Here is a 142,909-nt window from a genome sequence, read left to right as displayed (position 1 = left end):
TGCTTATCCCATAGCTTGGAGAGATGATTGCTCTGCGATTCCCCATTCAGCGATTTGGAAAATCTTTGAGAATTTAAGTCCATGGCCTGCTGTGAAAAGAAATATGACAGCCTAGTAGCACACAAGATTTACTGCAGACATACACACATGCGTACGCACGAACACACACACACACACACACACACACACACACACACACACACACACACACACACACACACACACACACACACACACACACACATACTGTATACACACATACACATACTGTATACACACATACACACAAGGCCAAACGCATGATTTCCTGGCGGAGGTATTAAATGTTGTCCATCCGCCTGCCTGTCTGTCTATCTGGTATATTTACCAAGTGATTGAAGGGCGAGGGAATGAGGTTGTCATAGATGACTCGGTTGAAGTTAGATGTGCGGTGCCCTGACAAATCCATGCCTCGGGCCTTAGCTGGCACCAGGCAAGTATGGCACTGGCTGCCCGCAGAGCAGATGTTCCCTGTCCATGTTGTCTGTCAGTCACCTCCGGGCAGCTTTGCTTGGAACACCACACCCTGGATCATATGAGGCGGCACCCCTGCCTACGACATGAGATCATGTCCTAGCATCAGCTCAGGACGGGGGAGGGATCTCCTGTTCCCAGACGCCGCTGTGCTTGAGTCACAAGGGTGTCCATGGATAGACATGGTTGACTCCGACTCCAGCTACTCTAGGTCACTGAATATGACGGGAAGGGTTAGAAGCACAAGAGGCTGCTAACCCTCTGTGGGTGTTATCACCGCCTGGATGGTTGCCGGGTGAGCTCGGTTTGACCACTGGCTCCTGTTTAATGTCAAAGCCACTTCTAAAACTACACCTGGTATGTGTAGTATTTGACCTCAGGCCCCGGCCAGACACCCTGGCTCATTGGTATTTGATTGACATAACTGTTCTTGAGTCAGAGTGGCTAGAGGTGTTCTGGCTGGAAGCCAGAATAGATTGGACTGCTCAGGGGGTACATGAAAAGCTGGCCCTTAAGGCCTCTGGTTAGATGGACCCTTGTTCTGATAAATGACCATCAGACTGCTGTAGAGGTCTAAGGATTAGTACTTCACATTATCGAAAGTTCTTCTGATTCCATGGAAATCTCTCTTTCCATATTTAGCTTAAGAAAAGTGCTAATAATGGCAGTGTGGCTCTGTGAGACCAGCCCATAAACAGAAGATAACAGAACAGATCTCCCAGCAGCCAATATGTCAACATCAACATCCGCAGGTCCTGTTGAAATGTCCTTGATCAAGGACCCCCATACTTTCTCACTCACCGCGATTCACTCGATAGGAACTTCAACTAGATGCCTGACATGTAACATGCAGGAGACTGACGTGATGCAATCTTAAACCTAGTGAAATACATTCTCAAGTGGTTAGTGCACAGCGACACCGTGTGCACAGTCACAGCCCGCTCGAATAATGTTAGCAGGTTTGGAAACCCACGGGGGGGAGTTCAATCAGAGATATGAGGACATACATGGTTTGTTGGAGCTGGAATTCCATACATAACTCTGGTTTGGAAGAAGCGCTTTTACCCTCCTACGCCTGACTGAGTGACTCCATCTGGATCGCATATTCTGATGGGGGGGGGGGGGGGGGTTGTTGCCACTCTGTCTCTGCTCAGACTCACATGGAGACCATCGGGTGTCAGACTCCACCCCCATCCCCTTACCCCCATGCCACCGGAAGCAAGCTATAAACCCGTACGCCTGCTACATCATTGTGATTTCATATTTGACCTTTTGTCATACACTTAACCTTTATCTCTAAGTGTTTTGTGTTGATGAGACGAGTGTCTAGCTGTAAAAGGTCGCCTCACACAGGGGGAACGGTTGTTTTCATTAGAGCCTAGCAACATACAGTATATATAAGGTGTTGGAAAGAATGGGATTCATGTTACTACGAACTTCTCATGATTGCTCTTTTGAATGCGAATGAAGTGCGCAGTATCCTACACTAACCAACGGGCGTACAGCCGTACACACACACACACCCACACACACACACACACACACACACACACACACACACACACACACACACACACACACACACACACACACACACACACACACACACACACACACACACACACGTGCACATGACTTATAGGAGACACCTGTTTGGAAACAGACCTGTGAAAGTGAGCAAGCGTTCCACTGACTCATTAGGAGGAGATTCTCCATTCCCTGTCCTTATACAGTGGCAGGGAAACGACACATCCACCTTCTGGTGTGATAGATAAGGCAAGCAATATCACCCTCTACCTCTATTTGCTCAACGGGTGAAGTGAAATGTGCATTCATCATCTCTCACCTACTTTATGTTCTCCGCCTTAATCATTCCATAAGCCATTTTTGAACGCACACAGCTCTCTCGGGATGTGAAAGGCTTTTTCATGCCAGTTTTAGGAGGAATTTAAAATTCTGCTTGGTACGTGACATACATACTGTCTGTCACACACGCGGACATCACCCGGGCATCTGCAGAACGTCTTGTAAATAATAAGATTAAGATTCCATTCCTCGGGTTGAGATAAGCCTTTCATGCTTGTTTCCTGTTGACTTTCCATCAGCGCCGTATGTGTAAGCCCAATTACCCACGGGTATCAGGGGACACTATCAAACACCCCCCCCCCCCCCATCTCACCCTCTGTTGAGTCAGACATGTTCTGAGTCATGGCGTGTTCTCAAAAGGCTGAAGGGACATGGAACATTTGGCTTTATAAATAGATCAGACTATAGACCTGCCAGACTTAAATTCTGTTCTTATAAAGACAGGCATTTTGAAAGGTTAATAATGATCCTCCTGCCCCAGCAACTGACTGGAAAGGCATGTTGTGGGAAATGAGCTGTTCAGATCACTCCTGGTCTGGTTGGAACAGGGCCGGGGTGTGGGGGGGCTTCGCCATGGGGGAAGTGGATGTGGCATTACTAACAGGGCCAGGCTGGCTGGCTGGCATGGGATTGTGCAATCTTATTTGCAAACAACACTTGTGCTCTTATTCATAGCCTCTGTGTCACGTCACGTTATTTTTACCCTCCGTGACGTGAACACAGGAGAAAAGCAACAGAGACAGTGGGCTAAAATTAGCCGTCTCTAAACCATTCAAAACGCTAGCAGGGTGGTACCCCAGCGAATGGCTCTCCCTGTGTTTTGGGGGTAGTAACTGCCCAGAAATACCAGCTGTATTTCCCCTCACCTTCGTGCTTCAATCACTCACACTGCACTTGTGTTGTTTTACCTTTATCTCTAATGTTGTTTTTGCTTTTTGTTTGCTTGTTTCTATAATATCTCAATTTTCTATTGTATTGTGTGTCATGTATTTTTCAAATGTCTTATTCCTGACTGTATTATTTGTAGTTTATTTTGTTAATAGAAAAATATGGAGACACGTGTATCCAACTTGAATGACTTTCTGTGTGTGTGTGTGTGTGTGTGTGTGTGTGTGTGTGTGTGTGTGTGTGTGTGTGTGTGTGTGTGTGTGTGTGTGTGTGTGTGTGTGTGTGTGTGTGTGTGTGTGTGTGTGTGTGTGTGTGTGTGTGTAATTTGGCCCGCTTGCTCCACCAGCTGGTTAATTGTCCCCCGCTCTGGTCTGCTCCATTGGTAATGAGAGTGACTCAATACCAGACAAAAGAGATGGCTTCACCGAGAGACAGCAGCCTATTGGCTGAGGCTGTGACAGCCCCCCTCCCCGCATGGGTGCCCCCTGACCGATGCACGCCCACCCAATTCCCCCCCCCCCCCCCCCTCCCTGCTTACTGCTGCTTGTTTTCTCCAACTTGCATGCAGGTCAAAACACACGCTTTACTCCCCCATGCCAAGCCTGGTCCAGCAAAATCTTAAGCGCCCAGCACTGGAGGACGAGAAGCCCAGACAAGCAGAGCGCGCAGGGGAGAGAGACGAGAGAATCTGAGCATAGCTAATGCTCCTTCTTCTTCTGTTCTGTGTGGAGGAGTCCTTCCTGTGGATCTATCAATGACTTCTTTGTTTGGTTTGTTGCAGAGTGCCCCCTCTTTCAGCCCCCTGGAAAAGGCGTCCGACCTGCAGCAGTAGTAAGTCCACCCTTCTCTTCTTCCTGTATTGATGCATCTGCTTTAAGGCTGTCTGACTCTTAGCGGAATGCCGATGATTATTCGAGGCATGCTGTGCTACTGTGTAGCCCAGTGTCAGATGAGGAATCGAAGCGTTTCCTCCATCCTGTAGAGCTTGCCCGCCTACAGAGGGGACTCCTGCTTCCTGTTAATAATGTGAAAAACCTGACAGAACAATGTGTCCTCTGTTTGGATTTCAGGGTATATTTGGGGTGGTAGTTGGGGGACATGGCCATTCCGTGTTGATTTGATTTAAAAGCAGCAGTCCGCGGAGTCCAACCTGAATGGTATAAGAATAGAGGGAACTCCGTCCCAAACCCACCCTGCTGCATATCTTTGAAAAACCGTTAGGTCACTCTGGATGGACGTGTGTGTGTGTGTCACTGTAATATATAGACACAAACAGTTGCATGATGAAAGGAGATGGGTGATCAACAAGACAACAAACAGTGTAAAGTCCTCCATGGCTTTGTTTCTGTCAGAAGAGATTTATGTGTTCTATTTCTGTTTATGTAATAAAATGTAAGGAATTCTGCACTGAGCCATGGTGACTTTTCATGTGCTCCCGTCCAGCAAAAAAACATCCCCCTCAGTTTATGCAGAGAACTTTCCATCTGTTGTAATGAATGTGCCAGTAAGCATCAACAGGAGTGTAGCTTTGTTGTTCAAATACACTGGGAAGAGTTCCCTAAAATACAGCTTGAACCTTTCTGTAAAACTAAACTTTTTTCTTCAGTACTGGGTAGAAAAGAAGACAGAACAAAGTAGTTTACTGTACATGCATTTCTTTAAGAGTTTATTATACAATAATGCCTGATGCTTTTGTGTCAACAAACAAAACGGTTTAATGGCTTCCAGATAGATACTGTAGTGAGAGTTCATTGACCCTAACGTTTCATAGGAAAAAGCACAAAGCCACACACCAACTTTCTTCAAAGGCACATGTGTTTAGGGTGGGAGCATTTTCTTGGGAATTCTCTTGGGCCTTTGAAATTGGAGATCAGTTTGAAGATCATTCTTGCTAAGATAATAGCTTGCTGTAAGACTCTTCACTTGGCATCCCTCTTAATGTCAGTTACAGATAACTGAATGAACAGCTAATGTTATTTTTGAGTTGGAGTGAGGTCAGTAACAGACATCCTGTGTGAGGGAGAGGGAGAGAGAGAGAGAGAGAGAGAGAGAGAGAGAGAGAGAGAGAGAGAGAGAGAGAGAGAGAGAGAGAGAGAGAGAGAGAGAGAGAGAGAGAGAGAGAGAGAGAGAGAGAGAGAGAGAGAGAGAGAGAGAGAGAGAGAGAGAGAGAGAGAGAGAGAGAGAGAGAGAGAATCATTTTGGTAGATAAATCGAATAGCATCCAAGTCAAGTTATTGTGTCCATCAGGATACCACTGAGCTATTCCAGGAGTCTTGCAATGTACGGTAACCTCTTATAGTGAATCAAACAGCATGTGTCAGCAAGTTTGGCAATGTGCGCCCATTGAAATGGAGTTTGTATGGACATTTTTGGTCTGTGGTGTCATGATTCAGTTAAACTTTAGTGGTTATGCTGCTGCGCTGGGTCCTAATTTCCTATTTCTCTCTATGACTTCACCAAAGTCCTTCCAAGAGACTAGCTGAGATCTTCCATTGCGTTACTCGGATCCTTGTACAAGTCCTGTGCAGAATCTATTCAAATTATTGAATGTTACTATACTAAACGTTGGCCTTCTGTTACCTATAAATGTGGCCTTCTGCTGCCAGCAGTGTCCAAATAGCTTTTTTCTGAGATCTATGAAAGGGATTATTGTTGAGGTGGTGAATAACTAGTGCAATATATCTGTAAATTGGCCTACGCTTGTAAAACTGACTTGGCAAGGGCAGAGGAAGCAAAAAAAAGAAGCAAAAAAACAATGTGTTCAAAAAATAAACCTTAAGTTTTCCTCTTTCTTTTACATAAAGAATGTATTTTTTTTTACAGCGTATGTGTTATTTTTTTCACCTAGATTAATGATGATGCTCGAATTTCTTTGTGGGTTAATGAGCTCACCTTGTCTGCACAAATAGAGGAGCAGAATGCAAAGCACTTCAGTGGCATCCAGAACAGAGAGTAAACCTGAGAATTGTACAGGTGCAACCATGTGGGAACAGTCAGGGAATATTTTTAGCAATCTCTCACATTGGAATGTCAAAATAAGGGTAGGAGTCCATGCTTCCGCGTAACAGTTGTCCAAATTCCACACATTCTTGTATAAAAGCACCATTATTTTTGTCCCAGCTTAGTTTGTCTCCTTTAAATCTGCATTGCGCTTAAGTTGATTACGTCAGACCAAATCGAATGAAAGCCATATGGCAGCATACTACTGTTTCCAAAGGGGGTGCCTCTGTTCTTCCAATAAATGCATTTTACGCAACTTATCCAAATAAATGAGACTGAGTTTAAATTTCCAGCAGTAATTTTTATGTTTCTCTCTACCGCCCAGCTCCTCTTGTACGTCAGGACACAGCGAGGTGGAGACGGACAGGGGATCACCCAACAGTGAGCCTGGGGCTCCTGAAAACGACCGCCATGTTTACAAGAGTGTGCTGGAGGGTGGAGATATTCCCCTGCAAGGTCTACGGGCCCTCAACAAGCGTCACGGCAGCACCTCCTCTAAAGGTAGGTTTCCAAACATGCAGCACATGTTCCCAGGGAAATGTATGTACTGTGTGTGTGTTTGTGTGTGTGCGTTTGTGAATGAAGAGATAGGCAGTGGTCCACTTAAAGCCCTTTAACCACTGAGACAGAACCAATGTGTTGCAGACAGCAATGCTAAGCTGTTAACATGTCAGGGATACATGTGTTTCCTTTTAACTTTACGTTGGAATCCACACATTCTCTTCGCTCCAGGTTATCATGGCAATGGCCAATCATCTCGCAGCATTCATTCCCACAGCGGTTTTCTTTTTCTGTTTTTCCCCCCTGGTTTTTAGTTTTGGAAGTTTCCATTGAATGCTGTGCTGGCCATCTGCTTTGGAAAAGTCATGGAAGGAGTGAGGCTCTCTTTTTAGATCAATGGAAGCTAACTTTGGGGATCCCCCCTCCCCTCTTGTGCTTCAGTTGTGAGCAGGCAGCCATTAGGCAAGCTTTAGGGCGAGGCTTTTAGAGCCAGGGACGGATGAGGAGGGAAAAGGAGAGAGATAAACAGCCCTCTGCTCTTCTCAGCCTAACCAGACAGGGGTGAGATAAACAGAAGAGGGTGGGAATTCATGAGGAAGTCAGCTGTCACTGTGAGGTCAGAGCCTGGAATGCCAGTGCACATGACCAGATAGAGAAATGCTGAGGGGGAGGAGAGGGAGAAGGAGGAGAAAGGAAGGGGACATGTCATGCGCAATAGGCAATGTTGTCCCCAATACCTGTCATCCCAACCGAGAAGTCACACTTGCTCCAAAGTCAAGCATGTCAGAGAGCATGTGTTTAAATGTGTCTATCAGTTAGCATTTTCACGTAAATGATGAACGTATATAATCCTAACTTATTATTTTTGTTTTTATAGTAGCTGAAGGGTTTTGATTCAGGAAATGAAGAGAAGTGATGGCTGATGTTTTAGCTGACTGATTATGCGTCAAGCTTATGAGCTTTATGCGTCTAAAAGCTTGACTAGAATCCTCAGGTAATCAAGTAGTAGAAACTGCTGTCAAAGGATTCAGAGCTGCAAGGCTTGAGCAAAGTCATCTGACTAGCACACTCTCTCATCATTAGGCCCATCTCCAGCCAGAGGCACCACCTTCATGCATATACTCAGTGGCTGTTCAACAGGCACACGGTGCGGTGTCGAAAAGCACAAAGAAAAGGAACATAACCTTCATCATGTGTCCCTGCCTTGGGAACCAACAGTTCCCGAGGTATTTGGCCCGTAGGTCAGGAGCCTATCTCCTGTTTCCGTAGCATGGGGCAGCTTGACGTACCATGGACATGGCGCAAGTATGCCGCAGGGACTTACCCCCAATCCAGCACTTAATGTCGAGGGAGGCATTGGGTCCCCATTTTTATAGTCTTTGGTATGACTCGGCCAGGGATTGATCCCTCGACCTCCGAGTCTCAGGGCGGCCACTGAGCTGGTCTCTGCCTTCTGCCTATAAAAATTAATAAATAAAACAATAACACTTTGTGTCTCAAGGAACCAAACTTCCATGAGGGCGATCAGGGTTACCCTCTCTCTCGATGCCAGATTCAGATATTAGTATCAACATCACCTCCTCTGTGCGTTTTGTCTCTGTCAGACATGACTGAGACGGAGAGATTAGTCACGCTTCAGCAGACTCTCACAGGGTGTGAAAGTGATGTTTCCTTTCCTCATTCCATCTGTGGCGCTTTTGCTATCACGCCGTTATGAGGAACCGCCAGACTAATGCCCCCACTATGTTGAACTCTCACTGCAGAACACATTAATAATTACAGCGACAGATTGGATGGTGGTGGGAGCGCCAATCAGCAGAGACGGCAGTCATGTACCGTTCTATTAAGAGAGCACAGTGAAATATTACAGAGAGGGGCATAATGTTGTGTTATTATGTGATATGAAATACATCAAAGTGGGAATATCAGGACTATATGGTCATGAGCAGGCAGATAGCAGTTTTGAAGTAGTTTTGAGTGCATAGGCATTTACTTTTTATGCTTTCGTTATTTGTTGTTGTTAGAAATATATATTGATATTGCAGTGAGACATGCGCATGTGCAGGGTTACAGGGTATACGTTACCTTTGTTTTCTGGTATGGGTATTTGTTATTGATTTTTTTACCTAACTTCCAGCATCGCATAGCTTTCCATGGCATAACACTCTTGTATTCCTTTGTGTTGTTTCACTATTTATGTTGCTCCTCACAGTGATCTTGACTAAAAGAGTAAACTATTAGATTAACATATACTTAGTAGATTAGCTTTTGTCCTGCTCCATCTTTACAAAGCATTATACTTCATATTACACAGCAGTTCCATGCTATTAATATAACAGTCATTTGATTACTTGATGTACATTTAATGCATCAAGTCCGCTTCCTCTTCTCATCAATTTTGGACGGAAGCTGGTGTTTACTTTAGAAATGTGCCTGACACTGTGTTTTAGTGTGTATGTGTGTGAACCTGTGACCATTGTAACCTAATATGTTGTTTATTCTGTTGTCCTGCATGCTTGCCAGTGGATTATAAAGGTGGGAATGGCTATATAATTTCACCCTGCTCCTCTGTAAATAGTCGTATTGCCAGTAATGCAATAGGTAACCAGTGTCAGAATAAGAAGGCCCTGTCCGCTGCCAAAGCCTGCATACCCCAAATCCTCCCCTCTAAGTTCAAGCCTAAGCTTCTGCCCCCCAGTGGCGAGAGTCAGGAGTGCAGGACTAGGTCTGACAGAAACCCTAAGGCCCACAGCTGTGAGGATCTATACACAAGGACATGTGGCTCAGACTGTGCTGGAGCAGAGGACAGGGAGAGCGGGCACGATTCAGACTGCATGGACGGCCTGGGGAATGACTCCTCTGCACCTCGGAGGAGTGTATCTGAGTTCTCTAGCCTGTACAGGACCATGCATCACATACAGCGGCCCGGCTCGGTGGGCTCCAGCCCGATGGGCAGCGTCCGCAACCTGGCGTCTCTTTTCGAGAAGGTGAGGGTCAATGGGGGTGAAAGGTCAGAAGGTGATGGGCACATTCCACGGGACGCCGTTTCATCACGGATCAGTGAATTCGAGATGATCATCCAGCGATCCACCCCCCTGCCAACTCGCTGCTCCTCGCTCCCGACCCTGCATTCTGGACAGGGAAATGGCCCCGCGCACAGCCCCACACACCTCTACATGGCATCCGCTGTGTCCGCCGAGTCCCTGCTGGTCGCCGACCCCGCCCAGATGAATACCTGCCCTCTGGGGGATGCCAAAGGCAAGGCGCCCAGGGCGGAGGCCTCGTCGTCGGGCAACCAAACGATGAAGGATGCCGCATCCTCGGAACGGACGGGGTCCCCCTCAGGGACTAAGACAGAGGACAACTCCCCGGGAGAATCCCACCCAGCAGCCAGTGCATCAGGGAGCCCCATGACTCCGACCAGCAGCGCGTCAGATAGCCCCACAACTCCAACCACACCTTCCCTTCCACAGAACCGCCACCATCACCACCTGCACCACCTAAACCACCACCTCCACCTCAAACCCAGCAAGTGTAAAGGCTCCTGCCCTGCATCCTACACACGCTTCACCACCATCCTGAGGCATGAACGGCAGCAGGCCACGGCACAGCCTCCAGAGAAGAAGGCCTCAACCACCCTCCCTGGTAACCTCTTCCTCATGGGCCCGGCACCGTTCAGGCTACGCAAGTCCCTGCAGTCCCAACAGGCACGCAGGACCTTAACGGCCACCAGGGCGATGACCGGGAGCCCAAGGCCCAGCTGTGCATCTCCTGAGTGTAGGCCTTTAATCCCCCAGCGCCTGTCCTCCCTGGAGGTCCTGGAGAGGCTGAGCAACGGGGAGGGAGGCACCGCAGAGCGCCTGACTAACGGGGAGGGCTTCTTGGACGCCAACGGAAACCTACTGCATCCCATGGCCGCTTACCGCAGAGGTGGCTATCTCCATACTTTCTCCACTGTCACCACCCTCTTCCTCTGTCCCGCTCCTACATGCGTGCCCATCTCTGTGGTCCCTTCATTTTCGTTTTCTCGACTCTCGTCTTCACTTTTTTTTTTGTGTCCCTCTTGCCACAACGTGACGCTGAAACCTTCCATCTCTGATCTGTGTGGTGTGTTAGAAAGTGTTGCTGAAGCCTCCGTCTCAGCTCTGAGTGTGGTGTTTTGGCACTCTCTTCCATTTCATGGTGAATGAGTAAAGGTCTTGCCCGACAACTCCCCCCCCAGACACCCATCAAAAAACTTCAGTGACTATAGGGGACTCAGGCAGCTTTTGGTAATGTATACGTGTCCTCTGGTGACATCAGATTTGAGGTGCATGCAAGAACGTCCAAGGCCACATAAGCATTGCTCGCCACCCGTGACAGTGTTCTATATTAAAGGGTTGATTTATACTAGAATATGATTGGAGGTTGCATAAAAGTTTAATTATAACAAGTAAAAAATAAATGATCAAATATTATTATAAAGTTGAAATCAAAGTGACTCAACTGTGTTGTTGTTCATGCAGCTCTATAACGTTACAGTGTCACAGTGCTGTAACATTATGGTATTGCTTGTGTAAACAAACTGGTGAATCTGTAATGTTTATGGCGGTCGCTGCAGTAGCATTGCATACTCTTCTCAAAGTGATGTATTACAGTGTCAGTATTATTTGAATTTTTGTTATTTTTTTCTGTCTGGGGGACTGTTCACATCTGCATCTTCCATTCTATCACTACGATGGGGTTTTGTCCAAAGTCAAGCAAGATGTTTCCTGCTTTGGCTTCCTTAGATAACAGCTGGAGCATTGTTTCTCGCACACACTGTGTACAGTATAGCGGGTGACAAATACAGCTAACAGAAAGATAGCTGGAAGTTATTTCTCAATACCCTTCCTTGGGAATACAGTGAAATCATCTACAGTATGTTGAGGTGGGGAGGAAACTAAATAGCACAGCTACGTAGTTCACTGAGTGAAATTACTATAAACTGATGCTCCTTGGTCAGTTTATAACAGTAAACCATTTTGTCATTTTTATTTTCTGTCCAAGAAGAACAAAAGTATTTTGTTCATTTTTTGTTTCTTCTAATCATTCTTTTTTTTCATGAACATACATTCAATCACTCTGTGTTTATTCCTATGTGCATGTGGGAATACGGTTTGCTTTTTGGATGTGTGATGTGTGTGCATTTTGTTTTATTGTTACCATTGGTGTTTTTATTACACACATGATGGTGTTTATTCAAAGCATGAATAGGCCGAATTAATATATTCCTACATGTTATTATATTCACTGAAATCGAGGACTTTACCGCCATGTTTTATTCTTGTATAAATGCGATTGAGACAGTGCTTCACAGTATAACTATGGTTCTGTTTCCTTCTAGATTCAGACTCTTCCCCGGCTCATGGGGAGAACCAGGATGATGTGTTGAGGAGACGTCATGGAGATAAAGAGGTAACTTCCTCTTAATCTCAAAAACAAACTTGCCTGGGGAGACACTTAAAAACATGGAAACAGATCATTTTAAATGGTGGAAATTCAATTAATGTGGATGTGCTGTGAAATAAAATCCAGCATCTACGGTATTTCATAATTTGGCATTCTCATGAACAGTAAATACACAAATGTGTTGGAAATCGGTGTTTGATCAACTAAATCCGCCCCAACATTTCCCAGCATACTCAAGGCTGTGATGTCAGGAGTGGAAGAAGTCCAACTTGGTCAAGTCACCCGAGCTCCCTATAAAAAGGCTGTAGAAAGGGTTCCAGAGCATTGCAATTAGAGATAGTTTTAAATCATAGAATTTACAATATACATCTATAGGCCGATATTGTACCACATACAGTTAATACATTAGGTACTGTACAACTAGCATCCACTCATGATGTCATGCTTCTTCAATTTCATTCTACTACCTGTACAGCCAGCTTTTCAGGCTGTACAACTGCTATTGTAGTCTAGATACGTCATAGTATATTAATATCTGAAATTGTCCCTTATCTGTTACCCTATCTTTTACGCTCAATTTATACTCATTTGCGTGACTGTGTTGCTTGCCGAAAATAACCGATCAGTTCTTGTCGGCAAGCAACAGTGTAAATTAGGCATTAGGCAGAGATTATAATAAAATCATCGCAGAAAATGTTTCCGCACAGAAAAATGTGTCTACATCAAAAACAACTCCAATATGAAGATATTCAGATATTCATGCATTATACATTCATATGTGTTATATAATGCCAAGTCTGTCGCATGAATAAAACAGTGGGAAAGAAAGCGAGCCATATCTGGCAGGGTTGAGACAAACAGTCCTGTCCCCATTTCCTGACAGAAAATCTTGGAGGAGCAACGGAGGCTGAAGCGAGAGCAGGAAGAGGCGGATGCGGCGTCGAGGCGGCATGCAGGCATTGTCCCAACCCACCATCAGTTCATTACCAACGAGCGCTTCGGAGACCTGCTCAACATCACAGACAACACAGAGAAAAGGAAATCAGGCATAGAGGTATATAGCCTGGAGACCAAAAGGACTTACTTCAATCCCTGGCCTATATATACTTCATGAAACCATGAATACTGAAAATAATCTATCTACAAGCTCACAACAGATCTGCTATTTATTTTTGCTATACTTAAACATTTGGAAATTGTATGAAATGATCGCCTATAATGACATGCAGATACCATACAAAAAGACGAAATACTTACTGGCAAATACTTGGAATCAAAGCCTTGTATACCATTTACTGTATACATACAATATATATGTACAGTATAAAGCCTTATATGCTTATAAACATATACAACATGTACAAAAAGTAAAAAATAGACGAGATTTCATCTATTTTTGAAGGTTTTTAAGCTGTTTGTAAATCTTTAAATAATTTGGAAACCTTTCGCCCATAATGAAACGCCCAAAATAGGGACGCCAGGTTGAACGTGGTTTAAAGGAAAATAACAAGGCAGATGCTATGTCAGTTGGTGCCTGGCTGGGGGGATGTGTCAGTGGGGTGTCTGTGTTCACAGATGGCTTCCTCTGCAGTGTTGTGGACTAAAAGGGTCAGAGTAATATATCAGCTGAGTTTATCACAGAATATGTGCACTCGGACACCAGGGTCTGTGCAATTTTCACAGTGAATATTTGACTCTATTTTGAGACCCTGTCCAAGTGAATCGTCATAACGACATAACCGCGTTACCTTGAGGTGAACTAGCACTCTTGTACTGTTTACTACGGTCTGCCTGCTCTCTTGGCAGCCCCGAACGGGCTGGAGCTGAAACAGAAACACAGTCACAAGAGTGTCATTCCTGTCATTGCTAGAATCTTCTAGGGAGATTGGGGGACACAGAAAGGTCACAACACAGGCAGATGAGCTTACAGACTCATGGTTCATACAACACTGGGAGCTTCTCTACTCTTAATACTGGCTAATCAACAAATATTCTCAGAATTCCATCATAGCAAGAGTGATAATTATACATCGTTTATAAAACAGTGTAACAACTGTATTTTTTCTTTTAGATGATTTTTGTGATTTTTTGTTGCTCATAACACGATCAAGGGTATCATTTTAACGGTATGTTTAAATCAAGTGGCACGCTTTTTTTAAATAATGAATATTATTTTCCATAGCCTGTCTTCTAACCGTCTGTACTTTGTGTATCCTCAGAGAACTCCAGCCTTGGCCCGCTTCGACTTCAGAGCTGAGACTCTAAAGTAGGTGAAAGTCATTATGGCATGCCAAGAGTGTTTGCCACAACATGCATGAAATATTCTGTGAGAGAAATATAAGCATTCACATTTACAGTCATCATGTACAACACATAATGTATGTAATGATTTAGTGTATAATGTTCTGTGACAACTTAAGTTTTTCCATTTGATTTATTTATGTAATTTCACTAAACCATCTTTTCTGATCAATGTCTGTGGTGTTTTGGCAGGGAGTTGCCGTTTCAAAAGGGAGACATTGTGTACATCGTCCGACAGGTGGATCAGAACTGGTATGAAGGAGAGCATCATGGCAGAGTTGGAATTTTCCCAAGAAGTTACGTTGAGGTAGGCAGGCTTATTTTGTTTTAACTCTTGATAATGAACCTAGACAAAATAGCAAGTAAGACACATTACCACTGAAATAGTGCAATTGTATTAACCATACTACCATAGCACCATAGCAGACCCTTTCACAATGAGCCAATAAATGTAATTTTAAAATGTGATGACATTTCTACATGCTGACATTTCAATTACTGTGAGTCTGAATTGACATACTGTAAACTGGATGTCATATTGACCACATGGCGGCCATTTTGCTGTTACCCTTCGCCTGAGTATGAAGTAAGAGCAATATGGCCGGCCTGAGAATGTGGTCAAATGGTGGTCTCTCACACACTGTTTTACTTGTCCATAGCTCCTCCCCCCCACAGAGAAGGCCCACCCAAAGAAATGTGTCCCAGTTCAGGTTCTGGAGTACGGGGAAGCCTTGGCACGCTTTAACTTCACTGGGGACACAGTGGTTGAAATGTCCTTCAGAAAGGTATGGAATTGACCATATGCACACGGCAGCCATTTTACAATTACTTAATTTAATGCGGTGGGAAACCCACCACAGTCATTGCAAATGACTGTGGTGGACAGATTAATGTTAGGAATTATGCCATTTAGCAAATCCACAGCCCCCCATTTTTCTCATTCAAAGCTACTGATTTATCCATCCAGTGAAGTGTTGCTGAGCATGCATGCTATTTTTACTGTAACACCTTGCCTCATGTTACATTTCCACCCTTCAGACACCACAGAGTCACATACTGTACACACAAAGGCAACGTTGATTTATGTTGCTGAAACACGATGCATGTGGTTTCTCCTTGATGCCCTACATACACTATTGTTATCACCTGAGGTTGTGCACACATGCTGACTACTCTCTGTGCGTGTGTGTGTGTGTGTGTGTGTGTGTGTGTGTGTGTGTGTGTGTGTGTGTGTGTGTGTGTGTGTGTGTGCGTGTGCGTGTGTGCACGCGTGCGTGCGCGTGTTTGTGTTAATTTGTGTGCGCAGGGAGAAAGGATCACGTTGATTCGCAGAGTTGACGAGAACTGGTACGAGGGCAAGATCTCCGGCACCAATCGCCAAGGCATCTTCCCTGTCACCTACATAGAAGTGCACAAACGACCCCGCGTCAAAAATGGCCTGGAATATCCTGACCCTCCCGTCAGCCAGTCGCCTCAGCGCAGCACCAACGCGTCTCCTCAGGTATGGCGAGCACTATGCTGCTCACAAATGAAGCCTCCGGCATTTCATTTTCCCACATGTATATTTATTTTTTGGTTGACGTCATACTTAAGTTGTTTCATCCTTTCCTTTACGTTTCCTGTCTGTCTTCCTCTTCCCCTCCTCCTTCTTTTCCTCCGCCATGCCTTCTTTCCCCGGGCGACCATGCCACTCTGTGATAGCTGTACCGTAACCGTCAGGCCACGTCCCCCATGCCCCTCCCCCGGTCCCCGCGCCGGTCCGTGTCCCCCCAGGTGCACGCCATCTCCAGCGAATGGATCTCACTGACCGTGGGCGGAGCGAGCCCCCCTGCCGCCCCCACCCCCCCTCTGCCCCCGCTGCCCACCGTGTCCTACCGCTGCGGCGAGTACCTGCCGCCCTCCCTCTCCGCCAGCCCCGTGCCCCCTGTCGCCCACGGCAGCCCGTACTGCAACTCCCCGGGGGTCTCACCCTCCGCCTCCCCCTTGCCGCCGCCGTACCCTCCCCGCCCCAGCTCGGCCACCCCCTTCCTCACCTTCACCCCGCCACCGGGCGAGGACTTCCTGCTGTCCCCTCCCTCCCCACACGTGTCCCGCAATACGAGCCCGTGCGGGGGGCCGGTGCTGGAGGGATGGCTGAAGGGGGAGAGGGAGCTGGCAGAGGGGGACGGAACAGAGAGAGACGGGGGCAGCGGCCGCGAAGCCCCTGGCAGCTGGCGAAATAGCCCAGCAGAGGTATTGTCTGCATGGTGTGCGGTGTTGCATCTCAAGCTCACACTGGGACAAGGGCTTCAGGGCCCAATATGGTGCCTTTGAATGGCCGCTTGTCAGAGCATATTGTGCAGCACACTGTCGTGCAGGCTAACTGTCGGATTAATCTGGAGTTGATCTTTGCCTTGTATCCGGTGTTTAAAAATGATGGGTGTGTAATGAATAGATCATAAGGAAACCAGTTTTTACACTGTTTAAGGCTGTGAGTTACCTGCATGGTGTTGTGTGACACTACTAACGCGTCAACGTTTTTATTTAGGTAGGTTCCACATTTGCTTCATAGTATAAAGTGTGGAAAGTTTGAAGATCCGCGAACAGATCATTTTGTTGTCAAATTAGTTCAGCATGTGGCTGCATGTTGCAGAAGTGATACTTAATTTTTGAGACGGTTGATGTGGGTTAACTAACTTGATCATTCTCTTGTAGGTATACTGTACTTACAGTACAGTTTGACAGCAAAGGTTTCAGGTGTTGGCTTTAATTGTTTGAATAGCTGTGGTACATTTGAGAGCTGCACCACAGGGAAATGCATGGGAAATGCCACTCAGCTCTGGCAAAACGCCAATATTCCTTTGACAAAAACCTTAGACTGAATCCAGTGTTTTTCTCTCTTCGTCTCTGTTCCAGCTGGTGAAGAATGACACTGACTACCAAGGACGGACCTCCAGAAGCCCTGTCATGTTGTTCGACATCCACGACAACAACAATGCTAACTCATTTGCGGTAAGGCGCTATTTAGATTTGTAGCTCCATAATGGGCCAATATGTTATATAGGCCTATGTTGTAGGACAGATTAGAAGATAGATGGGCTTCATGATCTCATTAACTCTTTAACCTGTAATTGCTAATGATCCATTCCATTGTCTAACTTACTTCAGAGCTTTTACATTTACTTTACTTCTGTCTCTGTATGCTAATTCTATCATCCCTTCCTTAATGCTGCATGCTCTTGATATATATGAAAAAGTTAACTAATATTTCATATTTTCTGTACCTGCACTCACTCTGGTGTCTTGCTTTTCTATGCTTACACCTCCTTCCCGGGCTCCAACACCATCTCTTCTGGCTTTTCCTGGCCTTTAACGGATCACTTCCTTTTCTGCCTTGCTACTTACTGGACCTACTTCCTGTCTGCCCCCCACCCTTCCACCCCTAACTCCTCACACCCTAATCCCACAACTTCATCTCTTTCTCAATCGGCCTGCCTGGTTGGACCGGTTGCGGGCCGTTGTGTGTCTTTCTGTGGCGGCCTACCACTAGGAGGCGGTGTGTAATGAGATCATGAATATAGCAGAGACCTCGGTGAGGTACTGCAGCACACTGTCATACCGCCATGACTCTGTCCACAGACTGCCCCCCCACCCCAGTAAACAATCTTTCATCATTTCCCAGCAACCCCTGTCCCACAGCAGCAGCCCGGAGCCCAGCCGCCTCAGCTGTGGAATGTGAGTGAAACTTTCCAGTCAGACCTATCGATAATTTGTATGCCGCTAATAATCAATGTCCACCCCAAAGGCTCAATTCAGTAGGCCACACAGTTTAATATCTAATGATATTACTATGCGTACATTTATTTGTAAGGGGTCTCGAGTTAAAGGTGGTGTAAGTGATATTTTATTGTTTAAAACAAAAACAAAAAAAATGATCAGAGCCCATTGACTTCTATCATACAATTTGAGTTAAAATGCCGTATTTTTTTTTAAAAGTACAAAACATGTGAAAACTATTTTGTGGAGGTACTTCTGTGGCCTACTGGCAGTATTCACAAGGAATTTGGCGCTTATCAGTCCAGCGGGTTGTGAAATTAGCTCTGGACACACACACACACACACACACACACACACACACACACACACACACACACACTAATAGACAGCTAGCCTCTTGGAGAGCCACGCCATAAAAAGTGTTTTGTTAAAAGGTTAAGCTCTATATTCCTAGGTAGTCATTGATGTGGACTAGAGTGTCTGTTCAGTATCAGGACTATCCCATCTCTCCAGCTCTTTAGTAAACTGAAAATACATTTTCAGATTGGAATACCAATTTTATCCAACCAGGGCAGAGAAACCCACAAATTATTTTTGCTCTTTTGTTTTATCACTTCCACTTTCACTTGTTTATCTTTCTCTATGAGTTCTCTCTCCTGATTGGATAAAATTGGTATCCTGACCTGAAAATCTATTTTCTGTTTACTAAAGAGATGAATAGATGGGGAGACACCTATTATATTACTGAACAAACACTCTGAACAAACACTAGAAATTATTACTATCAGAATATAGAGCTATTTAACATTTATTTTAACACAAAATATCACTTACACTACTTGAAGCAAGAATGCCAGACAGAGTATATCTACTGGATACCATCTAATGATAACAATAATACAAATCTTATACTCAAAGGAATAAGATGCCAGATATTTTAGGTTTTTAGGCACATTATTTGTGCTAACAAAGTGGGAAACATCTATTTACAAGTATTTTGTAAGGTGATTGTAACACAGCTGCATTTTTAACAAATCAACCTACAGGTGTACAGTACATAGTCGAGCCACATACTGTATACAACACCCTCTGGTAGACACATTTATGGACACCGTGACATGCACACACAGTCATACACTGTGTGTGTGTGTGTGTGTGTGTGTGTGTGTGTGTGTGTGTGTGTGTGTGTGTGTGTGTGTGTGTGTGTGTGTGTGTGTGTGTGTGTGTGTGTGTGTGTGTGTGTGTGTGTGTGTGTGTGTGTGTGTGTGTGTGTGTGTGTGTGTGTGCGCGCATTGCAGAACCGTTTCTATTTTGTTATTGTTATTTATTTCATACATTCCTACTTTACATGCATGTGTCTCAAACCCGATAGTGATCATGTTTCTGAAGAACCTGTGTTCTGTTCTGCTCCAGTTTTCAGGCCTTGTACAGTTACGTGCCACAGAATGAGGATGAGCTAGAACTGCAGGAGGGAGATCTTGTCAGCGTCATGGAGAAGTGTGATGACGGCTGGTTTGTTGGTATGTGCTGTAGGCCCCAAGGATAGGATTCCTCAGAGATATAGTCATAGTCACTGTGTCACATCCATCCATATAGGGTTTCCTCAGAGTGACAGGAGAGGCTTGCATGGGTGCAATGTGCATGTTTAGTGGTGACACCGGGAAGATTAAATATAGTTCAAATGGTTTTGTAAAAGGAGAGCGGTGTTTCCACTCTCCTTTTTGTCATTTTTCTTTATTAGAAGAACACTTTTTTTTCTCCAACCATTTCTCCAACCATCTCCATATCAGTTCTCACTCATGCTCAGTATAGGATAGTACCATATCTGCTAATTAAGGTAATGTTCGGTGGGGATTTCAAACGTATGTAATTTTTCATTGATGCATCAACCGTGACTACTATTTTAAAATGCTAATATTCCATGATGAGTAAGGACTTAGTGTCCATTAGTTTGAAATCCCTGCAGATAATGTCATCAGCAGATACTTTCTTGAACTATCCACAGCCACCTGTAGGCATTAGTGAGGACAAATATGTGGAGATAAGGTTGTTAAAGGAGGAGTGTTATTTTAAGAGTGGGAAAGGGACATATGGTGCATTCTGTTGGTCCTCGTCAACTCGTAAAGACTGAGAATTGTCACATGACCAAGTCATATTTACCACCTGCTTGCATTCTGATGGTCATCGGGAACAGGTTAATGCAGGCGTCTTCAACAGGGGGTCCTCAGATTTACTACACAGGGGCTGTCAAATCTTAGGATTTATTTTTTACATTAACCACTTGAACTATAGCATCCCTATTCTGAGGAGAACTCAGAATAGCCAAAAATAGCAGATCTACAAGCTCACAACGCCTCACACTGTGAGGCGTTGTAACGGTTTAAGTGGTTAAAGGTCTGAACATACACATTAACATGAATCCAACATACACCGACAGTGCTGTCAAACACGTCTATGAAGCTATCTATGAAATCTATGAAAACATTTAATCTGCAACACAATTTTATACAATAATGTAGAGGGGTTCCCTGCTTCATCTCTCTCTCAATCTGGGGGTCCTTGGCCTGACAAATGTCGAAGACCCCTGGGTTAATGTCTCATGTGAACAATAGAAGCTGGGCCAATCCCATTGCCCACTGCAAAATGAGAATAGCGGAAGCACAGGCATAACCTCTGGTGTTTGTTTTTGTTACTTGCAGGCTCACTATTAATAATCATTTACACACAGAGGAATGGAACTTTTATGGATATGTGTTTCATGACACTTTGTTTAACAGTTGTCCACCGCGTGAATCATGGACCAAGTTTACCCTGGTATTTATGACTTTCTTAAGCCATTCAAGTGCAACTTCCTGGTGTTAATTTCAGAAATTTCTGATTTTACGAGTTGACAGGGTCGAGCCGAACGTACCATTAGTGTAGAGGGGTCACAGGGGGAAATGTTCAGAGGGACTTCAACCCAGTCAGCACGGGCATGTGTGACCTCACAGGCGATCATTTTAACCACGACACCAAATGTGTAAAGCAGATGTGTTTGTTGACTTTTTGTGTGTTTTTCTGTAAGGACATTAATCTTACATATTTCCATTAATCTGTACATATTTCCATTTTCGTTTTGTCTCTAGGTACCTCAAAGAGGACAAAACTGTTTGGGACGTTCCCAGGAAACTACGTGAAGGAGGTGAACTTGTAAAGAACTGTAACGATTTGTAATCATGGTTCTAACACTTGGGGTGGATGTGGAGCGTGGGAAGTCATTACTATTGCGCATGGCTGTTGGTTAGTGTTGTCATTTAGCCAGGTGAATCCATTTGTCTGGGTAGGTGATCAGTTTGGTGTGTGGTATGTTCAAAGTGCATGAGGCGAAGATAGAGAACAGCTGTTGACTCACTGCCCAAACCTCAGTATGGTGTATACCTTGACCACAAGTGTCATTTCTAAGTCAAAATCACTCTTCGAAAATGTCTCACCACCACCATATTGTACATACTAGTATTATAGCCTCATTTTTGTCAGTGTCATTTACTTTGTACACAAGTGTTTACGTAGCACGTAACGGTGCGGGGAGCAGCAGCTAAGCAAAATATGGATGAAAGAGTGGATCTTCTAACCTGAGCTGGATTTTGGGTACTCGGAGGCTTTGTTCAGACTGCAGGCAAATCTGATTCCGGTTTCTCAAGTATGATCTGTAGGACTGACTGTCCACACTGTCATTTGCAAGTGATCCGATCAGTTTTGCGAAGGTCCATCTGCATTGATTGCTGTAGTCATGACATAGTCTTGAGTTATGCTTAACTTATACTCTGTCATACAACGGTGTCACCCGACTAAAATATCAGATTTATCGTAATTCGTGACACGCTCTGAGATTGTAGATCGGTTATTTTTGGCAGCTGACACCATCATCTGATATAAAAAAGACTCGAGTATCCAGACTGAGACATATCTTTAAGTGATTTGAATGACATTTCAAACCACCTGGTTCAAATCTGATTTTCATAAATCAGTTTCCATGTGTTTTTTGATTAAAAACAATCTGATTCCAGTCTAGATAGGCCAAAAAATCGGATTTGGGCTGCCAGTCTGAAAATTGCCAATGTGTTGATGTCATGTGGGATGGCAGCTCTTTGTCATCAGCTACCTTCAAGGACCATGGGTGTTTTTCACTATCAGCTACACATGCAGACAGAAAACTACATTTAATGTACAGTATGATATGCCGCTTAGAGGGCGGATACTTTTTTCTTCCAAAGGATACCCAATAAGTTGTAATGTTTCAATGGACATACCTATGTACCGTGCAGTCCAACAGGTCATACATGTTTGAATTTCAGAAAGTGGCACCAAGAGTGACCCCAATGTCCTCCAGAAGTAAATGTACTGTACAGTGTATGTACACTAAGACTTCTTTTGCAAGTCTCTGAAGTTAAAGAATATTTTGAGCTCCCTCTTTTTTGTTTTTGTTTTATTTCGTTTTTTTTTTTTTTTGGGGGGGGGGGGGGTTGCCTTATCGTGTGAAAATTCACAATACATTGAAAAGTATTTATCCGTTAATGCATTTTTGAAGAACTCTATTGTCAGTATTGGCTCATTCCTTATGAGAGAATTCATTACTTGATGCAGTCCAAAAGCTTCGGCTGCCAGTTCAGTATTGCTTTTGTTTTCCATTTAAAACCTTTGCAATAATTCTAGTGTATGACAGAAATCCTTAAAGGTTCAAATGTATATAGTATATACACCTTTAGCTTTGTGTTTTATTTCTGTCAGTATCACAAAACACAAAATTGAGACACACTCACTGTATTAAGCCTGATTTATACTTTGTCGTACAACTGTGTTGTGCACCGAAAATAGCCGATCTATAAGCTCAGTGTGAGCTTGTATGTTGGCCATTTTCGGCGCGCAACACCATTGGACAACATAGTATAAATTAAACGTTACTTGCCGGAACAAAGTAAATACCTCTGAAGGCAGACAAACACATCTTTTGTAGCCTAATTAAAAAAAGAACATCATATATGTCATGTTTAAGCTAACATGTATATCTCACATGTTAAAATGTCATACCTCGTCCTTAAAACTAGAGGTAATATAAGCTGTGTGGTCACAGTTGATGACTGTAAGGTAGCTGATGGTAGACAGCTGCCTAGGCTAGCCTGGCTCCAGCATAACCACAGGACAGGCGTGGTAGCACTTAACTTCCTGTTTGGACGTTTTGGGAGATTCCCCTTTGCAAGATAATTGTAGATTAATCAATCATGAAACAAAAACAGTTATGTCTTTTAAGTGAAAGCCGCCAGGCTGTTTAGTGTATAATCATACTGATTTTTAAGGGCACATTGACATTTTAACCATGCGCTTCCTCTCAACATTGTATGTTCCAGCCATGTAAATGTGTACAGAAACCGTTTCAGAGGCCTAACTGATATGGCTAAATATTTTCATATGTATTGTGTACAACTTAGGTTATACAGTTATTGGAATGAACTCATAAGGTATTATAAGTCGACATCAGTACAGCATGCACTATAAAAGGCTTGATATCAACAGATCAATTCAGAGCATGAAACAGCATCAACCATTGCCTCAGTATTTGTGCTGTAAGCCTAGCAGACAAATAACAGACATCATAAGTTTAATAGTTTGGTCCTTGGGCTGCAACAGGTCCCTCAGGGAAGATTGTTTTGAACTCCCATATCAAAGCGCCAGATCAGTCTTCCTTTGAGAACAGAGCTCCCCCATCTCAAGCATCATCAGATCCCATAACAGGCACCATATGGTGGAATAGATCCTCTACAAATGCAGATCGGAGGGTGATACCTTAAGTCATGGAGCTCTCGTCCCTTTGTTCTTATCAAATTCCTCATCGTTGTTATCATCCACCGTGTTGTACTCAATCAAAATGCAATCAATCCCAAGCAGAACAGGGTCACATAGTACATGCAGGGATTCTTTAGCATTCATTTTATCCTGTGTGGAGTACCAGATGGATGAGGGCGGAGGGGGGGTCCCCACATATGACAATAACAACCACAGGAATGTATGTGAAAGTCAAATGATTTGACTTTTTGTGAGTGACAGCTTACCTGTCACTGTCTGAATTGTCCTAATGTGGTAAACATTGACTATGTGGTGTAGCTTAAAATCAATATATATATATTTTTAAATGTATTATTATTATTAAATGCTACAGTAAGTCAATGTTTGTAGTTTGTAAAAACTACATGGCCCAGGTCTGTTTAGACAAATCAATTACCATAACGAACAGATGCTTGAAACACGTCACACAGATTGTCAGCCTATATTCAAACTATAACCATACAGATTAATTTAATTAATAGATTGCCATATGATACAAAACTTGTAACATGATTTATTCTAAATGAATATATTCAAGCTAACATTCAGTAGATCTAAGAACACATTTTTACTTCTGCCATGTGAATGTGAAATATTAACCTGATTGGAATATGGTTGAAAACTGTACGTGGCAGCAACATAGACAAGTTATTAATCTTCTGTATGACAGTTCTGTATTTCTCTCTCTCAGTTGGCTGGAGATAGCACTTTTTAGATCTCTAGAAGATATAAACACTAATACATTGCTGGGTTTGACTGATATGTCTTATCAGGCTTTTTGTCACATAACAGAGGTATGATGCTTTTTCATCTCTGTAAATGAAATCAATACTCCCATAGACATAAACAAAAAGATTTTTGTAAACATGGCTTCCGATGGCGGACTCTGTATGAACTGTAGGCTATCATCAGTAATGCTTGTACTTATACCTTTTTACTCTTTTTATTTTCTAGAACAAAGGTAGTCTAAAGATCCACATGCAATTTGCAGAGAGGTGTACTCCATCTCAGATAGACTTTATGATAGACTCACTAATTTTGTTACATCCAAAACCCTAATGCCTGATTTATACTTGGTTTGTGCCTTGTAAGCAACGTGTTATTATTTTCGATGTAAGACACCGGCGCACAACTAAGTAAAAATCAGGCTTAAGAAATCACTGTAGAAAGTTGATAGGACAATGTGCGGCCTAAAACATCACCGGATGTGTGAATGTATGAATTTCTGAATGTTGGGGGAGTGTATACATAATATGTAAAATATTATATCTAACTTTGATCTTGAATGAACATGCAAACCATTGAGCAGCATGGCACAATAAGGATTGTAAATATGTAAAATAAAGAACAGATTGCAAGTGATGGAAAAGTCAAAATGAGCTCTCTATCAGTTGCACCAGTTTATTTACCTGAAGGATTTTGGCAAAGCACAGAGTGAAGAGTTATTGAGCACAGGGAGTGTGATGTGATGTTATACACCATTACACTGCCACCTGTGAGAAACGTAATGCCTTATGTCAGATGCAAAATTGTGCCTCATTTTCATTTACTTTTTTGTTTGTTTGTTTGTTTATCACTGAAATGTATCCATGACATATTTAATATTATGATTGTTTTCCCATAGTCCTAGTCTATGTGATTGGGAGAACCATTTACTAAGAACTTGTCAGTTACTGTGCAAGTATCTAAAGTGTGACACAATGCTTCGAATAAATGATTAATAATCATAAGAATGTGTTGTTTAGTTTGCCGAGATGCACAACCTGCAACAGGTTCTGGTTTGTTTGCTTCAATTTGCAGTGCTGTTACATTGACAATATTAATATGAAGATGATGCTATAGGCCTACACTGCTGTGATTTCGGTATTATGCAATATTTAATAAACCATATAAACAATTTGAAGTTAACTGTCTTGATTTCTAATCTAAAGGGTACAGTGGGTAGCTCTGGGGGGGTAACCCACGTCATTAAACAGCATAGGGATGGATCTGTCATCAGTTATTATAAATCAATAGTTACTATGTATGTGCATGTTTCAGAGTCAACTGGCATGTCAGTATCTTATCTATTTGAACGGACATGTATTTGTACTAATCCAGTGATTCTCAAAGTGGGTATCTAGTCCGGGCATCCCCAGCGGTCCTTGAGGGGGCTCCAGGGGGTCCCGACTGCCCAGAAAAATGAGGACGTTTAATTTCACTATATTATTTCTCAAGCTAGAAATCTAACACAAAATGTCTTATGGGGGCACGGCACACAGTATAATACACATATCACTTTTGGGGGTCCGTGACATGAAGACACTGGAGAGGACCTATTGCATTTGTCCCCACACATATCCGCCCTGCATTCCACATGTAACGGTATAATGTGATTCATGGTGGTTACTGTTTAACTGCATAAATAGGCCAAGAAGACTCACAGGTAGAAAGATGCCTTTGGCATTATTTTATCTTGTAAACCTGTTATTTGGAGCACAGAGCCCGGGGGGCCTATTGTGAATGAACGCACTCTGCTGAAAACAAGACGAGAGAGAACGTGTCTGAGTTAGGTTTCAAGCCTTTTTGCCTTCTGGTGTGAAAATTCAGTGAAAAGTAAATGCTTGCTTTGAATTCAAGAAAGTGTCACCTAGAATGACCCCAATGTCCTCTAGAAGTGTATGTGTACAGTATAGACAAAAGTCTTGTTTTGCAAGTCTCTGAAGTTAAAACTGTTTAGTTTTTTGTTTGCCTTCTGGTTCAAATGTATACACATTCACACACATTTATTTATTTCAGTATCATATAAAACAAAATTCAGACTGCATAAAAGCCTGGTTTATTTATTTTATTTCCAATTTTCAATACTTTTACTTCTACTCCACTACATCTCTGAGGATAATATTGTACTTTTACTCCACTACAATTATTTGGAAACTTTACTAGTTACTTTTTAGATTTCGATTTTTATTACTAAACATACATTAACCACTTATGCTCTATATATATTTCAAGCTCACAACACGTTGCATCGCGACGTGTTAGCTTGTAGATCTGCTATTTTTAATAGATTTTTTATACATTTTGAAAGCTTGAAATGGGATATTCTGAATAATATGTACTTTTACTTTTGGTACTTTAAGTATATTTTGATGCCAACACTTTTGTAGTTTTACTCAAGTAATTGTTTTATACCGAACTTTTATTATGTAAGAGTATTTCTACCTTGTGGTAGTAATACTTTTACTTAAGTAAAAAATGTGAACTACTTTTTCCACCACTGCATAAAACATATAATTCAGACTGTATAAAGCCTGGTTTATGTGTTGTCGGTACGACGGCGTCGCGCGCCGAAAAACAGCCGATCTACAAGCTCGCAACGCGTCCCGCCCGCAAAGCGCTATGAGCTTGTAGATCTACTATTTCCGAGTGCCCCGTTTGTCTCCACTTCCACCAGCGCTCCTCCTGTGGCAGCAGAGCACAGGGCAGGAATTCAGCTCTTTGGGAGCGGCACACATTCCACACTCCACATCCAGGGTTGCCAGATCTGATTATTATAATTTCCCCGCAAGATTGTATTTGAAAATAGCCGATCTACAAGTTCACACTACAAGTGAACTTGTAGATCTACTATTTTCAAATAGCTGATGTATATGTTAAAGTGCTCATGTGACCCATAGTTGCTTCTTTTGGGCTGGTTTTCCTAGGCCTGGTTGCTTGTTTCTCTCACAGAATCTGGCAACACTGTCCACATCCTGGGAGGATTTGGCTCTACCATAAATGGTAAGCTTGCATATAATACGATGACGTAATGGCAAGGGCCCGAATCCCTAAAACAAACATTAGGCGGCCGCTCTTATCAGCGAAACCTTCTGAAGCTATTCGTCCAACTTTTTACCGCTAGGCACCGCCCCACCTCCCTCCCAGGGTTGCCATGTCCGCTTAATATAAGCCAGGGGTTCTCAAACTTTTTCATGTCAAGGACCCCCAAATTGACACTTATTAGCCTGTGGACCCCCATTTCAAAAGATATGCCAGGGACCCCCATAAGAGAAGATTTTTTACAGCTCTAGCAGTGATTCTAAACCCCCAGTTTGACATGCATTAGGGCTACAGACCCCCATTTAATGGCATTTCTATCACTTGGACCGCAATTTATATTGTAAAATCTATGTCAATTTAACTCTGAGAGTGTGGTTCCATTTGTACACTCTCAGAGTTACAGACCCATAAGGGTCCATTTGGTACCTAATCTATCATTTAGCTGGGGACCCCCTGGAACTCCCTCAAGGACCCCTGGCCCTGGGGGTCCACTTTGAGAACCAATGCTTTACTGTACACATTTTTCTTTTTGATTACTACTCGTTTATTATATATATATATATATATATATATATATATATATATATATATATATATATATTTTGCATAGTATTGTATATGTGTCTGCCATTTAATGTTTTGATGAATTGAATACCCAGGACCCCAATGAAACCAGCCATAGTGCTTTCTTGGGTTTCAATCCTTTTAGCATCCCTTTTATATAGAATACTTTCTGTGCTTTTTTTGCAAACTGTTAATAAAGTATTCAATCAATCAATCAATCAAACGCTGTGCTTGTTCTTCTGTGAAGTTGCTTGTACATATTGGTAGTTGTGTTGTTTAAACCAGTGTTTCCCAAACATTTCATGTCAAGGACCCCCAAATTAATATTCATCGTCTGCGGACCGGCGGACCCCCATCTGAAATTATTTTATTCCAGGGAGTGGAATATAGATTTGTGTTGTTAAAATGTTTCCAAAAATATTCCACATTTTCTAAAATTTCTTCCAGGTTTTTTTTTTTCTTTCTTTTTAATCGCGATGCGATGCGTTGTGATCTTGTAGATTGGCTATTTTCAAATATCCACTTGAAAGGGCGAAGGGCTCGCTTCTTTTGGGCTTGTTTTCATTTACCTAGTTGGCTGCGTGTTTCTCTCGCAAAACCTGGCAACACCGCCTCCCTCCCCTTGAGTTGCAATGCACAGTGTGTTGCGACCATCTAACAAGCGCTCATGTCACATCTCTGTCTGCCGTTGGAAGTCACAGGAACTGATCTTCATCTGATCTCCACAACACGAATAACTGAGAAGGTCTAGATTGTTTAGTAGCCTAGCATGCCTGTCCGTGTAGTAATGCAGGGTCCTGGACCCTGGGGGTTCCGTCTGGTCGGTGGAAAGGACTTCGAGCAACCACTAACTATCTCGCGGGTAAGTGTTGAATGTTAAGTAGTTTCTCTTTGTAAATCTGTTGTTTAGCGCGCTGTGCGTTACATCTGCAGTTTCCCTTCTCACTTCATAAACTTTCACTACTGCACTTCACAAACTTCCACTTCACAAACTTTCACTCCATTGTGGGAAAATGTGCTGCTGACATGAGGATCTTTTTCATCTACATTGGCCAAACCCAGAGGGATTACTGTAGTTTTGGTTTTGATTGAATTGAAATTGAATGCTTTTATTAACAGTTTGGCAAAAAAAGGCGCGGTGTCACAGATTTATAGAAAATAATGTAAAAAGGATGACCCGTGTGTGTGTGTGTGTGTGTGTGTGTGTGTGTGTGTGTGTGTGTGTGTGTGTGTGTGTGTGTGTGTGTGTGTGCTATGTTACAAATAAATAAAACTTGGCTGATTTGGACGACATTATTCTTCATAGACGTTCATGTGTCCTATTCAAAGGTACCCCCCCACCCCCCATATTTATGTTCTGTTTGACCAAAACACAAAGGTGAACTGAGTCACTGTCCCAGTCCTCTGAGTGCTACAGCTTTGGATGTTGTGTTTTTTGAAGTATCTGTTTTGGGGGTTTAGCACCACAGAAGACTTTTATTCTGAGAAAGTGGGTCCAGCTCCTCCATTGCAACATAGTACAGCTTTACAGTTTTTATACAGTTCTGCATGGTAAGCAGTAGATAATGGTTGAAGATACACAGTACTAAAACACTTTGTACTTTGTCATTCCTCCCTGTCTGCTTCCTATAGTCCCGGTTGTAAATGTTGTTTCAGTGGTCACTCAGTCTGCTCCACCCATGGAAAAGTGATTAGGGATTCCAGCACCATTCCGGAGCCTCATAGCTCCAAGCTTTTTATCACAGATTGTGTCTCTTGAGACAGGTCTGAGCCCATGCCACTGACTCAAATACACCTCTCTACATAACAATTGTTGCCAGGTCTGCATGCCCCCGGGGAGCCTGGTGTCTCAGCCACAGACCATTTACTCCCACGTGGGCGTGAGGACCCGGGTCGCGGGTTCAATTCCAACCCCTGTCATGTCTTGCCTTTCTCTCTGCCCTTGAATTCCTGTCCCCGTCTCAGTCTACACTGTCCGATCTCAAATAAAGCAAAAGATTACCAAAAGAATGTTTGGCATGCCCATGTTCTCCATAAATAATCCAGTACAAATAAACTCAACCATCTAGCTCTATGACCTTAAAGGTCATAACCTAAAGGAGTAGTTCACCCAAAAAAAAAACTTATTTTCTATCAATTACACACCCCATGAAGCCTTGAATTCATGGAATTGTTTTTGTTTTTGTCACATTCCTAAGACTCTTGAGTCTCCTACTAACCGGTCATCAAATTATTGGTTTAGGAATGCGACAAATAATCTCCATGAATTCAAGGCTTCATGGGGTGTGTAATTGATAGAAAATAAGTTATGTTTTGGGTGAACTACACCTTTAAGAAAGATAAAACATATACTGATGACTAATCGGTCGTATGGAGACAGTTTTTCTTTCCAGATTGAATTTCCGTTGGCATACATTTCACTGATGCTGATGACTATTATTACATGCTATATTATTGCATCCTCTAGGTCTCCCCAGGCAGCAAAGCTGCACAGGCCGACCTGAGTATTGGAGACACCATCTTGGCTATTGATGGAGAGTCTACCGGCTTCATGACACACCTACAAGCACAGAACAAGATTAAGGGGTGCTTAGAGGAAATGGTCCTCTCTATAGACAGGTAGGATGTTGCTCCTGTCTGATGATCTGTATGCCCTCAGGCTTGAAGAGGAGTGAGTCATGTGAGACAGCATCGCTACGGTACAGCTGTTGAGCGAGTGATGTGGTTTTGTTCGTTCATGTTTTGGGAAGGCGAGACTGTCCTTGGTTTTACTTTACTTTCCAATTACCGATGTGTATGGCACACTGCAATGCTATTGCATATCGTGATCTCAAGCAATTTGAATAAATATAAGTGAAGTATGTAAGTAAGCAGAATGTTTTTGTTTGTTTGGCTTTGGACTTTTTTGTTCATGAAATTAGGAGAAAAAGTACAGTCTACTGAGGGGTGAAATTAGTGAGAAGCCCTTCGCTAAAATAGACACTTTCAAAGAACTATGTTGCATTCAAAACTAGGGCCTCATCCCTTCGCCAAAATAGACACTTACAAAGAACTATGTTGCCTTCATAAGGGTATCAAAATGATACCCTTATGAGGCCCTGGTCATCAAATTCAACATAGTTGCATTTGATGATACCATCATTTGAGAGCACAGTTGCTCCAAAATAGTTGCACTGTGACCGAATAATTTCAACCACATTGAATTTAAATCTTTCCAAAACGGTAAATCAGGACTAATTTATGACTCCCCATTAACTATCGAAGTATCGAACGTGATTTATAGCACAGTCAAAGGCTTTTCTAAGATGATAGCATATCCATTACACATCTTGAAGCATTCTGTGTGCTCTCTTCTTTCTTTCAGATCGGAGACTAAAATGTGGTCGCCACTTTCATCCGAGGAAGGGAAGACAAATCCGTACAAGATGAATCTTGCAACAGAGCCACAGGTGTGTCTTCTGACTCAACATGAAAGATGTTGTAAGGCATTAGTCTTAAAAAATGACTTGAGCTCTGTCATTTAGAGAGTCAACATGGAAGTCATGTGCCCAGGTAGCCATGCAGTTTCTGGAGGCCTGCACGTTCCCACAAAGCCAACAAAGGCTTGGGGTTTTTTACTACTACTGTACCGACGATGAAGTCATTGTTTACTTCCCAACAGGCGAGTTCCTAGGAGACGGTACTTTATCAGCCAAGCTCTGACGCAAGACTCAGTTCCTGCCCGCTGAGTGGAAAATAGAGGCCAAAGTGTGAATACATGTAGGAAATGTGTGGTGTGTCCAATTCTGTGTGGCTTTCACAGCTCACCATTGTAATGCGTTTTGCTCACACATAATGTATGACTGTTTCAAGCACTTGTCTGTTTCCACCTGGATGTCCTTTCACTGTTCGTGTTGTACTGTACCTTACCTACTTTGGTAAACAAAATATGTCTATCTACAGTAGCTCCAGTCCCTTGCTACTAGTGAGGAGACTGGGTTATTCTAAAATCTAAATGTTGGATGCTTGAAGCATGAGCTATATTTGGAGGCATTTCCGTGTTCCCACTGTGAAGCATGAGCTAGGTTTGGAGGTATTTATGTGTTCACTTTGATGAAATGCCAGGCGCATGACTCTTGTGTCTTTGAGGTCCATATTACGTAGTTGGTTAGCTTTAAGTTCAAGGCTGAATCCATAGTCATACATTGTGTCATCCACAAGTTTGGTTGCATGTATTTAAATTGAGGCTAGAGTTTATGTTTTCAGACGAAGAACCATATGAATACAGTTTTGAGGTGTTCCAGATTTCCTTTTCTAAAGACCACAAGCTGCAGTGCTTGTGCAGCCATAACACAGCAGAAGTTGTGTACTTTCAGTTGACATGCTCCATTTATCCTCCAGACATTGTCAAGTCCCAAGTCCCAAGTTCATTGGCTGTGAAAAAAAAGTCTTTGTCTGAAAGCTTCTGTCTGTACTGTTGCATAACTTGCATTAACTTCCTTTGACATGAGTGTGTGCATGTTGTGCAAGTCTCTTGTCTTTCTTTACATGCAAAAAGCTCTATTAACACAATTTAATGTGCAATTGACAGGAGATGAAACATATAGGTTCCGCTCACAACCGGAGTGCTCTGCCATTCGCTGCCTTTGGGTCCACGGTGGTGACCAATCAGTACAACAATCCTGCTGGTCTCTACTCCTCAGAAAACATTAAAAACTTCAACTCAGCTGTGGATGATGTTAAAACCATTACTGCTGCTGCTGCTGCTGCTACTGAACCCAGCAATGTGTAAGTTGGGCCCACACCTTTTTCTCAACCAGGAAATACATGGAGCTTTCTCTTAGACTAACTAGATTTTCAGTAAATACGACAACTCCATTTATCTAGTATGTTCATTTGAATTAATAGATTAGGCTGGTGCGCTACTGTTTGAGCTAAGGGTGGTCTGATATAGTTATGTACTATGAGCTCCATAGTCAAACTAAAACACACAGCAATATATTGCGTTAAATTAACTCTGAAATTATTTGAGAGTTAAATCAACACACTGAATTTTACTGCGTATCCCCTTTTGTTCTGTAGACCAGATCCATCAAAGCCAGGTAAACGGCCGCCAGTCACAGAAGATTCTGAGGTCTACAAAATGCTGCAGGAGAACCAGGAGTCTGACGAGCCTCCTCGACAGTCGGCCTCCTTCAAAGTACTTCAGGAGATTCTTGAGACAGGTAGGAATCCCAGATTATCATCACATACAGATTCCCTGATAATGAGTTCAGGGACCTGTGGATACATAGCTAGCAGTCATTTTAACCGCTTAAACCCTACATACTTTGTTGACCGGGGTCCCCCGGGGGTCTATCATTGGCCCATTACTTCTTTCCCTCTACACCAAATCTCTGCTGAAAATAGCCGATCTTGGGCGACCTGATAGCCGAATGGTTAGGGCGCATACCTCATGGGTGCAAATGCTTTGACCCCGGTTCGGTTCCTGGCTGACCGGACCATTTGCTGAATGTCATCCCCTACTCTCTCCACGTGTCCTGTCTCTCTCCACTGTCATTGTCAATGTCAATAAAGGCTTATTTTTAAAAGGCATATTTTTGCCTAATGTTCACCTGTTATGACATGCCCAGAAAATATAGTCCCTAGGGTTCAAGTGGTTAAGAAATAACATTATACTTCCCGCCCTCTGTTTGATGTCTCTCTTTGCGTACTGTTGGGAACAGAACAGGATTTTTAAAATGAGAAAGTGTGGGGGTATATTGCACTCATGTCTATGTAATGCATAGAACATCAACGGTTGTAGGCAAGAAAATATTGAACTCAAAATGTGAGTGTCTGTGCTCGTCTGTCTCCACTCTCATTTTTGTAGGTGACCCTGAGAAACCATCAGGGTTCAGGAGCGTCAGGGCACCCACATCAAAAGTAGGAGCATCAGTTGGAAATGCAGATAAATTACCCATATGTGACAAATGTGGATCAGGGATTGTGTAAGTATTTCTCTCAGTATTTGTATATAATGTATTTGCTAGAGTGTGTGTGGAAGAGTCATTGGTCATTTCCTAAAAGCCCGCCTGTAACTGAGACAGCATACTGTAGATCAGTGTTATTCAAAATGGGTTTCGGGGACCCCCATGGTTCCTTGAGGGGGCTCCAGGCGGTCCCCAGCCAAATTAACCTCTGTCACCATAATTCACAATTTATAAGTCACTTGAAAATATGCAATATAATATACAAAAGAAATTGTGACTATTATGCCAATATGTTTCAATATCTATCCGGGGGAAAAACATATTTTCAGATATCTATAGGACAGTAATTTGAAATTTGGGTCCATGGCCTAATGAAAGTAAATTTGGGGGTCTGTGATTAAAGTTTGAAAACCCCTGCTGTAGATCAGCATCAGCATTTCACTCTTCCTTCAAAAGGTTCAGAAGTGATGCCTGACTGGTGTCAATGTTGCACAGTCTCTCTACACCATTAAGGTTGCCAAATGGTGACAAAACATTGTGATGTAACACAGAACACAAGATCCTAGAAGGATTGTGGTTTCCAAAAAAAAAGGATTGTGGTTTCCTTTGTTCTTTGTCTCCACCTTGTGGTTGATTTTATTCTTTCAAGGAACAGCACAGGATAAAGTTTCTGACAGTGTAATTGGCTGATGTTGGCAGGCTGACTGCATGCTTGCCATAAGTATGTAATTGAGGGGTTGTTAACTCTTTGTTTAGGAGGTGTTAAGACTTAAGGGATGTCTTTAGGGTGTTTTGACTAGCCTAATGCGTGACTTTGAAAGAACGTTGTCTCACAAAGGCTTGTCTATTATGCTTACACAAGGCATAACAGTATTAGCCTCTCTGCAGGAAGAAGCAGAGAAACAACAGCCTCTTTATCCTCTATATAGAACTTGGAACTTATTATTATTATTATTAATAATAATAATAACAGAATGTTGTAATAATGTCTGTAATATTTTGTCCTTACTTTAGATGGATTAATTCCTCTGTCAACATTTTAATGACATTATTTATCTTATTTTATATTTTATTATGTGTCAGTCGTATTTTAATTCCTATAAAGGCCTACTGACTAAGAGTCAGTAGGGTATAAAGACAATTTGGAAAGTAAGCTTTTGTATCACATTGTCACAGTGACTCTTTGGACTTTGAAGCATAAATTTAATGCAATCGTGTTTTACGTCCTCTGCTGAGAGGTAATTGTTACATTAAGAAGAATAAAGTCCGCAGACTGGGTCATGCTCCAAAGCTCCCAAAAAAATGTTGGGGTCTTTTTACACCATTGTCCAATGGTGTAAAAAGGAAATGTGAAAGAAGGAAATGTTTTAAGCTTTGGAGCATGACCTAGTGTGCAGACTGTATTCTTCTTTGTGGATTCTGACCTCAGCCCAGCACAGTTTTTAGTGAGTGGATGTTTGTTTCTGTAATTGTTACATCAACACTGAGATTCCAACACGGGTCTCCCGTGTGGTAGACCAAACATCTACCACTCATCCAATAGGCAATCCCTGCTTGTGCAGGGGTATTAATCTTATGAGCTTCAAGCATGGCTACTTGTCAACCAGTAGGTGTCCTATCTGACACCAGTGTCTAGATTTATCAATAGATAAGTAGAGAGACCACCTCCAACCACTGTAGATGTGCTAGTTATATTGTATTTGCGTACTCTATCACATTATAGTGCTTAAAATAGGTTTTATTTCCGGATTGCATGCATCTTTAATTAACATGCTTTCTATTGACCGCTGTTATTATGAAAAATATTCCTCTTTTGCCCTTGGTGGAGCAAACAAAGTTATAGTGTTGTTGGGATATGGCATATACAGTATGTGAGGTATTCTCTTTTTCTCCGTATAGATGATTTAACTAATACAATGACTTCAATTACATAAATGGTGTCATTTCTTCCGACAGAAAATTGGAATGTTAATTATCTGACAGGGTTTGTTTGTAAATACAGGAAAGACTGGAACAAGTGTTAAAAAAAAGAACATTACAGTTTGGGAATCAAATTAAAAGGCTGCAATATGAAGAATCGTCTTGGCACAAAGATGCATGATGACACTGTGTAGACTACAGAGTGATTGACAGAACAGTGACATGATTGACAGAAGTTATATGGCCTATCCTATAGCCTCTATTAAAGGGAAACGTTGTTGATTATTAACCTGAATCCCATTGTTCTGAAGTAAGTTCAACATATTGTAGCAAAATAATACCCTATGTCTTATGTGTATTCCTCCATGAAATCTTGATATCAAATGCATCGTTTCACGTCATCGAGCACACAGACTATGTTCAATTTGTCAACATTTCACAGAGGGATACACAGAAGACAGTGTATTTTTTGTCACACTATTGATACTTCACTTCAAAACAACAGGATTTAGGTTGAAAATAGGCAAACTTCCTAAACATATCAGCACCAAACACAGCATTCAAACACAGTTAATAAGTTAGGGTCTGCAAAAACTACATAGCAAAATCCTCAGTTTAATTCTGATCGCATTAAAAAATATATATACTTTTTAAGGGACTAGTTTTACACTCTCAGAGTAATGATTTGGTGAAGTTTGAAATGTAAAACTGTGAATGGACAGTGATGTGATATATTTGTCAAACAGGGGGATGATCGTCAAGTTGCGAGACAAGTTCCGTCACCCTGAATGCTACACCTGCACAGACTGCGAGATCAACCTAAAACAAAAGGGACATTTCTTTGTGGAGGACCAGATATATTGTGAGAAGCACGCACGCGAGCGAATGACTCCACCTGAGGGCTACGATGTGGTCACTGTCTTCCCCAAGTAGAGCTCTTTGCTCTGTAGGGCTTTTGGACTGCACATCGCTATTAGGATACACCTCATAATCTCAAGACTTTCATTACATTTGCTCATCCTATGCTGTCAAATCCTCAGTGTTCATTTAACTCTGATAGTGTACAAAATGTAACCACATGGACACGCTCAGAGTTACAAATGGATAAATGAACAGAGGAATTTACTTGTACTTCAGCGGAACTATGAACTTGTATTATGCTTCGATGCAGCCACTTTTACACATGAGTAAATTAGTAAATGTTTGACTATTTGCACATTAGTACAAAAGGAGACCCATGAATACTATGATGTCGTAATACATGCACTCATTTGTACTCCAAAAATCCTTTGTTTCCCCAACAAATCTCTTGTTTCCCCAACAAATCTCAAATCATTGCTGTCAGGCAGAAACCTTGTATCTCCATATTTCTTTTTTATGTTTTTTTTTATTCATAAATGAATGCCCTACTACATCCTACAAGAGTGTCACACAAAAGTAGTGAAAATAGCAGATCTCTTAGCTCAAGCATGGAAAAAATATAAATAAAAGAACAGTTTTGCACATACAAGGGTTCCAACCGACAGTGACGGATTGTTCTATCTGAAGCTTGATGTAATTTGTACAGGGATGCAGCCACTGTACTCAAGTAATGTATGTTGCTTTATGTTGCTTTATGTTATGATTATTATGTTTTTTTGACATGCAAGAAAAGGGTAAAGCTGCATGATATTCAATCCATAAATGACAGTCAATTATTTTTTTCATATGCTAAACAAATAAGGCGAATACTATATTCCTCCAAACCGCTCAGAAACCAAACTTTTGTTGAATAAATATTTTTTATCTTAAACCTCGTCTTCACAAATTATTGGTTGTACTTCACGGCCTTATTGTCAACTCTGGCCATTGTGAGATTGTCCTGCAAATACAGTACATGCGATATTGTGAAAGATGCATCAAAAATAAGCATTGTGGCGTAATCGAGGAAAGATCACGATCAAGTTAAAGTTAGGATATGGGATTTTTTTGGGTTAAAACAAAAAGTTTTTTTATTAAAAGTTTGAAGCTCTATATTCTGATAGTAATCACTGCTATAGAGTGATTATTCAGTAACGGGTCTCCCCGTCTCTGTAGCTCTTAAATGAACAGAAAACACATTTTCAGGTAGGTTGCCAATCAGGAGAGAGTACCAATTTATCAGCTTAAATGTTATAGTGTTCCAATTTGGTCTTCTCATTTCTTTGTGCCATTACTTTACTCCCTCCTGTTTGTATGCAATTGGTATCCCAACCTTTTTTCTGTTTACCAAAGAGCTGGAGAGACGGAACAAACACTAATGAATACTATCAGAATATAAAGCGATTCAACACTTAATTTAACACAAAAAAAAATACTCGGATACCCGATCTTTAAGAAAATTCCTAACAAGTGCTGTCAAGTAGCCTTCTGGCATTTAACCTTTTGCAAATAAAGATTTTGAAGGCACATCTCATTAGTGGTAAAGGTAAAGTAACTAAGTACATTTACTCAAGTACTCTACTTAAGTACAATTTTGAGGTACTTTTACTTTTAAGTATTTCCAATTTTCAATACTTTTACTTCTACTCCACTACATCTCAGAGGCAAATATTGTACTTTTACTCCACTGCAATTATTTGAAAACTTTACTTACTAGTTACTTTGTAGATTTTGATTATTATTACAAAACATACATTAACCACTTCAACCCTATATACATTTAGACCATTTGAAAGTAGTAGATCTACAAGCTCACAATGCGTCGTGATGCTGCGTATTGTAAGCTTGTAGATCTGCTATTTTCAAAATATTTTTTGACATTTTACACATTTGAAAACTGCATAATGATGAGTAATTCTACTTTTGGTACTTTAAGTACATTTTGATAGCAATACTTTCGGTAATTTTGAATTCCGAACTTTTACTTGTAACAGAGGACTACATTACAGTATTGATACTTTTACTTAAATAAAACATTTGAGTACCTTTTCCACCACTGCATCTCATAAGCGCCTTATAAGTAATGTCGTTACCAGATGTGATGCAAGGATGGGTCGTTGGAGGTACAATAATAAGAGGCCCCTAGTGATGATGATGCCCCCAATAGTACAGTGGTTCTCAACCTTTTCAGGCCGTGACCCCCCCCCCCCCCCCCCCCCAATAATAATACTGGGGACCCACCCACCCTGGCAAGCACTTGGAATTGTAGAAATTGAGGCATTACATTTTTGTTTGACTCAGTTCCACAGATAAATATTGTGTAAATAGCTGTTCTACAAGCTCACAGCGACTTGCAATGTCTCTTTCTTATATTAATTGACAATTTGGCCAATGTTTGACCAATTTTATAGTATAGTTTGCTGATTACTTTTGATGCAGCAATGGTCTTTTTACTTTTCTTCTTTTTCTTTTTTAGGTATTATAAAGGTCCTTAAATTGTCCCTTCACTGTCATCTGGGGACCCCGTTAAAATCATGTGGGGACCCCCCTAGGGGTCCCGACCCACATGTTGAGAACCACCCCACCACTAGTTGGTCAGAAAGCACCTTGCATGTCGGGCTGCCATCATATGGTGGCGGAAAACAGTCTGAGACGTGTCCAGCACGTTGGTCAGCCATGCGCAGAGACTCGGTCAGTGCCCAGATGTAGTTGTGCGCAAAGCGCAGAGTCTCGATCTTGGTCAGTTTCGTTGCGTCGTCCGGCGACGCAGCAGGGAGGATGCCTCTTAGGACGTCCAGGGCCGAGTTGAGGTCGTGCATCCTGAGGCGTTCTCTGTCGTTGGCCTTGGTCCTGCGTCTCCCTCTGCGTCCGTGTTTCGTTTTGCTTTGCTTTCTTGGTGAAGTGACCTTTCCTTCACTGTGAGTCGCTTGTTTTCGACAGAGATGTCCTGTGCACAGGGCTGTCACGATTACACATTTAAATTGACTATTAATTGTCAGTGTCACACAAATAATTGCGATTAACGATTTAATTGTGTTTTGGCATTGAACATTGGAACATATGAATACAATTTTGATTTCTGTTTGTTTTTTAGGCTTTATGTTATGATCACAAATTGCACATGGCAGATATGACAAATAACTTAAATAGGCTTTGAAAAAGTAATTGCAATTATCTCAAATAATTGCGATTAGACGATTATGTAAAAATGGTGCCAGGCCTACCAGTGGAGTCCTCTGATGCGTTGCCAGTTGCAGTGACAGTGCTGTGGACTGTGGCAGAATGGACACCAAGCGGCTCTGCATCGTTGGTCCAGCGCAGTTCAACAGGTGCGCCCTGCAATTCTGGTAACATCCCGTAGGTCTATTAGAGAAAGTGGTTATTTATCAATTAACATCATGTAGGTCTATTAGAGAAAGTGGTTATTTATCAATTAACATCATGTAGGTCTATTAGAGAAAGTGGTTATTTATCAATTAACATCATGTAGGTCTATTAGAGAAAGTGGTTATTTATCATAATTCTGGTAACATCCTGTAGGTCTACAACATTAGAGAAAGTGGTTATTTATCAGGTAAGCTGTTAATTAAAGACATGTGGTAACATCCTGTAGGATTAGAGAAAGTGGTTATTTATCAGGTCAGCTGTTAATTAAAGACATATTCATACATAGGCCTACTAATATCCATAACATGTTGGTATATGATATAGCCTATAGTAGGCTACTAATTATAAAAAGTATAGCCTATGTCAGTGGTTCTCAAACTTTAAAATTTCAAGGTGTCCCCTCAACTCTGAGAGTGTACAAACGAAACTAACGGGTCCATTTCTTTCCGTTTGTACACTCTCAGAGTTACAGACTTGTAAGGGTCAATTTAGAACCCCATAAGGAACCCAGAGAATCCCTGGAATCCACTTTTAGAACCACTGGCCTATGTCATTATCAACAAGACAAATAATAGTAGATCCTTTGCTCTATACTTACTGTATAGAGATAATGTAGATGGATGTTAAAATGGAGATGTTTGTCGTTTGGCTCTATCCTCCAAACTGTAGGCAGTGGCCACTGTATGAGCAGCAGCTGACAATGAGGGCTTGATGCTCATCTCTGGCATTTTATGTGGCCTTTATCTTATCTCGTTCTATGGAGTGCGCCTGTCAAGTGGCCAATCAGCATCCAGACAGCAGCCCCTCTCTAGTGACTTTGCTCTGTTTTTATTATCTGTGTGTTTTCTTTGTAGTGGCTGTTCAGTTCAATTGATATGCACTTTATATGCGCTTAAATACACGGATTGTGATGACAACATGTGTGCTATACGACGTGGATCTCAAATGCTATAGACTATAGAGCAGAAACGCCTACATTATTAGTTCAATATTGATATTTGCCTAATTAAACAATTAACAATTGAACAATTTAGGTCACTAATTGGCAATATACAACAAATTACAGACTAATTATGATTTATGTAGCCTACGTCAAGGTTTTCAAGGACACTTAGGTCTAGAACGTCTTCATTTCATTGTAAGCCAATGGTAATTGACCATCTCGCTTAGGCTATTAATGAACAATCAGTTCTTATAACCTCGATCATTACTCTGAACTTATGTCCTTGCATTGGCACTTAGTTACACCTGAAGCACTCAGTGAAGTGGTATATTACTCAAGAAAGATGATGTTGGAAACTCGTCCTTAGACATGTTTTTTTAATTTTATTTTTGTATAACAATTATAGGCCTAATGCCCGCATCACAACCTTGCTGTAGCCTAGGCCTACTTGCCATTGTTATTCATGGTTTAACATGATAGATTGAAGTAGTGGGGTTAAAACACTTTGAAAGTCCACAAGCTTTTTTCTTATGCAACACTTTACGCACTCAAAATACTGAACTTACTGAGTAGTGTGCATGCTAATAAAAGGTATAGGCCTCATCTCAAATATTTTCCGCTACAAGACTGCAGAGGAAATAGCTGGATTTGTAAGATCAATATTCAACACACATTCTAAATTGACATTGAACTTCTCTGTTACATGTTGTGTTCGGATCCGTGCGCATATTTGAGATTTGGCCACATTGGACATTTATGTTTCATTTGGAGCTTGTTGCTTAAGTTTAATTGTAGGCAGTTTCATTAGCTATATACATTTCTCTTTGTCTAAAGCCTAAATATTTGACATTAAAAACATTACAAATGTATTGAAAGATGGTTCGTTATTGCGTCAGAGCGCGATATGTTGGCAGTTTGATGAAGACAATTACGCATAGGTCCACCGTACAAAAAGTATTTGAAAAAGTAAAACCCTTTGTCTAAAGTGACAGTACAAAGGATCCTGCGCTGTGTCACATCAATATCAAGTGCATTTATGCAAAACTGTGAGCACAACTTTGTGCGCTATGACCTCTCCAAATGTGACCCAGTATCGCCAATGGTTGGTGGCGCATTTTATTTTATAATGTGGGTGATGTTAGTTTTAAAAGGTATAAGGATAATTAGCCTATACATATAAAGACTGTCCAGACGGGCTCCACCTTTTATCAATGGGAGGATGGGGAGTGTGGCACTGCTCAAACAAGATTGACCATTGCCAACAAAGGATCACAAAAGCACTCCTTAACTTTCTGTCTAAATATGTATTTTGGGAGCCCTCTGATAACCATATGCTTTCAATAAAATGGACAAATACACACAAGTGCGATAGGAGATGGTGCCTTGCTGTTATAAAAGGCACGAAAAGTCTAAAGTAAACTGAATATTACCCACTTTACAAATAATCATTGATGCCAAATCCATATTCGGATATCACGAACAGGTGTGGGTTTGAATCTGTCAGTCTCTCTCCTCGATTTTTATCAGTACTGTAGTGTCCTGCTTGTTATGCAAAGTGTAGGCAAACATAGGCGGCCAGTTGCTGTGGAAATAGCAGATATCGGAGCAGACTTTGGTGCGAAAGTGATTTAACAATATTTAACAATAAACTGAGCAAAGCTCGAGAGAGCAGGTGATACCTGCCCCGAGTCTCCTGATTAATACCTCCTCTACCACTTCACTTTACAGTCCCTTGTGCTTATTTATTAAACGAAATCTATTTATTATTATTTTAGCAAACAGAGGTACCAGGTGGAGCTTTATTTTCGTCCTCAGCTTTTGTTTGAAGGACGTTCTGAAGGGCCAATCAAAGTCCAACAACTCGCTGACCAGATTGTTACCGTTCCAAACCATTCAATGTGCCCCCTCCTCTTGTTCGGGCTTGTAAAAGGGCCGCGAAGAAAGAAGGGGGAAAAAAGGAAACTTCTTTAAGAAAGAAAACACATCTTAAAAACATTTAATTGCAACCCGGATGCCATATGTACACCTCTTGTGAAAACCCCTCAAACAATGTGTGAGTCTTTACAAAGTGCACAGTGCGCCTTTGGAGACGCGTGCGCCTTTGGAGAGGTGTGTGTGCGCATCGTGACCGGGATGACCCCGAGCACACTGTGTGCCAAAGAAGTAATTCAGTTTTAATGTGCTTTGGAGCTCCTTTTCATGGGCTATGTATTGTAACTCTAACCCAATCTTAAAGAGCATGTACACCAATTACAATGCAAGTTGTCCACGGGCCAATAGTAAAGACCGTTTATACAGCTTTAAATGATAATAGATAATAGGGCTATGGGCAGCAAGTCGTTCCCTTTCAGAACAAAAACAATACAATTGTTGTTTTTAATCAAGGCAGCCTGTTTACAGTGTTGAACCATGCAGGGCTCTTTCCATGGTATTAAAAAAAAAAAAAAAAACTTGATTTATTTTGCAAGGATGCATTCATTCACAGGGAATGTTACACGGACGGCATCCTACGAAATATATTTCGTCCATGAATATCTTATATCGATCTCCTTATAATCTAGGCTACTATTTTAATTGGCTTTAATTCTTCCATCTGAGTGCAAATGTACTTGTTTGTGTTTAGGTATATTGTCTAAATGTCATAGGCTATGACAGCAAGGTATGTTTATTTTTATTTTTATCTAAACACACTAATGGAGATAAGTGGCAGATATCACCAAAAATATATCAGCCAAATGGAATAGCATTTATGCTATTCTTTAAAACGAATTTCATTTTCAGTGTTTTGCACTAAATACTATACACACAATAGTATACACACAACTATCTCAAAAGAGATGATAGATCAATCAGTTAATCTGACAGTTTCTGACCAAAACAAAAACAAAAAAACTATTAATTGGTGCCATTTCCCCAACTTTATACAGATGGAAGACAATGGAGATAAGTGGCAGATGCTGTAAACGCTTCAATCTTTGGCTATGGCTCTTGCTGTGGCTTTACACTGACGGCTGCATGGCGCATTCAACTGTAGCCTACCCACCATGTGTGTTCTTCTACCCTTAACAAAGGGCAGTGGTGGAAAGTAACTAAGTAGCCTACATGTACTCAAGTACTGCACTTAAGTACAATTTTCAGGTACTTTTACTTTACTCGAGTATTTCCGATTTCCAATACTTTTACTTCTAGGCTACTCCACTACATCTCAGAGACAAATATTTTAGGCTACTTTTACTCCACTACAATTAATTGAAAACTGGAGTTAGTATTTACTTTGTAGATTTTGATTATTATTACAAACCATACCTTAAACAATTTTTACTTTATATATACTTTGTATATATACTATACTATATAATTTTGAAAATAGACAACCTGTTGCAACGCGTTGTAAGCTTGTATATTTGATATTTTCAAAGGTGTATACATAATGAACTTGTGAAATGGAGCATTCTGCATAACGAGTACTTTCTACTTTTGATATGCCTACTTTAAGTAGGCCTACATTTTGATACCAATACTTTTGGACTTTTACTCAAGTACATTTGGATTGGGATTTTTACTTGTAACAGAATATTTCTACATTGCAATATCGATACTTTTACTTAAGTAAAAAATGTGAGTAGGCCTACTTATTCCACCACTGGATGTTAGTTGTTTCAGGCTCAGTTTCCAGGGACCAGGGTAATTAGCCTATACTTGGACGTGTGTCACTCTCATTAGAGATGTTTTTCACTTTGGGTCATTCCAACAACATCTACATGTTTAAGGAAAAAAATAATCAACCATTCCGCCAAAATTATTTGGAACAGCAATTATTATTATGATATATCCATATCATCTGTGGTATTTATGCATTTATTTATGAATGAATCTGGTTATAATATGCCTGATGTGTAGTGAAAGCAGTCAGCCGCTGGGAGACACTGTTTCCAACCCCAATGGGAATGTAATACCGGGCATTTACTGGCCCAATTCCAAACTCCACCCTAAGCCCTCAAGCCCTGCACCCTCATTAGCTTAAGGTAAGTCAGCTGGTAAGTGCCTGAGTGTGGGAGGGTTTAAGGGTTCCAAAAGGGTACAAAAGCAATGGAACAGCCCTTTGTGACGTCCCACGTTACCTTGACGACAGATGACAACGTTGCCGTGACAACCAAAGATTCGACTGACACTTGCCTCCCCGTTTGAAACTTCGAATTTCTCTAAATATTATAAACTTTTATATTATAAAATATTATAAAAAAGAGACATTGTATCATGAGTGAAACAGCTATCGATACAGTTAATATAAGTAAATTATATGATAGCCTTAGGAGTAACTTTATATTTCTGGGACACGTTGCTATTTTGCACAACAACTTAGTACAACGAAGTATAAAATAGGGTTGATTAAAGTGTTTAATCAATTTATTTGATAATAAAAAATCCATTACAATTTTTCCTTTAGAAATAAAATAAATAATAAATAAAAATAATCCCTCAAAAACCTGCTTTTTGAAGGTTCTCAAACGTTCAACTGAACTTCTTTTTATTTTTTTTATTCCATTCTCCTCACTAATGAACCCTGGCCTGATGCCATGACATGAATCCTCCGCCCCCCCACCGCTACCGAGACCGGTGGTAAAAAGACATACTAATTCTGCATTTATTTCTCGGCCAGCGACGTCGCAGAAGAAAGGCCTCTTTCCCTTTTAAATCCGGGCACCGTGGGTATCGGCGTCCTCTGGTAACTCCCACTACGCAATGTATTGTGGGCAATTTCTTTGCCAAAGTCTCCAAAGGTGCTGACTTACGGAAAGGGTGCAGAAAGGGGCGTTCTCGAGCCCTCGCTGACTTCAGGCTGACTTTCCGATTTCATTTGGAACAACCCTCAAGCCCTTACGGAGCTCACATGAACGCGCACCCAAGTCAATGAGTCAGTGAGGGGGTGGTTTGGAATTGGGCCACTGTTGCGCAAACGAAACAACCAAACAGCGGTAGATCCCATAGCCCGGAGGAACGGTCACTCTATGGTTTTTTCTTTTCTTTTTTCTTTTAAACAGTCAGATATTACTCTAGCTGCTGCCAGCGTTAACTGGTTGATGAAACTAGTTTTAGCAACCGTACATGGAGATAAATGTATTAGAAAAACACATGAAACCCATACGGCTGGAAAAAACGGTTGCCTGACAACCAACTAACCAATCAAAGCGTGACCATCCCTCTGGGCTGTGGGCTCATTTTGGTACCATTTGCGAGTGCGTAAACATGACTTTCCTCCAGCGTTGCCACGTCCGCTTATTATAAGCGACTTTGGGCTTGTTTTTCTGGTAAGTTGCTTGTAAATATTGGTGGGCTTTGGGCTTGTTTCTAAAATGTTTCCTAATGTTGTTAAAACCAGTGTCTCTCACACAAGTCAAGGACCCCCAAATTAATATGTATTTGTCTGCGGACCCCCATCTGAAAATATTTTATGCCAGGGACGCCCATACAAGATTTGTGTTGTTAGAATGTTTCAAAAATATTTAATTTTTTCTCCAAGATTCTTTTTGAAAATAGCAGATCTACAAGCTCACAACGCTTCGCATCGCGACACGTTGTGAGCTTGTAAATTGGCTACTCTCAAAGGCAACAGGACAGGTGGGCACCAAAACCAACTGGGCACTAGGGAAATGTGGGTACCTGAACGAGTGGGCACTTAGGGGTGGAGATAACTGGGCACCTAGACGAGTGGGCACCTGGAGAGGTGGGCACCAGGACAACTGGGCACCAAAACCATCTGGGCAACTGTCTGACATGTGTGTGACATGTGTGTGGCACCTGGACGAGTGGGCACTTAGGGGTGGAGATAAATAGGCTCCTGGACGAGCATACCAAAAAATATGGTGCCCAGTGCCTATTATTTTCAAATAGCCAATGTATATGTTTATTGGGCTTGTTTTCATACACCCCGGTTGCTTGTTTCTCTCACAACATTTGGCAACACCGCTTTCCTCCTTTATGTTGTAGATCTTCATAACATATCGACTCGGAGGAGGCAGACAAAGATCTGCCCGCCGCGTTTACAGATCTACACATGCGTGCGTAGACTAATACATAACCATATGCTGTTGGGTTACTTCCTGAAAGTGGGGTTAGCTTATCTGTGTTTGATAGTAGAATGTAGATGAGATCTACTACCGAGACACAACAACCACCAACAGGCTCATCCTGACTTTAACCAACAACGCAAAGAAAAGGGAGCAGCGTCGGTGAGATTTGACTTGACATCATGGATTACTGGGTAAGTGTAAGTAGTATAGAGTTTAAAGTCAGTGCCAAACCAAATGTTTGGACTTTATTGCCTCTGTTCATGCTCAGCAGCATGTCAACATCAGACTTGAATTTCTTAGAATTAGGAAAGGATTATGAGAATTAGTGCTATGCAGTTATAAGAGGGCTCTTTAAAAGCAGCCTACTAGCCTTGTTTGTCGCTACAGTTCAACTAAACACTACTTTACGTAGTTTACGGGAAAGGTTAAGACCAGTGGTGAGAAAAGTATACACATGTTTTACTTAGGTAAAAAGTATCAATACTGCAAATATCACTAAGTCCGGAATTCAAAATTGACTTGAGTAAAAGTACAAAAGAATGTCCCATTTCAAATGTATAAATTATATACAAATCTTTTGAAAATAGCAGATCTACAAGCTATTTTCAAATGGCCGAAATGAAAGGTACATGTCCTGTAGTAATAATAATACAAATCTACAAGTAATGGTGGTTAAAGTTTTCAAATAAATTGTAGTGGAGTAAAAGTACAATATTTGCCTCTGAGATGTAGTGGAGTTAAAGTACTGAAAACTGGATACTCTAGTAAAGTAAAAAAAATACCTCAATTTTACTAGGACAGTACTTGAGTAAATGTACTTAGTTACTTTACACCACTGAAAGTGGGCTACTCTACTGCTAATCAACAGCCAGGCGTTTTAAAGCCACAACAAAGATTACTTCTCAACACACAAGGTTTTGCTGTTAAGGATTTGATTTCTGTGGTAGTGTTGGAGTGTAAAGGGTTAACTTGGTGCCTATGTGTTCATTTGTAAACAATATTCTACTGATTCTTCAAATTATAGTTTTTCTTTTTGTACGTAAAGGTCTTGGAATAATCCCTGTTTACTTTAATGGCCATAATATTGTTTTTCACTTTTGAAATACCAATCAAATGAAATCTTCATGTATAAACTCCTGCCTCCATCAAAGTGATGGGGTTAAAATGTGCTGAAATGTGGGCACATGACTTTAGACTAAATGAGATGCGATAATCTATTTCATAATTCAGTGTGTATTATCCGAATTTCTCCTACCATGGGATGCCATTGTATCATTTCTTAGTCACACTATAATTTATGATGAAGAGTAAAAAGAGGGATGACTGTGATTATGTTGTAAAACATATTCATTGTAGCACTCATAACATATGACTTCCTGTTTAACACTAATTTACAGGAAGTTCTAACAAAGCACTGGCCATCTGTTTTGCCTCTCACACAGTGCACTGGAGTGAAATCAGAGGAACAGACTGATTTTGTGTTTGCAAGGCAGCATTGATTGATTGAATACTTTATTAACAGTTTGCAAATAGTACAGTGGTATACAATGGTGCTAAAAGGATAACACAAAGCCCTGCGGGCTTGTTTCCATTGTCGTCCTGTCTGTGTATCAATTTATCGAGACATTTAAAGACGTACAATAATATTCAAGACATCATCAACACTAGTAGCAATAAAACGTATATGTACAGTAAACCGTATAATAAACAGCAGCAGTTAGAGAAACTTGTCCTGAAACCTCAGTTCAATTGATTTCCCAGTTAAGTCAAGCACGCACACACTCCATCATATCAGCCACTATCTGGACAATCAAGTTATACAATGAGTCTATCTGAACAATCAAGTTATACAATGAGTCTATCAAGTACCATGCTTCGGTACTTGAAAAGATTTCTGGCCATTTTGCTGAATTCTGAAAATCTTTCATTCCTGAAATTGGAAAGTGTAAAAATGACCTTTTCCAAACATACAGTCATGATTTATTTTGCCTCAGTCAGTGCACGAATGCATGGGCCTTTTGTTGACAAATCACTGATACTGCTGTGTTTTAGCATTCTGTTTTCCCTGAATGTATCCAAGCAGCGACAGCTTCTTCACACCCAGTATATTTCCATGAGAACATGACCTCCCCCTGGAAACAACAAAGGTCTCCTTACACAGAATAGACTGCAGCTTGCTTGGGGAAAATGAGGAGGAATGGGCGTCTACTATATAACAATGGGCAGAACAAAATAGGCATGGGAGTCTTTGTCCATACCCCGCATTAGCTCTCTTGGGGCGAAGATAGTATCACATATTTTGCGAGCGTCCAGCGTAGCCCTGTAAAAAAAAACAACAACAACTGTACTCAGTCTAGTCACAAAACATGTGTGTGATAACAAGTAGCCAGCTGGTCAAGGGTTCATGCTCATTGCACCAGCTTCCCAGATTTGCCTTTTAACCCTGACTCTATAAAACATCAGTCATCAAAGCATGTGCCTGTCCACTGTGTGTCTGCCCTCTGCAGCCTCCAATGTATTTTATAGAAACTTGCTGACAGCGTTTAGGCTACCTCTCCCTTGGAAGGATGTAGGATAAATGCAAGTAACCGTGATGGGGCGTTTACTTTAGCTTGCTATTCTAGACATAGTCGTTGTTGATCACATGGCTTATTTACCGTTGTTTTCAACTCTGCTCCACTTGGCTAACCCTGCCAAACCTGTATGAGCGCCTGCTATTCAGACAAGAAGGCCTTACAACTGTAGTCTGAGCCGGGGGTGGACACTTCAGTTTCAGGGGCAGCCCTCCTACTTCATCCATTATGAAGTTTAATGTTTATTAACCACTTTCACTGTGTACGAGAATGCTACGCACACCAAAGTCCTTAGAGTGGTGTCGGCCCGATACCCTGAAGTATGCAGTTACCTGCCGAAACGTTGGTTTCTTTTTACTCTGCGTCCTAAAATAAAATATTGGCACTTTGGCTACCAATGTGTGCAGCCACCTTCTTGACTCTTGAAGACTACTATAGTATTAACCATTTTCACCCTGGTGTCCCTATTTTGGGCATGTCATTATAGGTGGATACAAAATTTCGTCACGACAAAGTATTTAGGGCTTAAGTGGTTAATCATCACATCACCAGGTCCTCAGGTCTATATGTACAGTATATGTTGCAATGTATTATTCATCCAGCTATGGGGAAAATAAACCACATCCTTGTGTGCAGAGTGAACTAAAACATGTCTGTGCATCATCCATTTTGTGTTCACAATAATGGATGATGCACGGGCAATCTGCCCCCAGGTATCATTATGTGGCATTACGTTTAGTCTTTGTAAATTATAGTTACTCAGGATATTGCTTTGTGGACCTTAAGCTTTTCCACATCTGATTGCAGATGAGGTACGCTAAAAACAACCTTTCGCCTTTATGAAACCTGCTGTCTAGTTGTAAAGAAGAAATATTGATGTAGAGCTAGATAATAGTCAGACTGACGAGATACGCTTATTTTTACTGCACTTATATAAATAACAACTGTCAATCAGTTACTATGGTCACTGACTGCATTTAAGCTTTAGTGGGTCAAATGTCATTTCCACACGATAACATTAGTTATATGACATTATTTTTTTTACATTTGTTAGATAACGTTAGATTAACACTGACTGATCAAAACCAAATGAACAATCAACAAGTTTATCAATGATATGTAATCCTATGTTGGACCAGACTGTGTACAGCAGGCTGTGAGTAGTACATTGAATGCATTTCCATGGCTGGTGAGCCATAGCTTAGGCACTGTAGGTATGTGCTTTCTCATTCACTGGTTACAATACAAGTCTGACATCACTTACGTTAACCCCCTGGGTCATGGAGCTGTTTTCCCCTTCTAAATCCCCAAAACGTTTTTAACATCACGTCGTATAAGAACTGTACTGTGTGCCAAAACAAAAATTACGTTTTTGTTACTCGTATAAGCATCAACTGACAGTTATTTCATCAAACAAACTAACAGAAGTGATATCAGGACTTCTGTACTCTTATTTGTAATGCTGGTTCAGGTGGTAGGAGGAGTCTGTTCATAGGGTATACTGTAGTGACAAGCTATTTCTCACACACCTTAAGAAGATACTACCACCTGACTGATGTTAGCCTGATTGGGCTTTGGCTTTGTCTTGTACAATATCTGATAGCATTTCAGTGACGGGAAATTGAGTTCTAGGCATGAAGGGGGATTCTGTTGTAAGTATTACCTAGCATCAGTGGATTTGTTATTAACCATTTTACCACATTATATAACCATATATTGATAGTTATAATGACATGCCCAAAATTGTGATGCCTGGGTTAATAGTCTAATATTTCATTTTTGTTGTAGGTCATTTTCTATGTATGGGCATTTAGAATCAAAGTGATTCTAACCAATGACTATAATGTGTGTTGGACTACTTCAGTGGCTTTCCAATGTTACAGATACATTTATATTGAGTGTTTTGGTGACAAACCGGTAGCATACAGCATCTCTTTCAAGCCTGTGACATTTTGTCTTAATCTGGTTAGAATTTTGATCAAAATTTAGTACAGTGCATGCCATGGAGTGACTTGAGTTTTTGTTCAAAAATCATATATTGGCCATTGCTTAGCTCTCGTTCTATAAAGGTATTGTAGGTACGGAATCATTTCAGGACGAACTATTCCTTGCCTTGTGAAATCCTCAAAACCAAATAAATTCATAAATAATTTTGGTTTTGTAGGTTCTTTACTGGGACTCGTCCAAACAAATCTATTCTGACAACTTCTTACGTTTAATACTGACTTAAAGATTTACAGAAAATTCTTGCATTGGAAATCCCAAATTAATATGAAACGGTCAAAAATGAAAATATCGGAGCCTAACTCACCATCTTTGTCTCAAACCTGCCAAATAGATGAACAGCTAAAAAGGAGAAACCACACCAATGTGCTAATTACCAGACATGATAATACAGAAGAAAATGTGTGCAGCCTAAACAAAATAAAAAAATAATTAAAATGCACAGGCAAAATCCTACAAGACTAATGGATATAGTCGATTATATATATTCTTTTGAATGTTTCCACATTGATTTGTATAATAACGTAATTATAAAAAAAACACGCTTCTTGATTACTCGAAGAAGTAATCGAGAGAATAATCTCTAAGAACAAAATTGATAATTGCAGCCGCAAAACCAAATAAAGCTTTTATTGTGTTAAAAGACATCTCTGAGGTTGTGAGAGAGAGGAGGTCACATGTAACCAAGATGTTGACGGTCAGACATTATGTGGTCATCACTGGTTGAGCCACCAGGCTGACCCGTTCCTTTGAATGACCTTAAGCCTAATGTATGCTCCGTCGCACGATGGTGTCATGCATTGGGCTGTCATAATTATTACATACCGCTAATCATCTAATCGCAATTACTTGAGATAATCGCAATTATTTTGCATAATCGTCGTAATAGTTTCCATATGAAGAATGTTCATACATTTTCAAAAAACAGTGGAAATAACAGATCTACAAGCTCACAACGCAGACTCGTCGTGAGCTTGTAGATTGGCTATTTCTTCAATTTTATATCTTAATATAAAAATGATTAAATATGTCATTCATTTAGGTTATTTGTCATATATACCCTGTGCAACTTCAAAGCCTAAAAGATTTATTCATATGTCCCAAACATAAATGTAATTTTTATTCATATGTCCCCAATGTTCAACGGCAGAAAACAGAATTAAATCGTTAATCGCAATTATTTGTGTGACAATGAATCGTCATGCAACATTTCATAATCGTGACAGCCCTAGTCAAGCACTGAAAACAGAAGTTCTACAAGGTCAACGCGTTGTGAGCTTGTAGGTCGGCTATTGTCGACACGCGACTCAAGTATGAATCAGGCTTAACATGCTCATTGTGTTTCCAGAGTGCCTTGGACGTCTATAAGGAGATGATCCTACTGTATCTGGAGGAAGGCAGGCAGCATGTTAACACCCACTGTGAGCACCTGGAGCCATGGCAGATCATAGGGGCAACATTCATCACCACTTTGGGAGTAGTCTGGCTCAAAGGGCTCCTCTTCCAGCGAGAAAGTAAGTGTTCACAAATGATGCTTGCATGCAACGCAGCCCTCCTGCAGAAAATATCTGTAAAAATTTTTTTTTGAAGGACCCCTTCCCCCATGTTCGACCTTATCTTCATATTATTGGTCCTGACTAATGCCCATATGGTGCCATTACTTTCTACTTGCTCTGCGTCTCAGAGGTGGGCTGTGGACAGTCAAAGAACATTTAATTATAAGATAAGATTTTTATAGCTTCTATTTCAGCGTACTTACGTTCCAGGTAGAGAAAGGCTGTAGTAAGTTTCCTATAGCTTGGAATCCCCACCAATGGTGTCATTGTTACCCATGTTTCTGAACACTCACTCTGCTATCTGGCACTTGTAAGTCGCTCTGGATAAGAGTGTCTGCTAAATGCCTAAGCTATAGTTGTAATTGAACTATCCACAGCCCACCTCTGAGACAGAGCAAGTATAGAGAAATGGTGCCTTATATAATGGGCATTAGTGAGGACCAGTTGAGTCCTGAAGATGACTTTGAAAATGGGTGCTCTTTGAAAAAAGTGCTCCTTCATAACTGACTGTCCAGGTGACTGGCCAGGTTAAGAGTGAATCCCTGTGGAAACACTAGAACCCTTAACAATGAATCAGGGTCGGGGTTAACTTGCCCTGCAGGTTTACTTTGCATTCTGGTAAATCAAAATCTGGTTTAGTTTGGCTAAACCAGAAAGCAAAGTAAACCTTTACCTACAAATAACTTACTACAGTAAGTATTCTTTAAGTACTCTGCACATAGTATCTTAAACTTGCACAGTCACTTCCATACCTTGTTGAAGGGATTGAGTTGTTTTTAGGCTGAATCTTTTTTCTTCTTTTTTTTTTGTTGCCTCAAATCTTCACACACCATACAAATAATATCAATCAACTATAGAGGTTGAATTCCTTAGTTTGTCCCATCTCCATAATATAAGTTGATCAGAGCTTTGCTTAGTGGAGGAAACTAAGTAGGAGCATTCAGTGCTGTTCAACAGTCAGTGCAATAAAATGTTTGGTGGAAAGAGGCCCAGATTTCTTAGACCACTGCATGTCCTCGCGTGTGATTATAGGACGACTCATAGTCAGCTGTTTAATGCCTGTGGCTAACTCTGTCTACCAATATTTCACAACAGCTGCCTCTTTGTTCCCTTGCCAATAGGTCTCACATCCAGATTGAAGAAGCAGTGCTTTAAAATCATCAGAAAAATTCCCTTTGTTGGCCAGTCAGTAAGTATCAGTGGTTAAACTGTTCCCCTTTTTCCTGGACTCCACTGGTCTCTATCTTATGAAGCTGTTATGAGTCATTCTCGGATGGCTGAGTATGGCATGTTGAAGGGGGGGGGAGACCTTTGGCACACTTTACATCATGGACTTGTGATAATATTGGGTTACTTTAGGTCTTTATGATCACCACCATAACTGAGGTCACTTACGTTCAGAACGTGTTTATCAACATTTGCATAAGCTTTTTATGTATTTTCCATCACCACCATAACTGAGGTCACTTACGTTCAGAACGTGTTTATCAACATTTGCATAAGCTTTTTTATGTATTTTCCATACATGTGAGGCCTGGCCTGGTTAAGTGTTCCCACACTTAACAAACTTAATCAGCCATTATACCACTTTGTGTTAATTCATTCCAGTACTTTTCATTAATGTTTTATTTTTTTATAACTTACTTTTTAAAAATCTTTCCCAGCTCATTTGTAATGTGTACACTCTCACTATGCTGATTCATTCAGCTGTCCCAGTGACTACATTGTGTCTGTAGTAGTGTCTATAAAAATGACTCCATTGTGTGTTTATGACAGATACAGACCCAGCTCAACAAGGCCCTGGATGACATGTCGGTGAGCCTTTGCACACTGAAGGAGGGAATGAGCTACGCCCAACAGCTGCCATCAGAAGGTCTCTCGCATAGCCAAGTCCTAGACAAGATCAGACAGTACGAGACGTTGAGTAAGTGCTAATTTGCCTCATGGTTTACTTATGGTCCTTTATCTTTGTGCCAGTTAACTGACATTACGAGCTGGAGCTGGGATGCTCATTAAGCCCTTCCACCAGCACGCTTTGGCCATGTTGAGCACGGTTATCAAACAGTGCAGAAAATTAAGGAATGGGTACCGTTTGAAATAGTTCCTCATCATGTTGTGCGCAAATGGAAATGCTATTAAAGTGCTTAGTAACATTACCGTGCTCAGAACCATTCAACCCTGCCATGGAAAGGGACTACTTCTTCGAAATCAGTTTTGTACCTGCCAAAAGATTCATGACTCTAGAACAGGGGTCCTCAACAACAAATCTTGAAGGTCCACAAATCCGTTTTTGAATAAGGCTAGGGTCCGCACATGCACGCGCGCGCATGTGCCCCCCGCGCGTGCGAAGCGCGCGCGCGATTTTTTCGCGGATTTGGGCGGATTCGGGTACTTTCCCCCCCGTTTTTTCTTACTTTAATTCGGTTTTAGGGTTAGGGTTATAGTTATTTAAAAAAAAATATATATATTATAATTTTCCCAGGGTCCACAGAGAGGTGCCCCGCGGTCCGCGCCTGTTGAGGACCCCTGCTCTAGAATATGCAGAGATTGCTATTTTGGCATAATCTATATATCTATAACAAATATAGTTGAAGTTTTTGTTTTTGTATGTGTGTTTGTTCTTAACACATCGACTGCCTAGATCGAGTTAACTCGATATTAGTAATCCAGCGCTCGACTGCCTAGATCGAGTTAACTCGATATTAGGTATTTTCATTGGTTTCATCTGTGATCGCGCGGGTCTGTTTACTTTTAATCATCACTTTCGTTTTCCATCTACGTCACACTCACCTGAAGCTGGATGTAAAAAAAAAATTTCGTTTCCGGGTCACATTGTTTTTCTCCGGTCATTTCCGTCCAGAATAGAGAAAAACACTTTTTTTCACACGCTATAAAATACAAAGGGAGAGCTCCCCTTTTATTTTCTTTGGTCCGAGTGACGATCAGGCATCGTCGTCGTGTATCACATCGTATCACAAGCCGATCAGAGATTGTCGAAGACAATCACATCCGGTTCATGTTGTTTGACTGTTTGAGCCTGGAGGGAGGGGGGGGGCGAGTCAGCGAGTCATCGAGGGTGTCATTTTGCTGCGCTCTGCTGGTCGATCGTCGTATGTGTTCAAAATCATGGGAAAAAGAAACTTAAATGCATTTAAATGAGAAAACAGAGAAAACAAAAAAACACGCAAATCGCTGGCAGTCAAGGGGGTAAATTTGGAATAAACTCTGGCAGTCAATGTGTTAATGCCCACACCCCACATAGCCTTGGGCTGATTGAAACCTTTCCATAGCAGCGTGTTATGATCCAAGGAAGGTCGTGGGCAACTTTTTGAAATGTTTTGGACTTTAATATTTAACTTTAAAAAAATGTTATACTTAGAGTCAATGGAGAGGAGAATATGGAGCCATGTGGAACTCCATATTTGGAGGTCAATATGACATGACAGCGAGCCTACACCGTTTCAACTTGCATACAAAATAACTAAAATGTTGAAATCTGTTTCTTACAGATGAAGTGAAGTGGGAGAAAGGATGTGTTTCTGGAGCAGTTTACTGGGGCGATGAGACGCTTACCAAACTCCTGGTTAAGGTTTGTATCTTTGTATCATTCTTTGCATGGACACTAGCAATTGTAGAAATATCAGGCCTCAAATGTTCAAGCATGTTCAAATCATGTATACTTAACATTACTTCAGACCATTTTCCAATTATTATTTTTTGGGGAAGAAATTGCAAATTTAACATTGAGGTGCTCACAATGGTTAGGTGCCCACTCTTCTGGTTACAGACAGTCGGTGTCAAACTTGAATATGACTTGAATAGTGGTCTGCAGGAAACTAAAAAGAAGACTTTTTGAGACCTAATATATGTCCTATTATATCAAAATGGTTATTTATATATATATATATATATATATATATATATATATATATATATATATATATATATATATATATATATATATATATATATATATATATATATATATATATATATATATATATATATATACACACACACATATATATACACACACACACACACACACACACACACACACACACACACACACACACACACACACATACATACACTTATTATTTTCTTTGTTGTTTGACCAATCACATATAAAGTAGTAAGACTACAGTGCATACATATCTAAAACATGATTTATACTTAGTTGCACACTGGTGTCACACACTGAAAATAGTAGATCTACAGTACAAGCTTGTGAGCTTGTAGATCAGCACAACCAAGTATAATTCAAGCTTTACCTTCCACTGTCACCTCACTCGTTGCTTTTATCCAGGTATACGGAGACTTTGCATGGAGCAACCCACTTCACCCAGACATCTTTCCTGGTGTAAGGAAGATGGAGGCAGAGGTTGTAAGAATGAGCTGCACACTATTCAATGGTGGACCTAACTCCTGTGGCACCGTAAGTTTCCATATCGTCACTATTGGGCAGAAACCTTGTATCTATATTTAATCTTTTTTGTTTAGTTTTTTTTTTCTTTTCTTTTTTTCCTGAAATGAATGCCCTATTTTAGAAGTAGCGCAATGGCCGTTCTACAAGCTCACAAAATGTTGTTATGCGACACATTGTGATCTTGTACTGTAGATCGGCTATTTTGCAATTTTTACCTACAGTATAATGACATGCCCAAAATATGGACGCCTGGTTGAAAGTCGTTAAGTCTGTCTGTGGGTTTTATCCTACTATAAAATAAACCAAACTCAGTCAGTCCTCATCCATTTTTCTCCTCAGTGGTCACACTTTACTTGAGCTTGCAAATTCATACTCGTAATTAACGCTTAATTAATGATGAATTAATGATGAACTCCTACATTAATTCCTCATGACTTATTATTATGTATTCCTGGTCCTCACTATTAACTAATGGTGAAGTTACCATGTCTTAACTAAGTGCAATATATCATTAGTTAGTGTTCATAGGTAGACGGGTAGGAGTAGCAAGGGGGGTCGGTCTCTGAACGACCACCAGAGGTCTTCACCATTAGTAAAAACGTAATCTCTTCAGCAGCATTTTTGGTAATGGGATCTGTAGTCTCGTCCCCGCAGGGTATGGAATATGTAGTTGTGGTCGCGATCCCATAGCCTGGATGGACAGCGACTTTGAACAACGGCAGCAGCCCATGCAAGGTTGCTGCTGTTGTTCGTGTGTAATAAAATGCATAAGCTTTAATTACAAAATGATTTCATCAATTGCTTTGGCAATCACCCACAGTAGCACTCAGCATGCTACAGTGACATTAGTGGACTGGGACATTTATACAACTCTGCATGTATTTTGTGTGCGCACGTCCCAGAGAATCGACTAGTAAATTTTAACCAATAAAGTATTAACAAGAGCTTGTGACTAAATGATAACTCCATTGGAACATTGGTTATTTTTCCCATTTCCTGAAAAGAAACTCTAATAGATACAGTTGGGTTCTGACGACAGTGGTGATATATTGCTCACAAAAACGTACAATGAAGCCAGCCCAATGACATAACATGCTTGCGTAGATCGTGGATATAATTTGACTGCTTCTCCACTGTTCAGGTCACCTCAGGAGGAACCGAGAGCATACTGATGGCCTGCAAGGCTTACAGGGACATGGCCTATGAGCGTGGTGTCAAATACCCTGAAATGTAAGATCAGATCGGGTCAGATATGTTACTGCCAAGATATGGGTGAACCAGTGTCACGACTTGTATCTGGTTTTGCCTAAAGCAGGAAACAAAATATTCCAGCATCAACAAATATGTGAACTGATGACGGTCCATTCGTAGGTGTGTAGAGTCCTAGCATCATTTTTGCGTTGTGTTCTGTCTTTTATAGCCTTGCACCAATGAGTGTCCACGCAGCCTTTGACAAAGCAGCCCACTACTTTGGGATGAAGCTTGTTCACATACCTCTGGACAAGAAAACCATGAGAGTAGATGTGAAGGTAAGAACAAGCATCTGCTAGTTTGGACTTCCTCGGAAGTCAGTCTCGCTAAAAACAATATAAATCTATGCATGTTTATTTATTTACAGTACAAGGCATTTAAAGTCTAGCACTAGGATCTAACTAGGTCATAATCCAGCATTGTTTCAGCTGTTAAGTAGTGCAACTGCATGAGGGAAAATAGATGTTTATAAAAGGAACGGAAATAAGCAAATGTCTCAAATGTTGTCATATTTCTTAATGCTTAGGCAATGAAGAGAGCCATCGGCAAGAACACAGCCATGCTTGTATGTTCTGCACCCCAGTTTCCCCATGGGGTCATGGATCCTATTGAGGAAGTGGGGAAGGTAAGAAGAAGAACATTTCAAAATGTTTTCGTGAGCTCAAAATAACAGAAGAGGCTGACTCACGCACACTTTCCCCCTCGTGTTCTCCAGCTGGCTGAACGCTACAACCTCCCACTTCATGTAGATGCCTGTCTGGGAGGCTACCTCATTGTCTTCATGGCCAAGTGTGGCTACCAACTAGCACCGTTTGACTTCAGGGTGAAGGGTGTTACTAGCATCTCCGCAGACACCCACAAGGTAAGGAGTGGCTGTCAGCTCCCATCCCATCGACTCAACCCGCTGTCTCTCCCACGCGTACCAGCTGTTGTTTTTCTTTCACTGTGTGATTTACCACGGTTAAGGAAAAGGCATGGAAGTTGAAAACATGCGGTTCAATCTGTTAAAGATATGCTATTGCATGTCATAATAAACGAACATTCGGGAGATATAGACATTTGTCATTGGCATTTACATTAGTGCCCTTGATTTTCAGATCATTTATATTGAAATATATAATCATAAATATATTTAACCCCAGAAGAGAGACTGTTCAAACCAGGAAGTAGAGGTTGTAATTTTTTACCTCTGTAGTAAACATCTGCAGTGTTTCAGATACACAGAAGACAGCTCAGTGAAATGGCAGCTAGTGGAGCATTAGCTCTACAACCAGTAGGCCTATGTATGAGTAAAGTACAGTGAGCTGGTCATTATCGGAAACAATACCCCAACAGGGTGAAGCTGAGCTGAAGGTGTTTATTTTCTTGTAATGACCGGCTCGGTGTACATTATCCCGCTTATTACATGGCTACTTACAAGCTAAATCGATAATGCAACACAAAATATTAGTTGTTTCCATAGCGATGTAAACAGAGGCAGAACAGCACCTTGTTATTGAGAACAGCAGGCTGCTGTGCAAGGGATAATGAATGGCGAGTCATTGTTGAGAAATAAACCCAGACTGGCTGATAAGACCCCAGGTCAACAATGATATACTTACTGTTCATTATCCCGCTTATTACACTGCTACTAATAAAGCAATTAATAAATTGACAATAAAATGTCATCAAAACGATTTAATTGATTTTAAAATGATTTAAATGCTTATGGTAAAGAATGATTATGCCAGGCGAGTCCAGCCCAAGAGGTCAGCTCGCAAAACTCGGAATGTTGCCTATTTCTTGCCTCAATTTTTTTCCAAAATGGTTATAGTTTATGGGCTACTCCAAAAACCACACACAGCGGATTGATTGAGTGGTTGATTCAGGTGCGTTCTCTCCATCGGTCTGTCATTGATAGCAGTGGTCAAAAGAACACACTGCTGAATTCAGTGATTGACCAATCAGAATTCAGCATTCAACAAAGTTGTGTAATAAATTTAAATCATGTCAGAAGGTCATGAGTGTTTTTCCCACATACTATTTTCATACATATTCTAATCTGTGTGTCTGTGTGTGTGTGTGTGTGTGTGTGTGTGTGTGTGTGTGTGTGTGTGTGTGTGTCTTCCACATGTCGTCCTCCTCAGTATGGCTATGCTCCCAAAGGTTCCTCAGTGATCCTGTATAGTGATAAGAAATATCGTCACTACCAGTACTTCGTAGCTCCAGACTGGCAGGGTGGTATCTATGCCTCCCCCTCAGTGGCGGGCTCACGGCCAGGGGGCATTATCGCCGCCTGCTGGGCCACCATGATGCACATGGGAGAGAATGGCTACATAGACGCCACCAGAAAGGTCATCAGCACCGCGTACACAATAAAAGAAGAGTAAGAAGTTGTGACTGTCTATTTTAAATGTCCTTTCATCTTTCAGCTGTTGTATTGTATTTGTAAAGTGCTTCTGTACTACTTAACCTACATTTCGGGTGATCAGTGTTCTCGAACATTGATCAGTAGTTTTAGCAGCTTACCTTTAACATTTGGAAACGTAATTTATTTTTTATATTTATTTTTACAGAATGCGCAAGATAGACGGTCTGTTCGTGTTTGGTGACCCCGAAGTGTCCGTAGTGGCGATGGGCTCAGATGAGTTTGACATCTTCCGTCTGTCAAATGCACTGACAGGAAAGGGTTGGAATCTGAACACATTACAGTACCCATCCAGGTAGAAATGATAATAATAATAATTTCTACATTTGATTCAGTGTTCTGACAAAATAGTTACAGCTGTGTTTCTCTCTTCCATCACCATAGCATCCACATCTGCTGCACACTTCTCCACACGCAGGGGGGTGTGGCTGACCGGTTTGTTAGTGATGTCAAAGAGCAGGTGGCCGTCATTATGAAGAATCCCAAGGAGAAGACCACAGGAATGGTAAGCTGCTGTACATCCCTCTTACTACACTGTGTAAAGTGTTCTCATTTAACTCTGAGTGTACAAATATAACAAAATGGATTAGTTAGTTACATTTGTGCACTCTCTGAGTTACAAATGGATAAATTAACACTGGGGATTTTACTGTGTGCATTCAATGCAATTTTGTTCTATTTGGTGCACGACGGCTCAAAATGGCACAAAATAGTATCACATTTACAGTAGCCAGGATAGGTTTTATCTCACATTGTAGAAAGCCAAATCGAGAATACCAGCCAAATAGGTTTTATCAAAAATTTTAAGTCTAGGTAATAGCTGGCATATGGTAATATTATCCAAATACAGAGATTTGTAATGTAAGACAGTGTAATATTATAATGTTTAATGGGATAATTGTGGTTGCCACATCATTATACATATTCACAGGTTATCCAGAATAAAAGCTTCAAATTGTTATGCTAATTCAGATTCTTAAAGGGAATTCATATTTAGATTTTCAACCTAAATCTGAGTCTTCTGATGTTGGGAGATCAATAATACTTTTGTCTTCTGTGTATTCCTCTGCGAAATGTTGATTTTGTGAAATTATGAAAATGAAAAGAATGATCAAACGTCATTTTCACTTTGCATCATCATTTCACTGAGAAATACACAGAATCTTACCATTTTCATCACATCAGGACAAAGAGATTTAGGTTGAAAATTAACTGCATCTGAAATCACTCTAAACATACCCAGTTTTCCATGGAGGATTTGTATAAAAGTGTGCTTTTAATCTTGTGCCATTTCAGGGAGCAATATACGGCATGGCTCAGTCCATCCCAGACAGATCCATGGTGACGGAGATCTCCCGAGGTTTCCTGGACTGTCTCTACAGCACTGAGCAGCCCAAGGCTCAGACTATCCACATGAATGGTAACGGCAAAGTTCACGGTAACGGCAGCGTTCATGGTAACGGCAAGGTTCACGGTAACGGCATAGCTCACTGAGAGACCGCTAGGGCGACCTGGCCCACACCCACAATGCCTCCCGCCCCAGCAAAAACAATCACCCCCCTCCTCCGAGTACTCAACAGTAATTCCCTGAATTGTTGCCTTATCTTGCCCTCCTACGCTAGACGGAACGCATCTGCAAAGACCTTTGAAGCACAAGCCATGTTTTTAATCAACCTCAAGGGAAATCGCTCATATCGCCGCTGTTCGGGTGGAAACCTTGTATGTCCAATACTGTTCCTTTTTATTTATTATTAAAAAAAATAGTGAAAATAGCCGATCTACAAGCTCACAACACGCCGTGGTACGACGCATTGTGAGCTTGTAGGTCTGTTATTTTCACTTTTCTATGACACTCGTCATACACAGACACTGTATGATGAAGTAGGCCATTCATTTTTGAAAAAATAATAAAAAGTTAAAATATGGAGAAACAAGGTTTCTGCCAGACAGCGACGATATACTGTTTGTACCTAGGAAGCATCAAGACGGTATGACTCACACCTGGTGAATTTTAATCTTATTTTTTGATTTTAACATCAATCTGCTGTCCTATTTTGGGCATGTCATTCTAGGCAAATATGTTAAAAACATTTTCCAAAATTCAGGTTCTATGAGCTTCCAACACGTGATGTTGTAGATCTGGCATTTTCACCATGCGACACCGTTGTACGAGTATAAATCAGGACTCTGTGGTTAAGATTATTCATCCATTTCAATGTTAACTTTGTTTTGTTGAAAATAGATGTGTTTCATTGTATCTTTATATCTTTATATCTTATAATCACACACAATGATTGACTATAAGTGTTGGTAACATTACATTCATGTTTCTTTACACACACACACACACACACACACACACACACACACACACACACACACACACACACACACACACACACACACACACACACACACACACACACACACACAGCATTTGCAGGAACATTTCATCAGACATGTGATGAGTCAGAAAGAAAAAAAGAACCACAAGACCACTGTATGTTAGTCAGAAGTGCTCTGCTGCCCTCTATCAGAGGACCTTATGTACTGTTAGAGACAGTTTGTCCTGCATTGATCTCATTGATGTACGGTTACCATGTCTACATATTATAATCACTTGAAGGTCTCTGCAAGCAACATTTTTAACATGAACGCACTGTAATGCTTTAGTGAAATAATTGTGTTAATTTGCTTTAACAGGAAGTTAACTTTATTATTGTGGTTTATAAGCACAGAAATACTTTTCTTGGCAGGTAATGTACTTATTTTGTGTTGCATCACATGTCTGCCTACTTGGTCCATCTACAGTTGTTTGCCTTATTGAATAATTATTAAGATAATGGGAGAGTTATTTTAATAAGAGTTATTAAAATAATTGCTGATATCACTGATGGACCAAACAGCATTTAGAATATAATTGCTTTCCATAATTAAAGGGTTATAACCAGGATGGGGAATTTAACATTTTAAAACACCAGCCAGATTGTATATATATTTGTATATTTTTTTAATTGTAACAATAATACTGTAGTTTGTTAAAGGTCTTAGTGGTTGATGGATTAGACAAACATACAGCCACAGCACTACCTTAACTACCATTTGACTGGTTAGTAACTTTGTTAACGTTTCCATCCTGGATTTTCTCCACTGATTGTGGTGCAAAGGCCTGGTGGCCAGAGAAATGGATTGTCCAGTTAAAGAAAAGGGACTCTGTGGATTCAAGTTTTTTATCCAGTCTATATCCAATCCCCTATGTATCGATCATAATGTAAGTTTTTTTTCCTCCCTAATTACATCTACCTCAGTTTTTCGATGCAATTGTGTCTCTCATTCAATGTTTAGATATTAAAGGCATTTGACAAGCTGTAGATTTCTAGAGTTCTTATGCCTGACTTATACTTAGTTGCACACCAGCGTCGTGCACCGAAAATAGACGCGTTGTGAGCTTGTAGATCAGCTATTTTCAGTGTGCAACACTTGTGCACAACTAAGAATAACTCAAGCTTTATGTTATGTTGATAGCAAGAATAAACGGCACCACTGTGATTAGTATCCACTTAGCATATACCGAGAAAGGTACAGATTTACCTGTTTGATACTGAGATATAAACATATATGTGTTTAAGCATGGAGGTTGCACCATTTGAACTAATAATCCATACTCTCAACACCAAAATGGCCATTTGTTATCCCCGCTCTTCCAGTTTATTCGCCCAATATTGCTTGTTGAAATTAAGCATATGTGTATGTTTTCACTTCCCTTGTTTGTGCAATAAATAGCCCTTTCCTTCATCGAATGAAAAGGGGCAAATATTTTAGAGAGAAGGTAATAGAGCCATATCACAGAATGACGGCTTACTACCAGGTTAGTGTAATTCTAACAGTTGTACATGTGTGACCACTGGGTGTTTTGTTTCTTTGTAATTAATAATTTGGTCTGTTTCTTTGTGTGTTATTTTTAATTGTACATCGATTATATTCAGTTATGTTGTCACATAATGTGCAGTTATTGAATAGTGATAAGGGAATGTACTGTATGTAGAGTTTTAGGGAGTGTATTTGTGGTAAGTACACATGTAAAAATCCTCAGTGTTAATTTATTCACTCTGTTAAAAGTTAAAATGTATCCAATTGGACACTCCCGTGTCCAATTGGTTACATTTGTACACTTGGTTAAATTACCACTGAGGATTTTACTGTGTACAATGTCTAGATTGGTCATCAACAGGGCAGTCTTCAGATCATGATGTAGGTTGCTCCGTCTTTTAAATCAGTGCCTCTTATCAAGGATGGATGTGAAAACCAGAGGATAAGTTACACAGCAAACTCCTCAGTGTTCTTTTAACTCTCAGAGTTATATGAACACTCAGGATTTTCAGTGTAGCTCCCAAGGACTTGATGATGCCATGGGTCCATTTCCTTAAATACTGTGTCCTAATGACCAGCTGTGTGTGAACCTATACTGCTGCAAAAACAACAAAACGTTCAATTATATGATGGTTGTTCATTTGCATATACTGTATATCCACAAAGACTGACTTTTGAATGGCTTAAAATCCCTTTTCAATAAAAACCCATTTTGATGCAAAGCCCTCTGATGGTGACAGTACCTGAGACAACTGCTGCCACACAGCCATTTGAGAATATTTACAGTTTTTTGTTGTTACTGTTGTCAGAGTAGTCTGAATACCATTAATAGCCATTCATTTCTATACTTTTCAGGGGCTAGGGGGATGAGGAGCATTGGTAAAATCATCTTAATTTGTATGTAAATGGCCCTTAACATTATGTGCCCTTAAAGGTAGGGTAAGTGATATTCTTTTGGTTAAAACCAGTTTTTTTGTTAAAAGGTTAAAGCACTATATATATTCTGATAGTAATCAATGCTATAGAGTGTTTGTTCAGTAACAGGAGTCTCCCTGTCTCTCCAGCTCTTTAATAAACAGAAAAAACATTTTCAGGTAGGTGACAAAATGTCAGCCAATCAGGAGAAAGTACCCATTTATCAGCTTCATGTTGATGTGTTCTAGTTCAAATTTTGTTTGCTCATTCTTTTGTTGCATCACTTCCAATTTCACTTGTTAAATCTGTCTGAGTTCTCTATCCTGATTGGATAAAATTGGCATCCTTACCTGAAAATGCATTTTCTGTTTAATAAAGAGCTGGAGAGACATGGAGACTCATGTTACTGAACTAACACTATAGCAATGAGTGAGTACAATCAAAATGTAGAGCCTTTTAACCAAAGAAAATCTCTTACCCTACCTAACTTAAATTAACACTGGATTTTGATGTGTACTGATGTCTGTTCTCTGTACTTCCAGGGATTTGGTTTAATCAAGTTAACGTGCTCTTTTACAGTGTTCTTTTACACCTATAAATGTTGCTTCATGAATTATTTGAAAATGGAAGATTAAGGCTAATTTATAATTGGCCCAACGCCTTAGACAAGTATCGCTCAACAAAAATGTATTTTCTACCTCATGTCCCAAAAAGTATAAATTAGTCTTTAACCGTTTAGGTTTTGTTATGATTGTGGTGGGCAGGGTGGAAATCATCCCTCGTTTGATAGTTAAGTTAGGGAACACCTCTTCAATGCATGTGGTCACTGGTCATAGTTGTGCAATTCAAATCCAAAAATACAATAGAAATACACACCCTTTAAATAGTAATTCCACAACAGCTGGTTGTGTGTGTTCGGAACAAAATGCTTACTTTTGGCAATTGGCTACTTAACGGTGGACAAAAATACAACTTTGACCATGACTTTTATTTCAATAGACAAAACTGGAAAGGGGTACCACTTTGAACAACATTAAGCACAGTGTAGACACAGTGATTATGTCTAACAGAAAGGCACAGTTTTAGCATTGTATATGCACCTTGTAAAAAAAGTGGAATGGTTGATTGGGAAATAATCATACACCATTTTATGTGGTCCTGATTTTACTTCATAATGGAGAATATTTGAAATGTGCATTTTTCCTTTGCCTAGTCAATTCCAGTCAATAAACAGGACACCACTGACAAGAACACTTTGGAATTTTAACATCACACCACAACTGCTATTCATTCAAACACTGTTTAAACATGATCTACAGTAGCCCCATCTGTGACCTTGAACAGGGTTCGATTAGTAAAAAAAAAAGAAAAAGGGTTGACATTTTCTTAACCACTTGAACCCTATACTTTTTTAATCAAAAATAATAATTGGCACATTTAGAAAATGGTTATGAAATGGTTGAAATGTGATATTATCAAACATAAATATCAAACATATAAGACAGTCTACATTTCCTAAAAGGAAATGCATGTTTTTTAATTCAGTCTAACCAGAAGGAGGGATAAAAACGTATCCCCAACGCTGATAAAAATGAATGAGGGGGGTATCAAAAGCAGAGGCATGGACCCCCCCCCCCCCATTTCCCCAGTAAAGCAAACCCTGACTTTGCCCATCACTGCACCTCATCCCAGGCTATAGTGACGTGTGAGATCACAGATGGGGGCTGGACCAACAGATACTATATGCAATCTTTGGATTATGTTGAGTCTCGTCCAAATGGTTGAACCAGTGAAGCACAGCACTCAGGATTCCCCTGTTGAAACCACCTCTGAGCCGGGCCGGCCTCAGAGGAGTGATGCTTGGTCTATGAACGTCGCCAGAGTGATGTCACGCTGGGACAGTCCCCCACAATCATGTGTACTGAGTGTAATCTGGACCTGTTAGAGCATATAAAGTGGTAAGGGGATTTGAGAGGGCTCAAATACAGAATGAAGTGCAATAATGGAGAGGAAAACAACGCAATCATCAAGGGAGGATTAGAATGAACTTCATTATCTATTGGCCACAGGGGTCAGGGCGTAATGTGGGTTTGCAACCCCCCTTGTACAACAGCCCACAAATACATTATGGTGAAATATTATGAATTTGCAAAGTATGACAAGGTGTTGGTTACTGTATAATGCCAATTAGTGAAGCACTCACAAATTGTTTTGCTGCCCAAAGTAATTAAAAATGTAGGCTACATTTTGTGGGCTATGTGTTTATTGTTCTATGGTTGTCTTTACCCATCTTGGACAGTGTTGTTTGGCCCCTGGTTTCTTTACAGAGAGAGAGTGGGCAGCAGCCAGGCAGGGCAAGGAGATTGTGGTAAGAATTGAAATGCTGTGGCAGGGGAAGCTCAACAGTACATGTGTATCTTGTGATCTCATGATTCCCCAAATCTACCTGCCAAATATGGCTGCACGATAATAATCCTGATTACTTTGCTTAGTATTATTCACAATTAGGATTTCATTTTTTAAGGTGTGGGTGGGGACATTTTATAATTTTAAAGCTTCAATCTGAGACTTTATAAAGGAAACATTTAACCAATCTGTACAGTCTGGTAGAGTATGTTAATACAATATAACTAGCACACTTGTAGTGGTTGGAGGTGGTGTCCCTACTCTTCCATTGATACATTTCGAGCCTGGTGTGCTGTTGGACACCTGGCTGTACACTAGGACATGTGTTGACATGTGTTGTCATTTTTATAGTAGTTTAGGCATTGTTGCAATGGCTTCTCCATCAGGAGAGAGTCAGACAATGGAGATTGTCTGACTTGAATGAAAACTTACGGATATAGCTTTTAATGCCTTTGTTGCTCATTGTGTTCATCTGTGCCATATCTTTGGTCAAATAATATGTTATGGCCTCTGATTTGTATTGTGCTTGATGGTTGGGGAGATGGCTTGTTCAATGTTCTGATTATTAACTAATAATTGTCTCCGCCAGGAGACTATGTTTTCACTTTCCGTCCCCCCCCCCCCTCGGCCAAGCTAACATTGGTCAAGCCTCACATGACACGTGACAATACGGTGAAATAGTGTGATCTGATTGGCTAGTGACGTATAGCGGCCTATAAATACATGTGTCACTTTGAAAGAGTCTTAGCCTCTTTCAAAGTGAGGTAAGACAGGAATAATCACGAAATGGCTGAGAAATGGTGGAGCAATACATTATGTAGACACACTGGTGTCATCACAATATGTAATATAAATAGCTTAGACAGGATTAATCAAGAACAGTACATTCCAGTACAAACTGAGATCACAGTTAATGACACAGTGCAACTAACTCTTATTATGCAAACTGAAGAAGCTAATCATTGTCTGCAAACCGATGAACCGATTACACAGACAGGACGGATAGGACACTTACACAGACAGGACGGATAGGACACTTACACAGACAGGACGGATAGGACACTTACACAGACAGAACACTTACACAGACAGGACAGATAGGACACTTACACAGACAGGACAGATAGGACTTACATAGACAGGACGGATAGGACACTTATACAGACAGGACGGATAGGACACTTATACAGACAGGACGGATAGGACACTTATACAGACATTGTGTCATGTTACTATGACACAGTAACATGTTCTATTTTTTGTAAGAATTAGAACATTCCCAACACAAGTCTGCTGGCGGAGACTTGTGCTCCGAGGAGCACTTTTTCTAGTTAATTATTGTGATGGTGAGGAGACCAGGGCAAGGTGAAACAGCTGACTAAGATGTTTGAAATCATTGTAAAGTTTCACAAATGCATCATTGTGAAACCTAATACCATGATTTTAGATTGTGTTGTCCAGCACTACTGCCAAGTTCACTATTTTACCAGCTAAACTGATTCATGACAGGTGGACCAGACAAAGACTAATAACACAGATGAAAATGTATGTACTGTATACCTTATTGTAGACATTAAACCACTCAGGATGATGATCCATCTTCTCAGCTTGTAGAGCAACCCTTGACATGAAGCCAAAAGCCTATAAAAGACAGGAGAGTATATTCCAAAGTTAACAGACTGCACCAGTCTGGTGTGTAGACTAGATATTGACACCACACATCATAATGAAGTACCTGATTGAAATCCTTAAAGATGAACTCTTTGTAAATGGCATCTCGTCCCCCAACCTCCACCCACTGGGCATTGCGTAACAGGGGGAGGAGGTGCGCCCTCTCCTCCTCTGTCAAACCCTGGATTTTTCCGGCCTGAGGGAACATCAGAAATCATTGCTCTACCAATTTGAATGGGGGGCAGTTTCACAAATACAAACTGTGATTGGTTGCAGAGGAACCCATCTGGAAACAATAACATGCTAACATTCCTGGTTTAAAAAACGGGGGTGGGGCCTTTTTCTCCCCCCCCCCCCCCCCCCCCCCAAACTACAGCCAGGTCTCTTAAGTGGAATTTCTAATCATGATTCTTGACACACATGACACAGTATCACATGGTTAGAATTCCGTTGTGCTCATTTTCATAAGTCTGTCAGGGAGGCACATGTCACCTCTTTTCATGTTCAAGAGGGCATAGGTTCATTCTGAAATATTCATAATGTAGTACAGGTATATTTAGCTCCTATCCAGAGCGACTTACAAAGTGCAACATCAGACTAAATGGCATGAACCCTATAATAGTCAATACAGGACAGGGTAAATGGTCAAGTAAGTAGAGTGCAAAGAGAATGAAGTGCTACAAAGCAAATGAACAGACGTGGATGTTGTGCCAACAGACGCAGCGCAAACAGATGTCACAACCAAAGCCTGTCCCCTGTCCCCTGATACCGGGGACAGGATGACATCAACAGGTATCATAGCAACAGGCTATAATCTGCTGTATCAGTGAAGCGTTGACAGGACAGACAATAAGAGCCCTGATCTCTTCATGTCATACAATGGCTGGTGGTCACAAGACATTCAAAACAATTATTTGCTCAACACAAGGCAATGTTGTATAACGTCCCCCGTTTAACATTAAATAACATTACAGTAAACGTGATTTTCAGTTGCAAAGACAGCAACTTTGCCCCCACATTTTGACCACACAGGTTAAAACTCACATATAGGCTATGTAATTATCCCTGTGCTGAAATTAAGCATTTTATTCTGTCAAAGTACAATATTATAACCATTTATCATGATAGCAAGATTGTCAATTTGCAATACAAATCCCATCTTATCTAGCAGTGCATACTTTAGTACCCTGACCACATCGACAGTATGCAGTTGTGAACAGATGTGTGGTTATCAGGCTCTCACTCACCATGTCTGTAGAGTTAGTATTCTCTCTCCTGTTGAATGAAGGCTCAGCGCCGAGGCTAGTGTGCTGCCTGTGTTCTCTCCTGCATGGGTGTCGAAGCACTGAAAATAGTAGCCCTGAAACATGACTGTCATATATTATATGACAGTCATGGATGAACTTCAACATAGTGTTTGCATGTTCTTCTTTTTTAGTCCGTACATCTACGTAAACGTTCATATTTCAAATATAAAGTGCTTATACCATGGCCACGGATGTTACAATTATGTACGAGTCCTATGAAGTACCCGTATTTTCCGTATTGTTTAATAAAAAGCCTTTTAATTTGATCGGCTGGCCATTTTTTATAGAGTTATAATGTATCAGAGTGCAATACACCCCCCAACCGATAGGATAAGGTAGTTGAAAGCATGGCGAAAATACGAAGAACATAGCCACCGATCGGATTAAAATGCTTTTTATTCAACAATACGGATGATACGGGTACTTCTAAGGACCCGACCCGTACACAATTGTAACATCCTTGGCCATGGGGTAAGCACTTTATATTTAACATTTGAACGTTTACGTAGATGTACGGGCCAAAAAGAGAGAAAGTGCAAACACCAGGTTGAAGTTTCGCCATGTCAGTCCTGACAGACGATCGTCGTGTGATCCATGGCTACGAAAATAGCCGATCTGCAAGCCCACAAAGCGTCGCTACCACGACGCGTTGTGGGCTTCCAGATCTGCTATTTTCGGCACGCGTCACCGTTGTACGACGGAGCATAAATCAGGTATTTCAGCTGCCCAAATGAATGCCTGAATAGAAATCCTCGCTGATTGCACCAGCCTCCTTTCAGCAGAAGCGGTTGTGATAATATCTTCTCTTCGAATCATTTGCACACAAATGTGTAAGTTATGTTTGTGGCTGGCCTCTGTAAAAGAAAGTGATTTGCTCACTATATATTTTTCAAACAATAATTACAACGCACATTTTGTATTGTTCATGATTCATGAACTCATAAAGATAAAAGATGAATACCGGACCCCAATGGAAACAATCCATAGTGCTTTCTTGGGTTTATCCTTTTAGCATCCTTTTGTATAGACAGGTTTCCTGTTAGTAAACATTGAGAGGAATATGACCGCGCAGCTGCGGGGGGAAGCCTATGGGTGCGTTTGGAAATTACGCACCGGAGCACACTCGCCTATTAGTTTGTATTGGCCAGTGCGCTCACTGCCGCTCAGGGCTGTATTTTCGAACGCGCCTTCCACCCCCAGGCATGCGCAGATTGCGCATTCTGCTCTGTGATGACGTCGCTCGGAAACCCGTCTATAGAACGTACTTTCTGTGATTTTTTTGCAAACTGATAATAAAGTATTTAATCAATCAGATGCTGTATACTGAAAAGACATAATTAGGGGAGGGGATGCATGCAATGAAAAAGCAGATTTGTCCCTTTTTTCTAAAGTCAGCACTGTCCATAGCTGGGCTCCACCACAGTTCATGTCAAAGGTTAATGAGTGTACTGTAGCTCTCTGTGAGACTGTCACAGGGAGTGCTCAGGGAAATGAACTAGTTAATGAAATGAAAAGAGAGAGAGAGGGTGTGTGACAACTAATCAACGTTAAGCTATTAAATGGCTGAATGAGTAGGGAAATGAGAATGCATGGGCTTCAGCGCTTCCGCTATGGTGGGATCTTGGATAGGGCAAAGGCTGAAAGGAAGTTGTTGGATTTTCGGTCCCCAGTAGGACCTACATTTAATTTGGACCCCCAGTGGATCCTATGCTATACTATAACTCTATGATCCCATGCATAGAGTTCTAGATCCTATGCAGTGGATCCAAATTGGCAATATGCCATGATCATCTGTGTGTGTCTCTCTCTCTCTCTCTCTCTCTCTCTCTCTCTCTCTCTCTCTCTCTCTCTCTCTCTCTCTGCCATGTAAAAACACATTTCCTTTCCTATTGCAATATAATCAAAACACACCCAAATCTGATATTATTCAATCCCTAATGCAGGTTTTGGCAGCAGTATTTGCCAAAGAAAATACCATTCCTGAAATGATTTCTGTTACTGTGTTTTTATAATCCACCTCCATAGATATGGATTCCATACCAGGTCAGAGGAGTCACTCATCTTGCTTGCTGCCCTTTGACCACTTGTCAAAGGTGTCATAAAGGTGGGTGGCAGAGGAATTGTTTCGTAGTAGCAAAATGGAGCCTGGGAGAATCCTCCGAGCAGCGCTAACTGTGTTGTTCTTCCTAACAAGCATCCATGGGGGACACATACATTCAAGTGAGTGTTCCATGATTCAACGGTGCAGGATGATCTTTAGCGTCCAGTCTCAGCTAATGAGATTGCTGATGGTATAATGTTTTTAATATTGATAGCTGGCTTCAGCGTTCCATTGTTGAAGTGCATTTTTCATTCCTAATCATGATCACATCAACTAAATGAACACTGACACTTCCCAGAGATTTTACAAATGGGCCTTCAAGGCAAGCATGTACTTTTAATTTAGAAGAGAAATACTTATTTTTTCTTCGCAGATAGGATAACTGTATTAATGCAAAGCCTTTATCTTGGTCTTCAAAATGTAGGTTTTTCTTCTAGTACAATGCAAATGTCAAGAGGTGTACTGTTCAAACATCTTAATCAGTGATTAGTCATGCTTATAGTCATTGCTGTGTCTTTTGTTATCTAAAGTTTGATGATATATAGATAAAGCTTATCACTCTATCAACACTATGATGAATTTGAAACTGGACCAGGTTTGAAACTGGACCAGGCGCTGTTAACCTTTCATAACCAGCAAACTGAGGAAGTCCATGTCTCCTACACCTCTGATTACTGCTACAAGGTAAAGAACCGAGCAGAACATTTTCCAGTTGTGTTTCTCTCAATCCCATTCATTTATTAGTTGTCTTTCTGTCCAACTATGTATTTGTCTTGGACAGAAAGAAATGCCACATTTAATTATTCCCAAATACAAAACTTGTTATATACATTGTGAATGTGCACGGGTGCAGAGTTATATTGACAACTTGAAGAGTTTTGCAATTAGCAACAGAGACAACATGACCTCACTTAGAGTGCAAACTGATAGTACCAGACATCCTATGAACATTACACTACATTACGCTGTCATACTTGTTATGGTACCTGCATTCAACCTATCTATTAGCCACTGACCATATTCACATGGCAGCCATTTTTCTCTTGCATCACACTTTGGTGTGGGAAACCCCATGCTGCTGAATGAATATGGTTAATTGGTTACATATTGTTTAAAAAGTATACTATGCCATTAGTGTATGTTGAAGGCAAATACATGGCAAACCTTTGTTTCTATGGTGCACTAATGCAGTGTCCCACCTCTGTATTCCTGCAGTGTCTATTCCAACCCTTGGTCAAGAATAATGCATCTGCTGTGGTCAGCACTAAATTTACTTTGACCCTTCAAGTGACATCCCAACTCAGGAATTCAACACTTTGCAGGTAACCAAATGAAGATTCAACACTAAAATGTAATCCCTAAACTGTTTGAATTGCAAGAATAAATATAGCTGCAAGCAGCGATAATACGGGGCCAGGAGAGAGAAAGAGAAATGATAATTCCTTTAACAGGTCAGTTCATGAAAGTCCTTGCGGTCTTGTTTCCAATGAGAGCCTGTGAGCAATTAGGGGTTAAGAGTCTTGCTCAGGGACAAATTTCATTGACACATTTGCTGACCTGGCCTGGAATCGTACCTGGGGCAACCGGAGCCTCTGGCTCCCTAGGCTGGCTCACTAACCACTCAGCTACTGTATGGCCGCCGAGAGAGAGAGAGAGAGAGAGAGAGAGAGAGAGAGAGAGAGAGAGAGAGAGAGAGAGAGAGAGAGAGAGAGAGAGAGAGAGAGAGAGAGAGAGAGAGAGAGAGAGAGAGAGAGAGAGAGAGAGAGAGAGAGAGAGAGAGAGAGAGAGAGAGAGAGAGAGAGAGAGAGAGAGAGAGAGAGAGAGAGAGAGAGAGAGAGAGAGAGAGAGAGAGAGAGAGAGAGAGAGAGAGAGAGAGAGAGAGAGAGAGAGAGAGAGAGAGAGAGAGAGAGAGAGAGAGAGAGAGGGAAACTGGAGAGAGAGAGAAACGGAATAGATTGGAGAGAAAGAGAGGGAGAGAGACAAACATGGAAACTCTCAACCTTCGGACTAATAGATTGCAACACTAGCTATAGTGCTATAGCTTTGTCCAGGCTGATGTTGTCTGTTGAAGATCATAAACTCTTGCATTCTGTCATGAACCAAGCCAACACTAAGACCACTCGTTCACCAAACCATTTACCAATAGAGAAATTGTATGTCTCCTCGCAACCGAAAACAGTGAAAGCAGCCGATCTACAAGCTCAGAAACACGTTGCTATCTGAAAAGTTTTGAGATTGTAGATCGGCTATTTTCAGAATGAATATGTCATACATTGAAAAAACGTACTCTCAGATGAGCATTTCAGGTTATCTTTACCATTTGCACATGTATTCATTGATACAGTCATGTTGTTTGCAATTCAACTTCAATGAAGTCTGCATCAAGTGAGGCTTGAACTGGCAACCTTGAGATTGTGAGGCACTTATTTAAGGGAGACGCCATTGGACCAACAGACAGGGAACTGTGAAAAAGGAGATCACACAGATGATACAGTTTCACGCAAATAGCAAATAGCTTAAGTGTTTTTCAAACTGTTCAAAATTGCGGACAATCTAAGGGCGGAGCTTACTGGTCAAAGCGATAGATGTGTTCCTCATGAGTTCAGCTATGGCCGCCCCTCAGAGAGAGAGAGAGAGAGAGAGAGAGAGAGAGAGAGAGAGAGAGAGAGAGAGAGAGAGAGATATAGATAGATAGATAGACAGAAGAGACAGAGACATGGAAACTGAATAGATTGAAGATAGAAACGGAATAGATTGAAGAGAGAGAGAGAGCCATGGAAACGGAATAGATTGAGTCATGTTTTTTGCAATTCAACTTAAATGAGTCTGCATCAAGTGAGGCTTGAACCGGCAACCTTGCGATTGTGAGGCACTCTTAGGTAGCTGCAACACTACCTATAGTGCTATAGCTTTGTCCAGGCTGATATTGTCTGTTGAGGATCACAAACTCTTGCCTTCTGTCATGACCCAAGCCCCTGTTTCACTAACACTAAGATCACTCGTTCACAAACCATTTACCAATGAATAAATTGTACATCTCCTCAGAAGCAAAACTAGTGAAAGTAGCCGATCTACAAGCTCACAAACCATTAAAAGTTGTCAGATTGTACATCGGCTATTTTCACAATGAAGTATGTTATACATTGAAAAAACATACTCTCATTGCTATCTGAAAAGTTGTGAGATTGTAGATCAGCTGTATGTAAAAAACACTCAATTAAGTATTTCATGTTATCTTTAACAATTGCAGATGTATTCATTGATAGTCATGTTGTGTGAAATGCAACTTAGATGAAGTCTGCACAAAGTGAGGCTTGAACTGGTGACCTTCAGGTTGTGGGGCACACATTTAAGCGAGAAGCCACCAACAGACAAGAACCTGTGAAAGGAGATCACACAGATGATACAGTTTCACGCAAATAGCTGAAAAATCCTGGGTTTAAGTGTTTTTCAAACTGCTCAAGATTGCGGACAATCTAAGGGCGGTGCTTACTGGTTAACGTGATAGATGTGTTCCTCATTAGTCAAGGCACATGTGTAAGCAGGTCTAATGGCTGTCGGCCAAACGAGGCATGACTTTTGCCTGTTTAAAGTTTGCATTTTCAAAAAATTGCTATAGCGCCCCCGTTTGACCAATTGGAGTAAGATTGGTTTCAGTGATATTTGGAATGGCCCTTTACATTTCTGCAAAGTTTCAAAGAATGGTAAGTCTGCATGTATGTGTTAGGGGCAGATGAATAATTGTCATAAAACTGCAATATTCATTGGCTCATTAAAGCTTCATTTTTTCACTTATGGAAAATATTTTGCAAACGTTTTTTGGCATAGGTCCAAAGTTCATGTGTAAAAAGTTTTGTGCAGATTACTCAAAAATCCCAGGAGGAGATAGGTTTTAACTGTTTTTCATATAATTCAAAATGGTGGGAGATCTAAAGGTCAGAGGTCAAAAGTCAGAGTGTGAAAGTTGTTCAGCATGAGGAGACGCATGTGTGCATCGAAGTTTCATGGCTGTAGGTGAAACAGGGCATGAGTTGTACCTGTTCAAAGTTGGCATTTTTCAATTGAGTGCTATAGCGCCACCTTTTGACGAAAGATTGTGAGAATTATTTCTTGATCGTTTTTCATGACCATCTATCATATGGCCGAGTTTCATAAAAAGCGACTGCACGGTTCAGCCAGAACTGCCAAAAGTGGCAGAAGAAGAAGAAACGGAATAATGCCAATAACAATACGGGTCCATGCTGGAAGCCTGGCCCCGTAATGATTCTGTGAAACTGCTGATTTGGTTACCATTTCCCTGTGTTTCTTCTGTCTGTCATTATCAGCCAGTCTGTAAAGCTCTTGTCACTAGAAAAAATATGGTGTGTAGTGGCATCTGATGATTGCCTCAGCAGTCCGCTGGATTATTTACAGGGCTGGGGGTGTAATCCTGACCTGCTTTCTGGACCTGAGTGATGCCCTTGTTTGAACTACCTCGCTGAATATTGATTACGGGGCCTTTTTGGGGTTAATAAGACCTGACATTCCAATATTGATGAAAAGACTCATTAAGGCTCTACAACCACATGTCCTATGCAATCATCATAGGGGACGTTCAACTAGAACAGACAGTAGCCATATTTATAAACAATCAGGACATACAAGACGTCAGGGCAGTGCTTTCTGTTTGGGGGTCACCCTTAAACATGCTGTCAGGGATCGGGTTATAACATGACATGGCCCAGCTGTTGGTTGTTTTTCCCTCTCCTCTTCTGAGCGGTCTAGTCTTGGACTCCGTAGATCAATGCTGAGGTCCCTAACCAGACTGTGCTACTATTGATTTCCTTTTCCCCTTTAAAAAAACACTCCAAGTGATAGCTAATATGTCATCCCACGGAAGATCAATAAGACCTTGTAATGCACGTTTTTGGGGATCTGAAACCAGAGCTGGTCATGTGCATGTGTGGGGGATGCACTTCTCATCTGTAGACACTAGGTGTCCCTCCTGAGCTGCATCTTTTACTGTGAAGAAGTCAGTGGGATGGGAAACTGGAGTATAAGGAGAACGAGACCCTTTTACAATAAGGTCAAGTGGAAAACAGTCTGAGGACTGTCTGATGCAGTCCAGCGGCCTGGCAATGAATGAAAAATAAAATGTAATGCATGCTTTTAGGGGGAATATCGTTTCAGAGACGATCAAATGAAAACAAACAGTGCCTAGTTTTGCATGCGTTTGTGGCCAGCATGTCTGTTAATGGTTTCATTGTTTTGGATCCAGGTGGAGTCAGACATATGAAGAAGGTGGCCATTACTCTGTCTGGATCTGGCCATCAGAGCCCCCCAACAATCCTACCTGCACTTACATTGTGGATAAAAGTCCAAGAAATGCATACCTCCGTAAGTGCAGGGACACATTAATGTCTGCTGATGAAAATTAATTGTTCCACAGAGTCATTAATCATTGGATTGCACTCCAACATTGTTTAATATTGCTTACGCCACTGGTGATTCTACACGAGTGTTTGCAAGTGCACAGGCCATGAAAGTAAGTGGAACTAATGTACTTGTGATTTAGCCCGAGCCTATAAGACTTTGATCCACACTGATTTTAATTGAGTCAGCAAAGAGGAGACATCGCCTGTGTTGTGCGATCCCGTTGAGAAGTAATTCTTGTCCATCTCATGGGACATGATGTGTATCGATTAGATAAGACGGGCTTTCTTGAAAAGGGATAAAAGAAAAGCTTTTCTGTTTGTTTTGGAGGCCTGGCTCCATGCGTGGAGGATTGTGGGTAATACATTAGGGAGCGTGGAAGGATTAGGGCATAATGGGATTTTGAAAGCGTCTCTCTCCATAATGTACACTCTACTTAACAATATTGCAGATTATGTTGTAGATCAGACTTTTAAGGCCAAGTAGCCATTATCTGGCAGATATACAGTATGGTCAGTGTGACTGCACCCCACCCCCCCACCGCACCCCACCCCACAGTATGATGCGCTTCCATTAGCTCCACAGACCGGTGATTACACCAAGGTCCCACAGGACTCGCTCTGTGTAAGTAATGGTCTGGTCAGCAGCTCAAGAGAAGAAGACATGTTAGACTTGCCCTGCTAGGGAATTTCAAAGTTTACTTCACAGTCTCAGAAATGATTGGCTGGGCAGGGTTGATGAGGTCATTCGCCGAAGGAGGTATCTGTGGAAGGCCAAGCCTCCGTCCAGTGGTTATCAGATCCACCCTCTAATCTCGTTAGTACTGTATTCTGCTTGGTACCACAAACCACAAGTCACCTGCAGAGGCCCTAATTCTCTCAAAGAAATCTATGGTATTGACTGCTATTAAGTATTCATTCAGCTATTGAAAACATATTAATTTAGACTTATGTAGTTGTTTTATAATGGTTTCCCCTTCAGGTCAAATTAGCATCTTGCTTCGTCAATAACTAATAGACGGAGTGTACCTATTGCTGAGATGTAGCGTTGCACTCGTTTGCCCTCCATGTGATGAGAGCTTTATGGTGTTTTGATGAGTGGACAGCAGAGAGGCCTTGGCCTTTCAAAGGTGATTATACAGCCAGTCTCTGTCCGTTCAAAGGGGATGTCATAGTGTGTATTCAACCAAGCTTAATGTGGCTTCTTTTTGTTTGTTTTTCCACTGAAGACAAACAGTGGATAGTGCGTACTGCCACACAGTCGCCTCTGCTTTGACGACAGAGGGCCCATACTGTGTGTTGAATTGTACCTCCTCAACTCATACATGTTAGTTCAATCGTCTTTTACTTCTACTATATATCATACTGTTGACGCTGATGAATGTGCAACAATTTAGTAAACATATTGTGGAACTATTAATAGCATTTATGAAAAAGAGATGTATTATTAAATACATTTTTGGGAATATTTTCTGTGGAATTATCTACTACCGATATTATATTATGATATAGAGATAAATCAAGTTGGAGAAAGCAGTACACTCCAGCATGGAAGGTTTAGAAGGCTGCACCCAAGCCAGGTGAAACCCATTAATCCCACAGATTCTAATATAAAACCGGCAGCCGAGCTTCCCCATCTGACATTTAATTCAGACTCCTGGTTATTGTCGGTTACAATAAAAAAACTTTGCCATCATTAATTCTTATTCTCATTATTTTATTTGTTTATCTTTTAAATTGTCTGTTTCCTATATGCGTATTTATTCATTTAGCTTAACCAAATGAACCCTAGCGTCCCTATTCTGGGGCAAAAGATATCTGGTGTAGAGGGAAGAAAGGAGGCTGCCTAGTACAGACCCCTGGGGGACACCAGTCAACAAAGTATATAGGGTTTAAGTATATTTGCCAACCCCCTTCGTATCAATGACACCATCTGTCAGACCACCTCAATCACATTTGTATTCTAGTCCTTGTTCCAGTGTAGCTTTACACTTTTACGGCATGGCTCTGCAGGAGGCTAGCCGTCTATAAAAGGGTTGGTGCGTGTGTGTGTGTGTGTGTGTGTGTGTGTGTGTGTGTGTGTGTGTGTGTGTGTGTGTGTGTGTGTGTGTGTGTGTGTGTGTGTGTGTGTGTGTGTGTGTGTGTGTGAGTGTGAGTGTCTTTTTTTTAACATTTGTTTTTACATGTTTTTATACATTTAAGTTTTTTACTCTTATTTTATAATGGAAGTCAATGGGGCTTGGATAGGGGTGAAACCTTGCTGAAATTTGGAGTCATACGTCATAGATATGTTATAGTAGACGACAAGCCACGCCATTCCCATGTGGATCCCAAGATGTTTCTTTTCTCCATGCTTTGTGCATACCTCCAGGGTTAGATTACCTGGATTGACTGCGCTGTGATGGATCGACCCAGAATTTTCAATTAGGCTTCTTCTGTCTGTGACTTGAGGGATTCCCCTATGACACTCGTTGGATGACAGACAGACAAGCACAGGGGAGTCCAGTGGCAAATAATGCAGGAGACAGTTGGAGTGGCTAGGAGTGGTTATCAGTCCTCTTATCCATAGTCAGATCCTATTGTGATAGAGAGGTATCAGGCTCCTGACATGGATGTCCAGACAGACAGTGACGTAGCCCACAAAGCTGCCTAGAAACGCAGTTTTATCCAATAAGGGGATAGTGTATGATTACACAATGCCCATTTGTAAACATTACCTTTTCTCTTTGTGTTATGCAGCTCTCGTGGCGGCAGCTCTTTTACTGGCCCTTATTGCTCTGTTATTTGTCGTGGCTCCCTACATCTACAGGTACACTATTGTTTGAATGATTCTGCATACAAAATGTTATTGCTCAATGATTGCACCTCCAACGTACCTGTTCAAGCCAGACTTTATTGTCTCCTTTTAATAGGAGGCGTTGTACAGCCAGGTTGGTCACCACCATTTGCTGTAAAGGCCCACAACGTTCATTGGATCATGTAAGTATTATGCTGCTACTAATTTACACGAAACAAATCTCAAAATGCTCACAGTATTATAACACTGAAAGAGTAACTTGATCGATTAATAGAGACAAGTTGAATCAAAACAATATAATCAGAAACCATTCCGTTATAAGTTCCCATTCAATATTAGCACCAATTCAGTACTCTGTAGTATTGCTCTCATTAGGGGCTGCATTGTAAATAGATGAAGGTCCCTTGTTCAAAGTTCAACACCCCCATTCTCTGCAAAAGGTACTAAATATGTATATAAATTAAACAACAATAAATTGTTTGTTTTTCTCATTCATTGCTGCATTTCTGTTTTCAATAACCTTTCAACAACCATTATTTCTGAGAATTCCACAATAGAAAAAATCATGTACTACCATTACTTCTTCATTTCACTGTGATAAAAACGTTACCTTTTCTTTGAGACAAAATTGGGTTATTTTCACTCTGTCCGACATCCAGGCTGCCTGGGAGGCATTTTGAAATAGCCAGCCAATAGTCCAGTCATCAAGCCATTTGGGAGACACTAATGGAATGATTGATACAAATGTTAGCGAAGGCACTCGTACAACAGACTTACGCAGGAACGATAGATCAAACGTTGCATCAGTCCACTCGTCTTAGTTAACGGCGAATGTTGCTGTGTATTTTTGGCGAGCATGAATAGCTCCTCTCATCCCTCTGAGCGAGACGTCTCTGTCTCCCATATGCTCTCCGGATGGCAGTAAGATCCATCATGACATATTAGTGCTGGTGTCTTCCTGCTCTGGCTCTTTAGACTGCTCTGTGTAGGCCAAGGACTCATGCTTAATCCAACTGGGAGGGCAGCAGGCCAGAGACATCAACCACCCCCTCCATCCCCGTTAACCAAAAGATGTGCCTCCATTCAGTATAGAGAGTGGCACAATGTGGAGAAATACGTGTCTATGTCGGAGAATTCTGACCCATTCGTCTTAGGTGCACAGCCACGTCAATGTTATCACATCTCAGCACAATTGATTGTTATGTAATAAATTATACAAATAATGTAAGCAACAAAATATGCATTGTAAAAGAGTGTAAAAACGGACGCAAATGGGCAGGTCCATTTGGGTCCGTTTTTTTTACACTCGGCATTGAGTTAACTCTGAGAATTTTGCTATATGCATTTTGAATGATACTGTAGGTGACCCATAAGGGTACATTTGGTTACATTTGTACACTTACAGACTTGAATTAACATGGAGGATTTTGCAGTGTAAAATGTAATGTCCACTGCTTGTTGAACATGTCTTATGTGCATATGCAGGATGAAACACAGGACGGTGAAGCTGAAACAAGCAACTCTAATACTACAACACACAGACGTCTCTGCTCACTGGACACTTTCCGAGGGTATGTACTGAACATCAACGGTAATGCTGTCTATCAGCCTATCAGCGCGTACCGCTAGTTTACATGCTAATCCATTTCATGCCAAGGCGAGGCATGATGAAGATGTACAGTTCCTGGTGTAATGAATAATTACGGGGGTCACAGTCTGGCCACGCTGTCCCTCAAGCTTTTCTTATCAGGCAAATAGCTTTGGGCCTGATCTCTGCTATCTCGGCGTCTATAGGGTTTGGACGAGTGTTTCTGTTGGACAGGAGCGATGCATGTGATTGAATTCTGGGCTCCCTGCTCGCCTTAATTGTGGCCTGGGGGTAGACACAAAGCACGCCTCTCTGGAAACAGGATGCTGGTGTGGCTTTGACCTCCCCCTTGCCAAATAATTGATGTAATAATACAGTCAACATATCAGCACACATCCACTGAGCCATAGATCTACTGCCAAACTGGAGAGGGAGAGGAAATCCAAGAACACAGGAGGCAGGATCCAGCAGACAATTGGCAGCGCAAAATCTGTCCAAGCTAGCCTTACTTTTTTGGAAGAAATGTTTTCTCAAACCACCGTCCATGTGTTCTGATTTCAAAACGCCAAGTAAAGGCTTATTTAATGCTGAACCAAAATTGGCTCAGTGCGCTTAGTCAGTGCTAGAACGTACAATTTTCAACAGTTTAACAAAACGATGAAGGAAATACCATTTTTCCCCCCATCATAAATCCTTTCTCTTTAGCTGCCAGTTATGTTTGAGGTCCACAAGCTTTCCAATATCACGTAAGGCATGAAATGTCACTCATGGGTTACAAATACCTGTAACATATTGATGTATCTATTGGTTCCTTTAATCCTGTATCTCGTGTACAACTTGTGGCAACGTACTTAATCAAACGGTGACTCAGCACCCAAGATTAACGTTGCCTGTATCTCAACCCAGTGACTTATGATCCATACCCTTGATAAGCAACAACTTTCTACGGTGGACAGCAGCATCAGTCATCTGCCATAGGCAGGAACGTTTCTGAAGGCAAAGGCTTTTCTTTGGATCTTGAAAGGTTTTTCTGCTCATTCTTCAGTGCCTGTTGACATGATATACAGAGAACAGTAGACTTTGTTTGCACATTAATTTTTCTAAAAGGGTTTGGATTTTAATCTTATTCTCTGCTGCTAAAAGCCTTCAGCCACTTTTCCCTCCTATTGAAAACCACACGGCCAGTATTAGCTGTGATATACAAGACACGTGACAGCTATTACAGTGAAACAAGGGATTGTCAGCTGTGTCTAACACCAGGTGCCTTGCTACTTGCCTGTCGTCAGCCATGCTTGAAGTTTGCTCCAAGACATGCTGTCATGACAGGAAGTTGAGGTACCGAAGACAAAAGCAAAGCCGACTTCCTCATTGTGATATGCTCTTATGTTTCAATGCAGAAATAAGCACCTTGGTATATCCACTCAAGTACCAGACATTTATTATGACTAGATTAGGTTTCCATGTACTTGATGTGGCCTGCGATAATGTAAGTTAAGTAACTCAATACCCAATAGTGATTGAGTGTAACTATCCATTTGCAACGGGGGAATGTACTGAGCTAATACTGTAATTGGTAATGCATGTATAGTGATTTAAATCAAAGAAATCCTATCGGTAAGCCACAAGCAGTTGTCATTGCCATGATATAATCTATATATGGCATAGTCTTATCTATCTGATAGCTATAAATCATGCACACTAATTCCCGGACAGTGGTTAGGTCTGATTTTGGATGGAAAGTCCCATAGGGATAAAATATTTAGGACTAGCTGAACTGTGGAAACCTGGACATTCGCCCACAATGCTTCAAGCTGCAGATTTTCCCAGCCTCTCTGTGTTTGTTTCCACTTAAGGACTACATACAACAAAAGGATCCGAATCCACATTGAATTAATTAAGTGCTTATATTTCCCCTTAATTGAAATCTTCGCGTCTGGCATTGACAATGCAATCTGCCTAAAATGTTGCTCTCTACAGGAAGGGGACCCACAGTGTTTTAATTAAAAAGATGGGCAATAAGTCCCTATATATATACTGCAGCAATTCACTGAGGGTCTCATCTGGGTATTTAACCTTTGTCTTTAGTCACCAAGTCACTATGGTGACTAATGGATGTATTTGTCAAAATCTAAATGAGAGCTTGTGTGTGTGTGTGTGTGTGTGTGTGTGTGTGTGTGTGTGTGTGTGTGTGTGTGTGTGTGTGTGTGTGTGTGTGTGTGTGTGTGTGTGTGTGTGTGTGCGTATGTGGGTGCATGCGTTCATCTGTGCTTGCTTGTGTGTGTGTGTGTGTGTGTGTGTATGCGTGTGGATTCTTGTGTGCGTGCGTGTGTGAGAGTGCATGGACACGTGCACCAGGGTTCACTCTACTTTAATAGCCCTTTTGAAATGATAGTGGCCGATTAAAATCTGGTATCAGCAGGTTAGGGCTAAAAGGAGCAGTAATGGCTTGGTGCACCTCTTAATTGAATCTGGCCAGAAAAACAAGGGAAGGCAAAAGGTAGATACAGTGCACCTTATCAGACAGTTGTTTCTGTGGAGGTTGTCTTAATCTCCTTATGGCTCTTAAAGACCTCCTTATGTTTTGCTTTTTTCTGTCTGTGATTAAATAACACAACGCATGAATCAAAAGCATAAATGAAGATTTTATAGAGGATGGAAGTCAGATTGTCACATGGTGATGAAGCTGCCTGTACATTCACTTGAGTACTGTACTTAAGTACATTTTTGGAGTAAGTATCTTTTCCAAATCCTTGTCAGGTTGGGGCTTTGCAATGCAGCCAGTGGTGGACAAAGTACGTGTACATACTCAAGTAAATACTCAAAAGTATTCAAAAGGACAAATTACGAAGTACATTTTCTTTTTAATATCAAAGCATTGCTGTATTGAAATGTAGAACATTTCAGAAAGAATCATGAGAACATTTTGAAAAAAATGATGATAATAATACTTCGAAACTGTACTTATAGTACTCAAGTAAATGTACTAGGTTACTGCCCACCACTGAATGCAGCAGTCCCATTTTCTGACATGGAGTACAAACACCTTCTCCTATAGCTGCTGATTCAGTGGAGCACTCCATCACACGCTGTGTTTCAGTGGCTCTGGCTAACGCTAAGTTATAAGTGTATCATATATTAAAGCCAGAGTCTTTAGTCAGCACTCCTGCTTGAGGAGATCCAGAGGACAAGTGTTCATTTCCTGAGTGATTCATAATGCTTAGATTGCATTACCTTGTGTTGCATTTGGTGAGTGACACAATAAAAGAGCCCAACCCCCTGGCATCTTGAACTTTTAATTCAGAAGTTATGTCTATATTATGTATTCAAAAGTAAACCGGGTGGTTGAGGAACAGTCACAGAGGAATATTTTGTTTTTCGCATTTCATGTGTGGATAAGATATAGTTGATTATTTTCACACCACTTTAACCCTGGCATCCCTATTGTGGGCATGTCGTTATTGTGGGGGGGTTTTGTTATTGTTTTTCTTTTCTTTTTTTTTGTTGGGGGGGGGGGGGGTTAGTCACTTGAACCCCAGCATGCCTATTCTGAGGGTAACATTCACCAAAAATAGCTGATCTTTTGTAGATCAGCTATTTTAGGCGTTTCTTTTTGTGTAGTTGGTAAAAAGCGGTCCATGTACACTTGTAGTCTGTTTTACAAAAAATAGAGAGTTTAAGTGGTTAATACCCCTCTCACACTGCATTTCACTCTTTCACACCAAATGGTAAATGGTGCGTTTATATTGCACCTTTATCCAAGGTGCTTTACAATGATTGTACATTACATTCACCCATCCACACACAAGCCTTCATTGTCTTGCTCAAGGACACTTTAACACTAACTCTGGGGGAGCCTGGGATCGAACTGGGGACTTTCCAGTTCCCAAGCGGCCGCTCTACTTCCTGAGCCACTGCCCCCCCACCACATTTATAGTCCAGGAACATATAATCAACATTCACAAGACTGTGAAAAAAACAAATATATACTAATGTATGCATCACTGCTGAATTGGGGCTGCATGTTCAAACGCAACTAACGGTGGACATTTCAAAGTTTGGTTATATTGTGAAATGTGAGTTGGGTCTATCTGTGAAAGAGTATGTTTAACAGTACATGTGTCTTCCTACTGGTTAGAGGTGTAAACATTGATCTTCAACTCCTATTGCTCTGGAATGTTATAATAGATTATAAAATGTAATGGAATATGGCACTTTTTGAAAATAAATGTGCTGAGAACTTGAGACTTGCTGTATCATTTCTATCGTCTATATTCCACTACTATTTTCCAATACTGAGTATATCACTTCCCCCTGTCAAATTTGTGAATTCAATGTATTTCTAAAATCATGTAAAAAGATATATTAATGAATCCCATTTAATTGACTCTTGGTGAAATTAGACATTTCATGGTTGGTTCAGAGTTTTACACCCACTACTAGATCAAGGAAGTGTGACCGTGGCATTCCATTGGTTAGACTAGTGTACTGTAAATTCGCAAGCCGGTGGAAAGTGCTCATGTCATACCAGTGTTCCTCCAATCGTAACTAATGGGTTACTTGAATGAAGCCGGTGTCAAGCAACCTGTGCACCCCCTTTAAACACCAACAGCAAACCTGGGTCTTTCCTGAGTAAAACTGGCATTGTTTTCTCCAGTACCTGAAAAGTTAATGTATTATACGGGAGATTCATTCGTAGTTAGTTAGTTACTAGTTTGTACTTTGAATAGTGCAATTACTGGCTAGGTTTATTAAAAAATACACTGTAATAAATCACAATTAAATGTATACTGTATATATTTCTTTGTAGGTTTGCTCTGACAGTGATGGTATTTGTGAATTATGGAGGAGGAGGCTATTGGTTCTTTCAACATGCACCATGGAATGGTAACGTACAGCATAAGATAAACCAAGAATGATACAAAAGAGAAACCATAATACTGAGAGTAAATCCCATGTCACAGTTGGCATAATATGTATCCTCCCCTTCAACTACTGTCTGTGTATGTTCTCTTTGAAGTGGAGTTATTTGGTTGAATGGTAAGGGACCATAGCCTAATCCACTGGTTCTCAACGTCGGGTCCGGGGACCACCGGGGGTCCAAGTGAACCCTTGCAGGTCTGTAAGTCTGATAGTGTACAAATGGAGGTTCCATTTGTACACTCTCAGAGTTAAATTAACACTGCAGATTTACAGTGTAGATGGGGTTCCCAGAGATATCCCATTGGACACTCTCGCAGTTACAGGATCTTTTTGGACCGCCTGTGGTCCCCAGACCAGACATCAGTCTATTTCATGGAAACGGCATCATACATGCTTTTAAGCAGTAAGTAGCAAGCAGCAAGTAAAATAAATAGATTTTACACCATTTCTGATGTCTGTTGTCTGTGATGGCATTCCTTATCTGGGTCAAAGGACCATCCCATTCGAGCAACATTACAAACAAGACTGAGATGAGGAGGAAAGATGCATGTTCAATTGTCACAGAGATTATTACAAAATGTATTTCCAATTATGTTTGAAGATGAGCTCAATTTGAGCTTCATAATGGCCTCTTAGTCTCATCTGGAGACGTGTATTGACTTAGGGGGAGAATTGATGGATTTTGTTTTTACTATTACATGGTTGCTATTATCTTGGCAGCTTCAGCATTAATCATATTATTTGCAAAATGGTACTATAATGAAAAAAATGATTACCTTGAGGACATTATTATTAATCGTTTAGTTAAGAATGGATTGTGATCATCTAAAAGACTACAGTATAATGTCGTGACATTTAAAAGTGTGCAGCTCAACTTCATGTACTTGTCTAAGTTGTTATTAAAAACCTGGTTGTGTGTGTGTTTGTTGCAGGTCTCACAGTGGCAGATCTCGTCATGCCTTGGTGCGTTCAGTACAAGTATTGAAGTCTTCCAATTTCTGCACATTTTATGAAACAAGTTGAACTGTCAAAAGAAAAACTTTTAACTTCTATGAGACTGCTGGTGTCAAGCTCAGATCTGAGTTGCAATGAAATAATAATAATGATGATAATAATAATAATATTTATGTATGGTGAAGTTTCGTTTGCCCAGTGGTGTAAAGTACATTTACTCAAGTGCTGTACTTAAGTAACATTTGAGGTATTTTTTACTTTGCTGCAGTATTTCCAATTTTCAGTACTTTTAGTTTTACTTCTACTCCACTACATCTCAGAGGCAAATACTGTACTCTTACTCAATTTGCAATTATTCGAAAACTTTAGTTACTTTGTTTGTAGTTTTTGATTATTATTACAAAACATACATTAACCACTTCAGCATTATATACATTTCGGCCATTTGAAAATAGCCGATCTACAAGCTCACAATGCGTTGCGATGCGACACATTGTGAGCTTGTAAATCTACTATTTTAGAAGATTTTATACATTTGAAAACTTGTGAAATGGGACATTCTGCATAATGAGTCATTTATACTTTGGTACTTTTACTACATTTTGAATTCCGGACTTTTACCTGTAACAGAGTATTTCTACATTGCAGTATTGATACTCTTTACTTAAGTAAAAAATGTGAGTACTTTTTCCACCACTGCTTTGGCAGGTTTGTGTTCATCATTGGGACATCCGTGGTGCTGGCGTTCACATCCATGCAGAGGAAAGGGGTCCGTCGTGTCCAGATGCTACGCAAGCTGACCTGGAGGACCGTGGTCCTCATTCTGCTTGGCTTCTGTTTCCTCAACTACTCTCCAAGAGATGGACCATGTGGGTACACTTCAACATCACACAAAAACAAATGCCACCAGCTTTTTCCATGGTGCTAGCCTATCTTTTCTTTTAAAATTATTTTGTGTGGGATTTCTGCTTTGGGACAGTGAGTAGAGGGACAGGAATGGCAGGAGACAGAGAGTGGATGATATGCAGCAAAAAGCCTTGGGTCATATTCGAACCCAGGACAGCTATGAGAAGGTCTTATTTATCCGTGATGCTTATAGATATTCTGTTTTCGGTGTGTGAAACTGTTTTACGACAAGTATACTGTAAATCATGCTTTAGCCTTCATTATGTTAATGTGTTCTGCAGCCACCAGGGCGCCCTGTGCTAAGCATCTTTTAAATGAGGCTACAGTATATGAAAATATGAAACACTGAGAAAGAACAAGACTGAGTTTTTGCAAGTAAAAAGGGGGGGGGATCCTTAGCATCAGCCTGTTTCCATTACTTTATTATGTTATCACAGGGCATCTTTATGCAACCAAGCGCCTGTAATCCTGCATACCTCATAATATGCACAAAAAGCATAGCTTTTATAAATGCCAATACTGTCGAGCATTTAGCCTCACAGACAAAGAACAAGAGGGTGGAAAAGCTGGGCTCTCCAGTTGTTAGTGAGGTGTAAAAGCTGCCATGGCACTGTGACAGGGGTAAAAGAAGGGAAGTTGTCCGAAAATCCTGGAGATTTGACTCCGCACCAAGGGAGCTTGCGGATGCCCTTCACACATTAGTCAGTCCCAGTGCTAATGGACTTTCCTGGATGGATGTGTCTGTAACTGGGTTAACAAAAATATTGTTATTGTGTGTGCAGTCGCAAAATCCTGCACCAGGGGACGTTTAACAGAGGCAGAATAAGCAAAAACAACCCCTGCGGTAATGGACAATTACAAACAGATACTGTTACACCACACAGTCCCAGCTGTAGTAGATGGAGCAGCTGTAGTGTAGAGCCGCTCACAATAGTGCAATGACTTTTACCATAAACTGCAGGTTTGCCCTCTGTCTCCAAGGACGTCCTTGGCACTTCAGCTCCAGGGTCTGATCTAATAAGAGAATGGAGGCATATGATGCAGCTCAATATTTGCACTGCTCCAATGTCACACATGTTCCAGAACAAGGTGTTAACCTTTGACTTGGGCGGTGAGTCATTGCAAACAAATAGTGTCCTGGTGAGATAAATTGTTAGTTTTACAGCATTAGAATCAGAATGAGAATTATTTTTATCTCCACGTTTATTTGTACATACTGTACAATGAATTTGTTTTTGATTGGTGCACTACACTGAGTAACGACGGTATCGAGAAATGTTCACACATTCAAGTTCTCAAAAATATAAAGATAAAAATAGAAGTATATAGCTTATACACTTATATATATTATATATATATGCAATATATGATATGTTTGCACACATAAATATGATTCAGGATTCAGAAGGGTTTATTTGTATCTCATTCATATAGGTACAAGAAGCCAACCGTTGGTGTAACATGTTAAGCAGGAACAATATAACAACAAGATAATAATGATAATACTGGATCTAATAAAAAATAAAGAATAATCAAAATAAAGAATAGTACAGGTCAGGAAATACAGGAGGTAGGGGTAACCACCTTTAGCAGCAATGGGGAGTGTGCAGAATATGGGGGAGAATGAAATATTATTGCACTTGTTTTATTATGTACACAGAGACTAGCAGCATATAAAGTGCATGAGGTCATACGGCATGAGGTATATTGATCATGATAGACCGGTATCTGTAGCTGTTGGAAGAGGTGGTGTAGGAGTTGAAAGGAGTCTGTGATTATCTTTCCTGCTCACTTCTTTGTCCTGGAGTGGTGCGGGTCCTAGAGAGATGGCCGGTTTTAACCAATGACCCTCTCGGCTGACCAAATGATCCTCTGCAGTCTGCTCTGCACCTGTCCTTGACAGTAGAGGCTGTGAACCGGATGGTAATGGAATGCGGTAAATAATGATGATATAGTTCACACTCCTTTGTCACTGAATATTTGCATACCACAGGCATTTAACCCATCCTAAGTAACAGGAGCAGTGGGCGTTACTGGGGCAGCGCCTCAGGGAGCAATTGGGGTTAAGAGTCTTGCTCAGGGTCACACATTGACACATTGCTGGAATCGAACGTGGGACAACCAGGGCCTCTGGCTCCCCAGGCGGGCACCCTAGCCACTCAGCTATGGCTGCCCCAGGCTATGACGGCACAGAGGATGGACTGGATGATGCCGGTGTATTTTCTGTGGAAGGTTGAATATCTTCAGCCTCCGTAGGTAGAACACCAACTGTTGGTGATGGAGGTGATGTTCTCCTCCCACTTGATGTCCTGTGTTATTATTGTCAGCAGGAATGTGAACGACTCCACATAGTGTTAACCCAGGTGTGACAAAGTACAAGGGCGCGGTAGTGGCTGGACATTCCTGAAGTCCTCCACCAACTCTAGTCTTCACAGAGTTCCAAGTTGATATGGTGGCAGGTGCACCAGGAAGCCCCATTGGAGATTAGACCAATGACGGTTGTATCGTCCACAAACTTCAGGATCTTAGCTGATTGGTGGCTCAAGGTGCAGCTGTTGATGTATGGAGTACAGAGCTCCAGTGCTGCAGACATGCTTGCCCAGCCGCACATTGTGCTGTGCTTCCTGTCTATTAGGAAATCAATGATCAACCTGCAGGCTGATCCTGTGTTCAGTGCTACTGTAGCATGATGGGTGCAGAGCTTAGGTCCACAAAAAGGACTGTGGCGTAAGTACCAGAGAGGGCCAGGTGCTGTAGGAAATAGTGTAGGCCCATGTTGAGTATGTCATCTAACTGCAGGGGGTTGAGGAGGGGGTCGATGATGAACTTGAGGTGGGAGGCACTCAAAGGACTTCACTGAGATGATTTGAAGCAGGCAGGTACATTGCACTATTTACAATCTCTAATTAGCCACTTAAACCCTATAGACTTTGTTGTATGTCAAATTGTGGAAATAGAAAATCTGTATATGGGGCATGTTTGTGGCATGTGTGTGTGTGTGTGTGTGTGTGTGTGTGTGTGTGTGTGTGTGTGTGTGTGTGTGTGTGTGTGTGTGTGTGTGTGTGTGTGTTTGTGTTTGTAAGGATCTCTATCCTATTGTAACGTGGTTAACATTAATGTTAAAAATAAGGGGTTTAGGCATCATCCAACAAGCCAAATTAAATCAATAACACTGACCAGCTTTAATATATGTACCTTTTGTCCACTTAGTGGAAAATGTTATCTTTTCCTTTCAATAAATTGAAAAGATTTCCTCAGTGTGCAGATTTGACTTTAAGCTTCAGAACCAATGTCTTCTTTTTTGAAAACTTTTGTATGCTCTTCCTGGTGATTGCTTCAGTTCTGGTCTTTCTACTTGCACTTTGGAATATTTTTTTCTCAATTTATCTGTGGAAGTGCTCAGAGCTGAGCAGGGAGTTCAGCTGCTTTCGCTTCTTAAATGATATTGAACCTGTAAAAAAGGTATCACTTCCATCCAGTATTGATCCAACTGTATAGGTGTGTTACTATGCACATGAAAATGTGAAAACACTGTGTATGTGTATGTTAAAGTTCAAAGGATGTACATAGAAAATTATACAGTGATGTCTTGTGGGGGGTTGGGGGGGAATTGAAGGCAAGCTTTTGAGCTTTTTATTGAACTTGATCTGACGTTGTGGATGACTGATAAAGGAATCTGTCAAAGGGTGTTACTTGCAGATTTAACAAATGTGTCATTAGTCATTGGAACAGCTCTATCTTTTCCTGTGAGAAGAGAGATTTCCTCCTCTTATTTGATTTGGCCAGATCAATGATTGGGATTACATTGTTTTTACAGCACTTTATGCGGCAAAGAGGTTTTCAATTAACTAATGTACAGATTACCATCAATCTCTCAACCCGAGGCCATCCCTTTCCTCCCCAATTTGTCGCGACCTAGAGATAACTAGGAATCTTTGATTAGCTTCCCACCTACTTGATGTGCATGCCTTCACATCCGACAGGCGGACACCGACTGCTTCCTACTGCCGTCCATCACGCTCCCTCAGGGAACACTATCCGTACTGTATGTCCGTGTAGATGTTCTGATTGACACCCGTTTCCTGGGCCTTTATTCCCTCAAGTCAGCGGGGATAGCATCACACTGTTTTATTTGATCTGTATTATCATTATCTTAGACTTAGAGCTATGACCATTTATTTGTCAATATTTGTGTAACACGTACACATGTGCCACTGTAGTTCATGTGGTGTAACAACACTATATATGGGGCATGTGTGTGGCATGTGTGTGTGTGTGTAAGGATCTCTATCCTATTGTAATGGGTTCTGTCCTGTGCATGTTCTTGTGTGCGTGTTCCAGTGTCCTGGTCCTGGCTGAGGGTACCTGGAGTTTTGCAGCGGCTGGGATTCACCTACTTTGTGCTGTCTCTGATGCAGACCTTGTGGGGCCAGAAAGAAGTCCCTTTGAGAGCGGTGAGCAGCTCAGTCAAGCCGTCTTTCATCAGTAATTGCATTCCAGCAGGCTACCTCTGAAGGCCGATTCCAGGGGGCAGGGGATTGTTTTTGGACTTGACATGAATTCTGTATGATGCAGCATCACTGGTGGAACCCTGTCCAGGATGTTGTTCTTTACTGGCCAGAGTGGCTCTTCATCATCATATTGGAGAGCATATGGCTGTGCATCACCTTCCTCATGCCTGTGCCCAATTGCCCCACGTGAGTCAAGTCTGCCTCAGCATAAATCTTTGCCTCGCTTTTGCCATCATGTGATGTTTTTGACCGCGTCGTTGCTGCTCATTAATATTACCAAGCCATTATGGTGGAAGGCGTCAGTGAGCTCATCCATTTCCCCCATGGCATGGTGATCTCCTGTCTGAGCCATGGCGCTGGAGCGGTAGCTGTGTGGTGGTGGTGTTAGCCTGAACCTTATGTCGCTGGTGTTATGAGCCACCGTGATTTATGGGAGTGTGGTGGAACCTTCAGAGGGCATAATTAGCCAATCTCAGTGTGTCATGTGCAATAAGAGGTGCGGAGGCAGAGGATCCATCTTCCTCGCTCTGCGTCTCCCTCATCCCCATCCCTCTCTCTTGTACTACCTTTCCCCCTGTGCCTGACCCCTGCATGGCATTGCTGTTTGAAATACAATGGCTCAAGCTTGTGAGATCGAAAGGGCACTGATGCTTCCCCTACAGCTCTTGTATTTTTTCCCCAGTACTTTGCTGCATGAAGTTGAATTGAGATTAAGGACCCCCAAATAGCCATAGCCTCTGGCTGCAGCCCCCTATTGTGAAATGGCTTTAAAGAAAATGAGAGAAAATAGCAGATATACAAGCTCACGTTTCAGAGCACACTGCATTGATCTTGTAGATCTGCTATTCTTTCTATTTTTTGAAAATCTTTGAACACTTTTGAAAATGACATTATTTATATATATATATATATATATATATATATATATATATATATCGTTGCTGTCCGGCAGAAACCAGCCAACTCAATTTTTCCGCTTTTGCATTTTTTTCCCATAAATCAGTGCTATTGAACACCCTTTACGTCTGTGTGTTGATTAAAACAATATTGAACCAATGAAAGGTATTAAAAAGCGCTTCTGACAAAACCAGCTAACTCCATTGGATCATCAAACTTTATGCTAAACCAGCTAAGTCCGCCAACCTCATTGTGAGCTTTGAGGTCAATTTAGCTGTTCTTATCAATGGTGAACAAAACCTCCTAGCTCCACTTTTTGTTTTGTTTTTTTCATTTCCTGAACAATGAACATTTTGGAGTTAGCTGGTTTCTGCCGGACAGCAGAGATACACACACACGCACACGCGTGTGTGATTTTATTGCCCCCCTCCTGTCCAATTGCCCCCCCTGGGGGCCTTGGCCCCCACTGTGAAAACCTGTGATATATAATGTTATTTTTCCTAATAGAGGTTATTTAGGGGCTGGTGGAATTGGTGATGATGGCCTCTACCCTAGCTGCACTGGCGGTGCCGCAGGATACATTGATAGCTGGATGTTCGGTGACAACATGTACAGATACCCCACGTGCAAGGTACAGTACAGCGTTTATATCATGTGTCTTCAATCTGCAAATGACAAAGCCACGTGTGGAACGAATTAAAGCGCTGTGGAATAACCTGGTTGCTCATTTCTCATCTTGTGTTTCCAGGAGATGTATCGGACCACACAGCCCTTCGACCCAGAGGGGGTTCTGGGTACAATCAACTCTGTTGTCATGGGATTCATGGGGATGCAAGTAAGCTCTTTTGCAAATTTCTCTGTTGTATTTCAACTTTGGCTTTTTATAAAAAGAACAAATGTCAAATATTCAGTTCTCAATCTCAAACATTTCTAATAGTTTCCCCAATTGCCCTTCATAACATTAATCTTATTTGTAGATAGAGATTTCACAGGGATCGTGAGACCATTATTGAGTTAGTACTTAAACAGGGATTGTCTAAGGAGCCTCATCCTAAGTGCACAGCTGCCCTCCATTGTTAACACAGAATGTTTTGTCAGAAAATGAAGAAAGAGCTCCGGGTCTTTGGGCCTGGAGTCTCAGGGGCACCTCACGCACTCTTGCACAGTGTCGCCTGTAAGCATTTTCTCTCTTGCGGTGGGAAGTTGCCACGCAAAAGCAGCCACATTACTCAATTCCCGGTGGGCGTTTAGCATTGAGCCCTTCAGTCATCGGGTCTCAGACAACACGCCAGGTGTCTGCTGCCCTCCAATGTGTTTGCCCGTGCTAATGTCCTCAGCTGAGACATATTCATCATCACCAAATTAATCAGAGGGTGGGGATGACTTACACCCCACATCTGGCTCCATGGGACAGGAGAAATGTGACCGCCACATCAGGGACACAGCACTGACATCCACATCCCTGGACTATTTGGTTACCAAGGGCAAATAAATTGACATGCGGATTGTTGGGGTTTATGGGGGATTCTCATTAAACATATGATTGGTTGAGTTGTGGACTCTGTGCTTATCTCTGTCTCTTTTTTTTTACAGGCGGGGAAAATTATTATTTTCTTCAGAAGGAAAAATGTCCATATCCTGTCACGGTTCCTGTTATGGGCTATTATCCTGGTATGTTGCATCACATTGATGGTAACATAATTGTAGTCTGCAAAGGCAGACATGTAGACTACAATTATTACCATATAACTGAAATCATGACTACAGTGTAGTCTATAGGTCTTGCTTACAGTAGATGCCTTACTGTGCCTTGTGGTCATTAAACAGAAGGCCATATGACTCACAGAGCAGGGTAATTGGAAGCTCTATGTGTTCTACTGTGCCTTCCAGGTAATGTCTTCTCCAGCTACTCAATTATTAGTCATATAGTGTATGTAGTTATGTAGCAAAAATAAGTTAAGTGAATGTTTCATATAGATTCTTGTAAACCATGTTTTTTTTTATCTATAGACCCAGTAGGACACAAAAAACCCGGTTTACATTTTTTTCGGCCCATAGGTGGCGCAACAGCAACCAATTCAAAACGCTAATTCGTGATTACTTACAAACTACTCATCAAATATTTATCAAATTTGATGGGTTGTTGCATCATGAGCTGAGGCACAACCTCTGAAAATTTGACCACAATCCACCTATAGGTGGCGCTACAGCAACAGATTCAATATGCAAATACACAATGGTGCAAGAGCTACCTGACGATTTTTAACAAAAACCTTATTTAAACAGAAACAGAAAGTGTTTATTTTCAATTCAAAGGGTTTATTCTTGAACCTTTGATAAAATGGAACATGGATCCTTGTTAATAAGAAAACAAAAATAATAATACTCCCCCCTCCAGAGAAAAAAATATATAAAAGGAATGCTCAACAGTACACATTCTCAACTTAACAAATCAACAAAGAATCAATCACTGTAGGCATCATCGTCATCACTCTCAGCATCATCATCTTGAAGATTATTACATGAATCTTCTGCAGCTTCACATTTGCAGAGCTCTGTGCATGGAAGATTATTGACTTTGCAAGAACAGCGGCCGCTGCACTTGCTGGCAACACATGCACACTTGACTAGTTCTACGACTGCCTCTGGTGCAGGTGGAACCTTTGAGACTACAGGGACACAACTTCCATCCTCTTGCTGCCTCCATTCCAAAGATAGTGGATCTAAAACCTTTGGCTGAGCCACAATGTCTTGTGCCCATACATTTGCTTGCCAATGTGCTCGCAGGATATGTTCTATGATGGACCCTTGCGTTGGACATATCTTTTCCACACCCTGATTGGCCTTGAGCTGTTTAAACATGTGCCACCGAAGTACTTCAGCTGATTCATAGCCAGGTTTGAAGAGCTGACACATAAACTTTTCACACCCAGCTAACACCTCTGAGGATGGATAAGGGCCAACACCAAGCTCAGCAAGTGCATGGAGTACATCATCACCAGCCTTCATGAATGATTTGAAGCAGGTAGATTTTCCTTCTCCTCTGATGTGACCAGTGGTATCACAACCAGTAAGCGTGTGAAATCCTGGCAAAGCTGCTGCTCGTTCAGGACCAATGGCCATGTAGATGGGTCTCAGTTTTATCATCCGTCTTTGATCTCCAGTGCCCATGATGATTGCGCTCTCTGGTTGAAGGTCTGGTACCCTTCGAAGGGCAAGTACCAACACATCAGTGTCACATGAGTATATATGTGGTGTTTTACCTAAACGACTCACTGCTACTGCATACAGAACCAGTAATGTGTCTGCCTCTTCTTGTGTACTTGTGACGTTCACCATGTTTGTGTTTGTGGACATGACACCCTTGTGTGTGTGTGTGTGTGTGTTGTGATTGGCAGTTTGCAAAGATCAACAGCTTTTTGTGCAAGGTAGAGAACAAGGTTGACCTTGGTTTCCTTGGTTCCCAGAAAAGCCTTGAAGTCTTTGATCGTTGTGGAATCTTCTACTTTGTACCCCTTGTCTTGTGCTCTTCCTGCTGTACGGATTTGTCTTGTTCGGTCCTTCATGGATTTTGTGACTGTATAGTTGTCAAATAGCAGGTATATATCTGTGTATTCTCGTGCCTTCATGTCAACACTCCGAGTAAAACATTCTGCAAGATCTCGGCAACATTTTATTTCACCTTTCCGGACATTTATCTCCTGCACGACTGCCATGCCATCAATCAAGATACTGGTCAACATGTGTGCTGATGGGCTACTCTGCATTTCTATCGATTCTTCAGGAGATGCAGTCCCTGAAACCACTCCTTCCAATTCATGGATAAGAGCAGACTTGGCTGAAGTCGGAAACAGAGAACCATCAGACTTCATTAGGCTTGCATTGTGATCCGCAAATTCGTATGTTCCCACAACGTTCTGCAGGTCAAGTTCTCTAGAGGACTTGGCAACGAGAAGCAGGCGAACAAACAGTGAGTTGGTTGATTTCAAGCTGACTACCTCAGATGATGCCTTAAGCTTGATAGTTTTGCATCCATCTTTCCAGGTCCGATACTTAAGCTTTGACATTTTGTCCCACATGTTATTTTCCCCTCTGACCCTCTCATTCACAAAAAAATCCAAGTTCTCTGCTCCCTCGTAATGTGCCTCAGCTCATGATGCAACAACCCATCAAATTTGATAAAAAAATCGACGAGTAGTTTGTAAGTAATCATGAATTTGCTTTTTGAATTGGTTGCTGTAGCGCCACCTATTGGCCGATCATGGTGACATTTTTATGGTGTCTTCTGGGACACATCATACATTTGTGCACCAAATTTGGTGAAGATGGCCATGCAGATTTGAAGAAATGATGTTGACAGAAATACAGACAGACATAAAATACTGCGTCACATTGCCAAATGTTGCCATGGTGCCAAAATAGTGCCAGGGCGGGGGAAAAAAATGTAAACCGCTTTTTTTGTGTCCTACTGGGTCCATAGAACAGAAAAAACATGGTTTACAAGAATCTATATGAAACATTCACTTAACTTCTTTTTGCTACATAACTAGTTGTTAAAAATCGTCAGGTAGCTCTTGCACCATTGTGTATTTGCATATTGAATCTGTTGCTGTAGCGCCAGCTATAGGTGGATTGTGGTCAAATTTTCAGAGGTTGTGCCTCAGCTCATGATGCAACAACCCATCAAATTTGATAAATATTTGATGAGTAGTTTGTAAGTAATCACGAATTAGCGTTTTGAATTGGTTGCTGTAGCGCCACCTATGGGCCAAAAAAAATGTAAACCGGGTTTTTTGTGTCCTACTGGGTCTATAGATCAGAAAAAACATGGTTTACAAGAATCTATATGAAACATTCACTAAAATACACAATGACATACACTAATAGCTGCTGAAACTGTTCATTAGCAGTACTTAGTAGCCTGTGTGTGTGTGTGTGTGTGTGTGTGTGTGTGTGTGTGTGTGTGTGTGTGTGTGTGTGTGTGTGTGTGTGTGTGTGTGTGTGTGTGTGTGTGTGTGTGTGTGTGTGTGTGTGTGTGTGTGTGTGTGTGTGAGATGTGAGTATATTAAAATAACATATACAGTATGTGTGCCTGTATTTCCGGGCAGACATGGTATCCGGCACCCCAGGGGACACACACTGTCTCTCATTGCCGCTGTGTCCCACATGCGGTTTTTGAATGTTAGAATTGCGCATATTATTTACATTGAGCTCTAACATAGTAAAGAGCTCAGGTTCTCCTGGCCATCATCTGGACTTTGCTGAAGAGCACGGTCAGCTCATTCATTTAACCCAGACTCAACACACATGTATAGACCAAACAGATGCTTTTACCGATAAAATGGTTTTGTTTGTTTTCCTTTTTCTTTTTTTACTGTGCACTTACAGTAAATCGATTCAGGTGCAGAATGTTATTGTACTTAATGTAAAGATAAATAACTCAAACACAACTTAAAATGTTGAATATTAGACTTCTGCTTGGATAGCATGGAGGTCATAGTTTTGGAACGAGACTCGTTCTGGGTGGTCTCAAGATAAATAATAAAAGGAGAGAGGCAAGCTGGTCACTATTTCATTTAGAGAGGGAATGTGTCCCTCAGGGAAAAGCCAAGTGCTACATGAGACGACCCGTTGTGCATTCGTAAACCTACCAAAGGAAGCCAGTCGGCACTAACGAGATTGACAAAATCCTGCATGGTACGTCCACATTGTGTGAAATTGTGTGCAGCAGCCATTTCTTCTAATGCTGTTAGCGATGCAGCTCTTTCCAAAGAGGGTTGGTCAGAGAGTCCACGTTGCAGCCGCAGACATCCTGGCCAGTGACCTGGAGCGATGATGGACAGGAGTTAGCTGTGTCACAGTGCCTTTGAAATCACACTACTGAGGACAAGAGGGGTTCAATACCCTCAGCCGCGGAAATTAGAGGTCTTGTTGGGAACGTCAGCAGTAAAACACCCTGAATGTTCCCGGAGAAAGAAAATGTGATAGTTAACCACTTGAACCCTCTATACTTCGTAAACTGTTCTTGGTGCGCTCTTTCTTCCCTCTACACCAAATCTCAACAGTCACGCTGTGAGCTTGGCGAATTATTCCCCCCAGAATAGGGATGCTAGGGTTGAAGTGGTATATTTTAATATTTTGGTTAGATTTTATTTTATATTACTGCTAGTAAAAAGTAATAATAGCTTTATATTTATATATATATATATAACAAAAGCTCTCATAGTGGTGGTTGGGTGAGTTGCATGCTGTATATATGTACGAAAGCCTCATTTCAAATTCTATCATGTGTATTTAGCGTCAGTCTTTACAAGACAAATGTCCTCCTTACATTGCTGTTGAATCTTATTGACTATCATTGTATGCCACGTGGCTGGAGGGAAACCAAACAAATTACATCCATTTGGCTCCTCCCAGAGGCACAGGATGATAAAGTAATACATTTTGAAATGAAGAAAAACACATTAGGTTTTACATTTGCAGCACACTACACAGTAAAATCCTCAGTGTTAATTTAACAGGTCCATTTGGTTATATTTGTACACTCAGAGTTACAAAAGGATCAATTTATAGTGAGTATTTTACTGTGTACTTAACTTTACAAATGTATGAATTGTGCTTTAGGCGTAATATTAGAGATCATAGATTCAGGATCAGCTGTTTAAATGGTAAATCCATATACATGAAATAAAATCCCAGTTATTGAAATAAGAGAATAAAAGTAAGTTGAGATTTCTTTGCTGTGACGTTGTTTTGTTGAAAGAACAGGATACGTTTATTGATCTAGGAATACAAATATATATTTGCCAAGTGTAAACAGAGCGTCTCATTTGCAGACTAAAATTCATTTATCATAAAATCTGGTCATATTGTATTCTCTTCATGTGTATTGGTCTCGTCTTGCGCATGTTATTGGATCTCTTGCTAAATCTATTTATAATCCTACAGAGTTAAGTGTTTTACCCAACACGGAAAGTGAAATTAGTTAAAGTGATTGGCTTGCTCTTGATATTGACTTTTCTAATAAGATTTGGTCTCGGAGCGCAGGCTTGAATCTGTTCTTGAAGCGCCTCTTGTTTCAGACATGTGCTCTTGACATTAGCTGGTCCCCTTGGCAGAGGAAGGAGCTCATTTCTGCAGGCACCCAACCACAGGATTGGTATTATGAACAGGAGGCTCACAGACTGGTCCAGAGACTCAGTCCAGGCAGTGTATTCTACTGCCAAGACAGCGCGAGTGTTACAACACAGTAAGATTACCATCGTGTGAATTATAAGTCCGGAGTTGCATTGATATTTAGGTGCGACCGTGCATCTCCCTCCTAATAAACAACAGCCCATGTTAATTAAAGTCCAACGATCAGGCCCTGAGAGTGAGAGATTGAAATTGAGTGATTGCCCCACATACCAGGCGCGTCCCACATCCTGCTGCCTGCATAGCCTGGAGACTCAATCCCGCCACGGCTAGGCTATTTCCACACCATCGATTCTGTCATCTATACACATGATGGATATCCACATAACACGCATGTTTAGATTCTGATCTATTGCCCTGTGGTTTCTCTGTGGAGTACAAAATGTTTTTTCAAATATCCAGATCATATGTAAAGGTAAATAGATGACATAATAAAGACTTTTATTGATATACGGTTCATCGGTTCATATACAGTTAATCAGTATTATGGTTTATTAGGCATTGGAGAGGCCTAAGTCTCAAGTAGATTAGTCCCTGTCTGCAGCATATTGAAGTTTGACAGCTGCAGGTAGCTTTCGGTTTGAGAGGTGCAGCGTTCCAATGTGGAATGGATTGTGAAAGTGATGTGTTTACAGTCGTGTGTGTGTGGGGGGGGGGCACAGAGAGAGAGACACAGAGAGGGAGGGGAGAGTGAGACCTAAGGCCTGATTTATACTTAAATGCATGCCGGTGTCGCGCACCAAAAGATTATAGATCTACAAGCCCACACCGCGTCGCAGCCTGATGGGTTGTGAGCCTATACATCGGCTATTTACAGTGCACGACACGATTTGCAACCAAGTATAAATCAGGCGTAAGGGATCTTGTTGATCTGAGTCTGAGGTAATCGGCTAATCTGACGTACTCGTTTGATTCTGTTGGTTCACGTTTTAGCAGTCCAGTACGACCGTGCTTTATCGCCCAGCATTGATTTGAAATCTGTTTCATTTCCACCCTTAGGGAATCTGTGCAGCCATCCTTTCTAAGTGCACACGAGACGGGGGATTTATACCTGTCAATAAAAACCTTTGGTAAGTGCTTCCTGACCCTCTAAATCCAGCCACTTTCCTCACAAAAGAAAGGATGAGTTTCCAGGAGGCACAAATCACGGCCTGCTAAAACATGCGTTTACTTACCTCTAACGACAGCTACGACTGTAAATAATCACCCCGGCTGTCGGGAGTGTGAAGCAGAGGGGTTGTATGTGCCCAAACAATATCACTCTTCTTAACAGCCAGCAAAAAAGATGCTTTATATTCTTTACCAGCTCAGGGTGATGGGATGGGATCAGACACTGGGAATAGCATCTCTATAAATACTGTATTCGTATTTCCACCTGGTCCAATCATATGCCTCATTGTTCTGTTACTCGCATGCCTTTATGGATGTACTGTATCTGAACACTAAGCCAGACCTGCTGTCTTTGGTCACAAACATCTGATAAATGCTAGGTAATGATTTCTCATGAAATACATTATGATTACTACCTGAGATGCATAGATTACTTTACGACCTGCGAGTCTCGTCCACTCCCATATTACCCATAATGTTCTATGAATCATTTTAATGTCGTCAGGAAGAATACCATTTCATCTATGATGGCGTAAGCAAATTCTTCCTGATGTTCCACTGGGGTCTCTGTACAGCTGCAACCCCCCCTCCCCATTTACCTGCCCTGGTTTTATAGGCAGTTCATCTTGCACAGGTTATTGAGCTCTGGAGTATGAATCCCTGCCTGGATGTCTAGAAGTAATTAACTCTCTGCCAAGAGTCCTTTTTGGCCCCACTTCAGCTGAGATAAAAGATGCCTACTGCAACGAGGCTCTGGGAGGCAGCCATTTTACTTAAGATGATATTACATCAAACATTCTTGCACTTAAGAACAGACAGGGACATGGCAGGCTGGCATGGCTCCACTGGAGCACGTGCCAAGGACCCGCTGCTGATGCAAATATTTTATCTCATGCTATATAGCATGGTGTGTGTGCTGCAGCTCAGCGCTCAGCATCACAACAGGAGTTATTTGTCTACAATGCACCTGACGTTTTTTACTGCCATTTTCACACCCCTCCTGAAATGTTTTAGCGATTCCCAATTCTACTACATTACAACATGAAATGTGGCACTCCAGCTAGCCTAACAAAGTCTGTTTGTGTTGCTGACCCCCAGGTCTCTGTCCTATGTCATGTGCATGGGCTGTTTCTCATTCCTCCTGCTGGGGGCAATGTACTTTGTCATGGATATCAAAGGGTGGTGGGGTGGTCAGCCATTCATATACCCAGGTGAGTCCATACAGTGAACAGCTGAGTTGTGTTTCCACTCTCCTCGCTCTACTTTCAACCTGGCGTCCCTATTTTGGCATGTCATCTTTATAGGTGACATGCCAAAAATAACACTATTTAACAAGTGTAAATAGCCAGATTGGCTATTTACACTTGTTAAATAGTGTTAAACAAGCTCACAACATGTCACATTGCTATGTGTTGTGAGCTTGTAGATCGACATTCTTTGCCACACGACACAATTGTACAACAAAGTATAACATCAGGGCTTAAATCGTTAATTATTCTCTGTCACTTTCTGCTGTCCTCCTCAGGAATGAACTCCATCTTTGTGTACGTGGGCCACTCTCTACTGGGTTTCTATTTCCCCTTTAGCTGGGAGATGCGCTTCCAGGAGAGCCACATGGAGTGGCTCTTCCAAAGCCTGTGGGGAACATCACTGTGGGTGCTTATTTCCTACCTGCTCTACAGGAAAAGATTCTTCCTTAAAATCTAACTGCAAGTTGACCGTCTGTTTCCTCTCAATCCTTATACACAATTTCCTCAGCATTATCGTTGTACCGCCCACTGTATAAAAGCATTAATTTTCTATGAATAGCTTGCTGGAAACATTCCATTGCCTAGAGATGCTTGTAAGTGCCATTCATCTGATAGTTAAATAAAATTCTAAGAGTTTTTCCTAAATAGCTTCAGTTTGCCCTCTGATCCAGGTCTGTGGTCTACAACAGTTGGAGGTGTTGGTGCATGAGGCACATTGTCAACACTGCAATGTTATCCAATTACTCAAAATGATCCCTGTGTCTAAATCAGCAGATGTCTGATCCTCTGTCAGTCAGGCCAGCTGGGGATGTTTTATTTGGTGTCAGTTGTTTTAGGCACTGAATAGAGTGATTAAATCAAATATACTGAGGTGCTACTTAACAAATTAGAGCAAGTGATTCCACTACACACCAGGCTAGCCATTACGAGTCAGTTGCCATGGTCACGCCTCTTTTGTGTGTGTGTGTGTGTGTGTGTGTGTGTGTGTGTGTGTGTGTGTGTGTGTGTGTGTGTGTGTGTGTGTGTGTGTGTGTGTGTGTGTGTGTGTGTGTGTGTGTGTGTGTGTGTGTGTGTGTGTGTGTGTGTGTGTGTGTGTGTGTGTGTGTGAGTGTGTGTGTTGTTTGATATCTGTGTGTGTGCCATCTGCTCACTGAGTGGCAGTACTTTAATAGGGGTCAAGATGCACTGCTCACAAACGAGTGTCATTAATGTGACCAGAACCTTTTGCACTCTTGCTGTTGGAAAATCAGGGAAATTACCCAGCATCCAATTTGCCTGTTTGGTAACAGAGATGAGCTCTTACAATGTTGCACATCCCAGTTAAGATTTATTTATTTATTCTGGCAGTGAATGAGTTAAAGAGTACTTCTCTTTTTTTACCTCTTCTCCCATTATTTTAACATCACTCTTATATCCTCATTGTTACACAGTAAAATCCTCAGTGTTCATTTAACAGAGTGTACAAATGGAATCAAATGGACCTGTTACGTTTATAAAATTGTACACTCTCTGAGTTACAAATGGACAAATTAACATTTTACTGTGTTCTTCACATGATAATAGCAGTAAATTAAAAACCAATGCTATGCAACATTTTCACTTACACTATTTTTAACATCTGTGCCAGGGTTGAGTTTTTACTAAATCGGATTTGAAGGTGTCCATATGATTGATTGATTGATTGATATTGATTGGTCAATCCATAGATTGATAAACTGATCAACAGATTCACCAATCAGTACATTTCTTGGCATTTTGTTACCCAAATGAAGCTCTCATGTGAAATAGACTGAATATGATTGTATAACTGAGCATGCTGTGAGATCAGTGTGTCATTATCTGGACAGGTGGTGTTGATATTATGCATGGCCATCCAGTTATGTAATGAAATAACACTGTGCTTTTCTTCTGGGAGAAATCTTATTACACGCTATTTAGCAACAGTAATAACATTGGGTAATGCTGCACGGTGGCTTTGATAATTGCCTCACAAACATAATTTTGAATCCCCAGAAGGTGCCCCCTACCTTCTTGAACGTGAACCAAAAATCTAATTTGTCTCTCAAACTGCCGTATACTCCGCCAGCAGCAGAAGTGCGTTGCTGCTTCATCAAAAAACGAAAATTAAATCAATATTCACTTTCCACATATAAGATATCAGTTGTGTGCGTTGATCAAAGCGATGAAGTTGGTATCTTTCACCGCGGATCTCGAATATAGACATCCTGGACCACTTTGAAATGTGTACCATATACCAACGTTTTCAGAAAGCAAAGCCATAAGATAGCATTGTGGTTCCACGTGTCATGACTACACCATCACATTTGCTTGCCCTTATTGATCGGCATTGATCATGCGTCTCAAGATACCTATATAGTGTGGTATCTGGTAACTTTAGATTAAATAGCATGCCCTCATATAGACCAGCCGGCTCCTTATTATATCACATCATGGCTCATATATTCTCACTTGATGGTGCAAAGTGCAGTCCTGTCCTCATTGGCCTCATTAAGGCAATGCTGTGAATTAGTTAAGAATAGTTTTTACCATCACTTAACATAAATAATAGTTTAATAATATGTTTGAGGGTGCACTACCATTACATACCATTGATTGTGAATGGTCAGGTATATATATGTATATATAATAAATATATAACATTTATTAATATCTTCATTTCTATACTACAAGTAGTGGTAATAAAGCATCATAGTCAACTTCAACTTTAAGTTTATTGTCAGGTGTAAAAGTGTGGGTGAAATTATTTTTTGTACAAGTTTGTTAAATATCTGTTCAGTACAGTGCAGCAGAGACTGTGTTTTCAATATCCAGTGGAAGCTCCAGAGCATTCAGCTACGGCATAATGGCTCTTTGGGCCGTGGCCAAAATAATCTTTCTATATGGAAGCTGCTGAACATTTTCTCATAAAAATGTGGAGATGAGATGGCACAATTTCTGATTTTTAAACTGCAGTAGACCTTGTCATAGATTGAAACATTGGGTATGCAAATTATGATGAACCCTTTGTCTTTCTGTTAAACCATAGGAGTCCCTGATCGTTTCGGGGGCTAAATCTTAGCCTATTATGCCTCTATAGTAATTGAGCTAAAGAAAGAGCAAACATATTATTTGTACACACTGGTGTATGTGTATGCTATTATTTGTCCCTAAGCAAAGTCCTGAAGAGCTCTCAGCAAGCGTGTGTGTGTGTGTGTGTGTGTGTGTGTGTGTGTGTGTGTGTGTGTGTGTGTGTGTGTGTGTGTGTGTGTGTGTGTGTGTGTGTGTGTGTGTGTGTGTGTGTGTGTGTGTGTGTGTGTGTGTGTGTGTGTGTGTGTGTGTGCGCGCGCTACACAGGGAGACATTGATTGATTGGGGAGTGACTGTTGTGTGAGTGACTGGTGCCCTGGCCTGAGGGCAGAGTAATGCATCACTCCACACAAACCAAGATAATCGGACCGTCAGGGAGAGATCCCACACTTTAACACAGCCTTCAACCTCAGACATAACCCCTGTCTGAGAGGAACGCATGGTGGCCCCATAGGCGTCGGAGGTAACAGTGGTTTGCAACCTTTTCTGGACCAGGGCCCACTTGAAAATCTCAAAAGCGTTCGCGGCCTACCCATCTGACCACTTAACACGGCAGCCGAATGACAGATGGGTGGGCCGGCGTGCATTTTCAGAGCATGTTTATTGTAATGATCAATCAATCAATAGTATTCCATCAATAGAACTAACATATTATACTTATTTTATTTATGTTATTTATCTGTTGCACACTGCTTCTTTATTCATGATTTTGTTACCAATTATGGGGGCCCACTTGCAATATTCTCATGGCCCACCAGTGGTCCCCAGCCCACAGGTTGAGAACCACTGATATAATGGAATGGCCCATTCTCACAGAGGTTGGTGATTTCATCAGTTTCTGGTTAATGGTTTTTGTTCAGGCAGTGGTCGACATACCGTCCACCACATAGTATCTATCTAATCCAACAAAACACCCTGCCATGAGCCACTCCTTGGCAGTTGTTCAGCTGCTGTTGAGACAAACCATTTAGGTTGAGTTTGTTTTCCTCTGAGCTCTTATGATAACCACAATATTGCCATAGGGCAGAATTCTTTTTTTAGACAAATAGCTAGAGTATTTGCCTCTAAACCACAAATACATATGCTCTATGGTGACAGTAGGGCTAAGGTCACAGTGCTAATAATCACCTGTTTATACAAATAAATGATTATGGGTCATAGACTCAGTCATAGCTGCTGAACAACATGAAAAAATACCTTATACTTCTAATGACCTGATGATGGTATAATTAAACATTTTCTCTAAACGTATTAAAGTCAACAAGCGCTATGCGGAGTGTTAATGGGATGACTGACCTGCTGATAAATTATAGTCTTAAATTTCCTGTAGATGCTATCCTGCTCCGGAAGGACCGGAAAATACATCGTAGCATATTAGGTTGATGTGCAGCTCCCTCCCTCTATGCTCCCTCCCCACGCGCGCGCGCACACACGCGCACACACACACACACACACACACACACACACACACACACACACACACACGCACACATGCACGCACGCACGCACGCACGCACGCACGCACACGCACGCACGCACTAGTGTTGCCATGTCGGATTATTATAAGCTTCTTTTTCTGTTAAGTTGCTTGTAAAAATGTAAACCCTCCAGAAAAACGTGGGCAAAAATCCTTCATTAGGCTGTAAAAAATTAGGCTGTAAAATCCTTGATTTTGCGGGCTAAAATCCTTGATTTTGCGATGAAATACGTTTTGTATGTGATTTTATGCGGTGAAATTGCGGGAAGTTGCAAAACGTTGCGGAATATGTGAAAAGTTGCGAAATATGTGATACATGCAAAAAAATGCGAAATACGCAAAAAGTTGTGAAATATGCAGGAAGTTTGCACTGAAATATGCGATTATGCGCCTGATTATGCGATAAATTATGCGATCGCGTAATCAACATTTTCTTAAAATTTTGGGTTGTGTTTTTTTTAGCTTCTTTCCAAAGTGTACTTACTTTATATGGGCTTCTTTGGGCTAATTAATATTTAAACCAGTCGTTCTCAAATATTTCCCCCCAAGTATTTGTCCCCCTAAAACCCCATCTGAAAATGTTTTGTGCCAAAATTTTAAATAGCAGATCTACAAGCTTTAGACCTACTATATTAAATAGCCGACGTGCTCATGGGCTTGTTTTCATAGACCTGGTTGCTTATTTCTCTCACAAACTCTGGCAACACACACACACACACACACACACACACACACACACACACACACACACACACACACACACACACACACACACACACGCACACAAACGCGCGCGCACTCTGCTCCAGTCATCCTCCAGTCCAACAAGCAGCAGCGCTGCAGAGCAGCCTTTCAATGGGACACTTCCTTCCACTGAGGACTTCATTGGCTTCCCGAAAACTGCGCACCGCGGGGAAATTGGTTTATTATACTCTGCCTTGATTGAATTCTTTTTACTTTTTTTTTCTCCATCATTCTCTAGAGGAACTGTTTTTGCATTTTTCATTCAGAAACTTCACCTATGGTTCGTGAATATGGGGCCAAGTTGTGTTTTCTCTCTGGGAAACATCCTCCTGATCATGCAGCTGTGGTGTGAAGGTAAGAGACATCCTCAGCTTTCTTCTAGAACGTTGCCTGTATGAGCACAGAATAAAGTCCACAAAATAAACTTTGATTTTTTTTTTTCAAATAAAGCATAGGTTTTAGCCTACTTTTGAAAAAGAAAACAGAAAAAGAAACATGTGGGCCTATAACTTAATTTCACTGTACGGCAGAAGATGGTGATATTTAAAATAACTGAACAATTAGGCTAATTGATGTGTCTTGAAAAGGTATAAGCTACTTTTATTCGTGAGAATAGGTTTGGATTCTTCATGGATCCATTTGGCTGGATCTGGAAGATAACAGACACTTAAGCCTCTCGGCATCAGACGCACCTTAAAGCAGCCTGATACGGACCTACAGTAGGATATCATATCATGCAATTGTACCATAATACATAGGTCTACATGTCCCAAACTGAAAACCAAACTGTTTTGAGATGTAGCCTATATACCACTAATGGAAATGTCGCAGTTTTTGATTTCCAACATGAACGAGACTGTTACATTTGCTACTGGAAAAGTAATTTCCGGAGATGTTCCAGAAATCGTTTTCTGGACTATTCAGACAATGGCATACAAATCCACTGGTAAAGTTAATTGTTTATGCCTGGAGCTGGTTTGTTTGTAGCCTATTTGTAAAGTGTGTAGCACTGTAGAATGTAAATAGCAGATCTAAAAAGATCTAAAAAAAATAGAAGATCTACAATTAAGCTCACAACTCGTGCTGCAAGGCATTGTGAGCTTGTAGATTGGCTATTTATAGAGCTTTAAGAGTTGTTCAAGTGGCTTTGAAAAGGTGGATTTATTGTGCAGACATACACTGCTTGCGACTGCAATCAGCCTGAAGTAGCCTATTGCATTGTTTAAATTATAAATATCTATCCCCTGGTGTTATGCATGGTATGCCACGTCCTCTCTTAGAGGAAAAAATGCATATAGCTATATATCATAATATTATAATCCCATTCACAATCCCACACCACAACTGTACTAACACATTCCTCCCATGGGTCTATATATAAAGTCTCACTCATAGCCCCACAGTGTGTAAATCGCAGTGTGCTGCAAGCATGTGAAATCCTGATGGTTGGACAAATATAGCCCATTGTGTGGAATTCCTTAATTTGCTGTGGGATTTAAATCTATTTTAGTCAGTGTCTCCTATCGATTCTGTCATCAGGGACTTGGAGTGCCAAAGAAAAGTTATCGCAGTCTTTGAATCAAGATCTAAAAATCAATAATTTACTATCCTATTGTCTGTACAATTCCATGTACCCAAAAGTGGTGTTACCAATAAGCAGCATATACAGTACCTAGACCTGTGTAATTACCCAAGGGAGCAATTTAGGCAGTGGCATTAAAATGATTCATGAAATATTTAAGATGCCATAGTAATGTGTAATCTTCTTTGATTGTTTTTCATTGTGACAGCCCTATGTACGTAGTAAGACTCAGAATTTACCACCCTCTTAGGCTTTGTTCGGTTCCCAGTCTGCAAGGGATGTGTGAGGTAAATTCACAATAAATTCTGCCCAGTGATGTGAAGGACCCAGGCTAAGGAGGTGTGCTGCTGGAGATATGGCCTTGCCATACAGTAGGCTCATAAAAAGGCAACAGATTTATAGCCCTGTACTACTGTAGGCTACATGATAACATGTATGATGCATTCTCTTAAAGTGTCCAATGTGTTTTTTCAATATTCATAATTGAATGTTTATTGAGTTTGGCTCATGATGTAGCACATGTTGACTCTCAAGGACATTCAGTTTCACTGCAATATAGTGGGTGCTGAAATCTGTGGCCTCGGTTTCTTTAACAGCCGTAAATAGGGATATACCCACACCTGCCTGATTGTGGCAACAAAAGCACCACATTGGTTCGCCAGAGAGAACTGAACTGCAGGCAGATGTGCGGCAGGTGCTCCTGTCTCTGGGTAAACACTGTATGTTTGTCTTCTTTAGGAAAATATCACCTCGTAGGTTATGAGCACACACTATTCTGATTGTGGGTTAGACTTTACACCCCATGAAAATGACGCAGATCAGATTGATTCTATAAGTTATACTTTATTTATGTATTTTATTTATATTTGTTTTACTTTTGAAAGAAATGGCACCAGCTGTAGCTAGTAGACATGAGTACATGAGCTGTTGACATCAACTGTAGGCCATTGATTATCTTCGAACCCCCCCACCCCTTCTCCCCAGATCAAATCTATAGAGCTCACACCTGCTCATGTCCTATTGTTACATTATGTATTGTCCCTAAATTACAGAATTAAGGATTTTAATTCCTCTAGAAATGTATTACATACCCACCGTGAAGTCTATTCAGTTACAAGTAGGTGTGAACCTCCAGGTGAAAACAGCCGAAACAGCTTTCATCATTGTTATGCTATTATGTGTATCACTGTATCTACATTATACCAAGAACCATCTGGATTGTTTGCTCAGGCCATGTAAACAACAAACTAAATTTGAACTCAACATCCCTGCTGTTCCATGTTACCAATTACTGGTGATTACATGGTGTTTCTTGCTGAGGTAATCAACCAAAAGGAAATTGGCAATCAATGCCACTATACTAATGGCAATGAATCTACATATTTAAATGTGGTTAGCTGAGAATTAGGCCCACATGCAGGGCATCAGTACTTTAGCTGAAGTAAGCTGGTTTAAGACAAAAAGGAGAGTGGTCCTGTAAACCACAATATACATACTGCTTGAGATTTCTCCTTTTGTAAAGAAACATCTTTGGTTTGTATCTGTAGCTTCCTCTGTTTATTTTTAGTCTACTCCTTTTTGTTCATAGACATCAGATCTCTTGTGGCAGTCTCCAGTTATCAAGGTCAAATCAAAGAGACTCGCAACTCAACTCACAGAGACCTTACATCAGCCACAAAGGCAAATTTTGCATGGCATTGGCAAACTTTACAGAGATGTAAACAATGGATTGGAGTTCAAACTCCAATACCTTTACTGACTATTCAGTTTGATGCTGGAAAAAAAACATTCCAAATACAACAAAAGCTGTGGATGAAATAGAACAGATGCTCTGTCAGATATTCAACTGTCTATCTATCCATCAGTCTAAATGAAGAGATGTGGTTGTTTATTATGTAAGCAGATTGATCTGTTTAGCTGCTGTCGTGACCTTGCTACTGTATGTGTGACCCCACACTGCCCTCTGGCCTTTGAAACCTTAAACAAGTGGTAATCTCCACGATGGGGTCCTGCATCCCAGAGGAAGACATGTTGGGAGTGGATTTAGCTGGCTCTCCTCCTTGCATTAGCACACTGATTTTCATCAGCATCCATCGCTTTTGAGAAGGACCAGACCGATAAATCTCATTTGATACATGCCGCTATTTGATTTAGCCCCTTATTACATTATATGATTTAGTTAAGCTTGTGTCTTGCGTTGCTTATGGATACATTATAAATCTTCTCAATTCTCCGCTCTTGCTGTCACTACGTCTCTTTTAGTATAATTGGAAAACACTGTGATACATAAAGTTATTTGCTAGAGTGTTTGGTGTTTCTGTTTCATTTCAGTCACTGTGTTTGTAGATCTCTCTAGATCTTTTAAATGGGTGGGATATTTTCCCAAGAATACAGTGCTAGCTACGGTGCTCACCATTCTTAAACACCACAGAGAACCAAAGTGATTACACCTATGCCAACAACAGTCCAAATTTACATTGACAGTGCTCGGTTCTCCACGTAACAAGTGCCCAGACTCTTTTCACAATTAAAACGATTCAATGTGAGGGGAAAATGTAATATTGACTATTTGTTTAGTTTTAGTAGCATTTAGTAGAGAGGTTGTGAGGTGGTGGGCACTGGGTAGCCAGGCATGTACATACTGTAGAAGCTACCATGAGGGTATATCATTTTAATAAACATAAGCTCAATTGAAGCACTATCAATTTATTAACCCATTAGATCTGAGGCTGATTTTGAATCGCCTTCTAAATCCTAACCTAAGTTTTCAGAAAGTCTTCTATGTTCTATTCAAAAAATAAATTCCTGTTGCTATATCCATAGCAACATCTAAAATGACACGGATGCTTTCCCGGTTTTAAAGGCATAACAACGTATAGACTTTCCCGGTCTTAATGGGTTAAAGGGAGAGGGTAGAACTTGGATGGACAGTCAGCCCATGCTTGTCTAATTTGTCTTGGGAGCTTCCAAAAACAACTTTGACCAATCATGCTTTCATCCATGTGGATTATTTTGTGGGCCTAGTTAATAATAACATTTCCACGACATCAGTTACAGTATAAGCAAAGGACAACAGATAGGCTCACAGTTGCTTGTTTTCCTTCTCAGAGGACGTAGGGACATCTTGGATGATAATTGGTTTATGGTTGTTGCTGTGAGGTCTGTGACCAACCTCCAACTCGAGGCCTCCATGGATGCTCCTACACTACCTGTCAAAGCTCTATGCCTCATTCCCCTAGTCAGTTAAGGGTCACATTTCCCCCCATGCATGGGTAGAATCTAATTTGCTGTGGTGGAAGGACAAGGAGACATTGATTGAAATTTTGCCCTCTGGGCATTTAGCTCTGTTTTTTCACATGGGTCTTGACAAGTTATTTTCCAGGCGCCAGTGGTGCATGCCGTGTTTTGACCGTCGTTTACGACAATGAGAAAAACAACGATGGAGCTGATCTGATTAGATTTTCTGGTGTGCATGAATGCAGTACATAAACAAATATAGGAGAGAGCATTTAGTGGCTTTTAAAGTGCAAACCTGAGTCGGGGTGAAGCCTCACCTACAAGATCCACCCTGTATCTGCCCTTATGGCTTTGTTTATGCTCAGGATGCAGTGCCTTCATTGGCTCCCATCACATGTCTGAAGTGCTACAATGACTAAATTATATTATGGCTCCAATTTGACTAAGCTGTATTTTGAAACTCTAAAAGGTTGTATACGTTGGTTTTGCGCCTAATGGATCGATTGGATGTTTTGATTAGGGCCTTACTGGATTTTTGGGGACAATACTGTTATGATTATGAAGGTTAGGAAGAGGCTTGGTGTAGGCTAGATTTCTTTTGTGTGTGTGTGTGTGTGTGTGTGTGTGTGTGTGTGTGTGTGTGTGTGTGTGTGTGTGTGTGTGTGTGTGTGTGTGTGTGTGTGTGTGTGTGTGTGTGTGTGTGTGTGTGTGTGTGTGTGTGTGTGTGTGTGTTTGCTTGGGTGTTTGTGTGAGAGAGTGTTGTGGTGTGATTGGATGATTGTAGGAGGGGGAGTGCCAGCAGCAGACGCACCCATTCCTGATTGGTGGCCAGAGGACTGCTCCAACTTTAAAAGGCTGTCAGTGAGCCGGCGACAGCGAACCCGGTCCTTCTTGACTCCCAACCCGTCCGTAAATTAATCAGTGATCTGTATAGCCATTGTGCATGTGAAGCCGAACAGACATGTAGTATACGTTCTCTACAAACACTTGATCTAACATGTAGATCTAGATGCTTACAGTTTGATCCTACCTCGGCCGTCTGCCGATTACTGTTGCCATCTCTCGTTCTCTATTGTTCTCAGCTAAGGAGAGGGGGGGGGGGTTTGATTATATTGTTTGGGCTTTGTTTTCCAAAAGGAGGTCAGCAGTTGTATTTTGTTTTCTTTCGTGTGTAGGTCAGAGGTTATTGTTTCTAGTTCTGTTTTTGTTGTGAACAGTCCTCCGCCCTGGAGAGTTTGTAACCCCCTGAGAGAATAAAAGAAAAAGATCGAAAAGCACCGTATGTTGCGTCTCAGTTCCCCTAGGCCGGGCCGTAACATATATCGCCCCGGCCTAGGGGAAAGGTATGGAAAACTGACCTTCCCAGCTCCCAAGAACCGCCGTCCAAACAGTTTACTTTTTCGATCTTTTTCTTTTATTCTCTCAGGGGTTACAAACTCTCCATGGCGGAGGACTGTTCACAACAAAAACAGAACTAGAAACAATAACCTCTGGCCCTGGTCAACTGGTTCAGTTCCATAGCCTTAATCACATTTGATCAGTTATCAGTAGTGATACACGTCTGGTCCTCTTCTTTCAGGCCCCAGCGGCAATATTTTCTCCAGTATGTTCGTCAGGGAATTACAAGGTTTTCAGGCAGCGACTCTTCAACTCAAAGTTGTCATTTATGAAGTGTACCGTGAGACTTAAGTATGGCTCGGTCGTCCTGCTTGACCACAGATCGGTGGATGTGGCGTAGTAGTTCATGGTGTTCAGCTCCGCCTCGACACCTTTTCTACACTCTGTGTACAGGTCAGGAATAGCAACTTGACTGAAGTATGTGTGAGATGGTATTGCGTATCTTCTATCCAGTGTTCGGATTAGCTTTTGGAATCCCTCTTTGGTCACCATATTAATGGACACCATGTCTTTGGCGAGGTATGTTATGGCGTTCGTTATTTCACGGTGCCCACGTGAGCTCTTTTCATACGGAGTAACAGTTGCAAATTAATTTTTCAGAGTTGTCTGTTTACTAGACTGGGCTAGAACATCATCAGTACTACTACTTTGACTTTCACCTGCCTTGACCATACACTCGTCGTATAGGTGCTTGTGGTGATTTTTCAAGTGCTGACGAAGGTTTGTGGTGTTGCCTCGGGATGTGGCGACTGTACCAGGACAGGTCTTGCACAAAACTTTCTTTTGTTGCACATCTGTAATGTCGAAAACTAAATATCCCATGTCACCGAAGTGCTTGATTTCTTCGGGACTAAATTGTGCAGAGTTTCTTCTGGTTCAGGCTTTGCGGACGCTGTGCTAACTGACTAGCAGGAGCATCAACTTGGGAGCAGGGCACAGTAGGTAACGCACACTAGTTGATGTAAAGGATTGCTTTGTTGTTAGTGGGTGTGTATGCATGCAGACGCATTGAGACACTTCTGATTGGTTAGAGTAGAGAGCACAGTACTTGTGATTGGTTAGCACAACTGTCACTCAAGGAGGATGGCAATAAGAGTTGCTGCAGTGTCTTAAACACTGGATCAGACTCGCTCCGGCTGATTAGTATGATCGAAAAAATATATATATATATCACAGCCTTTGCGATTCGCTAATCGCTTGGTTTCAAATCGCGATTTCGGTTTGAAATCGATTAATTGTTCAGCCTTACCTACACACGAAAGAAAACAAAATACAACAGCTGACCTCCTTATCAGAAAACAAATTAACAATATATGTTACGTCCCGGCCTAGGGGAACCGAAACGCAACATAAGGTGTGGAAAACCGACCTTCCCAGCTCCCAAGAACCGCCGTCCAAACAGTTTACTTTTTCGATCTTTTTCTTTTATTCTCTCAGGGGGTTACAAACTCTCCAGGGCGGAGGACTGTTCACAACAAAAACAGAACTAGAAACAATAACCGCCGATATATCGATATCAGTATATTATGTATCTAGGTATATTGCGCCATAAAGGTGTTATATAGCAGCTTTAAGAGAAGTGCTGTATAGCACAAAAAGAGATTCCCCCATGATTACAAACTAATTTCAATATGTGGTTATCAAACACTTGACATATGACAAAGATATGTATTGGAGGCAGGTTATTTCACAGTTTAACAACAAACGTTATTGTCCAAGTGACACCAGTGAATTGAAACAATACACTTCACTGGGAATTTATTGTTAATAACTAAATAAACTTTATTTAATAGTGACTAGACCGGCACCAGAATAGAATAGACTTTATTTGCCATTTGCGTGAATGCATTGGAAATCTTGCATTCGTGCCATTCGGGCACCAGCCTACTCTGAGTCGCAAGTCCAGAACGTTGGAAGTTGAGAATACATGCCCCACCCATTGTGCAGTACTCGTACCCGTTGTCAGCACCACATGCTTCACACCACCGCTTTCATTCGCTTCCCTCTATATGACCACAGCTCTCGTACTTTCTGTTCCAATGAAAAAATGAAGTGAAGTTTTCAGTTAAGCCGACAGGTTGGGTTGGCCAATTAGGAACATATTGGCTAAGCGGCACAAGCGCAAAGTTTCACCAGTCCGTGAAGCAACAGGTTGGGTTGGCCAATCAGAGAAGCCAATGCATACCCTTCCCCCATGCCAAGTTTGAGGCTGTTCGGTCGGATGACGCCCAAGGTATGCTCCACACACCCACCCAGATTTCATGGGTTTGTGGGTGGGTAATAGATAAGAAAACAAATTCTAAATTACCCCACTATGTTCTGTAACAAAAAAAAAAAAGATATTAACCAATATTAGCCGATAAAATTGGTCAACCAATATATCGGTCTGGCAGGTACTATGCAGTTGGACAGCTATGAAGTGATTAATTTTCATCAGCAAGTATACAATAAGCAATGAGAATGATAAAGCAATAAGCTCATTGTTCAGCATTCTCTTAGAATTCACAGCTACCATTCATCACTTACCTTAACCACTTTAACCCTTGCATTCTTATTTTGGGCATGTCCTTAAGAGACATTTTTCAAAAAACAGTAAGTGAGAGTAGTAAGAGTAGGAGATCTACAAGCTCACATCACATGTGAAGCGTTGAGATCTTGTAGATTGCTATTATCACTATTCATCATACAACAAATGACATTTGGATTACACACAATTTACATATACTGTATATTTAGTTGGAAAGCATCCGTAGAATATTGAGTAATTCATTCTAGCAATAGAGCCCACACGTCTGAGCAAAGCAGATGAGGCCATCTGATTCCCAGAACAGAGTAAGAATGGAACCAAATGGGTTCCATTTGGTGACTCTTGAGTTACCGTATATTAACACTCTTATCTGGGTGGGTGTGTGGAGCATACCTTGGGCGTCATCCGACCGCATGACTAATCACAGGCTTTACCGTATCTAACTAAAACAATAAATGTCTTTACATAGTGCACTGAGTTTGTGATCAGGACAAAGATATTATTATGTACTGTAAGTGCTCTAATGATTATAGCATCAGACTCAATCTCCTGCTGTATGATGTGTCATGGGTTCAATATTTGACATCGCTCCCTTTCCCAAAGGAATTCTAAAACTGGATTCATAGTCGCAGCTATCCCCTAGGGAGATGTTATATTAGATTTCTTAATGACTGATGAACATGGTACATTGCATTTCAGCTCTTGTATTCTCTCAGGGCTAATTGGATTACATTATGGGATAATTGATTATTATGTTATGGCATGCGCCACGGTAACCTGAGTATTCTACCTGGAGGCAACAGCCAAAGTAAACTCTTGCCAAAATATTTAATCTCATATTACTCTGATGGAAAGTGATCTGCAAGGATTTTCCACTGTAACAGGAAATTACTTATAACTACGTTTATTGCGTTTGATTGTTTGTTTTTCCTTAATTTGTGGCAACAAAAACATACCAGAATAACAGAAATGCTTTGCTGAGATTGAAAGTTCCGTGATTAAGAATATGTTCAAATCAAGTTTGAGATTCAGTACAGTATGAAGCCATATTGTGTGTATTGGCAAGGCAAACCTAGAGGGAGAGATTTGAAAACATTATGATCAATAATAACTTTCATCCACTGAATTACTGTACAGCTTGATGCGCACAGCCTTTTAGTTAATTGGTTCATTGCGGAGAATCTCAGCCATGATTCTCATAACTGTTATGTCTTTTGGGAGCAAAGCTATCATGACGTGAATATGATAGTCATTAGTGGCTGTGTTAAATATGCCTACATGTCACAAGCTAGACCTCCTTTGTAATAAATTACACAATATTCTTGTGTTGGCTGCAGGGGGGCAATTGGAAATTGAAAATGAAATAAGAAAATATATATATATAATTCAATTCAATTCATAAGATTATCGTGCCAGTTTAAGAACTTTCAACCTGGCGTCCCTAGGGTAGGTTGAAATAAGCGTAGGTAAGTGGAAGGACCCAAAAACAGACTTGCAGACACAGGAAGTGGAAACCTTTTACAGAAGAATCCCAAGTGATCTCACTGGGAATTGTTGGTTACCATATGTCACTGGGAAGGTGGTCTGAGGATCTGTCTATGTATGCTGGTGAGCAGTCGATTAAATAGGCCCTGATGATGTCACTGATTATGTGACATCACAAGCTTATAGGGTTGGAAGTTTGATGATTTTGGGCAAGTCGTTATTGTCAAAATATGTTGCCCAACATATCTATAGCTATTTGGCCATGGAGAAGTTTGGGAACCCCTGGGCTAGTGATCATGGAGCTTGGTAGACCAGACTGTCGAGGTGGATGTCAAATTTAGTTCATACAGTATGTAATGTTTGGGTGACCACACACACAGTCTGCAAATCACACACAATTTGCTCCAGTTTATGTGCAATGGAAATAATTGGACATATGCAGTGGAAATGATTGTGCACATGCAACTGTAAGCATTTTCTCCTCTGTAGCTCATCAGTGGAAAACAATCAGCATGACTGTTCATTAGTATGGCTATTGATTAGTCGGTTGCCAGATACGTGTCTTTCAAATGGGTCGTTACGGGGGACAGATGAATGTTGACCTTGGGGGAGAGAGAGAGGTCACTGGGTTCTGCTGTAACCACAGCCTAACCTCCGTTGATGAACCAAGATTATAATGAAAACAGTGCATACAGTGGTTCGTCCAGGTCAGTTATCACAATCTGCTCTGTTACTGTTGACAAGGATGTTCAATAGGGATGTTAGCGTGGGGGGGTGTTTCTAGACGCGACTATTCCAGAGGTAGATTAGTAGGTCGTGAAGAGCCGTGTAACCCATGAGCTCATAGATGGTAAATTTGTCAGGCGATGCACATGGTTAGCTAATTGAGTTCTTGTCTTTGTCTGGGACGACTGAGAGGGCGTCCCGCCCTGACCAGTCTGTCCAGTCTAAGTCATGCTCTTGTCTGGGGATCACAGCATCTCACAACAACCTTCTGTGCTTTTGTCCTGACATTGTAAAAATGACAGGACATAACTGGAATTTGCCATAGTATTTCATGGCAAAACTAATTGACATTGGCTGTGTTAAACAGTGTAGATGAGATATGTTCTTTATTTAAGTGACCAGGCATTGTATAAGGTTGACTTGCCCTGTACACTTGTAGCCGCATGTAAATCTCACTGAAAGCATGGATAATTACAAGGGCCTTTGATGGATTTTAGTAATGATAATCAATATCATATTGACATTACAATGATTACATCATTGATGACTGAATTCATAATTGCAGTATGGTGTACTTCTGTATTTGCAGACACTGTCACTCCATTTTCAAAGTGATGTCTTTGAGTTGTGGACTTGTTTTTCACTTTGAAATGTATAGGCTTCTGAAATGAGGAATGTGTTTAAATGTATTTTAGGAAACTATGAAAGATTTGCTTACATTTATGTTTCTACACACTGTTGTGAAACAGACATATGTTTTGACTTATGATGGGTCAAGAAAGTTCCTAAAAAAGCACATTTTCTGTCTCAAAGTTCAACTCTTCAAGAATGGGCGATAATATGTCCATACTTTTAGAAATTAAATAAACTCCAGTTTTTTTCCATCCCTCATGTGTATGTTATTGTTAGGAGAAGTGACATACTGTAGGCTTAAGCCTACTGAATAGATCTGGATATCGGCATCATCTTTGCAAAGCATTTAGGAAAGGTAATGAGTCACTATAGAAAATCTACCAGGCATCACAGAACAAAGGAACTATTTGCTCACAGGGCCTGCTTGATCCATTCAATTAATTAGTTTTCATATAAACTGCTTACTTTCCTTTGGCTTCATTCCTGGAAAATAAATTGAATTTTGAACGATATAAACAAATTGCGTTGTGTGGGGGCCACCCATGGCCGCTTCAAGCCAAATCCAGTTGAGGCTAAAGATTTGGACATGAGATTATTCAGGTATACTATGTGACTGAACATTATCTATTTCCTTTTATTTGATTCACCAGAATTACTGCAGAATAAACTATAATATATATATTTTATATACATTTATACAATATAAATTCCCAAAGCGCTTCAGCCTTCAGACTTAAGAGCTGTAAGTATGCTTTAGCCAAGCTAAAAGAAAGAAAGCAAAGCAGAAATGGAGTACCCTTTATTATATAAAACATAAACAAAATTAACTGTAAATCATTTTGATAATATGAGTATGTGTAGACAATAATTAGGTATGAACTTATTGTATCATTAGTGTGTATGGCTGGTGTTTTCCCACACCAATAGCTCCAGCTCATTATATTCTATCAAGAGAATATTGCCCTCTAGTGTCCAGTATTGGTTTAGCCCAAGCTGGACAGTGAAATGGATTTAACGTCTTGTATTCAACCATGTATATAAACATGATTTACTGTTTTGTCATTTGTCATTGATCAAAGCCTGTTTATATGGTTTCCTCACATGACCTCATGAGGTTTTATTTTGTTATTTTGAAAATGACGGTATGCTTGTGTTTGCAGTCTGTTCCAGATTGAGCCGTTGTGCTGCTCAGTATATCATATGGTTATTCATTTCTTGAAATTCACTTGCAGCAGATCCAGTGTGGTGCTACTGCTCAGGACAGTTTTTTCCACTGAACAAGTTTGCTCTAATGCCTAATTTATGCTCGGTTGTACAACGATCAATGTCGCACACCGAAAATAGCAGATCTACAAGCTCATAAAGCCTTGCATCTGCAATGCTTTGTGAGCTGGTAGATTGCCTATTTTCCACATGTGACGCTGCAGCTTAACTGTTCTTGGGGCCTGCTGTAGCTATCATCACCCTGTTTATTTTACTGAAGTGTGTTTCTGTAGGAGAAGAACATTATGGTAATATCCCTGCAAATCACACAAAGACATTCTAATACCTTACCACTCAGCAAAAAAAAGTGTTAATATGACTCTGAAAGTGTAAAACTGGACCGGTAAGGATTTGCTGTGTGAAAGGATTCTAACACATGTTCCAAACCGATCTTTTCCAAATCATAATTGAAAAACAAAATGGCACATCAATCTGGTGGGAAAAGAAAACGTGTTTTTCCGTAGTCTACCTCTCTTATTAATAATGAGGATAATAATAATAATATATCTTCCTCTCAATAACATTAACCATGCACTTGAATAATCTGGCGTCCCAATTTTGTCCATGCCATTGTAGGTGGAATTGAAATGGTCAAAATGTTTTCAAAACGTTTCAGTAATAGCATATCTACTCACTACAAGCTTGTTGTGTTCGCCATACAACAAAGTATAACGAATCGTCATACTTCATTCTACTGTAACTGTGTTTAAGTTCCAGTTTTCGGTATGTTACAAATGGCCCTCATGAGACTGTGATAGATTTTGGTTACAGATACAAGTTCATCCCTAAAATTTGAGAGATGGTCTGAAACCAAATCTCTCTGTCCCGGCTGGGTTTCCAAACAAGTGGATGTTTGGTCCTGTTTGCCTCAGCAATGCTTTTAATAAAGAGGGTCATAGTTCCATGAGTTTCTCTCCATCGTTCAGGAGGGCTGGCCACATTTGATCCATCAATCCAGGCCTCTTGTCATCCAAGCCCAGCTAAATTAAATCAATGTCTGAAACCAGAGCCAAGGCCTCAACTGCACCAACAGAAATAGAAAATCTAGTTTTGCTGTCTGCTAATGACATTAGTGCGTTCCCTAAATGGCCGCCTACTGTCGTCAAAGAGGAACATAGCAAGGATATAATTACAGACCGAACACTCACATCTCCATTTTCCTGTAAAACACAAAGCCTGCTATAGCGCTTATAGATCCCCCAACTACCCCCCACCCACCTCCATTCCCCTAACAATAACGCCCCCCCAATCGTCCTCAGGTAATGATTAATTTCTTCTCTGTATCATGTTATCCTTTGTAATTAAACTTCCCAAGGTGAATGCAAGGAGAATCGGAAACCACATCTTATTGACCATGTGAGAAATTCATTAAAAGAGCTGCATAAGTGTCATTTGAGCCCTCAGTCCAATTTCCGCTAACGGAAGGATGAAAGATATATCAAGGAGGGATAAAAACGAATGTGTGTGTCATATGTATGTGTTAATTTCCATCAGTTGGGTGAATGCCATCGTTATTGAACAATCATTGTGATCAAATCAAAATATTTAGATAGATGTCTGATAAATACAGCATAGAAAGAGTGTGTGAAAACTAAAGTCTACGGTGATGTTTGGACTAATGCTTACAGACACAGTGATCAAGGATCCTTAAGTCTAACTCTGTCGGGCGACTGTGTCACTTGCTTGCCGAACCAATTTTCAAGCGAGAATCAGAAGTTTTCGGCAAGCGGCACCATCGTGGAGCAAAGTATGAATCAGGCTTTAAGATCATACGAATGTAGCATACTGTGGTTCTTCACCAGGCTAGCAGTCTCTGAAAGACAGTCTGATCATACAGTGTTATTATCCTTCCTTTGCAGGATCCACGGCGCTGTACTTCCCCCAGTCTGAGTACACTGAGACGGTGTACGTGGGCCAGCCTGTGGGGTCGCCAGTTCTACAGGTCCACTCCATGCCCGAGAGCGACTCGGAACGAGCCCACTTCTACCTGTGCCGGTCGAACCCTCTCAGGCCCCCTCCACACAGCCACTGGTTCCAAATGGATGTACACACGGGAATTATGACCATGAATAAAACCCTGGATGAGAGAGACTTCGCCTTGCTATGTGAGTTGGATACAGATGTTGTAATGGTAATGGACAGTGAGTTTGTTCAAAGTTTGTTCTAGATTAGCATGTAATCGAATTATGGGCATGAGAGTAGAGTTGTTCCTTTAGTAATATGCTCTTTGCATACCAATATTGTGCTTTCAAGGTAATGTCACATTCACTGTTCTGCTCTCTCAAGATGGTAATGTAATTCCTTGAAAGTAAAAGTAAAAGAAAAGCACTGTCCAAGATTAAAACGGACATCTTGCTCTTGTTTTGGCCATGTGTCTCGTCAGATAAGGGCTCGCCGTCTGTGATCAAGTTGTCCCTAACTGCCATGGCGCTGCCCTCGGCCACCAGGAAGACCAAGTGCATTGTTCGGACCCCCCTGCGTATCACTCTGATCTTTGTCAATGACACCATGCCAGTATGCAGCGAGACAGACATGAAGACCCTCTGCTTCCCAAACAAGGACTCTCTCAGCCCCCACATCATGGAAAATAGGTTCCCTGGAGCCCTTCGGCAACTCAGGCGCCTTACCCGCATCAACGTCTGCCCCAACTACACCATCTCCTACAGTGTGGAATCAGGTTAGATGCCAGAGATAGACCACATTTGCACCAGAAATATAAACATCTGTGACTGTGAGTTTTAACAACTTTCAATCTGGTGTCCATATTTTCGGCATGTCATTAGAGTCGAACATAGCAGATCTACAAACTCACATCATTAGAGGCGAAATGAGCAGATCTACAAAAGCGAAAATAGCATATCTACAAGCCCAGAACACGTTGCTTTGCAACACACTGTGAGCATATGTATATCCGCTATTTTTACTATTTAAACCTGCAGCAAAAAAAGTAGAGCTTTTTGGTGTCACCTCTGTAGACTTCAGAGCTTTTTTGTGCATGCTGCTGTGTCGTTAACAAGATTCTATTCTTTTTTTGTGCACTCTCTCTTGTCATTCCACCGCTTGGCTGCAGACATCCCAGCACCCTTTGCTGTGAACGAGAACACAACAGAGCTGGTGGTGACAGCTCCATTGGATCGCGAAGAGAGGGAGATGTACAGCCTGGAGCTTGTGTGCACCGTTTTGTCAGAGAAGAACATAAGCAAAATGTATACCCCACTGTACATCAACATTTTTGATGAAGATGACAATGTGCCATATATAAATGGAACGGACATGGCGGATGTTGTCATCGATTTCATTCGTGTCAAGGTGAGGTTCTCACCCTGAGACTATTCCATGTAATATCCAGAGTATTCTGCAAGATTCAGATTTTCTTTGGGTGTGCACGACAAACCATGTTGAATGAACTGTTGATCCCTGCTACTGCCATTATCTTTGATCATTGTCATGTAATTCTGTAGGGTGGATCTTTTGGCACCATGTCTGTCTATGATAGAGACATAACCTCCAGGTTTTCCAAAGAGAGTCAAAAAGAGAACAAATATGTTGGGACGATGCTCACAAATGACTCATGGATAAAGGAAACCTTTCAAATAGAAGACCTCTTACGGGAAGAGAAGGCCATATTTGGCAACATTCGAGGGACTGTCCATGATTACAGTAAGTAGTCCAGAATGATGCAATGATCACGGTTTGATTGGACCAAAATGAAAGTAGTCAAAATGACAACCGCCTGTTTCCCCTCATTCTCCCCTTGTGTCCAGGCCTTGTCCTCCTGAGGGACTTGCTTGTGACAGAGAACCGCACCTTCCAGGTGGATTACCTGGTCAACGATACCACCTACCCTGGTCCAGAGGGAACAGTGATACTGCACTATAACATCACCATCTCACCGGTCCCAATCACTTTCTCTAACGTCAGCTATCTCTTCACCATGACACGCAGAGCGGGCATATATGCTCAGGTATGGGGGTTCCTTTTTTATGTTTCATTGCCTTAACCACTTGACCGTCTATACAGACCTGAGTTTGCATGCGATGCGAAAAAAAAAGAAAAGGAAAAAAAGAAAGAAAGAAAATAAATTGGGGGCACTTTCAAGTGTTTAAGTCACGCTTCGTTCTGTTCCGTTATGTTACATTACGTTACATTGCTTTACGTTGCATTACATGTACATTATTTTGTGTTACATTACGCTACATTGCTTTACGTTGCATTACATGTACATTATTTTGTGTTACATTACGCTACATTGCTTTACGTCGCATTACATGTACATTATTTTGTGTTACGTTGCGCTACATTGCGTTACATTATGCTACACTAACAGTTAGTTTGACACATGTCATCTGTTCTCAGATTGGCCGAGTCTGCGTGGACAACTGCCTGAAGTTTCAGGGCATCAGTGTCACCTACCGTCTAGAGGTGGCAGATAAGAACGTCTCTGCTGACATGCAGTCCTGCTATGCGGCCATTAGCGTCGCCCAGAGCCTCAGAGACATGTCAGGAGTACTGTATGTCAATGACTCCAAGGCACTCCGCAGGCCAGAGTGCCAGGACCTACTGTATGTCATTATAGCCCAGGAAGAAGTCACACAGCTTCAGACCAGCACTCAGGTCCTCATTGTGTTGGACAGGGCAGGTAAGGACACACTGCAGATGCCATTGCCAGCAGCAACATTCCCTTTTGTAATTTGTTTAAGTGTTTTTGCTTATGAAAGGAGATCCAGGATTAAATATGCTTTGTGGGTAATTTCTGTATTGTTTTTCACTTGATATTGACGTTTTTATTATAGGGGTGCCCAGAGGCTCTGGCAGTTAGTGCACAGACCAAGGGTTCCTTGTGAACCGCGAGGACCTGAGTTTGAATTCGACTCCCAATCTTGTCTTGCATGTCTCTCCTGTCTCTGACCTTGGTATCCTGGTTCTCTACACTCTCCTACCTCAGAAATAAATCATAAAGATGCACAAAGTTGCTCATAGTCCAGTGGTCTGTGATTTGTAGTGGAGTAAAAACAGTTTTATGTAAATCTACTGTAAATTAACATATTCATAAATGACAATAAATAAAACCAAAGTATCCTGTATTTTTCCCAAGACCCCAACTTTTCTACAGACCTCATGTCTGTATCCAGCAAGGATGAGCAGCAACCACTGTCCTGTGCAGAGAGCCGACGACGAGGAGACTGTGAGGCTATCCATGGCCTGGGAGCCACCACAGGGAGGTGCCAGTGGAGACAAGGCACTGAGAAAGGTACACACTACTGTCATTATGGGCACACAACTGCCTGCACCCTAACATCCTGAGTGTTCATTTAACCCAGGTTTAAATTACTCAGTTTTTAACTCAGTTACAAATGTGATTAATGAAAACTGAGAATTTTACTGTGTGGACTGGTTATTTAGTAGTGTGCCTGAAACCTAGAAGCCATAACCTCCCCTTTTGGCTGAGCAGTAGATCTCAATTAAATTTAAAAACATATATATTCAACACTAATGAGACCAACAGACTACAAAATCAATGTTATTTGCATGGTAATCTGTCGGAGATGATTATTTTGTCCACATCCTTTTTAATCCCACTGAGCTGTCTGTCCTCCAGGAATAGTGGAACGTTACTCTACCTGTTCTCCTGACCTGCGGACCTGTCCCGATGGATTCTGTGATGCCATAGAAAGCAGGGATATATTGATATGCCCACAGGATTGTACAAGTAAGAAGTAAAATGCCTTTCTTTTACTTGTGTGTGTTGTTGTTGTTGTGCCAGTATTTCAAGACATAGTATGCTGAAAACACAGTTCATATTATGTATTTATTATTTACAATAAATCTATATGAATTGTTTGTCTTTGAAGAGGAACCCATCACTGGAGGTCATGAAAGAGGCTTGATGTTTGGCATCAAGGCCGGCTATGGAACCTGCTCCTGCTACGCTGACACTAAGAACTGCTACTGTGAGAAGGATGACCTAGAAGGTGAGTTGATGTTCAACCTGATGTGTTATTCTGGTGAGCGACACTGTTGTACGGCAAAGTATAAAGGGAAGCAACAATACACCTCCTTACTTGCTTGGACCTTGATCTTGATCTGCAGGGTCGCACTGCGCTCCTCGTGTGAATAGACACGTTTCTACGCCTCGCATTGAAAAAAAAAACACATTTCAACTCTGGCAGTGGGCCGGCATGTGCATGAGACAAGCACAAACAAGACAGTTACAAGTGAAAATACATTAAAAGAGCCATTACTTGTCACACAAAAACGACACGTAGACATTTTTATTAAAAAAACAATCTCCACATAATCCTGCTCCATTGTTATGTGCAGCAAATCTTGCTTCTCTCTTGTGCCGAGTTTATTGTTGTGTACTTTTCTTTGTGTTTGTAACAGTTTGGCTGTGGTGGCTTTAACCCCTGCAATGCTTATTGTTGGTAGCTCAGCCAAATCAGTAATTTAAGCTCCTTCTACAGTTAGACAGACACTGAATGACTGTTTTTCTTCTCACCCAGAGGCTCTATGTGATGACATGTGTAAGACCATCATCTTCACTGCGGTGATCTTCTCCTTCATCATGTCCATCCTCCTGACGTCTTACTTCTTCCACCGTTACCACAAAAACTCAAGACCCAAGCAACCGCTAGCCTCAGCTGAGATGACCTTCCGTCGGCCGGCCCAGTCCTACCCCATCAGCTACTCTGCCAACAACATACGTCGTGCTTCGCTGGACTCCATGGAGAACCAAGTAGCCATTGACACCTTCAAAATACCCGTGAGGCCTTTCATCCCGCAGATTATTCCTCATCATTGTGTGTTAGATCTATGGACGCCCATTTCTGCCACTCAAAACTAAAGAAGTAGTGACTAGGCTCAGCCAGTTAGTGCTCAGACAATTATATAGTATAAGTATATCTCAGAATTCTATACAGTACAGTACATCTACAAGAGTGTCTGTCTGTGTGTCTTCTCATCTTGCAAACCACTGGAGCAATCAGCGCCAAACTTCTTATGCATACTTCCGTTGGGTCAAGGAAGTACATTCTTTTCACATTTATATATATTTTAAATATCTAACTTTCATTTTATAATGGAAGTGAATGCTGGTCGGTTCAGGCTGAAACCTTAGCCATAGATGACTGACATCATTGACTGGCCACATGAAGTTTGAGATCCACATGGGAGCCATGCAGTTATTAGACCCTTGTTTACTCACAATTGCTTATCTTATAATTGTAAGGGGGGAAAAAAACTCAAACTTAAATATAATGTTGGTATTGCGAGTAAAAAAAAAACCTCACAAACCCCTTTTCATTTTTATTCAGTGGCAGAAATGTGCTTCCATATGGATTGGTTGGGAAATCAGACGTGTTATCATATTGTTTTAACAGGAGGACCCCAAGTGGGAGTTTCCTCGTAAAAACCTGGTACTCGGCAAAACCTTGGGAGAAGGAGAGTTTGGGAAGGTGGTCAAGGCGACCGCATTCCGGCTGAAGGGAAAAGCCGGCTATACCACAGTGGCTGTGAAAATGCTTAAAGGTAAGACGGGCCAGACAGGCTGGGAAGTAATACTGACATGTGTGGAGTGAATGCATGAAAGAACTCACACCCCTTCAATTCCCTCTTTCTGTCCGCATGAAGACCATGCCTCGCATAGTGAACTCCGCGACCTGCTGTCAGAATTCACGCTGCTGAAGCAAGTCAATCATCCTCACGTCATTAAGATGTTTGGTGCTTGCAGTCAGGACGGTAAGTCCTCGTTCCTCTCTACCAGCCTTCTTGTTGCCTTACGTGTGCATCTGCATAAGTGGTCCAAGTTGCTGTGTTTCTATTGGCAATAGGTCCATTATATCTGATTGTGGAATACGCCAAATTTGGGTCGCTCCGCAACTTCCTACGTGAGAGCAGGAAGGTGGGGCCTAGCTACATGAGCGGCGGCGATGCGAACCGCAACTCCAGTTACCTAGAAAACCCAGATGACAGGGCGCTCACCATGGGCGACCTGATCTCCTTCGCATGGCAGATCTCCCGAGGCATGCAATATCTGGCAGAAATGAAGGTATTTTGGCACATTTGTATTTTCATTGTGAGTATTAATGAGTATAAAGTGTTCATTTATCCATTTGTTACTCATAGAGTGTACAAATACATTTGTATACTCTTGTATTACCGTAGTTAAATTATAACACAATTTTACAATGTGATTGCTTTTATTCAACAGCTTGTTCACAGAGACCTGGCAGCCAGAAACGTGCTCGTCGCTGAGGGGAGGAAGATGAAGATCTCTGACTTTGGTCTTTCCAGAGACGTGTATGAGGAGGACTCTTATGTGAAGAGGAGCAAGGTAAAAAAAAATAAAGCAAAATACACAAAATCTTCAGTTTAACACTCTCTCTCTCTCTCTCTCTCTCTCTCTCTCTCTCTCTCTCTCTCTCTCTCTCTCTCTCTCTCTCTCTCTCTCTCTCTCTCTCTCTCTCTCTCTCTCTCTCTCTCTCTCTCTATCTATATATATATCTTTTTTTTTTAAAAGGCTAATGGGAGGACCGGCAGGCAGGCAGGTGGACCAAATCATCACGCTCATTTCACTATGACTCGGCCATAACCATAGAAGGAGTTCCCGTAGCAGCTACACCCAAATATGGAGTGTATTGTCTAACCTCAATGTGTCGTCATGGCATCAGCCGCAAACAAATCAGTCAGCTCCATATATGGAGCTCGGTGAACTCATAGGTGGGAGGGCAGCGTAGCGTAGTTATGTGTAATTTTGAGAGAATCCATGACCACCTTTGGCCAATTGTGTGAAGAGTTAATCCGTTTTTGAGTGGTGCCAACCACTTCTACATTTGACTTTGTCCGTGTGTCCGTATGTCCGTCCGTATGTCCGTCCGTATGTTTGGGCTGATTGGTCAAGCTTCACGTGACACGTGACAATATGACAACATATTGTTGCTGATTGCAACACAAGGATGCAACCAGTTATACTCACACTGGGTGTGATTTTTTCTTATCCTGTGACCTCCCACAGTTTCATGCATATCTGTCCCTAACATTTGGAGATATCCTGCTAACAGACAGACAAACGGAATGACCCTACTGTATATAATTCAGTTGGCGGAGGTAATCCTATATTAAAATGGGTGGAACACCGTGGCTCTTGGGGGCGCCCCCAGTCAGTACTGATGTCAAAATGCCAAATGCACAATTAGCCCCTTCAAATGCACATATACTGCATGGAGTCAATAATGCGTAAAAACTCATCTTTAAGAAGAGTTCGCTAATGGAACGATACAATATCAATATGATATCTCTCTTACTCTTCCAAGGGCCGTATTCCTGTTAAATGGATGGCAATCGAGTCCCTGTTTGATCACATTTACACAACGCAAAGTGACGTGTAAGTATAAATCCCTGAATTATGACATGTATTATTCCAGCCACTATTTCTATACGAATAATAGTGTGTATATATTTCTATATTTATTATTTCTATATGAATGTGTATGTCCTGTGTCCCACCAGCTGGTCCTTTGGCGTGCTCTTATGGGAGATTGTGACATTGGGAGGAAACCCATATCCAGGTATTGCTCCCGAACGCCTCTTTAACCTCCTCAAGACTGACTACAGGATGGAGAAACCAGAGAACTGCACAGAGGAAATGTGAGCTCACTTCTCCTCTACTGCTACTTTACCATACACGACATATGGAGCGTAACTAGTCTCTGGTGTGCAACAATTCAATGCTATACCGAGGGCGATCACTAACTCCACCACATTAAGTCATTTCAGTGGTGGAAAATGTCAGTGCTGGGAGAGTTGATGTGGTACTGAGGCTGTCTGTGATGTGGATTCCTCTCTGCAGGTATAGTCTGATGATTCGATGCTGGAAGCAAGAGGCAGACAAGAGGCCCACATTTTCCGACATCAGCAAAGAACTGGAAAAAATGATGGTGAAAAGTCGGGTATGATCGAGTATCATGAATAAAAATCATTTATTATATCACACACTGGTGAGATGTTGGAAAGCGGCTTGTCTGTTGCGGTCTACTGTATGCCTTAGCCACATGTGGTTTCCTCTAAGGCGCTGGTCCAATTGTGATGAAACCTTGGTGAATTAGCTGTCTTCACATAGTGCTTTGACATGTATAGCATTACCTGTTTCCAATTCACTTTCCAGAAGCTGAGGATTATTATAGACAGCTCTATTGTTGTCACTGGTTGGTGTGAAGGAAGCATTGTAGCAAACATGGGAGACATTTACTGTAGCTCATTAAAAGTCACACACACACACACACACACACACACACACACACACACACACACACACACACACACACACACACACACACACACACACACACACACACACATACACACACACACACACACACACACACACACACACACACACACACACACACACACACAAAATGTTATACTCATAGGTATTGTGCTTTAGCTTCTCTATCTGCTAAAATGCCTGCATTTTAACTGTAGCAGACACACCATACCCACTTAAGCCATATTTTATACCTCATCGCTTGACGGTAGCACGCAAAAATAACAAATTGCGACCCGCTGTGAGCTTGTAGATCTGCTATTTTGGATATTTTGAACATTTTGGAATATTTTCGTTGACATTCCCCAAAATAGGGACGCCAGGTTGAAAGTGGATAATTGCTGTTCAATTATCCACAAGAAGTCCTAAAATATGGCCTTGGGATTGGGTAGTCACAAAGGATTCCAGTTAGACTGTTGTTATAGTGAGGCTAAATATAGTATCTTTTCTTATCTTAGGACAGAAGAATGTGTACAACAGTTTATCAGTGTATTATGGTGAGCAGTTAGATAAAATCCATGATCAAAAAGAAGGGTAGATTGTAAAACATGCACAACCCCTGAATAGAAACTTTGCGCTAAAACTTTTCAACACAACCTTATATTGTGTCACGCAAAATGACAGCAGCGTGTATGCACGGTATATGTACAGTATCTATAGAGTGTGTATACTGTGTGTGTGTGTGTGTGTGTGTGTGTGTGTGTGTGTGTGTGTGTGTGTGTGTGTGTGTGTGTGTGCCTCAGTGACTCCCTAGTGTTTGCTAAATTAATGCTTTGTTGTGCTGAAAATGTTTCATTTTCAAGTGCTGCATCATGTTTTCTTTTTGGGGGGGGGGGGGTTTATGCGTGAAAATCAGGTTTTTGGGTATTCATCTCCTCTCCTCTAGGATTACCTGGATTTGGCAGCATCCACGCCAGCCGACGCCCTGCTGTACGATGACACCCTCTCTGAAGAGGACACACCCCTTGTGGACTGTAATAACACCCCTCTCCCTCGAACCCTTCCCTCCACATGGATTGAAAACAAGCTCTATGGTAGAATCTCCCACGCATTTACTAGATTTTAGAGACAGGACACACAAGCTCTCTTTTTTGGCAAGTTGTGATTGGCTTTCCGTAGTCAAAGTGTGTGTGACTGGGATCTAGGCATGCCTTTTTCTGATACTGCTGACATAACTCCCATTTCATTGTAAATGAGAGAGACTCAGTGAAAAAGATCTTGTGTCTTGACTTTTGTTTTGTTATTTGGACCTGCTTCTAATGTACATGAAACCTGACCAAAAATGCTACTTTTGTAAATATTTAAATATTCCATTTATTCTCATTTATGACACTATTCATACACATGATTCAACTACATTTTTATTTGTAAATTCATTCTTCATTCTATAACATCTCATTTCACATACCACACTTTTTTGTTTTCCATTTGAAGACAATGTACAGTATGTAACATTTGAAACAGGTCCTTGCTGAATCAATCACTCATTGTGATTTGAATTCCAGATTGTCTTAAATTTCCTGAATTTCAAATGTACATTTGCTATAAATATATAACTATTCCACAATGCTGAACAGAGAAACAGTAAGGCTTTTGATCTTAACTCTTGGGTAACACTGACTGATGAAAACAAAAAAAATAATGTTTTCCCTCAAATATTATTCTTATTACTAATCATCTTAAGGGAACGTGTTTGGATTTTTAAATATTTTTTGCAATAAGCTGATTGCTGGTAAGGAAGTTAATCCCAGAAATGATGGTGACCTGTCCTTGTTCAAATGGTTGCAGTAAGGCAACCATTTGATCTAATTTATTCTGAAACCAAAATCAATGCGGCCTGTGCAAAAGACACCATATGATACAATACATAGAAAATAAATAATATATGCAATGTTTACTCATCCTTAGGATACCAGTCACTTCATGCTTCCAGGAGGATTTACTTCATATTAAGTAACAGCATAGAGTTACTTTTGAGAGCCTTACTGTCTGCACACTGTATTTCTTTCACTGAGTGCAGAAAAATGATATGTTCTCATTTTTAGGCATGTCATACCCGAACTGGCCAGAGAAGAGCCCGGTACCGCTCAACAGACATGATGCCACTAACCCAGTCTTTACAAGATATGCCAATGATAGTGTTTATGCAAACTGGATGGCTTTGCCTTCACCCGCAAAAATTGTGGACAAGCTTGATAGCTAAAGACAAAGCAACACTGTAGAAAAGATGACCTATCAGTAGATGTGTATATTTCTATAAAAATACTGTACATACATGTATACAATTTGATGCTAAAGTTGGTTCCCTTTTATTTCTGTTGCACGGGTATTCAGCATTTAAACTGGGGTCTTTTATTTGCTGCAAAATGGCTGGAATAACATAGACCATGCTTCATGCAGCTCACCGGTATGTTAATCATTACCTCGAGGTCATGTTGGCCAAATTGTATCATTGCATGACTATTGTACCAGGTTGTATGTCAATGTTAATGTCTTTCAAGTGCCTGTGCCGCTTCTACAATAGCCTCCAATTATTAATGTGCGACTGTGAAGATCTTGTTCCAGCCCAGGAATTAAAGGGGACGCCTTTACCATCACCATGTTGTAGATCTCTGCGATTGAGTGGACAAAGGGAGAATGCTGAACTTGTTCTAAAAATGTAAAGTTTCTACCTGAGAGGATCGTGTTCTGACAAAATGTAAACACCACTTTTGTGCCCCCCTCCCCGCCCCAAGTAGTCTTTCAAACTGTACTTGCCAAAGAAAGAAAAGATTCACGTTCCGTGAAAAGAATGTTTTTATTTCTTTGTTTTTGTACACAGAAAAATATCAAACAGTGAGTGCTACTCCAGTCTAAGGACATGAGGCATAATGTAGATTGTGGCCATGTCCGATGTTAAACTGCAGTTCACTTTTTGATTCCTTATAATGGCAATCTTTGTGCAAAAAAAGTATAATTATGTAAACTAATGAGTGTTATCATTGTTATGTTGTTATGGTTTGATTCTGTTGAAATTAATAAACATTTTAAAATGTGCAGTATTTGTGCCCATGTTAAGTATTTTATAAAGGGGTCATGTAATAAGAGACTAAACTTTAAATTAGGATATTTCGCAATCAAACTTTCAAAATTACAATTTACAGTATATACAAGTTCTGAGGTTAAAATAGCTTTGGTATTTGCATAAATCATTGTTTTAGCTGTTAATTTATGTTAAATTTCTGTCAGTGTTCAGGGTCAGTTTTGTCTTCAATTAAAAAAAGAAAGTTTGCGTGTGTGTGTGTGTGTGTGTGTGTGTGTGTGTGTGTGTGTGTGTGTGTGTGTGTGTGTGTGTGTGTGTGTGTGTGTGTGTGTGTGTGTGTGTGTGTGTGTGTGTGTGTGGGGGGGGGGGGGGGGGGGGTGTGTGTGTGTGTGTGTGTGTGTGTGTGTGTGTGTGTGTGTGTGTGTGTGTGTGTGTGTGTGTGTGTGTGTGTGTGTGTGTGTGCGCGTGTGCGTGTGCGTGTGTGTGTGTGTGTGTGTGTGTGTGTAATAGATGGTGAATAAGCACATAACATTTGTTTTCTCCAACTAAATACAGCCTACAGGTTTACACCTATTAGGCAGGTGTTCCATAAGCATAACTTTGCTAAGTCTACCCATTTACAGCAGAAATACAATTCAATGTACAGCCCAACTAAATACAGCCTACAGGTTTACACCTATTAGGCAGGTGTACCATAAGCATAACTTAGCTAAGTCTACCCATTTACAGCAGAAATACAATTCAATGTACAGCATACTCACTGAATCATTACTACGGTGTACAAACTAAGTATTTACTTACTGACAATGCCACAAGAGGAGAAACAAACAAATGATTACATTGTATTTCTGAGCTCAGTCTCCACATGTTCTCAATCAATCTAATTACATCCACTTAACATGTGACCACCACACAACATAAGTCCTGCATCCTACAGTTTGGTGGGGCTTGAACCTGCCATTTTGGCTTAGCAGAGGCAGTATCAGAGACCGATCCTCTCCCCTACACAGGTTTATTTTTAGTTCTTTATGTGTTCTTCTGGATTATAGGTTTCAAAACATGCTTTGAAGTCAAGAGTATGAAAACCTTGGTGAGGTTTGAACCAGCAACTTTGTGATCATAAATGTCATAACAGAGTGTTTTCTCAGCATCTACTGATAATGCTAATAAAATATTTTCATCTGATATTTTAAAATCAAGTAACATTTTCTATGAGAACACTTTCATTCGCTTCAAGTGGATGAAATATTCGATATAATGATCTGATAGGGTGACCAGGTGTCCCACGTTATGTGGGACTGCACAGCATTTTTATCTGTTGTTGCACATCCCACATGTTGAGATGATGTACCACATTTTTATTGGTTCTAGTTTTCAAAAAGTCAAACCACTACAGGGCAATTCTGGATAGTTCCTTGATCTGAAATTAATTTTCTTTTGGGGATATTGGAAATTTGCATTACACTTAAAATAAAACACCACCGAAACGAAAAGAAAAAAAAATCCCCCAAAAACCTGTTCATTTTTTTCCGTTTCGGTAGTGACACAATGGTGTCACTACCGAAACGAAAAAAAAATTGTTCCCCCAAAAACCTGTTTGGAGTACGTTTCAGGCAATTTAAAGTTGATTGGTAGTGACTTTTTTTTTGGTCCCTAACATTCATCGAGCTCTGGACTTCGTAATTTTTTTTCCGTTTCGGTAGCGACACAATGGTGTCGCTACCGAAACGAAAAAAAAATTGTTCCCCCAAAAACATGTTAGGAGTACGTTTCAGGCAATTTAAAGTTGATTGGTAGTGACTTTTTTTTTGGTCCCTAACATTCATCGAGCTCTGGACTTAGTAATTTTTTTTCCGTTTCGGTAGTGACACTACCGAAACGGAAAAAAAAATGTTCCCCCAAAAACCTGTTAGGAGTACGTTTCAGGCAATTTAAAGTTGATTGGTAGTGACTTTTTTTTTGGTCCCTAACATTCATCGAGCTCTGGACTTAGTCATTTTTTTTCCCGTTTTGGTAGTGACATAATGGTGTCACTACCGAAACGAAAAATGTGTTTTCCCCCAAAAAAAACTGTTAGGAGTACGTTTCAGGCAATTTAAAGTTGATTGGTAGTGACTTTTTTTTTGGTCCCTAACATTCATCGAGCTCTGGACTTAGTAATTTTTTTTCCGTTTCGGTAGTGACACAATGGTGTCACTACCGAAACGAAAAAAAAAATGTTCCCCCAAAAACCTGTTTGGAGTACGTTTCAGGCAATTTAAAGTTGATTGGTAGTGACTTTTTTTTTGGTCCCTAACATTCATCGAGCTCTGGACTTAGTAATTTTTTTTCCGTTTCGGTAGTGACACTACCGAAACGAGAAAAAAAAATGTTCCCCCAAAAACATGTTAGGAGTACGTTTCAGGCAATTTAAAGTTGATTGGTAGTGACTTTTTTTTTGGTCCCTAACATTCATCGAGCTCTGGACTTAGTAATTTTTTTTCCGTTTCGGTAGTGACACAATGGTGTCACTACCGAAACGAAAAAAAATTTGTTCCCCCAAAAACCTGTTAGGAGTTCGTTTCAGGCAATTTAAAGTTGATTGGTAGTGACTTTTTTTTTGATCCCTAACATTCATCGAGCTCTGGACTTAGTAATTTTTTTTCCGTTTCGGTAGTGACACAATGGTGTCACTACCGAAACGAAAAAAAAATTGGGTAGCACTTTACAATAATGACCCGTTATAAAGCATTTATAAACGTTTATAAGTAGTTTGTAGACTATTAACAAATCATTAACAACCTGTTTGTTGACATTCGTAAATTATTACTAAAACCTTTATAACTACAGTTACAAATCATTTGTAAAGTATTAGTAAGTAGTGAACTATTCATGAATAAGCCATTTATATACATATGTAAAAGATTATTAAATCATTTGTAACGACCCATTCTAAAGCATTTATAAACGTTTATAAGCAGTTTTTAGACTATTAACAAATCATTAACAACCTGTTTATTGACATTCGTGAATGATTACTAAAACCTTTATAACTACGGTTACAAATCATTAGTAACTATTCATGAATAAGCCATGTATAATACATCTGTAAATGATTATTAAATCAAATGTAACTGATGTTACATAATATATACAAGCTATTGGTAGCTTGTTCATGTTTAACATATGCTTTGTTAAACATTCCTAAAGTATCTATAAATCCTTAGTACATGTTATTATGTGCCCTATAGTAAAGTGAAGACAGTTCATCATTTACAACTGTCTGTTAATGTGTTTGTTCATGTTTAACATGCTTTGTAAAACATTCCTAAAATATCTATAAATCCTTTGTACATGTTATTATGTGCCCTACAGTAAAGTGAAGACAGTTCATCATTTATGACTGTCTGTTAATGTGGACTTTCTCCTTACCTGTTGCAAACTACCTGGCTTTCATGAATGCAGACACCAAACAACACAACCATTTCACTCCTAATAATACCTATTTGATTTGACATCCTGACTTGCTGTTGTAGCTGAGGCTTGAACCTGTTACCTGCGGCTCACTAGTCAGTGACTATTCACCTACAGCTTTTTTTTGGTCCCTAACATTCATCGAGCTCTGGACTTAGTAATTTTTTTTCCGTTTCGGTAGTGACACTACCGAAACGGAAAAAAAAATGTTCCCCCAAAAACCTGTTAGGAGTACGTTTCAGGCAATATAAAGTTGATTGGTAGTGACTTTTTTTTTGGTCCCTAACATTCATCGAGCTCTGGACTTAGTAATTTTTTTTCCGTTTCGGTAGTGACACTACCGAAACGAAAAAAAAAAATGTTCCCCCAAAAACATGTTAGGAGTACGTTTCAGGCAATTTAAAGTTGATTGGTAGTGACTTTTTTTTTGGTCCCTAACATTCATCGAGCTCTGGACTTAGTCATTTTTTTCCCGTTTTGGTAGTGACATAATGGTGTCACTACCGAAACGAAAAATGTGTTTTCCCCCCAAAAAAACTGTTAGGAGTACGTTTCAGGCAATTTAAAGTTGATTGGTAGTGACTTTTTTTTTGGTCCCTAACATTCATCGAGCTCTGGACTTAGTAGGAGTTCGTTTCAGGCAATTTAAAGTTGATTGGTAGTGACTTTTTTTTTGGTCCCTAACATTCATCGAGCTCTGGACTTAGTAATTTTTTTTCCGTTTCGGTAGTGACACAATGGTGTCACTACCGAAACGAAAAAAAAATTGGGTAGCACTTTACAATAATGACCCGTTATAAAGCATTTATAAACGTTTATAAGTAGTTTGTAGACTATTAACAAATCATTAACAACCTGTTTGTTGACATTCGTAAATTATTACTAAAACCTTTATAACTACAGTTACAAATCATTTGTAAAGTATTAGTAAGTAGTGAACTATTCATGAATAAGCCATTTATATACATATGTAAAAGATTATTAAATCATTTGTAACGACCCATTCTAAAGCATTTATAAACGTTTATAAGCAGTTTTTAGACTATTAACAAATCATTAACAACCTGTTTATTGACATTCGTGAATGATTACTAAAACCTTTATAACTACGGTTACAAATCATTAGTAACTATTCATGAATAAGCCATGTATAATACATCTGTAAATGATTATTAAATCAAATGTAACTGATGTTACATAATATATACAAGCTATTGGTAGCTTGTTCATGTTTAACATATGCTTTGTTAAACATTCCTAAAGTATCTATAAATCCTTAGTACATGTTATTATGTGCCCTATAGTAAAGTGAAGACAGTTCATCATTTACAACTGTCTGTTAATGTGTTTGTTCATGTTTAACATGCTTTGTAAAACATTCCTAAAATATCTATAAATCCTTTGTACATGTTATTATGTGCCCTACAGTAAAGTGAAGACAGTTCATCATTTATGACTGTCTGTTAATGTGGACTTTCTCCTTACCTGTTGCAAACTACCTGGCTTTCATGAATGCAGACACCAAACAACACAACCATTTCACTCCTAATAATACCTATTTGATTTGACATCCTGACTTGCTGCTGTAGCTGAGGCTTGAACCTGTTACCTGCGGCTCACTAGTCAGTGACTATTCACCTACAGCTGTTTCCTTGGAATCTGTAGTTCTGAAACGTTTTGTTGTCAACCCCCCAAATTGACATGTATTTGGGCAGTGGACCCCAATGTGAAAAGATGTAGTGTCAGGGCCCCCCATGAAAAAGATTTATATTTATGCTGTAACACATTTTTTTTTAATGTATTTGTCTTGTTTGTTGTTCAAGTCAAAGCACCAGGAAGGCTGTACTTGTCAGCCATCTGTTAGCTCAATGGGTTGAGACGCAGTATTCATGATCCAGAGGCCATGAGTTCAAATCCCATTGATGTCTTTCCTATGATTCTTTCCTTTGCAGACTGGCTTCCAGAAGATCAACTGAAAACTACCAGGAAGGCTATATTTGTCATCCAACTGTTAGCTCAATGGGTTGAGACGCAGTATACATGATCCAGAGGCCATGAGAAATCCCATTGATGTCTTTCCTATGATTCTTTCCTTTGCAGACTGGCTTCCAGAAGATCAACTGAAAACTACCAGGAAGGCTGTACTTGTCAGCCATCTGTTAGCTCAATGGGTTGAGACGCAGTATTCATGATCCAGAGGCCATGAGTTCAAATCCCATTGATGTCTTTCCTATGATTCTTTCTTTTGCAGACTGGCTTCCAGAAGATCAAC

At 40.9% G+C, this 142,909-nt stretch overlaps 6 protein-coding genes and 1 long non-coding RNA gene across 8 annotated transcripts in view; 5 read left to right on the top strand and 2 right to left on the bottom strand.

The window, feature by feature from the left end:
* The window catches only part of sorbs1 (sorbin and SH3 domain containing 1), a 43,140-nt gene extending 17,136 nt beyond the window's left edge, over window positions 1-26,004 (top strand). Inside the window, exons 14-27 of the mRNA XM_084077223.1 lie at window positions 4,049-4,098; window positions 6,593-6,768; window positions 9,292-10,698; window positions 12,140-12,204; window positions 13,082-13,252; window positions 14,418-14,464; window positions 14,692-14,806; window positions 15,159-15,284; window positions 15,806-16,000; window positions 16,201-16,731; window positions 17,395-17,490; window positions 18,029-18,213; window positions 19,669-19,775; window positions 21,381-26,004. Coding sequence (XP_083933349.1) covers window positions 4,049-4,098; window positions 6,593-6,768; window positions 9,292-10,698; window positions 12,140-12,204; window positions 13,082-13,252; window positions 14,418-14,464; window positions 14,692-14,806; window positions 15,159-15,284; window positions 15,806-16,000; window positions 16,201-16,731; window positions 17,395-17,490; window positions 18,029-18,213; window positions 19,669-19,775; window positions 21,381-21,448 — 3,339 coding nt within the window. The 3' untranslated portion in view covers window positions 21,449-26,004. The remainder of the gene's footprint in view (window positions 1-4,048; window positions 4,099-6,592; window positions 6,769-9,291; window positions 10,699-12,139; window positions 12,205-13,081; window positions 13,253-14,417; window positions 14,465-14,691; window positions 14,807-15,158; window positions 15,285-15,805; window positions 16,001-16,200; window positions 16,732-17,394; window positions 17,491-18,028; window positions 18,214-19,668; window positions 19,776-21,380) is intronic.
* Window positions 26,005-29,113: 3,109 nt separating this feature from the next.
* pdlim1 (PDZ and LIM domain 1 (elfin)) lies at window positions 29,114-38,142 on the top strand. The gene is made up of 7 exons (XM_084076709.1): window positions 29,114-29,341; window positions 30,947-31,098; window positions 31,844-31,928; window positions 33,050-33,246; window positions 33,541-33,683; window positions 34,331-34,448; window positions 37,097-38,142. Exons 1-7 carry the CDS (start codon window positions 29,249-29,251, stop codon window positions 37,281-37,283), a joined length of 975 nt encoding a protein of 324 aa, XP_083932835.1. The 5' UTR covers window positions 29,114-29,248; the 3' UTR covers window positions 37,284-38,142.
* Window positions 38,143-47,592: 9,450 nt separating this feature from the next.
* Window positions 47,593-64,304, top strand: sgpl1 (sphingosine-1-phosphate lyase 1). Its single transcript, XM_084076498.1, has 14 exons — window positions 47,593-47,842; window positions 53,577-53,742; window positions 54,906-54,973; window positions 55,561-55,708; window positions 57,294-57,373; window positions 58,094-58,222; window positions 59,355-59,443; window positions 59,634-59,742; window positions 59,991-60,089; window positions 60,180-60,326; window positions 61,591-61,829; window positions 62,020-62,166; window positions 62,256-62,376; window positions 63,168-64,304. The coding sequence occupies exons 1-14, from the start codon at window positions 47,831-47,833 to the stop codon at window positions 63,363-63,365; spliced, it is 1,752 nt and encodes a 583-aa protein (XP_083932624.1). The 5' UTR covers window positions 47,593-47,830; the 3' UTR covers window positions 63,366-64,304.
* LOC311058942 lies at window positions 63,627-66,876 on the bottom strand. 2 transcript variants are annotated; one of them, XR_014602103.1, is made up of 2 exons: window positions 64,234-66,876; window positions 63,627-64,201 (listed from the first exon to the last, which is right to left on the bottom strand). It is a non-coding gene; the product is annotated as an uncharacterized lncRNA (long non-coding RNA). The 2 variants fall into 2 exon arrangements; XR_014602104.1 differs by having other exon boundaries at window positions 64,280-66,876.
* Window positions 66,877-67,629: 753 nt separating this feature from the next.
* On the bottom strand, window positions 67,630-72,064 carry pcbd1 (pterin-4 alpha-carbinolamine dehydratase/dimerization cofactor of hepatocyte nuclear factor 1 alpha). The gene is made up of 4 exons (XM_084076534.1): window positions 71,981-72,064; window positions 70,798-70,929; window positions 70,623-70,703; window positions 67,630-68,594 (listed from the first exon to the last, which is right to left on the bottom strand). The coding sequence occupies exons 1-4, from the start codon at window positions 71,981-71,983 to the stop codon at window positions 68,502-68,504; spliced, it is 309 nt and encodes a 102-aa protein (XP_083932660.1). The 5' UTR covers window positions 71,984-72,064; the 3' UTR covers window positions 67,630-68,501.
* Window positions 72,065-74,067: 2,003 nt separating this feature from the next.
* Window positions 74,068-106,136, top strand: LOC311058584 (heparan-alpha-glucosaminide N-acetyltransferase; the record flags this gene model as incomplete). Its single annotated transcript, XM_084076046.1, has 18 exons — window positions 74,068-74,083; window positions 74,737-74,825; window positions 75,357-75,463; window positions 79,399-79,517; window positions 82,292-82,361; window positions 82,465-82,531; window positions 83,835-83,920; window positions 88,745-88,821; window positions 89,790-89,820; window positions 90,520-90,680; window positions 95,059-95,171; window positions 95,293-95,414; window positions 96,633-96,756; window positions 96,874-96,960; window positions 97,719-97,796; window positions 104,319-104,389; window positions 105,528-105,640; window positions 105,955-106,136. 18 exons carry the CDS (start codon window positions 74,068-74,070, stop codon window positions 106,134-106,136), a joined length of 1,713 nt encoding a protein of 570 aa, XP_083932172.1.
* A 4,992-nt stretch (window positions 106,137-111,128) lies between these two features.
* On the top strand, window positions 111,129-137,089 carry ret (ret proto-oncogene receptor tyrosine kinase). Its single transcript, XM_084076587.1, has 20 exons — window positions 111,129-111,341; window positions 125,698-125,943; window positions 126,222-126,515; window positions 126,909-127,147; window positions 127,300-127,498; window positions 127,603-127,802; window positions 128,195-128,477; window positions 128,934-129,089; window positions 129,438-129,548; window positions 129,691-129,810; window positions 130,342-130,601; window positions 131,218-131,365; window positions 131,468-131,575; window positions 131,668-131,885; window positions 132,048-132,170; window positions 133,150-133,220; window positions 133,346-133,483; window positions 133,686-133,785; window positions 135,049-135,196; window positions 136,208-137,089. Exons 1-20 carry the CDS (start codon window positions 111,278-111,280, stop codon window positions 136,363-136,365), a joined length of 3,384 nt encoding a protein of 1,127 aa, XP_083932713.1. The 5' UTR covers window positions 111,129-111,277; the 3' UTR covers window positions 136,366-137,089.
* The last annotated feature ends 5,820 nt before the right edge of the window (window positions 137,090-142,909 follow it).

The sequence above is a fragment of the Gymnoscopelus microlampas genome, assembly GCF_963454915.1.
Source record: "Gymnoscopelus microlampas genome assembly, chromosome: 13".
In the NCBI taxonomy this organism is placed as follows: Eukaryota; Metazoa; Chordata; class Actinopteri; order Myctophiformes; family Myctophidae; genus Gymnoscopelus; species Gymnoscopelus microlampas.
The sequence above is the reverse complement of the archived record's forward strand: the minus strand, read 5'-3'. Positions and strand labels throughout refer to the sequence as shown.

Bases quoted from the DNA above. Each gene is read 5' to 3' on its own strand.
- pdlim1 (XM_084076709.1), top strand. From the start codon at position 29,249: ATGCCTGTCCGTGTAGTAATGCAGGGTCCTGGACCCTGGGGGTTCCGT. The intron at 33,247-33,540 runs GTAAGTTGGGCC...TTTGTTCTGTAG, and splicing joins GCTACTGAACCCAGCAATGT to ACCAGATCCATCAAAGCCAG. The intron at 34,449-37,096 runs GTAAGTATTTCT...TTTGTCAAACAG, and splicing joins AAATGTGGATCAGGGATTGT to GGGGATGATCGTCAAGTTGC.
- sgpl1 (XM_084076498.1), top strand. The intron at 59,743-59,990 runs GTAAGAACAAGC...CTTAATGCTTAG, and splicing joins CCATGAGAGTAGATGTGAAG to GCAATGAAGAGAGCCATCGG. The intron at 62,167-62,255 runs GTAGAAATGATA...CCATCACCATAG, and splicing joins ACATTACAGTACCCATCCAG to CATCCACATCTGCTGCACAC.
- pcbd1 (XM_084076534.1), bottom strand. The intron at 70,704-70,797 runs GTACTTCATTAT...TGTCTTTTATAG, and splicing joins TCTTTAAGGATTTCAATCAG to GCTTTTGGCTTCATGTCAAG. The intron at 68,595-70,622 runs GTATACAGTACA...ATGCTCTAACAG, and splicing joins GGTTTAATGTCTACAATAAG to GTCCAGATTACACTCAGTAC.
- ret (XM_084076587.1), top strand. From the start codon at position 111,278: ATGGGGCCAAGTTGTGTTTTCTCTCTGGGAAACATCCTCCTGATCATG. The intron at 111,342-125,697 runs GTAAGAGACATC...CTTCCTTTGCAG, and splicing joins CATGCAGCTGTGGTGTGAAG to GATCCACGGCGCTGTACTTC. The intron at 127,148-127,299 runs GTGAGGTTCTCA...GTAATTCTGTAG, and splicing joins TCGATTTCATTCGTGTCAAG to GGTGGATCTTTTGGCACCAT.